Source organism: Hemicordylus capensis, chromosome 6, assembly GCF_027244095.1.
Source record: "Hemicordylus capensis ecotype Gifberg chromosome 6, rHemCap1.1.pri, whole genome shotgun sequence".
Classification (NCBI taxonomy): Eukaryota; Metazoa; Chordata; class Lepidosauria; order Squamata; family Cordylidae; genus Hemicordylus; species Hemicordylus capensis.
The window spans coordinates 132543952-132673242 of NC_069662.1; the positions used below are offsets into that span (position 1 = coordinate 132543952).

General features: G+C 43.3%; 4 protein-coding genes, 1 long non-coding RNA gene and 1 other non-coding gene across 13 annotated transcripts; 4 read left to right on the top strand and 2 right to left on the bottom strand.

Annotated features, from left to right (window-relative positions):
* Window positions 1-10524: 10524 nt before the first annotated feature.
* Window positions 10525-39815, bottom strand: LOC128329897 (uncharacterized). The gene is made up of 3 exons (XR_008309843.1): window positions 39091-39815; window positions 37896-37994; window positions 10525-10826 (listed from the first exon to the last, which is right to left on the bottom strand). It is a non-coding gene; the product is annotated as an uncharacterized LOC128329897 (long non-coding RNA).
* FAM133B (family with sequence similarity 133 member B) lies at window positions 16847-37324 on the top strand. Its single transcript, XM_053261777.1, has 10 exons — window positions 16847-17002; window positions 20061-20158; window positions 21116-21194; window positions 22174-22248; window positions 22373-22402; window positions 22715-22783; window positions 25331-25426; window positions 30793-30888; window positions 34331-34375; window positions 35444-37324. Exons 1-10 carry the CDS (start codon window positions 16979-16981, stop codon window positions 35528-35530), a joined length of 699 nt encoding a protein of 232 aa, XP_053117752.1. The 5' UTR covers window positions 16847-16978; the 3' UTR covers window positions 35531-37324.
* On the top strand, window positions 39179-55574 carry CLXN (calaxin). Of its 4 annotated transcripts, none has more exons than XM_053261779.1 (7): window positions 39179-39298; window positions 39430-39876; window positions 40523-40678; window positions 43898-44002; window positions 45251-45417; window positions 45762-45866; window positions 49382-55574. In XM_053261779.1, exons 2-7 carry the CDS (start codon window positions 39819-39821, stop codon window positions 49430-49432), a joined length of 642 nt encoding a protein of 213 aa, XP_053117754.1. In that variant the 5' UTR covers window positions 39179-39298; window positions 39430-39818; the 3' UTR covers window positions 49433-55574. The 4 variants fall into 4 exon arrangements, 3 of the variants coding, with proteins under 3 accessions (XP_053117754.1, XP_053117753.1, XP_053117756.1); XR_008309840.1 differs by having other exon boundaries at window positions 39185-39876; window positions 49382-49494; window positions 51361-55574; XM_053261778.1 differs by having other exon boundaries at window positions 39186-39876.
* On the bottom strand, window positions 49639-61103 carry RBM48 (RNA binding motif protein 48). 2 transcript variants are annotated; one of them, XM_053261766.1, is made up of 6 exons: window positions 60805-61103; window positions 56067-56257; window positions 55727-55872; window positions 53212-53765; window positions 51484-51614; window positions 49639-49837 (listed from the first exon to the last, which is right to left on the bottom strand). In XM_053261766.1, the coding sequence occupies exons 1-6, from the start codon at window positions 60931-60933 to the stop codon at window positions 49765-49767; spliced, it is 1224 nt and encodes a 407-aa protein (XP_053117741.1). In that variant the 5' UTR covers window positions 60934-61103; the 3' UTR covers window positions 49639-49764. The 2 variants fall into 2 exon arrangements, with proteins under 2 accessions (XP_053117741.1, XP_053117742.1); XM_053261767.1 differs by lacking the exon at window positions 51484-51614 and having other exon boundaries at window positions 60805-61094.
* Window positions 55025-55096, top strand: TRNAS-UGA (transfer RNA serine (anticodon UGA)). Its single transcript has one exon. It is a non-coding gene; the product is annotated as a tRNA-Ser (tRNA).
* On the top strand, window positions 61099-115365 carry PEX1 (peroxisomal biogenesis factor 1). 4 transcript variants are annotated; one of them, XM_053261765.1, is made up of 25 exons: window positions 61099-61235; window positions 64329-64472; window positions 65991-66074; window positions 66524-66638; window positions 66727-67496; window positions 69620-69739; window positions 71643-71766; window positions 72350-72459; window positions 81204-81301; window positions 82470-82602; window positions 83233-83329; window positions 87890-88060; window positions 88604-88758; window positions 89002-89188; window positions 90434-90600; window positions 92184-92318; window positions 93534-93598; window positions 93805-93947; window positions 94026-94129; window positions 100697-100726; window positions 101063-101239; window positions 102436-102666; window positions 110851-111048; window positions 113452-113582; window positions 114832-115365. In XM_053261765.1, the coding sequence occupies exons 5-25, from the start codon at window positions 66822-66824 to the stop codon at window positions 114911-114913; spliced, it is 3333 nt and encodes a 1110-aa protein (XP_053117740.1). In that variant the 5' UTR covers window positions 61099-61235; window positions 64329-64472; window positions 65991-66074; window positions 66524-66638; window positions 66727-66821; the 3' UTR covers window positions 114914-115365. The 4 variants fall into 4 exon arrangements, with proteins under 4 accessions (XP_053117740.1, XP_053117737.1, XP_053117739.1 ...); XM_053261762.1 differs by lacking the exon at window positions 61099-61235 and adding an exon at window positions 61244-61454; XM_053261764.1 differs by lacking the exon at window positions 61099-61235 and adding an exon at window positions 61244-61454 and having other exon boundaries at window positions 66727-67337.
* Window positions 115366-129291: the final 13926 nt, after the last annotated feature.

Here is a 129291-nt window from a genome sequence, read left to right on the forward strand (position 1 = left end):
GTAATCAGATCTATATAGATAGTTAATCAGTCATAAAATACACATTGTGATTGAAAAGGTCAGATATACCCCATAGATACAGATCATGCTGGAGCTTTAGTACACAGTTTCCTATCCCACTAGATTCTGCAACCAGAAATTACCCTAAAAATATTTTTGCCTTCCCAGTAATGTGCCTGAAGTTCTGTCATTTGTCTTCCTTTGATACATTTGCTTTAAACTGCAAAGTCAACTGCAAAGATCTCTTGCTTATGAGTTGAATAAAATTGATGCGTCTGTGATGAGGAGAGTTGGATCCTTACACATCTGAGCTTTTGCTTTGTGTTGGTCACTCGTGCTGCTGTTGCTGACTTCATGGCGTTAGGCAACTCAGTTCTAAACATATCAATTGCATTTATTGTGGCTGGGGTGGATGGGAGTTGCACTCTAACAACAGCTGGAGAGTTGGCCACCCCTGGGATATCCCATTGAAACCAATGGCCGCCCCAAATGCTATGTTTAGGATTGGGGTCTTCCAGAAGTGTTCCTCACATTATTACAAAGCCAGAGCTCTTAGCATTGACCATGAAGTAGAAAATGAGTGAAAGTCTTGCAATAATTGTTAGTGCATATTTATATAAAGAGATATTTTGCATATCTGTCAGCACTGATCTGTAGGTAGCCAAACATGTAGAAGAATGAAAGTACTATCAAGCAAGTTCTATAGGAGGTCCTAGGCTGAACTTGGAAGCAGAGCCACAGAAATGTCACACAGAAGAATAAATCCAAAGGTAGAGTTGATAGAAGATCATGGGTCATCATAAGGAGTCCTTCCTGGACAGAGGTGCAGGGGACCAACAAAGAGAAAGGTAGGCAGGCAGAGGAGGAAGCTAAGAGAATGGCAGGCTGGGAAACTTAAGGACAGGTCTTCCCACTTGTCCTTAAGTCTCCCTGCCTGCAATTCCACTTTGGCGGAACTTTTTTGCAAAAATGAAAAGTAGTCCATTAACCAAGTGTATGTGGGTAAAACTTCAGAATGCTTGATTAGGGGTAGAGCAGGTTTTTGTTAAATACTGAAAATCATGTAAACCAAAGTTATAAATGGGTTAATAAGACATGGGGAAAGTGTCATGTAAAAAAGAACAGAAGGAAATTTGAAGACTCTACATGCAAAGAATGTGTGGTACGCATGCATCAAACAATCAAACAAGACTGAATTAGTGGATGTGACTTGTTCAAATTGAGTTTTATTAAAGCTTTGAATTTAGCAATAAATCATACTATATTCATCTTTGAAACATTAATTGATTATTTTAAAGTATTGCCCAAAGTGGATCCAGGAATGCTTCCATGTTAACAGTTGCAGTGTGTAACTCTGCTTGGGTGTTGGCAAATGGCTCATTTTCCCCTCTGGCAGCTATAAGAGCAAAAGCACTCTGAGCTGTTGTTGGGGATTTTTCCTTCCTACTGCAATATGGAAGCTAAAAATGGGCAATTGTTAGCCATTGATTAATGCCATTGAGCATTAGAAGACTTTAGAATGAACCAGTCCAAATGTTTCAGTCAAACTTGAAACACATAAGTTGTCCAGTTCTCATCAACTTCTGAATTTGCAGGAGAAAGCCCTGTTTACTTTAGAGTTCTGATGTTTATAAAACATTACCTTTGATATACAGGAAAATCAATATTGGAGACCATTTCACATTCACACAGCCTGCCTTAGTGGCAGAGTGTGTGTGTTGTACACAGAAGATCCCAAATTCAATCCTCAGCATCTTCAGTTAAAAGGATCTCAAGTAGCTAGCTTGGAAAAGAGACCTCGTGGCCATGCTGGAAAAGAGACCTCTTGGCCATGTTATCTTACGGTAAATGTAAAGTGTGCCGTCAAGTCGATTTTGACTCCTGGCGCCCACAGAGCCCAGTGGTTTTCTTTGGTAGAATACAAGAAGGCGTTACCATTGCCTCCTGCCGCGCAGTATGAGATGATACTGGTGGCGCAGGAGAGCCCCTGGTGGCGCAGTGGTAAAACTGCCGCCCTGTAACCAGAAGGTTACAAGTTCAATCCTGACCAGGGGCTCAAGGTTGACTCAGCCTTCCATCCTTCCGAGGTCGGTAAAATGAGTACCCAGAATGTTGGGGGCAATATGCTAAATCATTGTAAACCGCTTAGAGAGCTCCGGCTATAGAGCGGTATAGAAATGTTATTGCTATTGCTATTGCTATGATGCCTTTCAGCATCTTCCTGTATCGCTGCTGCCCAATATAGTACCAGTGAGGATTCGAACCGGCAACCTTCTGCTTGTTAGTCAAGCACTTCTGCCTAATCCAGACAACCCTTCCCCCAATATAGTCTGTAGAATCGAGGTTTTACTGTCGTGGGCAGCTTCATGTGAAATATTCTTTCCCCACTACCTAGGTCTTCAGTTTCTACATATAGCTATAAATGAAAGCATTGAAAGCCCCGATTAGCAACCAGAATCCTTGAAGGGCCACTTTGACAAAGGGATCGGGGTAAAGGGCCAAGGCCGTGAAATAGGTCCCACCATGGCTCGCTGACAAATCCTGTTGCCACAGATGCCTTGCATATTTGTTGCTCCAGATTGACAGACATAATCCCTTGGAATGGGGTTCCCCCCACTCTCGAATTTAGCCTGAGCATTTTAGTTGCCGCCTTGTAATGAAAGAATTATTATTTCTTTATTAAGATTTGGAATCACTGGTACCCTTTATTCCTCTGGTCCATTACTTTCCATTTTGGAATGATGGCCTCTGCGTGTTAAGATGCTGCATATCTAGCCCCGCAAAGAGCAGTCTGTATGCTTCTGTGATGGCTGGTCTACTCTCTTTCATCCACATGATATCTGAGGAGGGTACTAAAAGCAATTTACCTTTGAACCATTAAATCTTTATCTGTATGTTCATATACTGGTCAGGATACACCTGGAACATTGCAGCAAGTTCCTAAAATAATTTCCACTTAATCACCTACTGTTTTTGTTTTATTGTGATAATCTCCCTCTCCTGCTGAAAAGAGCTGCATTCAAAGCTGTGTGTATTGGGTGGTTGTATATTCACCTCCAATGATGTCAAGGGCAGGATTTGCATTTCTGAGATTCTGAGCATGTGTTTTGTTTAAAGTGTCATCGCTTCAAAGAGCTGCTTATAACTTGAAATGCATCCTACGAGAAATCTTGTATATGCTCTGATGTTTCAAAATAGATTTGAACTTGTGCATATATGCCATTTAGGTTTTTGCATATAGATCAGTATCTATTTTTATTTCTTCACTAGAGTTCATATTCCTTCAGTCTTAGAGCCTGAAAATGCAAGTATACACAAAAAGTGTGATTTCCTTAGTTGGCAGTCCAGCTGAATTTAAATTGTTGTTGATTATTGTCCTAAGTATAATGCCATGTATGTCAGCTCCAGTTGAGCTGTAGCTGACAGTAAATCAATGGAACCTACTTGTACATAATGACTTTCATCCAACAATTCCAATGGCATATGAAGCCCTCAGCTTATGGGGTTCCATGTTCTCATCTCATTCACCATGCATAGTGAATAGGAGGATTCTGCATGCACGCACACACTCCCAGATTATGTCTAGTGCTCTTTTCCCCAAATTCTATGGGTGCTCATGTGTGTACAGAGCTCCTGCATAAATGGGTTTTGCCATTTGCTTTAATGGGTGGGAGTAGCTATGTGTGCTGAGCTATCCTTCCCATTAAAGTGACCGAAGATGCCCTGGTGGGGATAAGATAACTCTTTACATGCACCAGAGCTTCTGACTTTCAATTAGAGCCAGGCCTGCTCAATTTAGGCCCCCCAGCTGTTTTTGGACTACAGCTACCATATTTCCCGGCCACTGTTGCCAATAGCCAGGGATTATGGGAGTTGTAGGCCAACATCTGCAGGAGGGCCAAAGTTGAGCATTTTGGACTAATTGGGTGATGCTTAAACTTGCTGTATCCTCAAAATGCTGGGTGGGGCATTCCAGCTGGCTTATTTATTTATTTACTGATGAAAGATAAAACTGCTGTGCTAGCAATATGTCACAAAACACAATTTTATCCCAGTACTGCACACAGATCTGCTAGTGCGGGATCCTGGGTCTAAATAATCCTAAATGCACATCCTCTGTATCAAGCCGTTTATTCCTAAGTACTTTGGTGAAGCTTCATGCCCAGCTATTGTTGGACTACAACTCCCATCCCAAGGTTGGGAACCCCTGTTCTACAGGATCATTACAAAGGAAGTCGGATGGGAGTCCCATTCACGACTGCAGCCTGAGGTTCCTAAACAGTTACTTTTGAACATCTTCCACTGAAACAAATAAGACCTGCCCTGCTTGGGAATAAATGTGTTTACAGTTGCAAGGAAGTGCAGTCTCAGCTTCCTGGTGAGCAAGTAACAGCTCTCAGGACACACACACACCCTTCCGAAAGGGGTCAACATTTATTGAAAAGATGGACATTTGTATTCAAGTTGTTCATCAGCTGGGTAAATGATGGTTTTACATGATGTGTGCTATCCTTTCTTAGAGTTTGTATCACTTCCCAGCTCCTCAGAGCTAAGATTGTGTAGCGCATCATTTATTTATTTTATTTATTTATTTATTTATTTTTGCATTTATATACCGCCTTTCGTTAAAAAGATAACCCCAAGGCGGTTTACAAAAGTTAAAAACATACAATAAAAAGACAATAAAAACATCATGTTAAAAATATAAAAACATAAAAACAGGCATAAAAACAATACAACAAATACAACAAATAAAAACACAAAGAAGCTGCAGTAGAAAACGATCATGTAAAAGCCTGGGTAAAAAGCCAAGTCTTTAAAAGCTTTCTAAAAGCCGTGATGGAGTCCGAGGAACGAATGGCCACTGGGAGAGCATTCCAGAGTCTGGGGGCAGCAACAGAGAAGGCCTTGTCCCGAGTGCACGACAGCCGGGCCTCCCTCATTGTCGGCACCCGGAGCAGGGCCCCCTCAGATGTCCTTGTCAAACGGGCAGCAACCCGTGGGAGCAGGCGGTCCCTCAGATACCCCGGGCCCAAACCGTTTAGGGCTTTAAAGGTCAAAACCAGCACCTTGAATTGGACCCGGAAACGAACCGGCAGCCAGTGCAGCTCTTTCAAAATGGGGGTGATATGTTCCCAACGGGCAGCTCCGGATAAAACCCTCGCTGCCGCATTTTGCACTAGCTGCAGTTTCCGGATATTCTTCAAGGGCAGCCCCACGTAAAGCGCGTTACAGTAATCCAGCCGCGACGTGACTAAGGCGTGGGTAACCGTGGCCAGATCTGCCTTCTCGAGAAAGGGACGCAGCTGGCGCACCAGCCGAAGCCGTGCAAAGGCACCCCTGGCCACCGCCTCCACCTGAGCTTCCAAAAGCAGAGCCGGGTCCAGTAGTACCCCCAAGCTGCGTACTTGCTCCTTCAAGGGGAGTGCAACCCCATCCAGAACCGGTAAAATCTCCTCATCCCGATTGGCTCTCCTACTGACCAACAGTACCTCCGTCTTATCCGGATTCAATTTCAGTTTGTTAGCCCACATCCAACCCATCACGGCCTCCAGCCCCCGATTCAGGACATCCACCGCCTCCCTAGGATCAGATGACAAGGAGAGATAGAGCTGAGTGTCATCCGCATATTGCTGACAACTCAGTCCAAATCTCCGGATGACCTCTCCCAGCGGCTTCATGTAGATGTTAAACAGCATGGGGGACAAGACCGATCCCTGCGGGACCCCACAGGCCAACGGCCACGGGGCCGAGCAGTAGTCCCCCAGCACCACCTTCTGAACCCTCCCCTCAAGAAAGGACCGAAACCACTGCAACGCAGTGCCTCCGATTCCCATACTCGAGAGGCGGCCCAGAAGGATACCATGGTCGATGGTATCGAACGCCGCCGAGAGGTCCAGCAGAACCAACAGGGACGCACTCCCCCTGTCTAGTTCCCGGCGTAGGTCATCCACTAGGGCGACCAAGGCAGTCTCAGTCCCATACCCGGGGCGAAAGCCAGATTGAAAAGGGTCCAGATAATCCGTATCATCCAAGACCCTCTGCAGCTGGGACGCCACCACACGCTCCATCACCTTGCCCAAAAAGGGGAGGTTAGACACAGGTCTATAATTGTCCAGGCTGGAGGGATCAAGGGAGGGCTTTTTTAATAGAGGTCTTACCACCGCCTCCTTAAGGCACGATGGCATCCTGCCCTCCCTTAATGAAGCATTAACGATCACCTCCAGCCATCTACCTGTCCCCTCCCTGGCAGCTTTTATTAGCCATGAAGGGCAAGGGTCAAGAGCGCACGAAGTCGCCCGCACACTGCCCAGGATCTTGTCCACATCCTCAGGCCGCAGCAACTGAAAAGAATCCAATACAACGGGACCAGATGGTACCAAAGGCACGTCTGCCGGAACTGCCAAAACTCTCGAGTCCAGGTCAGCACGGATGCAAGCGACTTTATCTGCAAAGCGACAGGCAAACCGATCACAAAGAGCTGTAGATGGCTCCTCCCCCATTGTCTGGGGGGATGTGTGGAGCAAGGTTTTCACCACACGAAACAGCTCTGTTTGTCTGCACTGAGCAGACGCAATGGAGGCGGAGAAAAAGCATTTCTTCGCCGCCCCCACCGCCACGGCATAGTCCCTAAAATGGGCTCTAGCCCGTGTTCGGTCGGATTCGTGACGACTCTTCCTCCAGCGTCGCTCCAGCCGTCGCCCGAGTTGCTTCATCGCCCTAAGCTCCGAGGAAAACCAAGGAGCCGAACGGGCTCCACCAAGCCGGAGAGGGCGCTTGGGGGCAACCGTGTCAACAGCCTGGGCCATCTCTCCATTCCAGAGATCAACCAAGGCCTCGACAGGGTCACCAGCTCTGGACACTGGAAACTCCCCGAGGGCCGTCTGAAATCCAAGCGGATCCATAAGCCTCCGGGGGCGGACCATCTTAATCGGCCCACCACCCCTGCAGAGGGTAGACGGAGCAGTCAAACTAAACCCCACCAGGTGATGATCTGTCCATGACAAGGGAGTGGTCTCAAATTCCCCCACCTCCAGATCATTTATTTCCCGGTCGGCAAAAACCAGATCCAGATTGTGTCCCGCCACATGGGTAGGGCCCGATACCAATTGAGACAGGCCCATGGTTGCCATGGAGGCCATGAAATCCTGAGCCGCACCCACTAGGGGGGCCTCAGCGTGGACATTGAAATCCCCCAAAACAATAAGCCTGGGGGAACCCAAAGCCACCTCCGAGACCACCCCCGCCAGCTCAGGTAGGGAGACTGAAGTGCAGCGGGGTGGTCGGTACACCAACAGAATCCCCAGCCTATCTCGGAGGCCCACCCTCAAGGACAAACACTCAAAATTCTGAGATGGCCTGACCGGGCACCTGGAAACGGGAAGAGTCTCACGAAAGATGACTGCAACGCCTCCTCCCCGACCCTCGAGGCGGGGCTGCTGCACGATCTGGAAACCTGGAGGACAAAGCTGAGAGAGACCAACCCCGCCCAGCGGATCCAACCAGGTCTCCGTCACGCATACCAGGTGATATCATACGCATACCAGGTGATATCATTAGATGCAAATGTAGAAGGTCTGTGCTTTGATGATTTAGTGTGTATTAGAATGTGCATTTTAGAGATGCAAATTGCCAATCTGATTAGAGGGATTAAAAAGGTAGGCTGGATTTAAATTATCTGAATGAGCTGCATAGTGATATTTGCGTTTTGTGAGTAAAGAGACAAAGCTTATTGGACGCAATATCTTTTAGGTCTCGTTTTGGGGTGGTTTTTTAAATAGAAAATATATAGATAATGAGCTACTTTTTAAAGTTTTGGTAGAGCTAGACATAAAATAGAGTTAGGAAGGGAATGTGCAGCAAGTTAAAATGGAGGGGGGGTGGAGCTTGATTTATTATTTGTCTTTATTTTGATTTGTTGTCATCACTATAGACATTAGCTGGTGATGGATACCTAAACCAGTTTCCCTGATTTCCTCTCTTTTAAATAAGCATTAACTTTTATACATTTTTCCATAAAAGAAATGTATTGATTACTTCAAAATTTTCAATGGTTGTAAGAGGAGAGCTAGTCTTGTGGTAGCAAGCATGACTTGTCCCATTAGCTAAGCAGGGTCCACCCTGGTTGCATTTGAATGGGAGACCACATGTGAGCCCCGTAAGATATTCCCCTCAGGGGATGGAGCCACTCTGGGAAGAGCAGAAGGTTCCAAGTTCCCTTCCTGGCTTCTCCAAGATACGGCTGAGAGAGATGCCTACCAACAACCTTAGAGAAGCTGCTGCCAGTCTGTGTAGACAATACTGAGCTAGATAGACCAATGGTCTGACTCAGAATATGGCAGCTTCCTATGTTCCCAATAGTGTTAACTAACCAGAAAAAAACAACAACAGCTTGACCTATTCCTGTGTCTTTTACAGTAATTATTCTGATGAAATCAGCCGGTGAAGCCCACAGCACTGAAGTAAGCAGTATCATCAGCTAAAATCTGCATATCTAGCTGCTTTTTTAAAGACACAGGAGCAAGAGGCGCTGGCAGTAAAAACAATGGCAAGTGTTTGAACCATACATGAAAGCAGCTGGTTTAGTAATAAATATGTACATGTCTGGATATAACAGTCTCAAAAGTACTAGGTTCATGAGCCTAATGAACATGGTGTAAGTCCAGGTACCCAGATAAATTAAATCTTGGCCTACTCTGTATATGATTATTGCATGAGGAGAAGAAAACGAGAAGAAAAAGTAACAGCAACTGAGATTTGCTGTTAATTAGCTTGATGGTTAATCATTTTTCTTATATTCTTACCCAGTTACTTATAGGAACAAATCTAAGAGGGAGAACATTAAACCCATCATTACTGGGTACCAGGAGCCCCTGGTGGCGCAGTGGTAAAACTGCCGCCCTGTAACCAGAAGGTTACAAGTTCGATCCTGACCAGGGGCTCAAGGTTGACTCAGCCTTCCATCCTTCCAAGGTCGGTAAATGAGTACCCAGAAATGTTGGGGGCAATATGCTAAATCATTGTAAACCGCTTAGAGAGCTCCGGCTATAGAGCGGTATAGAAATGTAAGTGCTATTGCTAAGTGCTATTGCTACTGAAGCTAGAGATTCAAGCCCTCCTCAAACAGACATTAAGCAAGCACTTTTTTGAGTTTTGTGCCTTTGAATACTTTCCTGTAACTCTGCATTTCAGCAGAGCTTCATCATATCCAAAGGCAGGCAGGCAAATATGAGCACAAGAATGAAGTTTCTGTGGGAGATGATGTTCTAGAATCTGAAATGCATGTGAATGTTTAAAAGCCTTGGTGTACAATACTGTGTTAAAGCAGTTCAGTATCACCTGTAATTTTTACAGCAGTCTTTGGATGTAAGTTTCAGTGCCATTTGTCTAAAACAGGGGTTCTCAACTTTGGGTCCCCAGATGTTGTTGGACCAGCTCCCATATTTCCCAGTCACAATGGCCAATCCATGGTCGGGAGCCTCTGGTCTAAGCTAAAAGCAATGCCATATCAACTTGCTCTCAGCGTGATCTCTTGTAAAATCTATCCCAAAAGTGCTCTGATAGTTGAAATAAAATCAAAACCTAGACAATCTCAATTTTTGGTGTTCTGGAGATGATGAGGAAAAGCATCCATTTAAAAACCTTGAGCTAGACATGAGACATGCTCGTCTCATGTAAACAAGCAAAGAAAGAGATCCTATGAGAGCAATTGTGCTCATTCAGCGGTGCATAGGATTCAATGACAGGGTCCCGGTGCCAGCAGCATGAGACCACTTGTCTACCAGTGAAGGGGCCCAAGAGCTGCTGCAGCCACTAGTGGGGTGAGGAGGAAAGGGTGAGGATCATTCACAGACTGCTGAGCAGAATGTCTAAAGGTGATCAGAGTGGACCCAGAGATTTTCCGGGCAGTATCTGAAGAAATAATCTGTGTCTAACCTGAGACTCTTGAACTACAACTTAAGGGAGGAGAGCTGGTCTTGTGGTAGCAAGCATGACTTGTCTCCTTAGCTAAGTAGGGTCTGCCCTGCTTGCATATGAATGGGAGACTAGAAGTGTGAGCACTGTAAGATATTCCCCTCAGGGGATGGAGCCGCCACTCTGGGAAGAGCAGAAAGGTCCAAGTTTCCACCCTGGCAGCATCTCCAAGATAGGGCTGAGAGAGATTCCTGCCTGCAACCTTGGAGAAGCCGCTGCCAGTCTGTGAAGACAATACTGAGCTAGATAGACCAATGGTCTGACTCAGTATATGGCAGCTTCCTATGTCCCTAACTTTCCTCATCCCCAGCCACAATGTACAACAGCTGGAGAGCCTCAGGTTGGCCAGCCTTAATCTAATGGTTTTAAATGACAAGTGGGCACTGGGCAGAGCTGGATGGCTGCGCTCAACTTTCCATGCTTAAGTTGCCGCTTTATCTGCAACCGCTCAAATTCCATTGATGCTTTTCTACTGAAGGCAGCCCTTTAGAACTGGGCCGTTGGAATGATCCTCATGTACACGAGCCAAGTAACTAGACTCTATCCCAGTCAAGTCACTGTACATGAAAGTTCATTATGCTTTTATCTGAAACAGTTAGATGTTTACCTAAGCTACAAACTGCACCACCTACAGAGTCTTTCATTCTTACCTAGCAACATAACGTGAGCTCACGGTTTTCACTTTGGACTTGAATCACAGTCAGTTGATTCAATCATCAGCATTCCTTAGACTCTTAAACCTACCTGGATTACTGTTTATTTTCAAAGGTGCCTGGATTGCCTTGCTTCGGCATGCTTAATCATTACTGTTAAACTCTCTGTATTCATCTTTGCACCAAATGGAATCAGCTCTGTTGGAAAGAAATGTTTTGTGTCACCTGCACATAACTAGAAATATGTACTTGTGATATTGATCTCACACTGTGTTCTGATTTTCTTTGTTCAAGATAACATTACACCAATGGATTAGAAAAGGCAATAATGGATATACATAACATACCATATCCACTTGTGCAACCATGACAAAGGAGAAACTGATTTGCTTGTTGAGAAATCTATGATGTGTTGTAAAGGTAAAGTGTGCTGTCAAGTCAGTGTTGACTCAACACCGAATATGTGTTAACTCAACACAGAATACAGGAGGGGTTTACCATTGCCATCTCCCGCGCAGTATGAGATGATGCCTTTCAGCACCTTCCTGTATTGCTGCTGCCCAATATAGGTATGGTGTGTTGTAGTAGTCATAATATTCTGGAGTTTGTTTCCATTTGATGTCTGGGGCCTGAAATATGGAACTATTTTAACTTAACACCTTTAAGGGATGCCATAAACAAGTATTTTGGCTATGAGAGTATCTACATGTGACTTATGATTTACTTTTCATAATGACTAACTTAGGAAATGAGCAAACAGCATAACACAATCATGGTAACTGGCACAATTTAAACTGCCCAGTTCACAAGCCATTTAAGCTTAATTAAAGGGTTTTAAGCTGATTTGATTGCATTTAGCAGGACTAAGGAGGCTGGGGAAGGTTTCTCATATGACTCGAACATTGCTTTTTGGAATCACCCTGGATATGACATCACCACTGCACTTGCTGATTCAAATTCCCTGTGTGTGGGATGCTCTCCCCCACTTACCTAGCAGGTGGCGGGTGGGATACAGCTCTGTTAAAATAGTGAGAGATGGGCCATATGCACATATTATTATTATTATTATTATTATTATTATTATTATTATTATTAATTCAGTTTCTATACCGCCCTTCCAAAAATGGCTCAGGGCGATTTTCACAGAGAAATAATAAATAAAAAAGATGGATCCCTGTCCCCAAAGGGCTCACAGTCTAAAAGAAACATAAGATAGACACCAGCAACAGTCACTGGAGGTACTGTGCTGGGGGTGGATAGGGCCAGTTACTCTCCCCCTGCTAAATAAAGAGAATCACCGCGTTAAAAGGTGCCTCTTTGCACCTGCATATTATGTTCAACATATCTACAATTTGTGCACAGTGTACACTTGCACAGATCTGAACACATTTACAGTTATTCACATATTATGTACAGCTCACATACAGTAGTACACTTCCTATCTATACCCTGCATTTGAAGGACCCTGTACCCAGGTTCATTTTCAAAATGAATGTACAGTCATTCATACAGAAACATGTATATGTGTACAGACCTGTATAACACAATGTCCAGCTAAGGCTATAAAGACCTAATAAAACATTTCAGGGAGGGGGTGTCTGCTCACAGATGACACAAAAGGTTTACACTCCCTCTGATGAAAACTAGATTTCTGAATATACGAAAAGAGACCAAAAATGTGATTTTTGGATCACTTGTGAAAACATCCTTTTATCCAATAATACCAGCTGAAGTAGACTGTGGATTGGCAGTCAAGATTAAATCCTTAGATGTACTGACTAGGAGCATTTTCAGACAGCAGGTTTTACTGCAGGTTTACTGTGAGTTTGAATTTGCCCCCCACCCCTGGCTGCAAAATTGATTTTTTAAACCAGGACATAAATTGGGCTACGTTCCAGTGCCTAATGAAAAACCTGAATCTGTGCTCCCCAATAGCTCGCAGGGACTTCAGGGTAAATCTGGCTGATATGTGAACACACGTCCTCCATTCCGGAGGAGATGCGAGCTAAAAGCCCTGTCTGGAAATGCTCATGGTGTACTATATGGCACAGACCTGGAACTGGATGCTTTTCTGTTTGCAGGCTCGGAAAGTAGTATATTTATTATTAGATGAAAAGGTCTCAATATGATAAATCGGTATCATAATTTTTAAATATCTGGTGGGTTGTTTTTTCACCAATTGCATACAAAGTATTTTAAAACAACAAAGCAGAAGTTACCTGTATATTGCAGACAACCTTCTCAGACTTTGCTTCACTTTTATAGGGAGAGATTTGTTTGAATCTCAAAATGTAAAAATGCAGATGGAGTAATTAAAGCCTATTAAATACTTACATTTGACAATACTGAGTCCCTTTGTCTATTGTTTTCCATGATGTGTTGATAGTGTGGGCCCAAATGGTAAAGGTAAAGTCGATGTCAACTCCTGGCGACCCCAGAGCCCTGTGGTTTATCTTTGGTAGAATACAGGAGGGGTTTACCATCGCCATCTCCCATGCAGAATGAGATGATGCCTTTCAGTATCTTCCAATTTTGCTGCTGCCCAATATAGGTGTTTCCCATAGTCTGGGAAACATACCAGCGAGGATTCGAACTGGCAACCTCTGGCTTGGTAGTCAAGCCATTTCCCTGCTGTGCCTTAGGTGGCTTGGTCCAAATGGTATTACATGCATATGTAGAAGCCTATATTCTAGAGTTTGTTTACTTCTTTTTATTCCCAAATACAATTCCAGTTGCCTGCTATATTAGAGGGGGTGGACAACAAAAAGGTAAATAAAGCATACTGTGATGTATAAAAACACACCAGCAAGAAACAAAAAGATCCCCCACCAAACTACCCACTTACCAAATAATGAAAGAACAAGCAAAAACATGGTCCAATAAATCTAATAATAAAGTCCATGATGTGGAAATTGGTATGATGCATGAACGAATAAGTCCACACAATGAATAAGTCCACACTGTGTGGATTTATTCTTTGTGGACTTGATCGTTGTGTGAATTTACTCATTATTCGTATATGCATCATGCCAATCTTCACATCATTGACTTTATTATTCCTTCCATACCATGCAATTGTTTCATTGATATTATTTCCCACTGTTTTGTCTTGTCTTAGATTGAATATATTTTCCACTATAGGTTTATTGGACCCAATTGTGCCTGTTCTTTCATCATTTGGTCAGTGGATAGTTTGGTGGGGGATCTGTTTGCCTCTTGCTGATATGAGAGGGGGCGGGTTGCCCTCCCGCAGCTCACTAAAAACTACATTGAAAACACATGAAGAGCCCCCTGCTGGCTCAGACTAAGGAGTCATCTTCTAGTGTAGTATTCTGTTTCTTCTCACACAAGATCAAGTGTTTCCAAACTTGAGTTTGCAGGTTATGTTGGACTACAACTCCCATCATACCCTGATATGGTGGCTGGGGATCATGGGAGTTGTATTCCAACAACATCTGCACACCCAAGTTTGAGAACCCCTGCATTAGATGCCTCTGGGAAGCTCACATCAAAGCATGAAGGCAAGCACAATACAGAGCTGAAGTAAACATTCCCAACAGAAATTAAACATGCATCCAAGGAAGACGGCTATGGACCCAGATAATCATAGCAACACAAGACATTTGATTTTGAAACACAGCAGTGTCCCAGAGACCTCCACAACCTCCAACCAGCGCCCCAAGGGCTCATTACAATCAAAGGCCCTATTCAGACATTACATCGTATGCACAAAGAGGTGTCTATACACATGTCCGTGTTTTTGTGTGAATGACTGTACCTGAGCTCACTAAAGTGAACTTGGGTACAGCTGCCCTCAAATGCAGGCTTACAGATAGGAAGTGTACTGCATTCCACATAATGTGTGAATAACTGTACATGTGTATAGATCTTTATGTGCATAGACATGTACACGTGCATTGTTGTACATACCGTGTGAATAGGGCTAAAGTGGTGGGCAGTTCTGTCCCGCTAAACAGGCCAGCTCTCACAAGGGCTGATTAAGTTGACTTCCTTCCCTCCTCACATCACAATCACACCGCAATCCTTTTTATTGTCCTTTCTTTGTCCTTGTGCAATTAGGGTGGCACATGTATGTTTAACAGCATTCTAATATATTCAGAAAAGGCACCTACTACCTGTAGTTTTTGTAGCTATTTATATTTTTATACAATTAAGATATTTTTAAATTGTGTGCCTCAATGAATTGGTGGTGGTGCTTTTTATGCAATTAATTTCTTTTGTAATCTATTTCTCTACCTAACTAATCAATCTAAGCTTGCATCTTAACCCGAATGGAAGGAGGAGCTCAGCTACTGAGTGGCAAGAGAGCTGCACTTTCCCATGCGTGGCAGCTCTCGCGAGAGCTCGGAGAGCTGCTGGAGAGCAACGGGGACAGGTGGGGGCGAGGATGGCAGCGGCGGCCATCTGGCTGCAGGCTGGGGAGAGAATGGTGACAGCAGGCAAACGATGGTGCCAGTGGGTGCAAGGAGAAGATGGGGACGACCAGCCAGCAGCTGGAGAAGGGGTGGTGGTGGTGGGAGAAAACGGCGGCGGTCGTGGCAGGGAGGGAGGAATTGGCAGGGAAAACTAGAAAGTGCCGGCCAGGTTGGTCGGAGAAGGAAAATAGACTGGGAGGGGGAGAACGGACTGCGGCTGAAGGGGGGGGGATGGAGATGGGGAGAAGAGACAGGGAGAACTAGGAGCGCAGATGCTCTGCGCCAGATCAGCTAGTTTATTACTATTACTACTACATACGTTTCAGAACTGTGCCATGAGAAGAGACTTCGACATTAGCCCAATTCAAACATTATATTGTATGTGCCTACAGTTGTCTGAACACATTTTAATTGTGTTTGAAAAGTGAACCCAAGTACAGGCCCCCTCAAATGCAGGGTGCAGATAGAAAGTGTATTACTGCGTGTGAACATAGTAGCATAGTAAGCTGCCATATACAAAGCCAGACCATTGGTCTATCTAGCACAGTACTGTCTACGCAGACTGGGTTAATAACGGCAAATGCATAGGGATTTGTACACCGATTGTACACATGCATTGAACATAACATATGAATAGGGCTTTTGAGTCCCATGGCATTCCTAAAGTCTCTCTCTGGTCAAAACAGGTGCTTCTCTGCCATGTCCAGGATTGAAAAGACAGACATAAAATTGTAGGTTTACTACTGCTGCTGCTGCTGCTCCTCTTCAACCAACGTTCTCAAAGCACTTGATTTAGAAAAATAAATAATATATAAATAAGATGGCCCCCTGTCCCCAAAGGGCTCACAATCTAAAAAGAAACATAAGGCAGATACCAGCAACAGCCACTGGAGGGATGCTGTGCTGGGGTTGGATAGGGCCAGTTGCTCTCCCCCTGCTAAATATGAGAATCACCACTTTAAAAGGTTTTTAGGGTTCCATGTTCTCATCTATGGACAAAAAGGATCACTGTGCACACACAAAGAGTTCCTACACGGAACCCTATATGAAAGTGAATGGGAAGCATGACTGTACCTACGCCCATTTTAAAAGTGAACCTCATATGGATGGTACACAGGCAGGAAGTATACCGTTGTACCTGTGTTCAACATAGCGTGCGAATCACTGCACTTCTGTACAGATCTGTACCTGCGCACAATGTGTACTCGTACGAGTGTTGAATATGTATAATGTCTGAATAGGGACACCTGGTTTCAAGACTTCAGAACCCGTCCCCCGGGTGTCTTCTCCGCACCAAATATATCGGGATACGTCCAGCAAGATCTGTATGGGGGTGGGGAACAATTTTGGAGCTGCAATCCGAAAACCGTTTGAGGGCCCAATGGCTCCAAGCCTTCTTGTTTCCCAGGCCCTGATCTGCAGCGGTGAGTCGGGTAGAATCGCAGCCTCCAAGTCTTTCCCCATAGCTTTTCGGCTGCAGCTAGTTCTTTTTGACGTCTCTCGGCTGGTAATAAAGTCAGGGACTCCACTCCAGAGAGAGAGAGAGGGAGAGCTCCGCTGCACCACTGCACAGCTGGTTCACAATTAACAATCCTGCTGCTTGGATGTCTACAGGTATCAGCCTTGTTTTTTTCAGTGTTCAAAAAACCAAAACACCCCACGCCGCACGACTCCTCTCGTTTAGCGCAGTCTTGTCCACGTTTCCAACAGAGCAGTGAAACCTGAGTCTAACTGAGGGCAAGGGGAGGGCAAGGAGGGCGGCATACGGCTTCAGTGTTTACTACTGAGCATGCTCGGGTGCTACCGAGCATGCTCGGTAGCGTTTGGTGCTAAAACTTGACGGGCAGCCGAAAAGGGGGGTCCGGCTAGGCCGGGCTGGTTCTGGTCGAGTTGGGGCCGGGATTTCTGTACGCCATGGGGAAAAGGGACAACCGGGTGGTGAGTAAGCTAGGCCGCTGCTGCGAGGGAGGCCTGTCTGAGGCCTCTGGATTTCGGTGGCAAGTTATGGCCGCTCCTCCTGAGCTGGGTGGGGATGCTGGAGCCGGGAGTGGAGTTCCTGCAAGAGGCTGGCGAGCGACTCGGATGTCTGGGGAAGGTGAACGTGGGAAGGGGTGGTGTCTGCCTCAGACGCGCGCACTGAAAACCTAGTGAGACGGCGGGGGGGGGGGGAGCTCTCAGAATAGTCCTAATTCTGATGGGGTTGTGGCCCCCCTTCTTGGGTTGGAGATAACCTGAAGGATGTAGGTTAACGAAAGTCTTCCTTGATGGACTAGAAGGCAAGTAGTGGGTAATGTAGGCTGGGCCCCGGAATTCCAGTGATTCCTGTAGACTGCCAGCTCTCCTTGTTTCTTATTCAGCCCGAATCAGATTATCCAGGATTTCGTCATATGGGCATGTTGTTACTTTGCATTAAGATTATTCTTAACAAAGCCTGTGCCTTAAGCCCTTCAGTGCTGTTGTTATTTATTTATTTATTTATTTAAAGTGTTCTTATTTTACTTGAATGCTTCATTATTGAGTTGTCACTTCCACCTTGGGGTGGAGGGTTGTTAATTTGAGCTTGCAAGATCACCATATCAAAAGAGGTGGGTGGGCAGATTCAGATGTGCTTTGGGGGGTTTTTTGGATGGAGATCTTTCTAACAGGACTGCACCTAGTTTTGTTGTGTGACACACAAGATATTTGTGGGGAGGGGAGTAGAAAGGGCAAATGACCATTCTGTTGCTTCTACTAAGAACCTTGTGCTGATCTGTATTTGCTACATCTGAGAATCTGCCCCTGCTGCTCTTGCTGAATCCCTGCAGAGACTTAAACCAAAATGCAAAGCAGGAGTGACAAATGATGTTTATAACGAACTGTCCTAGCAAAGAGTACATCACATCAGATTGCTACGGAAGCATTTGTTGCTATTAGCTCAGCCTGGAAATGTATATGCTCATCATATGCTCTGTATTGTACATCATCGTGGATACATTTAAAAGTGTCTCAGGAAAAAGCTATTGGGTTATTCTGCTGAGATCTTTCTTTTCTGGGTCAAATGCCGAACATTGCAAACCAGCTCAGGTTTCTCTTTGAGACTTGATATTGAAGTTAGCCAGACATGTAGACGGCTGCAGTTCTGTACAAGAGATGGCAAAGAAGATTCCCACTGAAACTACAATTGCCATTTTTGGCACAGACAGAACAAGGCAGTGTAAATTTTAATTTTGTACAGGTCAGGGACTGTCCAAATGAAGAATTCAATTTACTGAATTTGGGAACTGTCCAAGTAGCATGTCCTCGGAGCTGGTTGGGGGCTATAGCATTAAACCATTAAAGACTAGACTGAGGAGGGGAAACCCACTCACCTCACCCCCCAAAAAGAGGCAGTTCTGTTCAACACAAGCTCTTCTAGGTTGACCCTTTGGGTCTTGAGTTTACCATCTGGAATAGCAGAGATTAGTATAGAGATCAATTGTACTAAAACAGACTTGCGTGGTTTGTGGGTAAGGCATGCTCAATTAGCAATTTGCTTAACAGTAATGTCGATATCAATGTGCTCTGTGTGCGCCAGGAGTCGAAATCAACTTGACGGTACACTTTACCTTTACAAAATAGTGAATGCAGGTGGGAGGGAAATCTGTGAACAGAAATAATTTGAATAGCAGAACATTATAATAGGATCGTAGAACCATATTACATGTCGGCAAATTTGAGTTTGCCATCAGGTGTGCACTCACCAGGAGATTGCAAGCAAGCAGTCTAATCTCCTTAACAAATGCCTGGATGATACATGTGCATATTTGTAAACTTGGATTTGCTTGTAAGGGCCTCAGTTAATATTAGTGTAGTTTATATTTTATTTTTCTGCACAGTAGACTCAAGACTGTTCATTATAATTATAAATAAAATAAAAATACTTAAAATACAATTTAAAACAACACCAAAAAACACAATTCACAGCAGGCTTGGGGGTCAAACTGGACAATAATTTAATAGTGGTTATGGACCTGTGGTTAAGCATCCCTTCACTGCTACTCTGATTTATGTCCCCTATGATTGTTCAAAAGTTCAAGTAAAAGTGAAGCAATTTCAAATAATCCAATTAAAGGAGTTTGCAATGAGTTTAAAACATAGGGGGAGGGGTGTATTTATATTTATATATATTTGCATAGTGTTTAACTGACCTGCCTTCTCCAGATAGGGCTAGGAAGGACCCATGTTTGAAACCTCAGGGAGCCACTGTCCTATCTATCTATCTGTGTTATATATATATAGAGAGAGAGAGAGAGCGCCAGTGTTTTGACTCAATATAAGGCATCTTTCTTTGTTTGTATCTGGTATGTTTTGGATTTGTCTGTGAGTACAATTTCAGTTTAGCCATGAGCTCTCTAAATAGCATGAAGAAAGTCACTACCTTTGTGTTAACTGTGATTAATCAACAGCTGCATCACAGGGATGAGGATAAGTGAGGGAGTGTTAACTCTGAAAACCTTTATGTGGGCTGTGTGTTAAATGCTACAGAGTTAGACGGTGCTTGTAAAATTCATGCAAGCTGTAAATATTGTCATTAATTTCTGCCATTTTGGTTGTGTGCCAGAATTTGTTGAGCTGAATGACTTCCAGGGTCTGAGTATATACAGCTTCTGCTGTGCCAGAAAATAAAAAGACATGGTTGGAGGGGGAACCCAACATTTTTAAAATTGTGGGGAGGGGGGTTGCTCCTATAATAATTGAGCGCTTAATGTGTGTTTCACTTAAAAACCAATACTCTCTTTTTTTAGTCAGAAAGGAAGTATAACATTTTGTCAAGTCCAGTTGTTCACATCCTTTTCTTCCACTTTGACTCTCTCAACTTTGACTCTCTCAAAAGTTGTCTTCTGTGATTTGACCTGTAGAAGACCATTTTAAAAACTGATTGCGTTGATTTCCACAAATAGGAAGGAGGGGTATTATTTTTAAGGACATCAAATGGAATGACTCGGCTTATATCTGGCTTTACTTTGTCATCTTTAAGGCGTATATGAATCCCATAGCAATGGCTAGATCACGAGGTCCTGCTCCATCTTCAGGACCTACCATACAAGACTACTTGAACAGACCAAGACCAACATGGTATGTATGAGAGTGATGATTTTTTTCACCTTTGCCCAAAGCCTTTGTTTTTCCAAAAGATAACTTGCAGCATTCTTCTGCAGTGCAGAGAACTCTGTTTCAAACACAACAATAGCAAATGATGGTAAACTGGGTAGGACAAGTGTCCTACCCTGCTTCAAGAGCTGTGCATGCATGAAGGCGTGTGCAGGCTCCAATGACTTTCCCTCCACTCTTGGTAATATGTGCCCACCTCCCACACGATCACTTCCCCCACCTCCTACTTAGGTTTTTGCTGACAGACAACCAAAAATGGGGAGTGCACACAGTTCCCGAAGCTGGGTAGGATGCTTGTCCTACCCAGTTTACCATCATGAGAACAGCACTGTTGTGATTCTTGCTCCTTAGAATGGTTAGGATTATATAAGCAGTTGTCCAGACCTAAGAAGGGAAATTGCATGCAGAAGCAGGCTTCCCAGTGTGCAGCTGAAGCAGATGTGCATCTGGCTGCAAATCACCATCCCGTCAGACTCTCACATGGATTTCCTTGAGCTAGCTGGATATGTCTTTTGATGTGAATGGAGAGATGTATCCTCATTCAGGGCAATTATTTGTGTGTGACCAGTGCTGGATTGGGTGCTGTATTTATAAAGGATATCATTGGCAGTAGCCAGAACTTTTCCTTCTAGCGTATTCTTAGTCTGTTGTAAGATACTCTTCTGGCAATCCCCTTTTGCAAAAGAAAATGTAGGAAATGAGTCCATGGATACATTTAGCAGCCATTTCTCAAAACGATATCTAATGTAAATCCTAGACATAAGTACTTCCAAACAACATGGGACATACTCTGATTAAATGTAGGTAGGGCTAGACTGTACTTCATATCTATAATCTATATGTCAGATATATTAAATTTGCAGCTAGATGTTTTGGAGATTTGCATACACGAGGCTTTGGGGTTTTTTTTCTTCATTGCAGGGAAGAAGTAAAAGAACAGCTAGAAAAGAAGAAGAAGGGCTCCAAGGCTTTAGCAGAATTTGAAGAAAAAATGAATGAGGTTTGTTGTTTGGCTCGCATTATGATGGATTGCTTTGATTTTCTGTTCTGCCATCATTAACATAATGGAATTAATTTTTATGAATATCTTATCCCAGCCATCTGTGTGATCTTTTACAGCATGTTCTTTGAAACTGTAACAGCTTGATAGAAAATGTTGTTTATGGTTCATTATTATTACTATATAGTTGTAGCTTCTTGCAAGACCTTTCAATTTCCTCCCTTTGTATGTGAAGGAGGTGGGGAGGCAAGCGTAAGTCTGACGCTTGTGACCCATTCTCGCTCACCAAACCATGGCTTAGTGTTGTGTCTGAACCAGGCCATTATTGCTCATTTCTTTAGTGGATTCAATTAGGTGCAATGAGGAAGAAGGTGGGGGGGTTAAGCAGTCTTGCAGTAGCAAGCTTGAATTGTCCCCTTTAATAAGCAGGCTTCTCCTTGGTTTGCATTTTGGTTGGGTGACTACATGTGAGCTCTGCCTGCTGTAAGATATTCCCTTTAGGGGATGGGGCTGTACCCCAGTGGTAAAGCATATGCTTTACTCCAGGGGTGGGAAACCTTGGCCCTCCAGCTGTTTTTGAACTACAACTCGCACCATCCCCAGCCACAATAATTGTGGCTGGAGATTATGGGAGTTGTAGTTCAAAAACAGCTGGAGGGCCAAGGTTCCCCACCCCTGCTTTACACACAGAAGGTCCCAGGTTCAGTCCCTAGCATCTCCAGGTAGGACTGGGAAAGACTCCTGCCTGAAACCTTGGAAAGCCACTGAAGTAGATAGACTAGTGGTTTGACTTACTATAAGGCAATTTCTTATGTTCCTATGTGCTGAGAATTTAAGATATCGCTAGGGGAGGAATTGTAGCTCAGTGCCAGAGTACATGCTTGGCATGTAGAAGGTCCTAGGTTCCATTTTCCATATATTTATGTAAATGTATCTGGGTACATTTGTTTTGTTCATGATAACTTTAAATGTCTTTCAGAACTGGAAGAAAGAACTAGAAAAACACAGGGAGAAATTGTTAAGTGGAAGTGAGAGTACTTCAAGAAAGAAAGAGGTAATCATTAATTGTATATTCATGGGATGTGTATTTTCCTGGATAGCTAGTCTTTGCTGTTGGGCCTGAACTTGGTGAGAACACTCGAATGTACTGATGCAAGATCAATTGTTTTCCTTTTTAGAAAAAGAAAAAGGAGAAGAAATCCAGTAGGGTGAGCAAAGATTTCAGGGTTTTTTAAACATGTATGTAGAGACAAAACTTAAAGCAGTTAAACGATTTTTCTAGGGATAAAAATTAAATTGTTATAAGACAGTTTCTGAATCTTCTTTGTAAATACTTTAAATGGTTTAAAAATCCAGTTGATGCTACTTTAATTTAGAGTATTTCCTAGACTCAGCTTCTGGAATTCAAGTCGGTTATAATTTGTGAATGTCAAAACATTTAGGCTGTGTTTTGTTAATTTCTGTATTTCTCTTACAAATTCTGCATCTCACAAATTTACGTTTTGTTGTATTTGGTCAAGTTGTCTCCATCTTCCTCTTCCTCATCAAGCTCTGATTCTTCCAGCAGTTCTTCTGATTTTGAAGATGAGGTAAGCATGCTTTTCTCAGCCATGCAACTTTCTATATGTCTTCTGTGAACTTGTGCCAGTTCTCCTTGAATCTCGGAGTTGGTATAGAGTTTGTATTTAAGTATAAAATTAATATAAATTTGAATAAATTCATTCATTCATTCAATGGCAATTTTATTTGGAAATGGAGGTAAGGAGCAGTTTTTCAAGCCATTTAACATGCTACTGGTAAATATGGCTGAGAAAGCAAGCAAGATCTTTGCTTTCAGGTGGTAGTTTCCCATGCCTCATGGAGTGACATCCCCTCCAGTATCTTTGGGGAGATATCGGAGAGGCTGTCACTTGGAGTGGGAGGCTGAAAAGCCCTCATGTGCATGTGATAGATACAGTCCTTGGATCCCAGCTGTTTACTTGGAAGTAGATCCCATTAGTTTCAAACATGTAGTGGCCCTTGGTCTGTGCAGAGATCTTCTGCAGGATCTTCTGTTGACTTTATCAAAGTCCTTCCTTTGTTTTCCTCAATCTCCTCCCAACTGGATAACATGGTAAGGCTCCACCAGAGGAGTGGAAAGGATGCATCAAGAATGCATGTCAATAAAAAACTCATGTAATGGAAATTGGGTTGTGATTATTTAGTTTAGCATGAAAGAGTGAAAGATTTCTTGCCTGTGTTCTCTGAAACTGCTACTGCTCTCTTTAAAATGGAAGAGCAGAGACAGACTTTTAAATGAACATGCAACTGAAATGAACAGCATTGTTGAGAGAAGCAAAATTGTGATTTAGAGGTAATGCATTGATTGAATTTCTGGAGCATTTCTGTCTAAGCATTGCTGAGAGCCCCCAGGTTGTATTGATGTTAGTCAGTGCTGAGGGCTCTGAGCATCCCTGCAGGACTGAATGTATAGCATTTATCTGTTCTAAAAATGACGAAACGAAAAGAAAAAAAAAGCTCAGGAGAAGATGATATCTCCTTATTGACCCAGCTTAGGCCAGAGCTGCATGTGGCAGCTGCCTCCCGGACTAAAGCCACAAGGCCACTTCTGATCTGAAAAGTGGCACCAGGAGGTCTGCAGAGCAGAAGAGACAGCAGGGATGGTTCACAGCCATTTGTTTCTGCAGCCTTTCCACTTACCTTTCCAGCAGGCTTAAAACCTGGGTCTGAAATAGAAATGTGTGTGTGGACACTGGCATTTTAAAGGAGAGGCAGTAGAGGCAACTGCCCATGGCGCCAAAATTTCCCCAGCAGCAAATTTTGGTCAGGGAGGTCAGGCTTGGGTTAGAAAGGGTATTGCCGCCCTCTCCGCCGCCATGCTGCTGTGTGGCGGCGGTTTTAACATTTAAAAAATAGATTTTAACTCCCCCCTCCTTCCTCCTGTGCCACTGGGGCAGCAAATCTTTGGCCGCCAACAGGCGGCACAGAGCTCAGTCCGCCCCGGGTGTGGATCCCCAGCTGGCAGAAAAGTGAGAGGAGGGGGAATTTCAGAGGGAAAGTGGTAGAGAAGGGTTAAGCACCCCCTTTTCTCTCATCCCCTGCTTCTCCACTGTAAATTGTCTCCTCTTGACACTGCCTTGTGGAGGAAAAAGCAGCTATTGAGGTTTAGATACACAGAGTGACCATGTAAAGTGTAGAAAGACTGTACATTTTTCATAGAGGAGAACTGTGAAGTCCAAAGCCAACCCTGCTTTTGCTAAAATGCTTATTTTAATGTTTTACTTACAAATGGGAAACAAGGGAGTTTGAAGGTCTTGAGCACTCTGATTGGAAATGGAGACCAATTGCTCCACTCCTTCCAGAGTATATCAACCCACAAAAACAGAAAATAAACAAAGTGCACATGCTAACATAAATATAACATATTTGCAGTCAAAATGTCAGAGTCCTGTGCCGAGGCAAGTATTTGTTGTGAGCAGGCCTTGCCTTCAACAGAACTCTTTAAGGCTTGTGACTATGCTGAGAATGTTTGTTTATTTCCTGAGACTGATTGAGATGTTGGTCCCTGTGTGAGGAAAACCAGGATCCCAAATGGTTTGGCTATTATCTTTTGTTTGGACCAGTGCAATAGTGGTTTGAGCTGGATCTTTGTCCTTTTTAAAATAAATATTAGTGGCAGTTTTTGCACACTTTGTTTTTACATTTCCATTTAAGAGTGTTTATTGGGAATTATTGATAATTTGTCTATTACATATTTTTTAAAAGAATTCTGTTCGTGTTGCCTTGGATATATGAGCTGAATTAGAGCAGCAGGAATTGTAGCACAGAACAAAGACAACATTTCTAGACAAAGCCTGCAATGCTATGCATGCTTACTTGAGAATAAGTTCCATTCAACTCTGTGGGACATACTTCTGAGTAAACATGCATAGGATTGTGCTGCAAGAGAACTTGCTTCTTTTTTTTTTGAGGAAAAAATGCATCTACAAAAAGGAAAAATATAAGGAACTTATGTAAGATTTAGCCATTCTTGTAGCTAGTCCAGGATACAAGTTTATGTTTCTTCTGTTTCAAATTGGATAAGAGTTAAGTATGAGGAAAAATCCAAACTGTTTTCTTAAAATATTTGTGGCTAGGATAAGAAACAAGGGAAAAAAAGAAGGAAAAAAAAGTATCGCACTTCACGGAAATCGTCTGAAAGCTCTAGTTCGGATTCTGAATCAGACAGCAAGGTAAAGTGTAATAGTGTATATGTTGTCTTGGAATTCCTTTAAAATACTTTAGAGTGTTTTAATATGCCTGCAGTTCTTCATGGAGTCTGGACCCAGCACTCTAGGGCCAGCTAGGAATGTGCTGATGGCAGCAAGTGTTAAGTGGGAGAGGAAAAGAGGTTTGGCTCCTCCCTTCTGAGCGGTGTTATAGATTGGTCTGCTGGTGGATCTAGTTGGTGACCAGGAAGAAGAGTCTTACACTTTATTTGGCAAAAGATTTGTTCCCATTTTCAACATGGCCTGTTTGGCTTCTTTGCCTGACCACTCTCTTCCTGCCAACAGCACATAGTCCCTCCTGTTCCTAGGCTATGTATGAGGTTTCCCCACTCCCACTTCCCTTGTTCACATCCATGCCTGCACAACTCCTCATTCCCTCAGGTGCAAACGTTTCCATTCATTTCTACTAAGTCACACTGCCTTCTTCCTCCTTACTTGAGTCCCTCTTCCCTTTCACCACCCCATCCTAAAGAGCTTCTCCACTTATTTATTTCTCCTTCTTTCGACCCAGCTTTGTCCCAGCCTCTCTGTAGGCTTTGTGAAGTTTTCCCCCAAGCTTGTTTTTAGTGGCTCCTTGTTTCACCTTTCTGTAACTCTTACTTGTCTTTCTCTTGGCCTCTCCTCCATTTATGCTGCTCTCCATTTCCTGTTCACCACTTAGATTTCCTTGAGTTATGCCACCTCGGCATTTGTCCTATTCAATTTCCCTGCTTGCCCCCATCCGAACTTTGCATTTTCTCCTGGGTCCTCTGAGGTTTTTGCCCCAGCAAAATCTACATTTTACTGCCCTAACGGACTCTAAATTTTTAGGATTATAATTCTTGGCATATCTTAAATTGAATATTTATGAACATTCCATGATATCACAGCAACATGGCTAATGGATAGGAAAGACTGGCAAACAGACATGTGAGAAATTACAGGTGATGGGCAGTTAAGATATACAGTATATCATAGGATTAACATGCTGGTGTTAGCTAAACACCAGGAATAATATTGCCATAGTTATCCTGGCCTATATTTAGACCAGTTTTTTAAAATCTGTTAACTCTTACCATCTGAAGCAAAATAATCCTCTACTTAAATACATACCATGCTAATTATATCCTTGTATTTCACCTAGACAAGCAGCTGCATGCATGCAGCTTCTAGGAAACAAGAATCAAGTTGCTGAGAAAATAAATGAAATCTCCAAAGACTCTCTTATAAACATCTTTTATTTCAGGGTCTAATAATAGTTTTATGGGTAGCTGGCAGAGGGAGATATTGTGGTGGGAGTTGGGCAGGCCGTTACAAGGGGGAAAGGTCCAGGCAATTGAGGCCTGTTCCTTTTTCTGGCTCTTCTCCCAACCCTGCAGCCCCAGGGAGCTTTGTAAACACTCCCTCTAGGATGAGAGTGCTCGTGTTGAATGCCAGATCAGTAAATGCTAAGACATCTCTCATCCATGCTGACCTGGTACGTGTGACAGAGACCTGGTTAGATGAGCTGAGTGAGGTTGGTCTCTCTCAGCTCTGTCCTCCAGGATTTCTGATCCTGCAGCAGCCCTGTCTTGAAAGCCAGGGAGGGGACTTTGCAGTCATCTATCGTGAGACCTTTCCCCTTTCCAGATGCCTGGTCAGGCAGTCTCAGAATGTTGAGTGTTTGTCCTTGAGGGTGGGCCTCTGAGATAGGCTGCGGATTTTGTTGGAATCCCCACTGTACTTCAGTCTCCCTGCCTTGGCTGGCAGAGGTGGTCTCGGAGGGGGACTTCATTGTCCACACTGAGGCCCCTCTTGTAGGAGCAGCTCAGGATTTCATGGCCTCCATAGCAACCATGGATCTATCAGTTGGTATTGGGCCCTACCAATGTGGTAGGACATACTGGATCTGGTTTTTGCTGACCAAGGAATAAATTATCTGGAGCAGGGGGAGTTTCACATATTTGTCATGGACAGAGCATCATCTGGTGGCATTTAGTTGACTGCTCCATCTATCCTCTGCAGGGGTGGTGGACCAATTAGAATCGTCCACCCCCAGAGGCTGATGGATCCCCTCAGTTTCCAGATGGCCCTTGAGGAGTTTCCAGTATCCAGAGCTGGCGACTCTGTCAAGGCCCTGGTGAATCTCTGGAACATGGAGATAGCTTGGGCTATTGACACGGTCATGCCTAAATGCTCTCTGCAGCTTGGGGTGGAGCCCATTCTGTTCCTTGGTTTTCCTCAGAGCTTAGGACAATAAAATAACTTGGATGATGTCTGGAACAACCCTGAAGGAAGAGTCATGATGAATCCAACCAAACATGGGCTAGAGCCCATTTTAGGGACAACTCTGTGGCCCTAGGCATGGTGAAGAAACATTTTTTTCTCTGCCTCCATTGCATCTGCTCAGTGCAGACCAGCAGAGCTGTTCCGTGTAGCAAAGGCATTGCTCCACACATCCCCCCACAGGTAATGGGGGAGGAACCATCTATAGCCCATTTTAATCAGTTTGCATGTCAATTTGCAGATAAAGTTTTGGCTGTTCCGGCCAGACCATCTGGTCGTATTATGTTGTATTCTTTTCAGTTAGTGCAGCCTGAGGATGCGAACAAGATCCTGGACAGTGTTCGGGCAACATTGTACGCGATTGACCTTTGTCCTTCATGGCTAATAAAATCTGCAAGGGAGAGTACAGGCAGATAGTTGGAGGCTATAATCAGTGCTTCATTTAGGAAGGGCAATATACCACCATGCCACAAGGAGGTGATAGTAAGACCATTATTAGAACAATAGACCTGTTTCTAACCTTCTCTCTTTGGGCAAGGTGACATAGCATGTGGTGGCATCCCAGCTGCAGAGGGTCTTGGATGATATGGATTTTAAATCTGGCTTCCATCCTCGGTATGGGACTGAAGCTGCCTTGATTGCTCTAGTGGGTGACTAGATGATTAGTGGTCTGTGCTGGGAATTTGACGGGGGGAGTTGGTTCTGCTGGATCTCTCAGCAGCGTTTGATACCATCAACCATGTAGGGATGTGCACGAACTGGTCCGGAGGCCATTGTAGAGGCCTCCGAACCGGTTCAAATGTGGCACAGTTCGAAGGTTAAGCACCGGGGGGGGTGTTCTTTAAGGCTACACTTACCCTTCCCGCTGCTTTCCCCCCACCAGCACTCCTTTTGGGGCGGCAGTGTATCTCCCTGCCGCCCCTGCCCCCGTTTGTGGCCAGAAGTACTCCGCGTGCGCACACACACGTCACGTACAGGCATGCGCACGTTGGACATGCGCACACACGGTACTTCTGCCCGAAAACGGGGGCAGGGCGGTGGGGAGGTACACTGCCGCCCCAAGAAGGTTTTTTTTTTTAAAGGAGTGCCGGCGGGGGGGAAGCGGCGGGAGGGGTAAGTGCACCCCCGCTGCCCTTAAAGACACCCCCCCCAGCGGCGAACCGCAGAAGTGCGGTTCTGTGCACACCACTACAACCATGGTATCCTTCTGGACCACCTCTCAAGTATAGGGATTGGAGGCACTACTTTGGAATGGCCTTGGTCCTTTCTTGAGGGGAGGGTCCTGAAGGTGGTGCTGGGGGACTACTGCACGGCTCCTCGACCATTGACTTGTGAGGTCCCACAGGGTTTGGTTTTGTCCCCCATGCTGTTTAACATCTGCATGAAACTTCTGGGATTGGTCATCTAGGGACTTGGACTGAGTTGTCGGCAAACCCCTGCTAGCTTGGCAAAGAGGCACCTTTTAACGTGGTGATTCTCTTTATTTAGCAGGGGGACAGTAACTGGACCTATACACCCCCAGCACAGTACCTCCAGTGACTGTTGCTGGTGTCTGTCTTTTGTTTCTTTTTAGATTGTGAGCCCTTTGGGGACAGGGATCCATCTTATTTATTTATTATTTCTCTGTGTAAACTACCCTGAGCTACTTTTGGAAGGGTAGTATAGAAATTGAATAAATAAATAAAAATAAATAAATATGCAGATGACACTGAACTCTCTCTCTCCTTATCACCTGATCATAGGGAGGCAGTAGATGTCCTGAATTGGGGGTTGGGGTCAGTGATGGGTTGGATGTGTACTAACAAATTGAGATTGAATCCAGGCAAGGAGGTGCTGTGGGTCAGTAGGAGAGCCAATCAGAATGAGGGGATTTTTCTGGTTCTGGATGGGATTGCACTCTCCTTAAGTGCATGTGTGAAGCTTGGGGGTATTGCTAGACCTGGCTCTGCTTTTGGATGATCAGATGGAGGCAGTGGCTTTGCACAGCTTCAGCTTCAGCTGTGTCCCTTTCTTAAAAAGGCAGCTTTGGCCACAGTTACCAATGCCTTAGTCACATCATGGTTGGATTACTGTAACACATTCTATACGAGGCTGCCCTTGAAGATTATTCAGAAACTACAGCTAGTGCAAATCTGGAACTGCCAGCTGAGATCATATTACACCCATTTTGAAAGAGCTACATTGGCTGCCAATTTGTTTCCAGATCCAATTCACGGTGCTGTTTTTGACCTTTAAAGCCCTTAATGGTTTGGGCCCAGGAAACCTGAAGGACTGCCTTCTCCAAAGGCTTCTGCCCACTTGACAAGGTCATTGGAATGGGTTCTGTTTTGCATGCTGACAATGAGGGAGGCTCGGCTGCTGTGCATGTAGGACGGGGCCTTCTCAGTTTTTGCCCCCAGACTTTGGAATGCTCTTCCGGTGGGCATCCGCTCCTCAGTCTCCATCACAGTTTTAGAAAACAAATGAAATCTTTGTTTTCACTTTTTACCCAGGCTTTTATATGAGTGTTGTTTTTGTTGTTGCTGCTGCTCTTCTGTATTCTATGGTCTTATTGTGTATGTTTTTTAAACTTTTAATTAGATTTATATTTTTATATTCCAATTTAATATTTTTATTGGTTAACTTTTATAGTTTTATATTGTTTTAAATGTTTTGTAAACCACTTTAGGATTGTTTTAATGAAAGGTGGTATACTTAGTGTAGAGTTGTGTTTGAGTTTGTATAGAAGCACCTGAGTCATACATTTGTTCAGTAAACCTTCCCATCTTATGCCCATTACCCTTATACCTGTTTAACTATTTCCTGTCACTTTTTCAATATGTACATGAACTTCATTTACCCATCCCATTGATACTCTCATTCACAAAACCTATCAAGGGTGATGATACCAGAATTAGACACTACATAAATATGGTTTGTCTTTGCTTCTGATTTTAGTTTATAGTCCCATTGCTCATGAATAAATCAAAATAATTGCTCACAAGCAAACTTTGATTTTTGTTTAGGGGAGGGGAGTGCTATATTTCAGTCTGACCATTATAGCCCTTTTATGTCAGCACATAAAATGTGTCTTTTATCTTGCATAGGACAACAAAAGCCTTGGTAGAAAAAGGAAAAAAACAGATCGTGGAGATGATGTGTTATCATTGGAGTCGTCTTCAGAATCTGATCATACAGAGGAGGTTGGTATACATTTAAAACTTGGGGCTAATATAAACATGTTCAACAAATGTAGACCCTGTTCACTAGCGCATTCATGTGCACACGCACGTGCACACACACACACACACACACACGAATGTGGAAGCCATTTCCCATGATGTAAAGCCACACTATTTCAGGACAAAACATTTCATCAAAATAGTGGTCGAGCCAGCTGTTTTGACAAAACAGACTCGAAACGTTTTGAGTGTTCCGGCCATAGGCAACAACGGGGAACTCCAAACACCCATTGTTCCTCATTAGTAGCTCCTAGGGACACCAAAGTGGGTTGGGGAGTAGGGCATGATAGGTGCTACCTACCACCCAACCCACTAAAGAAATGGGTAAGCGGGCAGTTTTTAACAATTTTTTAACCTTTCCCCAAACCCCCATAGGATCCTGAGGGGTTTGAGGGAAAGGTTAACAATTTGTTCAAAATTGCCCACTTACCCATTTCTTTTGTGGATTGGGTGGTAGGAACACCAATCATGTCCTACCACACAACCCACTTTGGTGTCCCTAGGAGCTACCCATGGGGAACAATGGGTATTTCAAGTTCCCCATTGTTCCCTATGGCCGAAACAAGCAGAGTGCACACATTTTTTAACCCTGCCTTAAAAACACTGCAGAACAGAAGCAAGCACACAGTAAAAAGGAATCTGTCCCTCCCAACACAGAACACACATTTCAAACACAGTCCAAAAATGATCAAAAGAGAATCGCTGACCAGCCATAATGCCTGTGCTGAAGTAACATCATTGGCACAATCATTGGCCTTCCAGGGTTTTTGAACTGTTTTTAAACTAAATGTTTGGCCTGGTTTTCCAGGGTTTTTAAAAACTGTTTTAAATGTTTTAATTGTTAATAGTTTTATGTTGATTTTATAGTTTCTGATTTTAACTGTTAATTTATTTTAGTTGTTTAATTTTAATGTAAACCACCCTGAGCCACTTTTGGAAGTGTGGTATAGAAATCAAATAAATATATAAGTTGCTCTCTCACACAAAATTATGACTCCTTACATTCCTAGCATTGCATCAGCTGTCACAGCAGCACCCTTAGCAGCAACAAGCATAGCCATCAGCTCAACTAGAGTAACTTCAGCCACATTTTGACTGAGTTCACCTTGCAATTCAGATTACAGAGCAGACCAGAGCGAGTGAAGCACAAGTTAGTCTCAAGGCCAGATATGGAGCTCATCACAGCAATCACCAAGATATAACACACAGAGAGCTGCCACATTTCTCACCACAACACTATCTCACAAACAAAACAAACCACAACTCAGGGAAGGCAGGAACCCAAGTTTTGCTTTTGTCAATCTGAGATCCAGCAAAACCAGTTAGTTATAGCAGCAGTAGCACAGCATATTATACTCAGTGCTGAGAAAAGAAAACCACAAAATCAAATCTTCCTTGATTCCTTCCTCCTCTCCTGATGTATCCTCTTCAAGAGACTATAAGAGCTCTCTCTGCCTCCCAGTCCCTTTGAAAACATTTTGAAATTCCCTCCAAAAGTGTTCTTCCCTCCTCTTCTCCCTCACCCCAGCCAATGGGGGCATAGTTGCCCATGACAACATTTGATTTGGTTGATAACAAGCCAACCAAGAAGCAAGGAGACATCAAGCCAATCAGAAACCAGTGCCAGAAAATAGGGGTGAGCCCGAATCGGTCCGGTGGCCATTCTAAAGAATGGCCGAACTGCCGGACCGGTTCGGCTCTTGCTGGTCCGGGTCCGGGTGGGGGGTATTGCTTTAAGGGTGGGAGGGCTTGCTTACCCCTCCCGCCTCTTTGCCTGCTCCAGCGCCCGTATTTAACAGACAAATGGGGCGCTGGAAACCAGCCCCCCCCGCTGCCCCCCCCCCCGCCGCGAGCAGATTTACCCTTCAAAACTGCCAATACCCCTGCCGTCGCCCGCCAGCCCTCCCTCCCAGCTGCCCGCCCGCCCGCCCGCCTGAGGACTCACCCAATGCTTTAGAAAAAACGAGAGGAGCTACCGGACGGAGCTCCTCTTGTTACGAAGGCCTGCTGCATACTGAAGGCGCTTTGCGCGCGCATGCACGCACCACAAAGCACGCCGATCGCCGGAGGCCCGGTCTACCCGCCGGGAAAAGGCCGGGTAGACCGGGCCTCCGATAGCTGGAGGCCCGGTCTACCTGCCGGGCCGGGTAGACCGGGCCCCCGGCAATCGGAGGCCCGGTCTACCCGGCCTTTTCCCGGTGGGTAGACCAGGCCTCCGGCGATTGGCGTGCTTTGCGGAGCGCGCATGCGTGCGCGCAAAGCGCCTTCAGTATGCAGCAGGCCTTCGTAACGAGAGGAGCTCCGTCCAGTAGCTCCTCTCGTTTTTTCTAAAGCATTGGGTGAGTCCTCGGGCGGGCGGGCAGCTGGGAGGGAGGGAGGGCTGGCGGGCGACGGCAGGGGTATTGGCAGTTTTGAAGGGTAAATCTGCTCGCGGCGGGGGGGGGGCGGCGGCGCGGGCGGCTGGTTTCCAGCGCCCCGTTTGTCTGTTAAATACGGGCGCTGGAGGGGGCAAAGAGGCGGGAGGGGTAAGCAAGCCCTCCCCACCCTTAAAGAAAGGCCCCCCTTCGGTGCCGGTCCGGACTGCTCCGGACCGTGCACATCCCTACCAGAAAACCAATTAGCAATGGAAAAACAGGCCTCCAAAATGGCACTCAAAACGTTCCGATCGAAGTAGGATCGTTCTGTTTCAAGCTCAAAACAGGACGTTTATTTTAAAGGTGTTTTGTTTCAAGCTCAAACCACTCAAAATGTATTGCACATAGGAACATAGGAAGCTGCCACATACTGAGTCAGACCATTGGTCTGTCTAGCTCAGTACTGTCTTCACAGACTGGCAGCGGCTTCTCCAAAGTTGCAGGCAGGAGTCTCTCTCAGCCCTATCTTAGAGATGCCAGGGAGGGAACTTGGAACCTTCTGCTCTTCCCAGACCGGCTCCATCCCCTAAGGGGAATATCTTACAGTGCTCACACATCAAGTCTCCCATCCATATGCAACCAGAGCAGAGTCTGCTTAGCTAAGGGGACAAGTCATGCTTGCTACCACAAGACCAGCTTTTCTAGTGCATCCCTAGTGCTTGGCTGTTTTTAATTACAGCACATTCACAGGAGCTGCTCTTGTTTTGTTACACATAGCAATGACTTCAATGCCTTATGCCAAACACTCTGTGTATGTACAATGTACTATGCATGCACATTGTATTGAAAGGAACTGTGAAGCAATGTGCAGGATTGGAGATCACAGCAATGTGTAACACTGGAGATTAGTTAGTAATTATTTGAGAGAGGGTGACATCTGTCCACATAGTTACTTCATTGGCACTGTGTTGTCATCTGTGTCTAAGTTATCTAAATCCTGTATTCCAGCATATCTGAAAACTTTGTTCTGTTTCCCCTTCCTCACTTAGGTACAAACAAAAAAGAAGAAAAGCAGTGAAGAAAAAGAGAAAAGTGTAAGCACGATACTGTTTATTCAGGAACCTTTAGAACAGGCCTTGTCAAATTTTCTTTGATATAGGAGCCAGGCAATGAATAAAAGTAAAGTGTGCCGTTGAGTCGGTGTCGACTCCTGGCGACTACAGAGCCCTGTGGTTGTCTTTGGTAGAATGCAGGAGGGGTTTACCATTGCCATCTCCCACGCAGTATGAGATTATGCCTTTCAGCATCTTCCTATATCACTGCTGCCCAAAGGTGTTTCCCATAGCCTGGGAAACATACCCGCAGGGATTTGAACCAGTAACCTCTGGCTTGCTAATCAGGTCATTTCTCCGTGTGCCATTAGGTGGCTTTGACAATGAATACTTGACAAAATTACCAAACTTAGTGATGGACATTGTGGAGGGGGAGGAGGGCAAATGGGCTTCTTTTTATCCTTCTTACAATCAAAATACTTAGATGAGAAACAGGGCTGCCTAGGACAAATAAAGATTTTATTAAATAACTCTACCTCTAACTATCCTAATCTAGGCACCATGGTTACATTTCTAGGTGCAGTGACTCCCGGGCACCTGGGATTTCTCAAGTCCTGCTTTAGAAAGTACTGTTTCTGAAATTTCGAACAGCATAAATATGTGCTGGTGCGCGCGCACACACACACCACTTCCAGTTTTTCTTAAGAGTTTCTTTGATTTGTGTCGATTAGAACTGGCTGTCTGAATTGTTGAGTAATAAGGATATAAAGAACTAACTTATATTGAATCCAGCAATTTAATATAGTGCTGCCAACTGTACTGCAGAAGGTTTTAAACAAGCTCTCCAGCATCTTGACTAGAGGTTTTCCCCAACTCTGTTATCTCACATGCCAGGAATTGATTGAAAAAGAAGCATTATACTATGGCCTCTGTAAACCAATACATTTATTTGCTTGGTATGCATTACTTTATATTTGGATGGCATTAATGTCGTCTTGAAATGCCTTTGGTTAAACCTTTCTTTGAAAACACACACATTTAGTCATGGACTGGTTTGAGTAAACGGTTTTATCATCCTGTAATTACTTCTGATGTTTTGCATTTTTAAAGGATAAAACAAAAAAGCGAAAGAAGCACAAGAAACATGGCAAAAAGAAGAAAAAGAAGACTGCTAGCTCAAGTTCTCATTCAGAATAACTTCAGTCAAGACTTTCCCCTCCCTTCTCATCAGAAGTGCAATGAGATTTGAGAAAACTGCAACTGTGAAAATGACAAACTCTACCAAGCTGCATGAGCTTTCTTGTGTGTTAACAATATTCTAGACTTACAGCTTGCCCGGTGCCATTGGGCTGGAAATAGCCATTGTTGTTGCCTGAGGCTTAATACATGTAGTCTTTCCTCTCTCTTTTCAGTAGCTAGCTAGTGTTAGATGTTTCAACATGAGTCCTGCACATGGTTTAAATGAGTCAGCAGCAGTGTGAATTGAGTTTGAAATGAAAAGGTGTTGCCCGTTCCAGAGTTTGATATGTACTCTCTTGTGCACATGGACCCTCCTGCATGCATGGGGTCCGTGTATATGGAAGGACCCAATTCACAGAAGCGAAGAACTGCACATGGGTGTTGGCTCCATCCATAATGAATGGAGCAGCCCTTGTGAACAGCAATGCTCTGTGTATGCATCGGAGCCCTACTTGCAAAAACTGAACTTGGCCACCTGCTTTTAATAGACTGGTGATGGCTTAAATGTTCCTTGTGGAGAAATTTTTAAAATTGCATTTTTGAATATGTAAGATAGCAAATTTTTTGGACATTTCATTACTACTGATGCCATTTTTGACATAGGAACATGCCAGTAACATATAGAAATGTTACTTTTGTAGATGTGTGTAATTTAATTTTGCTCTTGACTTTTGGGGTGGGACACGGGTGTTCATGCTCTCTTGGATCTGAGAACAACTTTGGATTCTTGCAAATGACAGCAGTGTTTGCTGATACTGGCGCTGTGCTTCCCAGGGTACTTTCATCAAGCTTTTTCTTTCCGAATATGAGGTAGAATCCACTGACACCTCTTCCTATGCCAGGCCTGTTTAAATAAATGGGAGTCGCATACGAGAGGTTGTGCTGATCGTCTGAAAGGGCATTCATGAGGCAACCAAATGGTGAATGTGGGGTGGGTGGGGAGTGGCTCTTCTTACAACAAAAAGTATGGCAGGAAGAGGAGTTGAACTTTGCCACCCATGCATGACTGCTTCTCCCCAGCCCAGCTCACTTCCTGTATTGGAAGTGGGCTGGGAGAAAAGTCCTTGTAGGAATAGATCGTGAGGCAATAAAGCATGGGAAGGAGAAGGTTGAACTCTCCTCGCCATCTAACACACCAACATACCTCTAGCCCACCACCTCACTTTATATGGGAGGAGGGCAGACATGTGAGCAACAAATGTGACTGCTTCCATCACATCTAGTTTGGCCCTCAGCTTATTGCAACTGTATTGCATCTGCTACGAGGGTGAGCGAAAACACCAACCTATTGCGGCACAGCAGACATCCAAACAGTAAGGATTTTATTCCTGTTGAATTAGAATACTTACTGTGCTAGGAATGTACATTACCATTATCTGAGGTATTAGTGAGTTTCACTGAATGTTTTTGGCAAACATTTTTTTTTAATGGTGTCAGGGGATTTAGAATTAATGGTCTGCATGATTTTGTACCATTTTTAAATTAATAGAGGAATACAGTTGTAATTTGTGCGGGTTTTGTTTAATTATGTTCCAATTATAGGTATTGTTCATATTGCATTCATGGCTATGTTTAAATGCACACTTGCTGAAGATATTTAGCATGTAAAAAGCTGGGGGGTTTGATATCAAACAGCTTCATATTGAAGCTGATTTTACTCTACGCAAGTTCAGTGGCAGACCTGTTATGCAACTATGTCTTGGTATATAAAATTACTGCCAGGCACTCAGTAAAGATAATGCTTAAAACGTGTTCTTTGTGTCGTGTGTGTGTGTGTGTGTGTGTGTGTGTGTGTGTGTGTGTGTGTGAGAGAGAGAGAGAGAGAGAGAGAGAGAGAGAGAGAGAGAGAGAGAGAGAGAAATGGATGGGATGGTGAATGAACTGGCCTTGTATTCTTTAGCTTTAGTTGTAAAATGTGTACAGTACTTTCATCTGCATGTGTGAAAGCAAGAGTTGGGGTCAGGACATGGCTCCTCACCATTGCAAAAGCACATTTGCCACCATATCTAATATATGGAGCAGCCCTTATACTGAGTAAATGCTTGCTTCTTCAGCTTCCTGTTAAGCACTTTTAAAAAAACCAAGGCCACTGGAAAGATAAAATTTACTACTGTTATTCTCAGGAGACCTGGCTCTTCAGCCTAAAGTGACTTTGTTTTACACTTATATCCTGTTCTTCCTCCAAGGAGCCCGGATCAGTTACATGGTTATATTTATCCTCGCAACAACCATTCATGTCCATTACTGATATTCCTGCAGTGGCTAGGGTCACTTGAAATTTTATCTATTAATAGATATTTAACATAAAATTGATTGGATCTACCTGGCAGTGTAGTCAATATAGGCACAGTCAGTTGTTGATGGGAAGATCAGTAATCGACATGTATCCTTCAATGATGGTGCTTGTCTACCATTTCTTCCCCTGCAATGTGTAACCATAGGGGACAAACTGAGCATGTTCTAAGGTGCTGCACTCAATATAGGCAAGATAACAGCCACCTCAGCACTTCTGGCCAGCATTGTGCTAAGTTTGCACCTTATTCTGTACATCTCATTCTAGCTTTATATACTCCTAGTGAGCTTTATGGGTGAGTGGGTAAATGAATATGAAAATTCTTAGGATCCCCACACATCCCGTATTCCATGACCCATAATCCCATGCTGGATTTCCTCAACATACAAATCAGAATAATTGAACCTAGATCAGACCGAATCCAGCATCCAATTTCTAACAGTGATCAGCTAGATGCTTCCTGGAAGTCTACAAACAAGGCTGAAAGCAGCTGCCACACTCCCTTGTATGTCCCCTCTATCTGATATTTAGAAGTATATACTCAGTTTAACTATTGTGGCTCATAGCTGATTTTGGAAAGTGTTCCTGAAAAAGGTGTGAGCAATGAAAGCAGCTTGCCCCTTCATGATGAGATGCATGATACGAATTCCAAAAGAGCTTGAGAACTGTATGGATATTAGGAATAACAAGAAGGAGGGAGGATTTGGCTTCCAGGGCAAAGCAGATATTTACTCTTTGGGTCCTAATTGTAGGCACTTAGCTGAGTACCACACAAGCCAGTGGAGTGTGGAAAATTCATTCTAAAGGGAAAAGTAAATCTTGCGTGGGAGTGAAAGGCAGGCTGATTATGATGGGGAGCAGTCCACTTCCAATACATAATGCATCTGATTATGATGGGGAACAGTAAATGATGGGAGAGACCGATGCGTATGGGGGAGGGGGAAGGTGATATTTGAGGGAGAAAGAAGGGTGGCTGAGAGAGACCGAGACCAATGTAAGCTGAAGGAGAACTGCGGTCACTCAAAATCCCCTTCTCTTGCTTACTGTCCATTCTCTTCCACAACTGTCCTGTCATTTCAACACCCCACATCTCTCCCAGCATTGTTGGTTTTATTCTCTGGCCTCCAATGGCAACCAACCCACGTTCATCCTCAGTAATTTACCTCCCAAGCAACTGGCAACAGTACACCCATACAAATCTAAAGGCCACAGAGTCTGGCCCTACCATACAGATCTGTTTAGGACCAACGAAAATAACGCAAGGTTGTGAGCCGCGCAGGCTTTCGGGTGCCCTAGAACTCTTCATCAGGTTCGATGACAAAAAGGGGCAGGCGGGCTTAAGCAGCGAGCCAGGGCAGCACAGGGGCAGAAGACCTCCCAAACCTGCGGTGTATAAGATCATGGAGCGTGCAGGAGGAGTTACGCAGACACAGGTTTATTTAGCCTCACTGTTGGGCGGGCGCGCGCATACGCAGCCGGCCGGGCGCTACTGGGGGCAAAGAGGCAACATGGACCGTTGCTTAGAAAATAAAGTCTCTAGAAGTTACACCTTTTTTATTTCCAGCATTAGTTGGAGCACAAAGCAGAGAACAGAAGGAAAGAGACGGAGCTGACTGCAACACGGAGCGCAAAGGCGGGCTAGGACAAAGAAGCCAGAGCGGGCAGCAGCTGTTGCTCCTGTTGCCTATGCAGCAGTACGTAGTCCAAACTAAGGCTGGCTGGCCTGGCATGCCCGCCCCGTTTTCGGCGTGGAGGATTCCTGCTGCGTGCGAGAAAGGGCGGGAGGAGGAGGGAGCGATCATGTCCTCTGGACTGGCCCGCCCTTTCTTTCCCTTCTGTTGAGGCCCTGCTGCTGCTGCCCGCCTCTTGGCGACGAGGCTGGCGTCTGTTGCCACGGCAACCGCGTGGCGGCCTGAAGCGGGAGGACCCGCGGAGGAGGCCTCTGAGCGCAAGATGAACAGGAAGAAGCTGCAGAAGCTCGCCGAATCTCTGGGCAAAACCGCTAGGCACTGTGAGTGAAAGAAGAGCCCCCCCCCCTTCTCCCTTAACGCCACCTCCTTATTTTAAAAAGCTGTCATTTGTTTTATTAGCGTGTTCTTACACGGGGCTCCCTGGTTCACTCCACCCCTGCCCGGCTATGCTGCTGTTAGCCAGGATTCTGAATTTCTGCGGCTGTGTTTTGTTTTTAACCTGATTTTTCGTTTGAACTCTCGCTTGTTGGTGTCTTGGAGTTTGCACCTTCTCTTTGAATTGTTTTAGGCTAGTGGGGAACAACTAGATTTAGTTAGTCCACTCGAGAAACTAAGTCCCATTGAAATGAATGGAACATCAGTTAGTCATAACACATTTGTCTCATGATTTCAGTGGTGCTGCTTAGTCATAAGTAACTAGTCTGGATGCCACAAACTAATTTTTAATTTTAAAAAATGAACTCTCAGCTACTCTGATTAATTCAGAATGGAAGAAAGTTAGATCTGGCTGCAGTAACAAAAGCCATTTAATTATTTGAAAAACTTATTTAAAATTGTCTTAGCTTAGCTGTACTATAAATTGCACTTCCCTTTTAAATTAATAATTTAAATATTATGAGAATTCAGCTCTTTTCCCTATGTAGCTCCATTACATTTGAATTATTGTCATAACTTCTTATTTTATAGTCAATAAATTTGAAGTGGAATGTCTCATCAAGCTTTTCAATGGCTTGGGAGTAGAGCCCAGTGAGCGACATGCTATTGTTGGCTTGGATCGTAATTCATTTCGAAATATCCTACATGTCACGTTTGGAATGACAGATGACATGCTTATGGACAGAGGTGAGGCGAAATAAACGTTTGCAAATTTCTGACATGTTTTAAACATCCCCCACAGAAGATTAAAACCTTCTATTCCAGTTCCCTTGGATGATTCACAATGTAGCTATTCACATGATGCAAGCCCTCACTTGCTTGTGTTACTTTCAAGATTTCATGCTCATGAGAAATGGGTTCTCTTCATACTAATTAGATCTTGGTAAGTACTGGGGATAGGCAGGGGCGTAGCTAGGGGAGAGGGGGCCCATGTTCATCCCTCTCTCTGGCGGCCCCCAAGAATGAGGGAGATATTGAAGAAAATAGGGAGGGGTGGAGCTGGATAGGGGTGTGCTCGGAACCGCACAGCTGTGGTCCGGCACTGTGGAGGGGGTTCCTTTAAGGGCGGGGAGGGTTTACTTACCCCTCCCGCCACTTGTCCCCCTCCAGCGCTCGTATTTATTGTAAGAATTGGGGCGGCAGGATACCTCCCTGCCGCCGCTTGCCCCTCCGCAAGCCTTTTGGCCTCCGGCAAGCCTTTTGCACACGCGCACATCGCGCGCGAGCTTCACGTCTCCCTGACGCCAGAGGCCCGGTCTACCTGGCCTCGGCCCCTGCCGGCGGGTAGACCGGGCCCTTTACAATGGCCTCCGGACCAGTCCGGACCCATCCGTAGAGCTGGAGGGCCCTCAGGAGCTGGGGGCCTGTGTTCTTTGAACCCTTTCGCTCAATTATAGCTATGCCCCTGAGGATAGGGCAGTAGTTCAGTGGCTTGCAGAAGGTCTTAGGTTCAATCCTTGGCATCTCCAGACAGGATTGGGAAAGACTCCTGCCTGGAACCTTGGAGAGTCACTGCCAGTTGGTTTAGAGCACAGTTTCTCAACCGCCGGTCCCAGACAGCTATCGGTCCCCAAGGGGTTGAGTGCCAGTCCGTGCAAGTCCTTTAACACCCCCTCCTTTTCAAGCATGCCAGTCCTTTAACACCCTGGAGATTAGCTCCCTGGAGCTAATCTTTAACCAGGCAGCCTTCTCTGCAAAGGTCTGTCTTCCTCCCGAGTCCCAGACAGCCTTTTCTCACTCCCAGCTAATCTCTCCAGTCTCTTTGATGGGAGGAGATAGCGAGAGTGAGTGACATCACTGGTATGCAGCCGGTGAAACACACAAGAGGCAGGTAGCAGGGCGAGTGAGAGGGAGTGCTTGGCTTGGCTGGAGTGCTGCATGCATAAACTCTGTTCTGAACTTCTGCATGCATCAACTCTGTTCTGAACTACTACAGAGGAGGAACAGAGAAAGGCAGGCAGGCAAAAGATAAGAAAACAAACAAAAGTAAGCAACAGTGCTGATCAAATGAAAAAAGAAGGGAAAGATAAGAAGAATGAAAGGGGTGGGGGTGAGGGGCGGATCATGTACTGACTCAACAAAAGGGGATGAAGATCAAATAAAATGGGATTTTAAAAAGCAAGCATACAGGAGAGAACAAGTACAATCTGTGTGAACTGAAAAATAAAATGGGGCGGGCGGGATGAGGGAGATGAAGAAAGGGGTGGCTAGGGTGAGCTACTGACTTACCAAAAAGGGGATGAAGCTAACATAAACTGGGATTTTTAAAAGCAAACATGCTGGCAGGAGAGAGAACTAGTGCAATGTGTGTGAACTGAGAAAACCAGTGGAAAAAAGAGATCACGAGAAAGGGGATGGAGTGGGGGCTGGGTGTAGCAAGGTATGAAATGGTGAACAGAGGAGAGAGGAAAGACGGATGAAGAAGAGACCCACTAAAAGTCTTCCCACTCATGTGTGAGTACATAGTACTCCCCCCTCCCTTAAACCTCTGCCTAAAAATCATTACAGTTGTAAAAACCTGGATATATATGAATGTGTGGTATGAAGGGTTAAATCTCCCCCCCTCCCATTCCCTGTGGTTTACTTTCCTAATGTGGATGCCATATTGATGTGTAAAGTTCATTACCATAACATTACCTTTTCAAGGTAATGAGTGTTTTAGTTCTGAGTGTACTGCTTGGAGGTTTTTTGGATGATGTTTGGTTACAGACTTCCAGTATGATATGAGATGTGATGTTTTAAGCTTCCTATCAATTAAGTTGATAAGCTGGTTTTATGGTAGCAAACATGCATTGTCCCATTTGCTAAGGAGAGCAAGGGCAGTGATTACCAAATGAAGAGAGGAGGAAAGCTGGAGGGGGAGTACTGTGTGTGTGTGAGAGAGAGTACTATTTTAAAAGCAATATTAAATTACTATTTTTATGCATTTAAGAAGCAAGATATTATGTATACAGGAACTTGACACAAGTTCCTGCCTGCATGTTTATATGCAAAATAGATAGATGAGGAGTAAGAAAAGACAGAATTGGAAGAATGGAGTGTAAGGTTGCAACCTATTTTTAAAATATGGTAATGTTAAATCTGGACTGGACAAATCTCAGGTGCCAGGGAGCCATGATGTCTCATCCTTTCCTCCCTCCCCCTTTTGAGCCAAAACTTCAAAAGTTAAATATTGCTTAAATTCATTTTCATTAATTTCACTTTGATTTAATTGATGGATTAAGTGTTATTTTAATAATCAGCACCCTAAAAATTGACCTCAGCCCCCATGAGCCAAGTCACGGTCAGTTTTGGCCCATCAGGACATTTGAGTGGTGAGCACCTGTGAACACCTGTACTAATAGATAAACTTAAAACCCCTTTGCTAACTGCTGGTCTGGGACTAGAAACTTCACACAAAAAATGTAGCGGTCCTTGAAACTCTGCATGACGAATTTAACGGTCCTTGACTCCAAAAAGGTTGAGAAACACTGGTTTAGAGTACTGAGCTAGATGGACCAGTGGTCTGACTTGGCATAAGGCAACTTTCTATGTTCCTTAGTAATGAATAGATATTGGTTTGTTCCAGTTCAGATGATCCCACAAATCATGTTTTGTTGAATTACCTGACAAGTCTGAACACACTCTCTTCTCCGCTACCATTCTTTCCTTGCATAGCTGGCCAAATCATACAATTCCTCATTTCTTAAACCACAGTTTTCCATGACATTGGGGAACTGTGGTTAAGTGATTCTTCCAACAAACCACAATATCCAGCCCCTTACATGGAGAAATATTAGTCCAAAATCCTTTGAGTGTGGGGAACTAGCTGTGCTGTTCTTTGGATCACTAATGAATGATTGATAATGTTACTATAAACATTAGTTTTGCAGTACGTTTTTACAGTAACCTATCTTCTGCTTTCAGTGTTCCGTGCTTTTGACAAAGACAACGACAGCTGTGTCAGCATAACAGAATGGGTAGAAGGCTTATCGATATTTCTTCGGGGGACACTGGAAGAAAAAATAAAATGTAAGGGTTCTGTAACTCTGGTATATGTTAATGCTATTATCAAATCTAGGGCAATTTAAATTACAAGGATATTGTTAGAGTACTGTATATGAATAATCTGCCTTGTCACTCTTTTTTAAATTTATGACCTTTTTATCCCACTCTTCCTCTGAAGAGCTTAGGAAGACATACATAGTCCTTCGGTTCCTTGCTTTTATCCTTACAACCTTGTGAATAGGTTAAGACTAAATGACAGTGACTGTCCAGAGTCACCTAGTAAGTTTTGTGGCTGAATGGGGATTTGCTCCCAGATCTCCCCAGCTTATAACCACTACAGCACTGTGGCTGTGGACTCAGATCTCTACATTTAATGTATGTGTATGCAATAGTTGATGATGCGGCGCTCAATGTGGGAACCAATACCATTGAAAAGCAATTGTATCTGAGGAGCTGTGAAGAGATATGGAAGTTCTCTCTGGTGATCTGCAATGGTTCATTCACATGTTCCAGTCACCAAGTGATTAACATTAATGTATGAACCAGCTCTAAAATTCTCAGGATCAAATATCTAATCATGGGATGTACTTCCTAACGCTTTTATACACTATAATTTAGGCCTTTTAGATAAGTATTCTGACAGATTTCCTATCTTTGAGGTTGTTACTTGAAGTCAGGAGCAGGGGCAGAGCCACCATTGCGCGAAAGGGTTCAAAAACCCTGGCCACCGCGCTCAGGGGCCATCCCTCACGCCCCATTCAGGCCCCCCATGTCTGACATCAGACACAGGGGGCAAGGTTTCACACACAAATGGGGCCGCACTCCCCATTTCTGAGCAAATTCTGGCCAGTGTTGCGTTCACAGCACAACCAGGAACGCATCTCCCTGCCTTTTAAATTAGGAAGAGCTGCTCCCGGCCAGGGTCCAAACTTTTCACATGCAACACTTCTGTTAAGTTGGAAATGGCGTTTCTTTGAATATAGGAGGCTTTCTGCTGATGGAAGGACACCTTTGGATCCCAGCCAGAGTGTTTCTTGTTAACAGTTCTAGGTTCTGTGCATAGAGGTGAATCTTTTAAATTAAAGGTGGGTGATCCTACAGCAAGTGTTAAAGTGTGTAATCCCTGAATTTAACAGCAAATAACCATAAGTGAGTTTCAGCAGAGCAGGTCTTAGCATTTTTTTCCTTTGTACGCATTTAGTAAGTACTATGTTTTATTTTGATTATCTGAAAAGTGTTTTGTTTTAATATGCATGCTTTACATTAAAATAGTTATCTTTTCCAAAGACTGTTTTGATGTCTATGACCTGAATAGCGATGGATACATTTCACGGGAAGAAATGTTTCATATGCTGAAAAACAGCCTGCTAAAACAACCATCTGAAGAAGATCCTGATGAAGGAATTAAAGACTTGGTAGAAATAACATTGAAGAAAATGGCAAGTACCACAACTTAAAGGACAAGTTTAGTCCTTTGCATAGGGTATTCTGTAATAATATCTAGTATATATTATTCATTGGTATAATTGGCATAAATGGTATCAGTGACTCCAAGAACAATGAAAAAGATTATCCAAGATTCTCTCTCTGTTCATTGCACTAATTAGCAATAGCAAATTAAGCAAATTAAAATGGTTGGAACAACAAAAGTAAAATACTTTAAAAGTCATTAGTAAAGTGGAAGACTTTATACAGCAGCAGCACAAAACTCAAGTTGTTGATTTTACCAGCATGCTGAATGAGGCAACTGAATTGACTAAGAATGCCTACTTTCCTTTTATAGGACTATGACCATGATGGCAAACTCTCTTATGTGGATTTTGAAAAGGCTGTAAGAGACGAAAATCTCCTTTTAGAAGCATTTGGGCCATGTTTGCCTGATATCAAAGTATGTATGAAAACTATTTTAGATCTACTATAAATAGTAAATAGCAAGTTTACTAAAGTATGGCACATAGACTACTGAATATAATTGTAGGGTGTTATAGTCCACTTAATGGAATATTTATTGCAAAGAACTCATAGGGCTTTATTCAAAGCACTATGATATGTGATAATTGTGTACATGCAATAAATTAAAAGTGGGACAGGTACAAAGAACAAAACTGAGGTTATTACTGAAGATTAGAGGAAGTTGTAGAAGGAAAGGTTGGTTTAGTCTAACAAAAAGACAGAGTATACTTACATTACAAGATATACTGGAGATTGATGAGTAAGCAAACTATTAATACAAATACAAAATTCTAGAGTACTTCTGCCATGCTCAGTGTTCCCAGGCAATTAATGAGGTGCTGGGCAAAATTCAGTACAAAGTTACACGTGAACTTCATTGATTTCAATAGGATAAGCACATTTAACCACATGCTGGTGTACACTCATAGTGGCTTACATACTGTGCACCAAGCCACACACCCAAGTGGCATGCGGGTTCACTTCTTGCGGGGCATTTACCAGCCTACCACCACTCCTAGAATGGGCAGGGGAGGCTTTGTGCTCCACAGAATGGCATGGCATTCTGTGTCAGCACAACAGTGCCAAATTCCCATTGGGAATGCTGGAAGTTGGGCACAGCTGCTCTGCTGCACCATGTCATTAACAGAGAGACTCTCCTGCCTACACTGAGAGCGGTGGTAAGCTGGTAAGTGCTCCACAAGAAGTGAGCCCAGATCCCACTTGTGTGTGTGGCAGTATGTAAACTAGTGTGTTTATGGAACACTGCCATCCTTGCATACTATAGAATAGATCATATCTGGAGCAGCAAACATCCCTCCCTAATCAATGTATCTGTTGATCTTGTTTGTAGTCGACAGATGGGAACAGCTGGAGCCAATGTACCAATTCCTGAACTCAGGGCAGGGTGCTTAGTTCAGAGGGGTTTTGGCACTTGTAGTAGAAAATCAAATAGGAGATCCATAAGCAGAGTTGGACATAGTTGTGACTGCAGCCATCCAAGAATGACATTGGTGGGGAGCATCATGTAGAAGCTGAGCAGAAATGATCTAGGACTAGGTGGTGACAAGCAAGTGCAGAGGTAACTGGCACTGCTTAGTAGTTGTGGAACAGAGGGCATAAAAGGGTATCTAGTGAACTGCTCACTAGTGCTAAACAAAGTGGCTGTAGGAATACGGCAATAAAGGGCTCGTCACAATACCATTCTACTTAGCTTCAAGCTGCACCAGACAGAAAAGCAAATCCCTAGACCAAGGCAGCCCTCTCCTTCCTTTTTTGGACAGAATGGCTCAGAGAAGCTACAACTCTCCTCCTTCAACAAGGAGCCGGGTCTCACGATCCGTGAAACCCAGTTTTGCAGGGTGAGTGGGGAGGAAGCCCTGGGTGGCCGGATCAGCCGCTCACACAATTGCCGGCTCCATGACGGAGCCGGCAGGGGCTGGGGGGAGTGGGGCCAATTGGCCCCCGCAAGCTCCAGCATGCCCTGCGCAAGTGCGCAGGGCACGCTGGCGAGACCCCCCGAGCCGGGAGGTGGCTTTTTGCCTCCCCTCCGGGAGTCTCCTCATAAGTAGGCAGAGCACGAAGCTGCACTGCGACTACTCACAATTATTAAAACCAGGTTTGTGGAGCGCTCGCTCTGCAAACCTGGCTTTAGGACGGGTTCTTGAGCGGGTTGCCCAATTTTTGCAGATTGTGAGAATAGCCCCATAGTTTTGAGATGGAGTGATTGCCTGTGAGTGATACATTCTTCCACCATAAAAGTAGATCCTAAGCCTGGTTAGGTCATTTGTGTTTACGTTGGGGCTCTTGTTAGAGAGCTCATATCATGAATAAAAATTGTGTAAGAGGCACCCAGGTACTTTTGGGTTAAATGCAGCTCACTCACTTGAGCTAGCAGGATTTGTTTCACTAAAAATATTTTTCCTCTGGTACACCTAATTTGCTTTTCTTTTCATTTAGAAGAGCTTTGGGCTATTCACCAGTATTTGAGATATCATGTCCTAACACTGGTAATTATAGGGAATTGCATCTTTCTGGAACAAATCCCATTTTCTAGTTTTCAAAAATAGTGGGTTTTTTTGTTCTGTTTTTAGCCTACTTTCCAGTAGGCTTATGAGATCACCCAGCATTTCATGTGTGTCTCCACCATCAACTTCACAATGCCTGGACCAATATGAACCAAATCAGGTACATTTATAGGGATACATAGGGATACCTCAGTGATGTAGTTTATGATGTCATCCACCCTGATTCAAGATGGCAGACACGTAAATGTTTGAGGCACAAGAGGGCTAATTTAAGGGGCCCCTAGCCAAACTGAACCAAATTTGGGACAGCTGTAGTGAGTTACACATGGGGATATTTCAATGGCATGGTTTGTAATGATGTCATGCATCTCAATTAAAGAGTGCAGGCACATAAACATTTGAGGTGCAAGTGGGATAACTTGAACCAGGTGCATAGAAAGGGTTTCTCTGAGAACATAATTTCTAATTTTAGAACTAATTACCTAACTCCATGTACAACTTTAAATAATTATAAACACTGTTGACATTCTACAGTGCTCTAAAATTAAGACAAGGGCTGCAATTCTGTGCATACAATAATCCACTGAAACAAAATGTTAGTTAGGAATTGATTATACTGTATGGCAAAAGGACTACAGCCAACATCAGGTACCCTTATTTACAAGGATCTTTCTTACTTAGCAGTAATTCCCAAACTGAGCTAGGCGCAGTAGTGTGCTACAAGAGAGGTGGAAGTATGAATTGAAAATAATTAAGCCATTATGTTGGATGCATTCATTACTCTGTGACCTCGTAGAGTGGGGGAGTCCCATGTGTGTTAGGTGATTTAACAAAAATATCATTCATACCACCTCTGCCACCCCCAAGAGCCGTCCCAAGAAACAGAACCTGCACTACAGCTAACAGGCAAAGGGAATTTTTTATTATTATTACATTTATATCTCGCTCTTCCTCCAAGGAGTCCAGAGCGGTGTACTACATTCTTGAGTTTCTCTTTCACAACACCCTGTGAAGTAGGTTAGGCTGAGAGAGAAGTGATTGGCCCAGAGTCACCCAGCTAGTTTCATGGCTGAATGGGGATTTGAACTTGGGTCTCCCCGGTCCTAGTCCAGCACTCTAAGCACTACACCACACTGGCTCTCCAGAGACAATCACCATTTCCTCAAAGCATAGATAATTGGTAATGGGGCCGGCATACCACTAGGAGACAATATAACTGCGATATCCTGATATAATTTTTTTTTAAAAGAGGATGCCTGCCCATTGTTCTGAGTGAGCTTCCTTAGCCGTTTTGATTGTGATTGTGAATAGCTTCAGTGTTGGTTTTTTCCAGGCTTCTGTGGTGTATGTTATATTATGCAAGACAAGCCTTTTAAAAAATCTACAATTAGTGTAACCTAAAAAAAAAAATGTTATTTCTTTACAGTGCAGAATGGCATTTGAATCACAGGCATTCCAAGATAGTCCTGACTTATAGTTCTGCAAGTGAAATACACTATATGAACTACTATGAAAAGAACACCAGAATTTTCATTTTAGGTAAAGAAGGCAAGTCAGTAATACTTTTCCTTCGAAATGCCTTTCAATATAATACTTGCTAGGGAAGTGTCAGAAATTAATAGAACACTGATTCTATTTTTAGCGAAGTAAAATATTTGTAAGAATTCAAAAAAATAATGGGAATACATAAATTGATAGTTTATTAAATAGAATGTACAAAAATCTTTTGTATACAGCCATAACTGTATTTGTTTAGAGTTGTGTGTATAGAAAATGTTTCCAGTAATATTTATATTCGTCTTCTCTGCTTTACTGTTGGCTGTGTTTGACTGTTTGCTGACTTCTCCTCAGATAATTCTGGAGTTTGAACAGGAACCACAACCTAGTTTGAAGAAAGGAGACTAAACTTAGTACATCATTTTTTTCTCCATTATTATTGCTAGTGATTTTTCAGACAGTTTAAGACAAAGTCTCTTGTAACACCTTAAGAACTAAAATTTATTTCAGTATAAGCTTTTCAGTATAAGCTTTCATGAACCACAATCCACTCCATGGGATGCATGAAGTGTGTCTTTCTTAGCTGGTAGGGTAAACCTGAAATACTTTTACGATTATTGATCAGTTATATATACAAACAGACACTACATTCAAATAAGTAAATCATACAGCATGCTGCATAAAATTTGGCAACCTTGTAGGTGGTAGAAGGTTTCTTATCTGCCAGGAGGGGTATGGCATAAAATTCAGTAGTCTGGCTGGGAAAGCGTGATAGCAAGGAAGAACTAAGACTGCACCAGCTATCGTTACAAAAAGGACAAAACAACAGCACATGATGGACAGATTTGACCTCATCTGAGCTACGGGGCATAACCAACTGGCCAGAGGTTTTCAAAAACCTTCCTGATAAGAACACTGACGATAAGGCATCATATCTTGCTCTGAAGGAAACCCTGTGATGGCTCAGTAAAGAGAGGGGCAATAGATAGCTAGCAGGTTCCCGGTTAAAGTCACCAAGGCGCTGTCTTTTGGTCTTCGGAATGGAGCTTAAATCGTTCTGATGATCAATGTCCAAGATGCTCTGTTTGAGGATCTCCTTGGCCTGACTGTAATCTAATGACAAATGTTCAGCAGAGAGGCCCAGTGATGACAATTTACCCATCAGTGCTCATGTCCAGGTGGATAACATAAGAGGGATCAATCCCAGAGAAGAGAAATGTATCCTAAGCCAATAAATGAGGATTAAAATCCAAGCTTTTGTTTCTACCCTCTGGGGGCCCGTTTTCAACCTCAATGCTGCATTGGAGATACATTGAGGGGCCCTGAATACTGCTCTAAGAAACTTGGATTATCTCTAGTGCTCTATAGTTAGGATATGGGCCCAGTTGTGCGCCATACAAAAGTTAGGCCAATGATTTAACAGCAAATAACTTTAGTGCTGCAGGGATAACTTCTCCACCTTTGGAGCGAAATAATCTTAATGTTGCTGAAGCACTTCTTTGTGCCTGTTGGGCAACGTAGTCCACACAGGCCTTCCATGACCCAGTGACATGAAAAACCACACCCAGATATTTAAAACTATTGGCCTGCTCTATACGATGGCCAGTTAAATCTTTTAGGCCTCTTGGCAAAGACCATAACTTTGGATTTATGGAACTTAATTACCAAGTGGTTATCCTTGCAGTAAGTGGCCGAGAGCCTAAGCTCTCTCCTAAGGTCAACAGGAGTTTGTGAAATGATAGCAGCGTCATCTGCATACAGCAGGATTGGGATAGCTGTGCCCACAATAGTTGGAGAATGTAGCGCTGGATCAGAGAGATTATTAGCTACGGTATTTATGTAAAGATTGAACAGGGAGGGTGACATTTCATACATCTTATGCTGAAATAAATTTGTTTTTCATTTAAGGTGCTACAAGACTCATTGCTGGTTTTGCTGCAACAGACTAACATGGCTATCCCTCTGGAAGTTGTTACCAAACAATTTGATTCATTGTACAGCAGGGGAATCAAGAAAATGTTGATGGCTCACTGTTCTTTAATATGGCTTGTCTTCTCCATTGCAAAGTGGGCCTGTATTGATACTTTGTGGCTTACCAGCAAGCCATATGCCGTCCGCCTGTCACTACCACTTCCTCTCATTACCTCACTCTTGCTGCCATCCTAGAAGGAAGGGCAATATGTATAGCCATTAGCTAAAGCGATCTCTGTAAACTTAATTCCTGCTCTTGCCCTTACTTTCCAGAAGTTTTGATACCTGGCTACTTAAGAGTTTCTGGCTCTCACTTAAGTAAGAGTGAGGGGCAGGTGGTAGGGAAACTAGTACCAAGCAACCAGCAATCTTCTGTGAAATGGATTTAGCTCAACATAAGAACAGCCCTGCTGGATCAGGCCCAAGGCCCATCTAGTCCAGCATCCTGTTTCGCACAGTGGCCCACAAGTTGCCACTGGAAGACTAAAGGCAGGTGTTGAGGGCATGCCCTCCCTCCTGATGTTACTCCCCTGCAACTGGTATTCCAGAGGCTGGAGGTGGCTTATAGCCCTCTGACTAGTAGCTCTTGATAGACATCTTCTCCATGAAGTTATCCAAACCCCTCTTAAAGCCATCCAGGTTGTTGGCTGTCACCACATCTTGTGGCAGAGAATTCCACAAGTTGATTATATGTTGTATGAAAAAGTACTTCCGTTGGTCCTAAACTTCCTGGCAACCAATTTCATGGGATGACCCCTGATACTCGTGTTATGTGAGAGGGAGAGGAATTTCTCTCCATCACTTTCTTCACACCATGCATGATTTTATAGACCTCTATCATGTCTCCCCGCAGTCGTCTTTTTTCTAAACTAAATAACCCCAGGTGTTGTAGCCTTGCCTCATAAGGAAGGTGCTCTAGGCCCCTGATCATTTTGGTTGCCCTCTTCTGCACCTTTTCCAGTTCTACAGTGTCCTTTTTTAGATGTGGTGACCAGAATTGTACACAGTACTCCAGGTGTGGCCACACCATAGTTTTGTATAAGGGCACTATAATATTAGCAGTTTTATTTTCAGTCCCCTTCCTAATTATTCCTAGCATGGATGACAGCCACCAGCTGTTAATTTGTAGGAAAGAAAAAGCTGTTGAATCATTTCAAGTGGTATTCATGTCTAGTCCAAGGAAAAAGAAAAGAAGTTCTTCCTAAGGTCTAATTTAACTGATTTGGGCTTATATTAAACTTGCTCACCTGAAGGCAATATGCTAAACTCTTCATACAATGCATTTTTATACTTGGGAGAAGATTTCCAAGTACAAAATACACATGCACAACAGTTATGAAGAGTACCTACATGTGATAACACACACCACTGGCTTTAAATTACTGGGTGGAGGGTGGGATGTACTTGGAAATCAGCTTCCATGCTCAACACTTACTGTATAAAGTGGCTCTAAAACTGCAATCCTAACTATATTTCTATAGAAGTTAGCTTCCATTAACATCAGAGGAGATTTAAGTAAACGTGCTTATAGTGACTGAGGTGTAAATATTCTTTGTATTAAGTAGTTCAGACTTGGGTTATAAACCTAAATTGCCACTCCTGTCAGAATAAGTATTACTCAAGACTTGAGTAATACTAAATAATTATTGGTTATGCATTTAATTCTAAAAATTATGTTAACCAATAGCTTCAACAAATGTCAGCAAGTTAACCCAAATAAACAATTTCTATCTAATTTTATATACTATATATTTTGAAAGCACTGAATGAAAGTTTACAATAGCATACCTCCTTAAGTTTATTTCGAATTAAGTTTGCTGATGTATTTAGTGAATCATCCTCCATGTCTATTTTAGGTGCTTCTGGTAGCCTTGGGCCAATAATAATTTCTTTACTAATAGTGTCCTTTCCAAAAAGGGCAAATTTGTTATCTTCCTCTCGTCTCCTCTTTCGTTCTTGCAACTGAGTTGTTCGAGGCATAAATCTGCCAAGTCCATTGACACAAGGAAGCTTTCTTTGCAGTGTGCAATAGTTTGGTCCGTTGTGTACTCCTTGCGGCAGATGCTGAGTCATTTGTGTCTTCTGACTCAAGCCAAGAGATGGTTCAGCACAGTGTTCAGCATACTGAGGTGCTTCCAGCACACTCCAATCGTACTCTCCTGAAGGAGATGCTACACATCCACTGTGAGTTGACACTGAAAACGATTGGGAAGGATGATGAACACGTGCAGATGGATTCCAGTTACCCGTGACAATCTCAGATGTATGAGGATCAGAAGTATCCGGCTGAAAGATCTTTCGAAAACTTGCATTAGAATCCTGTTTCTTTACCCGTAATTGATCTTAAATATAAAATAGTAGGAGTTAGCATTCAGATTATCGAACATGGTTTTCTGTTTAGTAAAAAGTGGATTACAATGCAATAACATTCTAAGTTAAGATTGACATTAAGATTGTACCCCACGCTCAATTGTCATGTCTGAACCTATGAAAGTGTTACTTTTAGTTAACTGTGGCAAGTTGTAAAAATATGTTGGGATTCAAGGGGTCTGATAAAGAAGCATTCAACATTCCTTTCAAAAATAGTTCAGAACTAAATGAATATGCAGTACTTTAATCCATTTTAATGGGATTTTAAATATTAGATAAATATTCATCTCTTTAGAATTAGAAAGAGTTCATTAACATTATGATCAAGTTATATGAAAACAAAATATGATTACTAAATCCCAGAAGAATTATTAGTACACATTAGTGCTATTATGAAGAAGTTAACTCATATTACTCATGGTCATATAAACTCCCAAAATGTGTTTCCGGGGGCGGGGGGAGGAATTTAAAGAGGCCTCTCATTTGCCTTATCCAATATCAAGAGATTTTTTAACTTTCTCATTGCAAATATTTCCATGTACAAACATAACATTTGGAAAGAAGACTGGTTCTCAGACATGGAGGCTGTGTACACAAGCAGCCCAGCCCGGGTTGGGCTCCTCTTGTGCAGCACTGGGATTAAGGCTGATCCTGGCACTGCCTCTGCCACAAGCCTGACTTTTAACCCCGGCCCTTAACCGGGCTTAGAAGGCATGAGGGCACCCTCAACCCCAGGGCCAGGATCATGTGTGCACTCAGGCTGCACAGGGGAGTCCTTACATGCACCACACTGCTCATGCAGTGCATTTAGGGATTCCTGGAGGCTGGGACTAATTTTCCCAGCCTTCAGAGAGCCTTGCACGTGGGTGCACGAACCACACATCTCTCACATGGATCACAATCGTTTGGAGTGAAGGTAAGTTCAATCTTGCCTTCCCCATGCCCTCCCCGCCCGCTGAAAATGGTTGTGTGCATGACCTTATTATTTCAGAAGCTTGCCATCTTTAAGAGTACTACTTTTCTAATCTCTCTGTCCACTATTCTCCAGAAGAGTAGTTTGGCTTATTTAGTTCTTACTAGTCTATTTCTAATTTAGCATACTTTCAGGAAATGAAAGCAAACTAAAATTGAATATAGACAAGTTACGTTTCCACTCAAAACAGTATTTCATTATTTTTAAGCTTTTACTTAAGTGTGGGAAGAATCTCTGCTCCTGACCTTGAGTATAAGTGGGGACATAGGTCAGTGGTAGAGCATCTGCTTTGAGTGCAGAAGGTCCCAGGTTCAATTCCTGGCATCTCCAGGCAACGTTGGGAAAGACTCCTGCCTGAAACCTTGGAAAGCCATTGCCAGTCAGTGTAAACCAGGGGTCCCCAACTTGTGGTATTCCAGATGTTGCTGAACTACAACTTCCACCATCCCCAGCCGCAATAAGTACCACAGGTTAGGAACCCCTGGTGTAAACAAAATTGAGCTAGGTGGACCAACGGTCTGACTTAGTATAAAGTAGGTTCCTATATTCCCATTTTAAAAGATTCTTCTATCACATCAGAGTTTACTATAGGCAGTGAAGGATACGTATCAGAGCATTTGGAAGCCAGTGAAGGGGTGGCCTTCAATGCGGGTCAGTATGTAGATTTTATTTCATATATATTTTCTGACTGTCATAGGAAATATTTCCTCAAGGACACATTAGTAAGTGATGAGTATATTTTCAGCATGATGTTTTGATATTCCTGTTCAAAACACTGGATAATTTAAATAAACTATTTTTCAAATTACGCATTTCAGAAACCTCTGGCACTGTTTGCTTCTATCTGTAGAACACTATACTGGGGTGGGTGTGATTAATACAGGGGGGATCCAGATGTAGTTAGAGCAGATAGATTAATGAAATTAACATTTAAGCATAAAAAAGTGTACAGTCACAAACCTTTGGTACTAGTTAATTTAGCTATGTACTTCCTTCTGTCTTGTAGTTTTTCTCTTGTCTCCTGTACAGTCTCAAATTCTGGAGCATAACACACATGCAGCAAACTACCAAAGAAACTCCGTTCATCCAGTTTTCTTTTGGCTATCCTAATAAAATAAAGTCAGTCACATATAAAACATTACCCAACTTTGCTGCAGTTCACCCCAACAAGCTTCATTTATGACACCGCAAAACTCATTGTGCATGCAACAGAAACTAGTAATTTTTAAAAGCCAACATTAAACTACAAAGAATTGTAGGGAGAAATAAAGGCAGGTCATCCTTGCAAAATTATGAATACCTTGCACTCTGTATCTTTTGAAACTTGATTAGGTAAACTTCTGTAAATTCTTCTGCTGGATAATCATCTAATGGATTATATTCTTCAATGGTGCCATATAATGCAAACTGTTCAACTAATTCCTTCATCACACCCAAGGCAGGGACACCTTGAATTAACAAATATCGAGACTCTAAGTTGACAGTATATACCTGAAAAACATAAACATATTCATGTTTTGGGTTTTTTTTGCAAAATAAAGCCATTCCCCATTCACCCTGGAAATATAGGGTCAAGGCTAATATAGTGTGTTCAGCCACTAAAACCCTGAAGCAACGACAAAAAGTGTGAAAATAAAGGCTGTCTAGTCCGTGAAAATGGAGAAGGCAACTGCAGGCAGAAAGGGGTTGTCTATAAAATCTCTTGTGGAGAATGAGGAGGGTTCTCCCAACCCTTTGTCCCCAGGGAGCTCTGAGAACACTCCCTTGAGAATTAGGGTGCTGCTGCTGAATGCCAGGTCAGTCAGTGCTAAAACATCTCTCATCCACGATTTGATTGTGAATGAGCATGCTGACCTGGAATGTGTGATGGAGACCTGGTTGGATGAGCTGGGTGGGGTTAGTCTCTCTCAGCTCGGTCCTCCAGGTTTCCAGATCATGCAACAGCCCTGCCTCGAGGGTCGGGGAGGGGGCGTTGCAGTCATCTATCGAGAGATCCTCCCCATTTCCAGGTGCCTGGTCAAGCAATCTCAGAATTTCAAGTGTTTGTCCTTGAGGGTGGGCCTCCGAAATAGGCTGAGGATTCTGCTGGTGTAGTGACCATCCCGCTGCACTTCAGTCTCCCTACCTGAGCTGGTGGGGATGGTATCGGAGGTGGTCTTTGAGTTCCCCCAAGTTTATTGTTTTTGGGGATTTCAATGTCCACGCTGAGGCCCCCCTAGTGGGAGCGGCTCAGGATTTCATGGCCTCCATGGCAACCATGGGCCTGTCTCAGTTGATATTGGGTGCTACCCACATGGCAGGACATAGCCTGGATCAGGTTTTTGCCGACCGGAAAATAAATGATCTGGAGGTGGGGGAATTTTAGACAACTCCCTTGTCATGGACAGATTATCATCTGGTGGGGTTTAGTTTGACTGCTCCGCCTGCCCTCTGCTGGTGTGGTAGACTGATTAGGATGGTCTGCCCCTGGAGGCTTATGGATCCGCTTGAATTCCAGACGGCCCTCGGGGAGTTTCCAGTGTCCAGAGCTGGTGACCCTGTCGAGGCCCTGGTTGATCTCTGGAATGGAGAGATGGCCCAGGCTGTTGACACGGTTGCTCCTAAATGTCCTCTCCAGCTTAGTGGAGCCCGATCTGTTCCTTGGAGCTTAGGGTGATGAAACAACTCAGGCGACGGCTGGAACAATGCTGGAGGAAGAGTCATGATGAATCCGACTGAACACAGGCTAGAGCCCATTTTAGGGACTACTCTGTGGTGGTGGGGGGGGGGCGGCAGCAGCAAAAAAAGGTTTTTTCTCCACCTCCATTGCATCTGATCAGTGCAGACCGGCAAAGTTGTTTCATGTAGCAAAGACATTGCTGCACATATCCCCCAAATAATGAGGGAGGAATCATCTATGGTCCACTGTGATCAGTTTGCATGTCACTTTCTGGATAAAGTTGCTCACATCCATGCCGATTTGGACTCCAGAGTTTTGGCAGTTCCGACAGACGTGCCTCTGGTATCATCTGGTCCCGTTGTGTTGGATTCTTTTCAGTTGGTGCGGCCTGAGGACGTGGACAAGATCCTGGGCACTGTGCGAGCGACATGTGCTCTTGACCCTTGCCCTTCAAGACTAATAAAAACTGCCAGGGAGGGTTGGAGGAGATTATTATGCCTCATTAAGGGAGAGCAGGATGCCATCGAGCCTCAAGGAGACAGTGGTAAGACTGTTATTTTAAAAAGCCCTCCCTTGATCCCTCCAACCCGGACAACTATAGACCGGTCTCTGACCTGCCCTTTTTGGGCAAGGTGATAGAGCATGTGGTGGCGTCTCAGCTGCAGAGGGTCTTGGATGATATGGATTATCTGGACCCTTTTCAATCTGGCTTCCGCCCTGGATATGGGACTGAGACTGCCTTGGTCGCTCTAGTGGATGACCTACGCCAGGAACTAAACAGGGGGAGTGTGTCCCTGTTGGTTCTGCTGGACCTCTCAGCGGCGGTTCGAGACCATCGACCATGGTATCCTTCTGGGCCGCCTCTTGTTGAGTGGTTCCGGTCCTTTCTTGTGGGGAGGGCCCAGAAGGTGGTAATGGGGGACTACTGCTCGGCTCTGTGGCTATTGGCCTGTGGGGTCCTGCAGGGTTCGGTCTTGCTCCCCATGCTGTTTAACATCTACATGAAACCGCTGGAAGAGGTCATCCGGGAACTTAGACTGAGTTGTCAGCAATATGCTGATGACACTCAGCTCTATCTCTCCTTGTCACCTGATCCTAGGGAGGCGGTGGATGTCCTGAATCAGGGGCTGGAGGCCGTGATGGGTTGGATGTGGGCTAATAAACTGAAATTGAATCCGGAGATTCTGTTGGTCAGTAGGAGAGCCAATCAGGATGAGGAGATTTTACCAGTTCTGGATGGGGTTGCACTCCCCTTGAAGGAGCAAGTACGCAGCTTGGGGGTACTACTGGACCTGGCTCTGCTTTTGGAGGCTCAGGTGGAGGCAGTAGCCAGGGGTGCCTTTGCATGGCTTCGGCTAGTGCACATGCTGCGTCTCTTTCTCAAGAAGGCAGATCTAGCCACAGTTACCCATTTATTTATTGTTGCATTTATATACTGCCTTTCGTTAAAAGACAACCCCAAGGCGGGGTTAGTCACGTCATGGCTGGATTACTGTAACATGCTCTATGTGGGGCTGCCCTTGAAGAATATCCGGAAACTACAGCTAGTGCAAAACAGGGCAGCTAGAGTTTTATCTGGAGCTGCTCGGTGAGAGCACATCACACTCATTCTGAAAGAGTTGCACTGGATGCCAGTTCATTTCCGGGTCCAAGTCAAGGTGCTGCTTTTGACCTTTAATGCCCTTAATGGTTTGGGCCCTGGATACCTGAGGGACCGCCTGCTCCCAAGGGTTGCTGCCCACTTGATGAGGTCATCTGAGGGGGCTCTGCTCCGGGTGCCGACAATGAGGGAGACTAGGTTGTTGTGCACTCGGGACAGGGCTTTCTCTGTTGCTGCCGCGACTCTGGAATGCTCTCCAGGTGGGTATCCGCCCCTCAGTCTCCATCACAGTTTTTAGAAAGCATGTCAAATTGTAGCTTTTTACCCAGGCTTTTATATGATTGTCTCCACTGCTGCTTCTTGTATTTTGTACTGTCTTTATGCTTGTGTTTTAATTTTTTTTAAAAAAAAATCAGATTTGTTTTTATAATTTTTAGCTCAACATTTTAATGTGTCTTTTTTATAAGCTTGTTTTTAAATTTTTATTGTGAGCCGCCTTGGGATTTTCTTAATGAAAGGCAGGAAATAAATTTAACAATAAATAAATAAAAATTACATGGGGAAACAGGAAAACATCTGGTCTCCAGATTCAAAGAACACCTAGCAGATTCTAAATACATAAACAGGGAAAAACCATGGTCGATACAGATGAAACACATACATAATGGAGTAACAATGCCTCTCAAAATAAGCATTTTAGAATCTGAACATTGTACACTTAAAGGGAAGATAAGGGAAGCATTATAAACTATGGCCAGAATTACGGCAAAGGAGAAATGAAGGAAATCTTAAAAGTACATAGGCCATTAAAGGGTGCAAACAACGTTTTTGTGTCATACCCTCCCTCTTCCAGGTTTTTTCTCTCTCAGCATCAGCAATAATCAGGTATAGCTGTGGGTCATCAACCTTTTCCTCTCTCCTCCCCCACTATGTACTACCCAGGTGTTTATTAAATTGGGGGAAAGTCTTGGATATAAGTGTGGATTTTAAACAGTGGGCTTTAGAACACTGAAGCAGATGTATATATGTCGAAAAGGTCTGTCTGTTTCAATTCCCTCTTTCTATGTTTTAATTTAGGCAATAAAAAGGTCTGGAGAGAAGTATTTTAGCAGATCCATCATGCGTATTGTGTCACCATTATATCAACTAATTTGGATAATACATATCCAAAATGTAGATACAAATATGAGTAATAAGACCAAATGTCCATAAAGTAACTACTACACAATACCAGATATTCACATAACATCTCCATAATGCTATGCATCATGTTAGCCGCTTCTCGGCCTCTTGGCTAAGATCATGTGTGGTATCAAGGAGGTTAAATGTTATGGTGCGATGGCACGTACACTGGCTTAGTCATAATTGCCAAAAACAGCTATTATCTAAATGTAAGAGCATTACACAGATTTGTCACGGATTGTACCGCTTGCATTCCACGGCTATTCAGCACCACTGCGTACATCTCTCCCCACCCCCATCTATGCTATCTATACGATCTCTTAAACATCTGGGTGTTGTAAATCCCTTTATTTATATGAGAAAAGATAAAATCTGCCTTCCACCTAAGAATACCACGTTGTGCATCTGGTGAAGTAGGCTCTGATCCTCGGAAGCTTGAGACTTGGGTGTTAGGCGGTTTATACGTGTAATAAATGAATCTGAAGCTATAATAAATGGGTGGTTTTTAGACTCTTCGCCGCTTTTATTTCTAAAACGAGGGAATGTCAGAAGACAAGAGGAAAGGAGCGAAACGGACAACAGTCCCCCCTTCCTTACCTTCACAGCGCGAGGCCTGCGCCCCTCACGATACTTCGCGCGCGAGGCGCAAACGGTTTGCTGCGCGTGATGTTGATAGACACCGCCAACCTCACCCCCAGTGTCACTCTCAGCAGCGGCCGCCGCCATCTTCCCAGAGCACTCCTCGGATTCACACACACGCCTACCTACCACATTTCGCTCGCCATCGTTGTCTCTCTCACTCACACACAGAACCAATCAGATTGAGCTGGAGCCAGTGCCGCGCTTTCATTGGCCTTGCTCTAGAGCGGAGGGAACCGGGTGAAAGTTGAATAGGTCCACAGCGGAGTGGCTTCGGCCAATCGCAGGAAAGGGCGAAACTATGCTGTGCGATCTCATTGGCCATCGTAGACCGACGGGGGCGGGGCGAGGCGAAAAGAGACAGGGAAGACAGTTCCCGTCGTGCCACGGTCATTATTGGTAGTAGTGGCGGTGGCGGGGGGTAGGGTTGGTGGAGTCCTGAGGTGCCTGGATTGAGTTCCGCAGACTGTGGATGGTTTCGGGCCGCGATCACCATGTGGGGGGCGGGGGGCCCTGGAGTAGCCGCGGTGAGCGTCTCTCTGAGCGGCGCGCGGGACTGCTTCCTGCACCTGCCGCCCGGGCTGGCTTCCAGCCTCCATCTGCAGCAGGTACAGGAACGGGAGGCGGGGGAGGCTTCATCCGGGGCCTAAGCTGAGAAATGGGTCTTGCGCAGAGGCTCTTGAGAACCTGGAGCCTCACTCCGAAGCCCTTGCTCTCTTTTCGCTCCGTCTTAATATGGCGTTGCTATAGTGACGAGGCAGGCCTAACTCTTCAGGGTCGATGCTCTCGCTTTTGCTCTCTTCCCAACGTAGTCTTCTGGCGACGTTCAAGTGCCCCCTTTCCCTTATGGCAGCTTCTCCTCACCAGTCCAGCATCCCGTTGGTGTGACAACATTGAGGGCGCCTTAGCATCTTTTCTTGGCACCTTGGTTCACACAGAACACACCATCTTAAGGCAGTAATGAAAGTACGGCTCCATTACCTGAAGAATGCCTTTCAGCACTTTTCTAAAAATGGGTATTGGAGAAGTGTGGCATACTTCTTTGAGGAGGACATCCCACAACATGGCATTTGTACCCACCAGCCAAGCTTCCAGTGATGGTGGGACAGAGAGATGAGCTTCAGAACTAGAGGGGAATAGTCAGACAAGTATTTATTTATTTTTATTTAACATATTTAAAGTACATAAGGGAGAGGGCAGTTCTTGAGATACTCTCACCCTAGGCCATTCAAGGTTATAAGGATTCAGTTCAGAATGGAGATTGTTTTCTTTTACTAGGAGTAAAGTGGAATATAAAGTTTAGAGGTTTCATTTCTTCTTCACCACTGCATCAGTATGAGTGAAATGCTTTGCCTATTGACATTCTCCCTTATTTCCTTTATTAGCTAGAGAAACAAGAGACCTGAGTAATACCTGGCATATTTTTCTGTCTCTTGTGCTTTCTACTGCTGTTCCTGATTAACTCATGTAGGGTAACAGTATCTACCACACGTCTGATGCACTTCTGTGAAAGATCTAGGTTATTTTAGCGATCTAGCTTGTTAGCATCTGCTGGCTTTCTCCATTAACTTTTCTAAAGAAAATATGCAGTCTTCCTAAGTTTCCTTGCCTGTTCTTGCTAATTTCCAGAAAAATCTATCCCAGTGGCTTTAAAAAGTTCTACCTTCAAGGATCCTTGCTTGTTGTGGCCTTTCCATTGTTTGAGACTCCTCTCCAACACTTGCCCATCACTGCAGGGGATTGATAGTGATGCACCAGCCATCTTCCAGGAAAAGATGTCCACCATTTCTGATCCTCTTGAGGAACTCAAAATAAGTTTCCGAGGAATTTGAGGATCCCTAGAATACAGTTCAGAAACAAGTGATTAAGAAAAAGCTTTACTGCAGAAGTGATATTCGCAGTAGGTAGCTGCACAGGCCTCAGGGCCCATGTGGTACTGCAGATGGGCAAAGTACATTGCAGATCAATGGAACCAGCGTGGTGTAGTGGTTAGAGTGCTGGACTAGGACCGGGGAGACCCGAGTTCAAATCCCCATTCAGCCATGAAAATAGCTGGGTGACTCTGGGCCAGTCACTTCTCTCTCAGCCTAACCTACTTCACAGGGTTGTTGTGAAAGAGAAACTCAGGTATGTAGTACACCGCTCTGGGCTCCTTGGAGGAAGAGCGGGATATAAATGTAAAAGTATTAATAATTGCAAGATTGAAGAACAATTTTGCTTAGGAAACTGTTAGATGTTGTGTTCTGTACAATATCTCAGCAGTGATCAAAGTTTCTAAACAGAAAAAAAGTATCATAGTGTTTATTGGGCGAAGAGCCCACTTTCAATTCTACCATTCCTTCCTACCAAGCAGTCTTTTAGCCACTTATGCTGTTGTTCCTCCCTGCTGCACTTGCATTCCTCTTCATGTATTCTGGAACAATTACAGTTAAATTGCTGCTTAATCACCCAGGCTCCACTTGCCAATATTCTTCCCTTACCAAACTGCTTGTGCTCATTAACTTCTGCCAGAAAGCCACTGTAACATCTCCACAAAGTGAGAGAGATACAGTGCTGAGTCCTCTTTGGTCCACAACTATTGATAGTGCTGGTATTACTGTTGGTCCTTTCCCATCTTAAACACGTGCAAAATGATACAGGAACATTTTAGAGTTGGGCTGAAAAGCATTTTGGAATGTGTTTTTATTCTACGTTGTGAACACATGTCATGGGCTGGTTCAAACAAACACCTTCCTCTACACATGAGGACGAGGTCATGGCGAGAACATGCCCACCTTGACATCACTACAGAACATACCAATGCGATCTCGGCACATCCTCAAATCATGTGTGAGAAGTGTTCATCCAAATCACCACTCTATATGTGCTGCAAAACCCTGTTTAAACTGGTGTGTAAAGGGGCGATTTGCACAGAACAAGAGTGTTGGTACAGTCTAGCTGTTAGCTGCAGTGACTTTAATGTGCATAGAACTTTGCCAGTCACAAGAATTCTTCTGCTTATTCCAATATGGGAATCTGATTCATGTGGACATTTCTTTGTTCACATGAATGTGCTCCCTCCACTGAAGTGAATCTGGGTATCTATCCACAAACAAACTGTGTATCTGTATTGCAGCACATGTAGGACCTTGAGATCAGACCAAATAAGTAAACATTAAAATATTAGAGCTGCATTTTGATTATCAAGAAGTTGGCAGCAGTTTCTGACATGAACATTCTTTCAGAATGCCAATGAGATTGGATCATCCTATACAAGACTATTTGGTTGTATTGTATATCCATGTAAAAATTATTGCCTAATACAAGATTGACACCTTTTGATAGAGCTCATTTCTCTATTGCTATCTAATGCTAACTGAATGCTGTTTCTGGTTATTTCATATTGGGTACTATAGAAATTATCTCTGTAGAAACCTTGTTAGTGATGTGTATTATATGCCTCTACACTGTTTAACCTATGTTTGTTTCTGTGATATTATCAGGGTCAAGCTCTGAAGGTTTCCTGGGGTTATCAACCTATATTCTTGGGCTGGATAGAAATCAGACATTATGGTCAGAAAGAAGGAAACATTGTTGAAATAAACAGACAGCTAGCGGAGAAACTTGGTATTGCAGATAAGCAACAGGTTTGGAATGCAGATTTTTATTCTCATAGAAGATCTGGTTTTTATCTATAATTATTGTTGTCTGTCTAGCTACTTGTCAGTTTTAGTAGTAAAGAATTTTCATGCAAGTAAGAGTAAACCAAATGATAACACTGAATCAAGATAAAAATGTTTTAAAAGACGCAAGCAACTTCTGAAATGTTATTTATCTTTATGTTTCATTTGTACTCTCAACACACACTGTCTCCAGTCTTGAGGCCTTTGTGTATAACAATTGACTAAGGAGAGATCCTACTGTGTGGAAGGATCTCAGCGAGAAGCAGATGGTCAATGCTGTCATCTTGGAAAATATTGGTCTTCCTTAATGGGGAATACGGAAGTCAGTCCGCTACCCCAAAGTTGAGAAGAACTGACAGCACAAGATGTTTGTGTGTCACTGAGATTTCTATAAGATCTAATCAAGAAAGGGATCATTATCAGGGGTTAAGAAATGTTGTCTCAATTCACCAGCCGGACAAAAATATTTTACTCGTCAGATGGTTCTGCAGATGCATCATTTTTCACTCGTCATGGACAAGTAGACTAGTGGATTTCCTGAGCCCTGATCATTATATTGACATCTGTTTCCTGTATAAATTTATACTCTTGCTGTATAAGCTCGTTAGCTGTGACGCAGTGAACTGATGAATGCGCACACAAGCAAAAGTATATACATTATCAGAGTGATTTTTGTAGCCATTTGGCCTTTGAGAGTGCCTTGAACCTAATTGCAAGCTTCTTTATAAATGTGGGGAAGTTTAAAAAAATGGCTTCTGGATTTGCCTGGAGCAGGCAACACTGCTGAAAAAATAAATGGCAAAAAAAATGTATTGTGCAGGTCTGGCATGTGTGTTGGTCTGGGTCAGATGTCCACTGGGAAGCAACCTCCTTATTCCCCACATCTTATGTGTGTGAACTATGTTGTGGCCTGGTTTAGCCTGGATTGTGAATGAGCAGTATGCCCATGCACTCTCCCTTCCCCATTCTTCTTCTTCCCCTTGTGCAGCTAACTGAGTACAAAGCTTCCAGGTTTGTTAAAGCACAGTATCCTATGATGCCTAAACAGGGAAACTGTAGTTTTAGTGATGCCTCCAAATCAGTATCAAAATGTGATTTGCAGTCTTGGCTTGTCAGCACAGGGATTGCTTAAACCAGAGGTAGGCAACCTTGGCTTTCCAGCTGTTGAACTACAGCTCCCATCATCCCCACCCACAATTTTGTGGCTGGGGATGATTGGAGGGCCAAGGTTACCTACCCCTGGGTTAAACTATAGGTTCCCAGTACCGTGGTTTAAAAAAACCAGGAAGCTTTGCATTCACGAGTGTGTATGAGGGGAAGAGAGCACATACAGTCACCCAGCTTGTTAATGATCTAAAACTATGGTTTCTTGAATTGTCTAAACTGGGCCATTGTTTCTATCTCATCTCCACTGTATTTTCATGTATGTAGGTAATCAGAATTGTGTGAGTAATTCTTTCAACAAGATCTGTTGTCTTCCAGATATTCCTTGAGCCCTGTTCCCAAGTCTTGTCCTGTCAGCAAGTAGAAGTGGAACCCATTTCAGCAGATGATTGGGAGATACTGGTAATAAAAATGCTTAAATTCTTTAGATCTCCTTAAGCTTTCAAAATATGGTGTTTCCATACTAATTTTTCCCATTCTTCCCAAACTAATATTTTTGATGTATAAGAGTTTTCTATTGCATCCTTGCCACCTTAAGTGGCATAGTGGGGAAGTGCGTGACTAACAAGCAGAAGGTTGCCAGCTTGAATCCCTGCTGGTACTATATCAGGCAGCAGCAATATAGGAAAATGCTGAAAGGCATCATCGCATACTGCACGGGAGGAGGCAATGGTAAACCTCTCCTGTATTCTTCCAAAGAAAACCGCAGGGCTCTGTGGGCGCCAGGAGTCGAAATCGACTTGACAGCACACTTTATTGCATCCTTATGATTCAAAACCAGTTTGTGCATCAACATGAGTTTTTATATGGTCGTAAGATATATTTTCTAATACACTGTAAAATTATCATAGGAGCTGCATGCTTCCTCTCTCGAAAGCCATCTTCTTGATCAAGTTCGAATAGTGTTTCCCAAAGCTATCTTCCCAGTGTGGGTTGAACAACACACTTGTATTTATATCCAGATTGGTAAGTGATAATGCAAGCTTTTCTACAATATCACCAAGGAGTTATTCTAAGGTGGCTAGTATATTAACATCTTCCTCTTAAATTCCAGTTAGTCTAAAACCAGCTGCTATCTATGGAAGACTTGAACCTCGAACAGAACTCTTCATACTCCCTAAAGTACGCCAGTGTGGAGAAAGTTCCACCATGCTGCCTTCTGCAAATAGTGACGTTTTACAGGATACTGTTTCTGAAACCGAGTTCGATCAAAGAGAAATAAGTAAGGAGCCACGTGCCAAAGAAATGGATTTAAATACAGGAGTCCAAGATCATAAGCCAGATACAAAAGTGTCATTTAGTTCAAATGTCCTGCCAAACATATGGAATTTAATTGGGAACATTTTCTCTCACACTTCTGACAAGAAACAGGAGGCTTCTTGCATCGCTGATGAACTGAGTGCTGTCAAAGACAACCTCTTGAACTTGATTCACATGGATTCTATATTCCGAGTATGCCAGACTCAGCCCCATAGTGTGCAAAGTACATCAGTCACATATACGTTTAATAAACACAACGCTATTCATGTTTTTCCATGGGATTCAGAATATGCTACTTCAGATGCCAATATTCAGGTATCTTATGGAAAGATTAGTAAACTACTTTCTCCAAGACAACAGCATCAAGAATCAAAGCAGAATCTAACATCAAAGAAAGAAAAGCAGGTGATCAATGTGCAAGATCCAAACCAATCCAGCTCTGGTAGAAGTCAAGAATCCAATGAGATTTCTGTGGTACAAATCATATGGAATGGTTTTGAGGACCTAAAGAATGCCATAATGTGTAATCATAACGTGGAGCAGCTGCATGTTGGAAGAGTTTGGGTTAGTTCTGTTTTAAGAAGTTGGAGGGAAATAATTTATCAGTGTTTTAAAGATTTTAAGTAGAATATTGGAACACATCTCACTAACACCTCCATTTTAAACATGCTGACCTGGAAATAAGGCCCATTGACTTGTTGTTTTTGTCCTGCCCTTCCTCCAAAGTGCTTGTCTTGGGGTACATGGAGTCCCTCTTCCTCTGTCCTCACAGCAGACCTGCGAGGTAGGTTAGACTGAGATACAGTAACTGGCCCAAGTTCATCCAGTGAGCTTTGCTGTTGAGAAAGGATTTGAACCTGCACCTCCCCAGTCTGTGTTGAACTCTCTAACCTCTACACCACTAACATTTTTATTTCCATGGAACTTCCTTAGACATACATCTTCTCAGAATATCTGTGAGGCTGCAGTCTTCAAACTACTTACTCAATAAATGTCTTAGAAGAGCTCCTTTTATATCAGCCAAGGCTACTCACCAAAGCAACTTTAGAATAAATAGTTGTGAATTGGTTCCCCCCCTCTGTAGATGAGTTATTAAATAGATCACAGCCTAAACATTAAATTTTGAAAAGTATATGAAAAGCAAAAAGAGTATAATATGCTATCTTTATCACACTAATTGTAAAAATTACATTTAGTAGGGATGTGCCTGAATCACAGTTCGAAGCGCAGTTTGAGCACTTTGAGGGAAATAAAAAAGGGAACTTTAGGAAAACAGAGATCAGGTGTTTACCTGCACTCCGTTGCCCCTTCCTGCTGGGGCAGTGCATGTCCAAAAAAGCCCAACACGCCATCAGCATGCATATTGCATGCATGGATGCCATTTGCATGGTCAGCATGGTGTTGCTGAGCATGCAAATGGCACTGGTACATGCATGTGCATGTTGATGGTATGTGGGGCTTTGGGGGGCATGCGCTGCCCCAGCAGGAAGCAGGAAGGGGTGACGGAGAGCAGGTAAGCACCTGTTCTGTTTTCTTAAAGTTCCCTCTTTAATTTCCCTCAAAGTGCTCGAACCATGGTTGGGCACATCCCAAACATTTAGCAATAGCAATAGCACTTACATTTATATACCGCTCTATAGCCGGAGCTCTCTAAGCGGTTTACAATGATTTAGCATATTGCCCCCAACATTCTGGGTACTCATTTTACCGACCTTGGAAGGATGGAAGGCTGAGTCAACCTTGAGCCCCTGGTCAGGATCGAACTTGTAACCTTCTGGTTACAGGGCGGCAGTTTTTTTTTTTACCACTGCGCCACCAGGGCCATGATCCTAAGTAAACCTATATGGAAGCAGTGGGTGACATCTAGACTAACCTTCCACAGATGTGCCTGGTTTTTCTGTTGCAGAAGGAGCAATTTTCAGTCATCTCCCCTTGGCTCTGTAACCACTTATGCCCCCTGAAATGATGTCCCTGGCAGCTGGGGGACCATCAGGGAGATAGTTTCGGGAGGCACAGCAGCTACAGAGGGAAGGGGGAGGGTTAAAATTGCCCCTCTCATCATGCAAGAAAAAACTTGGTGCATTTGCAGAAGGCTAGTCTGGATGTCCACCACTAAAACTAACTTTTAAAGTAAGGTTTAGGATATTAGCCTGAGCACTACAAATCTGCAATATGAAATCCAGGTTTCTCAATTTTTGATGTCTTAAAACAGTTATACATGGTTTTTAATGTCTTGAAAACTAATTCTGCTTTCTTTATCTAGGTCAGAAATTTCTTAGTAGAACTCCAGTGTATGAATAGGAAGGACAAGCCTGCCTCTCCACTCTTGTTATTTAGAGCCAACATTCTTATTGGCTCCCTGCAAAAGCTCACTCCTTAATTTCTTTCAAAACTTGGTGACCTGAGGTTGTCAAAATGAAATGATCCTTGCAGAGAGGGAGAGTTGATAGGTATACTGTTCTCTTAAAGGCAGCTGACAAATACAGTCCTATCCAAATACTGAGAATCCACTTTTTCAGTAGAGCCAAAAAGCTTGTAACAATCAAACATATATGAAATTTTCAGATATACTAGAAATAATTTTTAAAATGAATTTTCACATACTTGTGGGGGTACCTCAGTAGAATGTATAGGTTTTTGTCTTAAGCATTTGTGCTTTGTTATTTCTTATCATAATCATATTTCAGATACCAGATGGCTTGAGGAAGAGACTACAAATAGAACTACATGCAGCTGTCAGAATAGCTTCAGTGAATTCAGATCCTAAAATTCCAACATCTCTTAGATTGCATCCTAAGAAGACTTTAGTGAGTTTATGTTCTTAAACTTATAATTTGTTAGATGCCCTATGGTTTGTTTATAGTTTGGGAACTTCATATTGCATTAAGCTGCTGTTCTGGCATATTTTATTTAGCATTCACTCTTGAGTTAGTCTCTCATGTTTGTAAAGCAGGTATGGATGTATAATACATATATCTGCAATTATGTGTCATTTTATTCAAGGATAATATAATTCTGAGCCATTGTTTTATTTTTCCTCTTTAGTGTACCAAAAATTGAAGCAAGAATTGTAAAGCACTTTTCTGCAGATACTTGTCTGTAGAAGGCCACAAATGAAAATAAGAATGTAATGAATATTCAAGTCTGATTTTGTGAAGGAGAGTTTTTTCAATCAAATAGTACTGGTGGAAGTTAGAACTTATAAAGTTTGTTTTGTTTGCTATTTTGCCCTGTCGTAATATTCCAGGGCAGATAATATGCATTTGATTTAAACTGATAATGATGATTATACATCCATTCATCTTAAGAACCCTATCCCCAGATCTATATCATATTGCTGTTTGCATGGGTTAGAAAGGTAGAGGAGTTGTTAGCTTTTCCTTTGCCACACTATTCATTTTCTCTAATGTATACACTAATTCATAAATGCTTCTCTCACTTACTGCTATGATAAGTGCAGAAGCTTACAGCGGGGCTTGTCTGAAGAGGGAAAAACTGTAAGTGTGATTGCGGGTGCTTCCGTGATTGTGAGACAGTTTCGCAATCAAGAAAGCACCCACTGTCATGCTTACGACTCTTCTCTCTTCAGACAAGACCTGCTGTAGGTGTGAGCGGTGGCAATTGACAGGGCGGGGGTGGGGTGTCCTCTCTCTTTGCCCCGCTGTATTTGGCTACAGCTCACTGATTTTGTAATGTCTGCATGAGGCTAGAATAGCAGGGAAGTGCAGACAAGAAGAAAGGAATAGAGATTATTCATATCCCTTAAAGGTCTACTGTCTAACTTTGCATCTACACGAGAAAAATCCTACTCCTTGATTAGCAGACTATAGATAATGCCAGTGAATTTCTTACCATGGTTTTTCATTTTGGTCACAAGTATCAAAAATAATCGAACAACGTGATCATGCTCAGAAAATCTAAGTTCAGGTCCTTCCTAAAACTTTCTGCCAAGATATGCCTCTTCTTCCCCATGCTTTCTTATTGGAAAAATTAGCAGAAACATGTATTTGAAAGGAGAGTTTCCTGGTAAGCTGGGAAGTAAAAAGGAGATGATTGCTAAAGGAAGGGAGGTATTGATAAGATTGGGAAGTACCAGATAGGTCTAAATTGTTCATAGATGTAGCTATTACCTGGCCATGGATATTTTGGAAGTTGCTATAAAGGTAAAGTGTGCCGTCAAATAAATTTCAACTCCTGGCGCCCACAGAGCCCTGTGGTTTTCTTTTGGTAGAATACAGGAGAGGTTTACCATTGCCTTCTCCTGCGCAGTATGAGATGATGCCTTTCAGCATCTTCCTATATCGCTGCTGCCTGATATAGGTGTTTCCCATAGTTTGGTCAGCGGGGATTTGAACTGGCAACCTTCTGCTTGTTAGTCAAGCATTTCCCCACTGTGTCACTTAAGGTGACAGAAGTTGCTATACCACTGATGAATTGAAATAGTCATTGTGTTTGAGGGGCTTGAGCACTATTCAGTTATAAATCCTATTCCCCCTTCCCCGCAACTGCAGTGCAGGTTTTCCTTGGGAAAGAAAAAAGACTTTTTTGGTGCTTGTTGGGATCATTGATACATTATCAGTCAGTGAATGATCCCAGCCATTAGTAATGCTGTCCCTTGGGTAGCTGAATGAATAACTTCCTTGTGTGAAGGTATTTTTGTTAGGAGGACTAATTAAACTTACAACCCTTCCCATTCTTTCTTCTTCTTAGAATAATTATATCAGTGAAGATGACATTAAAAATGCTTTTAATTTGTGGCTGGAGGATTACAGTACCATCAACGTCCCTTTGATAATAGCAGACAAAGGCTATTTACAATTAGCACTTGGAAATGGTAAGCAAAAATATATCCTCAGTTGTGATTCTATTGTTGGAGCATTACAAAGATACCTTTCCATTACATTTGCTTTTTAGAAATGCTGTTCACTGATTAAATTATGTTTTGTTTACTTAATCATTGACTGTTCAGCCAGTTTGTATTTAGACATATTTGTTTACTGCCCGAAATGTATGTGTCTGCATATACATAATGTCTCAGCCTATTGCATGTGCATAAATTTATCTTGTCACTAAAAGCTTCCATATAGGTACCTTTGGGGAATAATTTACAACATAATGAACAAATGCTACCAATCGTTAGAAGGAAAGGGATCTTTAATAGTTTCTTATAGTAGCATATTGGTGCTAAAACAATCTCAATAAATAAAGAAACTCATACTCAACTTCATAGAGCCCTTTAAAATTTGTCCCTGCCAATTAAGGAATTAAAGCTGTAGTATTTAATTTGCCAGTTCAACGGAATTCCAGTGTGGAATGTAGTATTACAGTCCTAGTATGTGTTGCAAAACTGATTAAATCAGTGCCATGTCTCTCTTTTTGTATCATAGCAAATTAATTTGTCCATTGTGTTTTGAAAGGCATGGAGGACTTTGTCCTCAGTGTAGTGTCTTCGCCTGACACCGAAGAAGAGAAATCAAAACATACTTTCCTCTTGAGCCCCAGCATGCTGCAGAAAGCAAATATGCAAGTAAATATCACTTTTTTCCGGTATCCGTTAGTGTCAATTGTGTCGTATTTGGTTAAAAAGATAAACAGTACAAATTATTTCAGTTATTAGATATTGTTTCAGGGGGTTTTGTTTGTGCATTTATAGCATGAAACATGGAGAGGGGATTCTGATGATAGGCTGTGCTTAAATTCTGTAACAACTTATCTCTGCATTCCATGATGCTTTAGAGCAGGGGCAGGCAACCTTGAATCTCCAGCTGTTGTTGAACTACAACATCGATCATTCCCAGCCACAATTTATTGTGACTAAGGATGATGTGAGTTGTAGTTTAGCAACAACTGGACTACAAGTTGTACTTGTTCAGCAACAACTGGACTACAACCAAGTTTGTCTACCCCTGCTTTAGAGTATCAGAGCAAGGATTCTAGAGCAACCTTTTCCCCTTCCAAAACAATCTTATAGCTGTCTTCTTTTAAAAAGTGCGATTTCCCCGATTTCCTTAGTAACAGTCAGCATTGTGTTAAACCATTGCTAGTCTGAATCTCAGGCTTGTGCATTCTGCCTCCCCTTCGTGCAAGAGGGGAGGAAACATTGTTTCTGTTTTAATTGTTGTGAGCGAACCTGACAAATCATGGTTTGTTCTTACCACCCTTCCTGAACAAGCCAGGATGTCAAACCAGGTATCTGGGTCGTGATCCGTTGAATCCATTAGAATGGGTTCTGCGCCTTCGCGGAATCCTTTCAGTGTCGAGTTCTTTTTGGCACCTGCACCCCGCCCCACATGGCTATTTAAGACAGGAGGAAGTGCAGGCACCTCAGTTCCTTTGCGACCGCTGTGGAGATCAGCTCACTCGGTTTCTGCGGCTCCTCATTCTGGTTTCTTACTCTTCAGAAAGTTCTACTACTCGTTTTTGTATTCTCTGGCTTCTGACCTTGGACTGTCTTCTGGACAAAGCTTCTGCCTTACGATTCTGTTTGCCACTTGATCGGACTGCTATCTGGCTATATGACCCGGGACTGCTTAAAATTTCTGCTTACTCTGTAGCGATTTTGTTTGATAACTGATTGGACTGCTACTTGGCTTTGACCTCAGACTGCGTAACAACCATGTTATTTGTGAGTAACAGGCTGCCTTGTGGGCTATTGAAGGGGATATGGATACCCTGAAAGAGAAGAAAACTTTTAAACTCTGTGAAAAATGCAAGGCAAAATTGCCCTCACAAGATGCCCATAGTTTATGTTTGCTCTGTCTGGGTGAAGCTCATGTCACTTCATCCTGTAAAATTTGTCAATCGTTTTCAAAACAAACCCGGAGGAATCGAGAACTCCATTTGAGAGCCGTGATTTACAATGATGTTTTGACGGTGCCATCGTCCTCATCCTAGAGATCACCTCAGGTGCATGGATTGGGGACCCTGGGTTCTGCCCAATCTAAAACCCCGGTGCCCTCTGTGAAAACCTATAAGTCCTTGAAACGGCCGGGTGAAAAAATGGCGGCTGCTGGAGAGCCCGCTGAAAAACGCAGAAGCTGTTGACGTTGAGGTCAACTCCGTTGCCAAAGTCCACTCAAGATGTGGTCTTCGTATCGATATCGAAGCAGTTGACATCAACCATTCCAACAGTATTGATGGCAACTCAACAGACTGGGCTCTTGACACCGAAGGCACTGCCATGCTCAACACCGAAGGAAGCCTCGGCATCAAGTTCTCCACCACACGTCTCATCGATATCGGCGTCAATGGAAGCTCTGGCATTGAGCCAGCCTCCACACGTTGCTATGATCCCAAGGTCGAAGGATGCAGGACTGCCAGCTACGCCGATATCAACGCTCTTGGTGCTGACGTTGCAGGATTTGCAACCAGTGCTGACTCCAGTTCGGTCCCCTTCTACATCGGGGGAGGGGCCACAGCCTTCGACCTTGAACACCCCGACGAATATTACTACAGTCACACCTCGATTACGAGCACCCTTGACATTCTCAATAGAAGAGGCAGATCTTTCTTACACAGAAGCACTGCCTTTGGACCTGGGGGCGGCACAATCACTGCTTATGATGTTAGACTCTGCAGCTAACATGCCCTCGACATTGCAAGGGTTTCCACATTTGGAGGAGGATGTTCCACCTGCCGACCCTCAACACCGCTAATCAACTTACCGGTCACCGCTACTGACCGCTAATCAACTTACCACCACTGCGCCTTGGTACATGTGCGGATTTAGTCACACAGTATCTCCATCAAAAGAGACTGCATTACCGGGTGCAACTTCACCGGGTATGGCCTGTGCCGAGAATCGAGCTTGGCGACAGACCACATCGATGGGTGCTGTGCCTCAAGTCACTTCCACACTACCACTCCATTCTCTCTCTATGGGGGATGCCCCTCTAGCTCCAAAGAAGGTGCTCTCCAACGCCTTGACTCAAACTTTGCTTTCTACGTCTACAAGATCTACGCAAAAACAGGTAACTGCAGCAGCAGCCTAAACAGAGGACCCGCCTTTGACTGCTTCCCTATGTATAGAGTCTCCAGGTGGAGCCCCATTGCACCACTCTCCTTCTGAGATGTCGTTTGATGACAGCCACCATGGCTCATCTTTGAATCAGATGCTGAGTCTATAGAAGCTGACTCATCACCAGACGTGGCCACACCTGCCCACGTCTTGCCGACGGAGGAATTGAAGGTTTATCATTCTCATGTGAAACAGATGGCTTCTGCCTTGGGACTGGATTTATCTTCTCAAGTCAAAACCATCAATGACCCAGTCTACAATTTCATGGCCTAGTCTCAATCAGCTCAACCAGTGGCACTGCCCCTGCTACCCATCTCGAACGCTGCTCAGTGCGCTTGGCAAGTTCCACACACATCCACACTGACATCAAAAAGATTGGAGGGCCTTTACAGGGTACAGGAGCAAGATAACACTTACTTGTTCAAACACCCTAGTCCCAAACTCTCTGGTCATTGATTGTGCTACCACTTCAAGATCAGGGAGGCGTCACACCACCCCTACGGATAAAGAGGGCAGGGAATTGGATGTTATGGGGAGAAAACTATATTCTACCTCTTGTCTCTCTGTCAAAGTGGCTAATTACTCGGCCTGCATGGCTAAATACAGCTACTGCATCTGGGATAATTTAGAGAAGGACCTTGATACATTGTCTCCTGAGGAACTCAAGGTTCGGTTCCGAAAGACTTTGCAAGAAGCGGGGGACCCCACATGCCAAAAATTGAGCACCGCAAAACACTTAGTGGAGTCAAAATCTCAGTCTGTTATCATAGCCATTACCCTACGTCATCATGCTTGGCTATGATCCGCAGCCTTACAACAAGACATGAAGGACAAGATAGAAGGCTTACCATTCGATGGTAAGGGCCTTTTCTCGGAAGAAACGGACGTGACAATGGAAAAGATGAAGAAGTCAAAATTCACGGCCAAAACTTTTACTTCTTCATCAACTTCAACATCCTATCCTTCGAAGAAGTGGAACTACTACCGCCCCTGTACCTCCTACAGACCACAAGACCGATGGGACTACCGTAAAAGTTACCAGCCCTTCAATAAGGGAACTGCGCAAGAGAAGGGAAAATATGCCTCTACACAGAGTAATAAGCAGGTAGAGGGCAACAAGCAGGACTTTGAGGTACAGAGTAGCCCATCACACCCTCCATCTTTATTGCACCATCAACTTTGCTCTCCCTCCCAGGACATCAGGGAGATAAATATGCTGTCTGAATGGGGTACCTATAGAGATTTGTTATGTTTCAAGATAAGGGCTGTAAATTAAAAAATCTAACTGAAGTTCAAAATTTGGTTAGTAACTGGTTTCAGTACCATCAGTTAAATGAAATTTATAAGAAGGATCTTAAAGCTGTATTTGAGGATCAGATGTCGAGATTTGAAAAGGAGTTGTGTGAAAATGATGAAAAATTAGTCTCCAAGATGTATAAGTTGTTGCTTTTTGAGGAGACAAGAGACAAAGTGGTTAAAACAACTATGATAAAATGGGCTCAAGATGTGGGTCATAATATAGAGATGGCTGCGTGCAAAAAATTATGGAAAACTGATTTAAATTTCACTGCATGTTATACATTAAAAGAAAATTGTTATAAGATGATGTAGAGGTGGTATCTGACACTGAAAAAAATAGCATTAATGTATAAAAATGTTTCAAACAAATGTTGGAAATGTGGACAATGTGAAGGAACCTTCTTCCATATGTGGTGGTCATGCGGGAAGGCAAAGGCCTTTTGGGATATGGTATATAATGAGCTGAAGAAAATTTTTAAAATGACATTTCCTAAGAGGCCAGAATCCTTCTTGTTGGGAATAACTCAAGGAGAGTTCTTTAGAAGAAATTTAACTTTTTTAATGTATGCAACCACGGCGGCTAGAATAGTATATGCGCAGAAATGGAAAGATAATAAAATGCCTTCAAAAGAAGACTGCTTGATAAAAATTTTGGAATATGAGATGTCAAAACTTACAACACTTATAAAGGGTGAAAACTTGGAATGTTTTAAAGAAGATTTCTTACTTTACTTAAAAAACTATTTTTCTAACATGGACCTTTCAGGGTTTGAAGTTTAGTATCACGGCAGGTTGGGGTAGGGTAAAATCGAATTGTAAGGCGGAGTATGTATGTTTTGTAATATTATAGCAATGGCTTATATGTATAGTTAACAAGAACTGCGCAGACTGGTAAGCGGGAAGTCATTATTTACTTCATTAAGTGTAACTTGATTGCTAAGATATTGTAAAAATCAATAAAACTTTAAAATGGAAAAAAAGAGATTTACAGTAGGAACCTCGATATATCAATATCAGGTCCTTCCGTTTGGCCTCTGCACTGACCTGCGTGTATTTACAAAGTGCATGGCGGTGTTAGTGGCTCACTTAAGGACAAAGAGCCTAAAACTGTATCCCTATCTGGACTGACCAGACTGCTGTCATCAAAAGACAAAAAAGAGTTACTTTTGCAGATTCGGTACATGTTGAACCTTCTCCAGGACCTAGGGATACAGGTCAACTGGAAAAAGTATTGCCTAACCCCGGTATCCACCATATCTTACATTGGTGCAGTACTGGATGCCAGTGTGGGAAGAGCTTTCTTACCAGAGGAACACTACCTGACCATCGCACTAATGGTTCAGCAAAGACAATCCCTTACAGACAGCACGTCAAATACAACACTTGCTGGGCCTGATGGCCTCCTGCAAATCAACTGTGCGCTACATCTGGTTGAAAATGCAGAAACTTCAACTGTGGTTCCTGTCTTCATTTTGCCTAAACAGGGACAGCCCTACGAAACAGCTACGTCTGCCTCTACCAGTCCTACAATCTCTGTCTTGGTGGACACGACGGCTCAACTTTCTCAGGGGAATACCCTTTCAGGCACAGACTTCGTCAGTGTGGGTCACGACGGATGCTTCACTCCAAGGTTGGGGTGGACATTGCAGTGCTACGTTGACGCAAAGTCTCTGGACCCATGCCCAACATCATTTCCATATAAACTTCCTGGAACTATTGGCAGTTTACCAAGCCATGAAAGCCTTCCTCCCAATGCTGAGAGGGAGGGTGGTACAACTACACTTGGACAACACTATCGCCATTGCCTACCTCAGCAGACAGGGCGGGATGGTCTCCAGGTCTCTATGTGCCCTGAGCATTCAGATCTGGCATTGATGTATCAAGAACAGCATTATCCTGATGGCCATTCACATCAAAGGCACGGACAACGTACTGGCGGATGGCCTCAGCCACTCATTCTTGACAGAAATCCGACACGAGTGAGAACTGAACACCACTTACCTGCACAGGATCTTCGATCTCTGGGGTCACCCGGAGATCAATTTATTTGCTACAGCACAGAACACAAAATGCGGGCTGTTCTGCTCAAGAGCTGGCCACGACCCTCTGTCTTTGGGGGATGCCTTCCAGATGGACTGGTAGAGTCATTGGACTTACATGTTCCCCCTGTTACCTCTTGTGAGCAGAGTTGTGGCACAAATCCTGGCAGGCCATGTGAAGTGCATCCTGATCACGCCTTGGTGGCCCCACCAAGCATGGTTTCCACATCTACTCATACTAGCTTTGAACACTTTTCAGAGGCTTCCGAACTGTCCAGATCTCCTGACTCAGGAAAACGGGCGCCTTCTACATCTAGAAGTACTAACCCTACAACTAACAACGTGGAAGATCGACTGCTGAAATGGATCATGCTGAATCAACACAAACCATCTACAAGGAGAAACTATGTCAGCAAGTGGAAGAGATTTTCTGTCTGCGCTTCTCGGCATGCTTTCTGTCCTAAGGAGGCCTCCATCCGTGAGATCCTACTTTATCTGACCTCTCTGAAAACGGCAAAGCTCTCAAATGTGTCAGTCAAAGTCCACCTAGCGGCACGATTGTCTAGACATCCAGAGTGGGATGGCAGGACAGTGTTCTCCCATCCCTCATGCAAAAGTTTCTTGAAAGGCCTCACTAACCTGTATCCTCCTATCCATAAACCGCTTGAGCAGTGGAGCATCTTGCTGGTCCTTTCTGCCCTGACTGAGCCACCTTTCAAACCCATGTGTTCCGCAACGTTGAATTTGGCATCCTTGAAAACTGCCTTCTTGGTGGCTATCACTACTGCTCGCAGGGTGAGTGAACGTACGACTCTCCGAATGGATGTCCCTTATGCCCGGTTCTACCTGGACAATGTCCTCCTGTGGCCGGGCATCACTTTTTTTAACCTAAAATCATGACTGATTTCCACATCAGTCAGGACATTATGCTACCCACCTTCTTTAAGACACCAACCATGCCTTTAGAAAAGGCTCTACATTGTAAACTGCCCTAAGCCATTATTGTAAACCGCCCTGAGCCATTTTGGAAGTGCGGTGTAAAAATCAGATAGATAGATAGATAAATAATACATTTCTTGGATGTTTGCAGAGCGCTTCTCTATCTTTCTAAAACTAAGCCTTTCCAGTCATTAAGGAGGCTATTTGTGTTCTATAAGGGTGTGGCCAAAGGACAGGCATTATCTAGACAAAGACGATCACACTGTGTCCTGAACTGATAGCCCAGCTATCCCTACAGGATTTACAGCCCCATTAAAGTAAACAGAAAGCAGCAACGAAACTGGATGAAGGAAAATAAAAGGCTCGCAAAGAAAACAGTAAATGAATAAAGTCCCCTGAACTGAAACTAGGTACCCCCTTCTAACAATAACTGAGTAATAAGTGGAAGGAAAAGACAAAACAAGGAATGAAACAAGCAAAGGACACAGAACAAGGAATAAAGGGAACAATGCAGGGAAGTACAGACAAGACAGACTGGAACACGGAAAAGATATAATATGCAAGAGCACACTACAAGCTGCCAGCGAAGTTGCAAACAGCAACTCAGCCATGGGAGACAGTTGAATATATATGGTTCCACAGAACCAACAACCAATCAGGCTTCCCTGAGTCTGCAGTTTGGCTTTCTTTCTTGTGATCTCCTGCACCTGCGTGAGTCCCACTGAGCCTGTCTTTTGATACGTCGTCTCAATACAGGGGAAATCCCAGGCTCTTCCTCATCAGAAACCAAGTCTGGCAGCTGTTGAGAATCTTCAGCTCCAGAGTCTGGTTTCTCTGCCAATTCTTGTTGCTGTGGCTCACTAGCAGGCGAGTCCTCCTGCTCTGATTCTTCTGATTCTGAAGTCTGAGCCATGACACACTGGCTTGTGGAAGCCATCCATCTGACTTACTCTCTACAGAAAATTCAGCCACCAAAGACCATCAAGGCACATTCCATAAGAGCTTATGGTGTTTCAGCAGCTCAACTGTCCAGCATATCTTTTCAAGACATTTGTAAGGCCGCTACTTGGTCTTCTGAGCAACCATTTGTAAAGCACTATGCCATTGACTTTCATTCTGCGGCGGAGGCAAATTTTGAGAGAGGTGTCCTCAAAAGGGTGTTACAATAACACTACTGCTCCCTCCTCCTTAAGGAGCTAACTAAACGCCAATTCTAATGGATTCAGTGGTTCATGACCCAGATAAACAGGTTGCTCACCTGTAACTGATGATCTGGTAGTGATCCGTTGATATCCATTAGACCCTCCCGAACCTCCCCTCCGCAGTAGTACTTACCTTGCTATAGTAGAACTTACCTGCTTACTCGACTGCTTCGCGGTCTCCAAGGAACTGAGGTGCCTGTGCTCCCTCCTGTCTTAAATAGCCATGTGGTCATGTGGGGCGGGGCGCAGGTGCCGAAAAGGAGCTGTAGAACTCGACACCGAGAAGCTTCCGTGCAGGTACAGAACCTATTCTAATGGATATCAACGGATCACTACCAGATCATCAGTTACAGGTGAGCAACCTGTTTTTGTTTTCTGGGTTCATACACAATGGCAGATTTTGGTTTGTTTTAAGCCACAAATGGAAGCAGCAAATTCCAAGGCCATAGAGGCAGAGGAGATCTGAATTAGAAGCAAATGTGAAAATCATCCAATACTTTCAATTTAGTAGTATAGCAAATATTTCTTGGGCATTTATACAGCCAAGGAACAATCCGTTACACTGTTATGCTCCTTAAGATTAAAATTGCTTCATGTGGTTTTTAGCAGAATATTTAAGTTCAGGTTGATGCTAAATTTAATATATGGTAGCAATCTGTTATTATTAGAGCATTATTTTCCCCCACCCACACCCCAAGCATGTTCTAAAAATGTAGCTGGCCTCCATCTTATCAGCGCTAATTCAGCTTCTAAATAACAACTATCTTTTATGCAGGTTCTGCTACATCCCGAGAGCTCAGTAGCCAATGGTGGTGGTAGCACAGAGTCATCTTGTGACCTGATCCTCCCATGGTTCAGTCTGAACTGTTTAGGGTAAGATATTGTGGCTGTATCACAAAATAGAAGTAGAAGTCCATAATAAAGAAACTCTAAGAATGTAAAGGTTCCCCCCCCCCCCGAAAATGCACAATATCAGAAATACTGAGAGGAGTCCTCAACCTTCAAACAGATTGTGTTCAAAAAGTCCATCTGTAAGTTGGATGTTCATAACTCAGAATGCATATAGCTCCTATGAGGGATGGTATGATTGTATGTGTGGGTTGGCATTTGTAAGTTGTGGACTTCCTATTTAATATATTATGGAGCTTTGATTGTAAGTCTTGATCATTTATAAGGTGTTTGTAAGTTAGTGAGTGCCTGTATCTTAATTGCCTATACATTTGTAATTAAAGGGAACATTAGGTTTTTATCATAATCTGGAGTCCTGTTCTGTCAATATTTAAGCACATGTTTAATTTAGCCATGGGATTCAGAAACCAGACAAGTATCAAGCAGCAGTGTGATACACAAGCGAATTGGATTCATACATAGTACAACACACAAACTTTGGCTTGGTAGGTGCAGCAATGCCCTCTATTTTAGGTTGTACCCATCTATCTGAACACATCATATATGTATTAGGGTATAGCAAATATACTGTGAAGATGCAGCAGCACTTCTTGACTTATGGGGAATGTGCTTATGACAAACATTCTACACTTTTGCAACTGCTACAACCATGAAGCTACAGGAACAGCTGGCAGCATTATATCCATAGGTTGCTTTTGCATAAATAAGTCACTTTGGGCTATTTCAAGATAACAGGTATTATCAAATTTGGGAAGAGAGCTGGTCTTGTGGTAGCAAGCATGACTTGTCCCCTAAAGCTAAGCAGGATCCGCCCTGGTTGCATACGAAAGGGAGACTAGAAGTGTGAGCGCTGTAAGATATTCCCCTCAGGGGATGGAGCCGCTCTGGGAAGAGCATCTAGACTCCAAGTTCCCTTCCTGGCATCTCCAAGATAGGGCTGAGAGAGATTCCTGCCTGCAACCTTGGAGAAGCCGGCTGCCAGTCTGTGTAGACAATACTGAGCGAGATGGACCTATGGTCTGACTGAGTATATGGCAGCTTCCTATGTTCAGATAGCTAGTGCCTTATATTATTTTGTTTGATATGATTAGGGGGCATTCAGTTTTCAATTTTGTTAATATTTACTTTGCAGAGGAATAGATAAACTAGGATTATCCTCCTTTAAGCATATATCACACAGCCTCTTGGGACGACCACTGTCTCAGAAGCTAGCCACCATATCTGCTGGACTACGCAGTGGAGGTATCCTGATTACTGGAGCAAAGGTACATATTTACATTTATCTATGCATTAGCATGAAAAAGTGTTAAGTTTCTATTATTCCATTTTAAATGCCAGACAGTCATGATTTGTTTTCTCATTTGCTTCACTAGAAACAGAAAATGCAAATTAAAATAAAATCCTGGATTATACAATTTGTTTCTCTTGCTGCTGCGGAATATTTTTTCTACAGTACACTTTGGTTGTATTGACTTATGCGTCTTTTAAAACTGTCTTAAGTATAGGAAATAAACACTTCCTATTCATTTCCATCTTTATTTCATTTGTAAATGAAGTGCCAGGGTAGGTAGAATAAAATTAAAGCTCTCTGATACTATGAAACTGGCAGTAAATAGATGAGGTTGCAGCTAAAGATGGCTAAGGTGAGCTGAGCTATGCGGAACATGCTACTGCTTCAGTGAGTGCATCTCTTCCTGAAGGTACTCTCATGCAGTTCCAGGAATTCTAGACTCTTGCATAGTTTTTTTTCATTTTATTGGAGCTTGTGTGGAACTAATTCCTGACGGGCTTTATTCTATGTTTATTTCCGTAGGAAAAATCCATAGAAACAGATGAGGATAGTAGTTTTTCTGGGTCTTTCTTTTTGAAGATTTCAGTCCCAATTTATTTTATAGGGAAGCGGCAAGTCAACATTAGCAAAGGCTATCTGCAAAGAAGCATTTGATCGACTGGATGCTCATGTGGAAGTAGTTGACTGTAAAGCTTTAAGAGGTACAAGTTGAGTTGTGTCCTTTCTATAACACTTGTCAGAATGTGAAATATTTTACTGTTCTTATTTAATACTGTATATACGACTACTGTGAATATTTATATACTGCATTTCAACCAAATTTCTCAAAACAGTTTACATAGAAAAATAATATGGATTTTTGAAGTGATCCATGTTCCCTCAACCTGGGTTCTGCGCCTGCACGGTAGTCCCTCATGGAAGAATTCAAAGCGCTTTGAGGCTCTCTTTGGCTTTGCCAAATTGCACATGTGTATGACTGTTATTTTCAACAAGAGAGCGCCATTCTCCTCAGTTCCTTCTCAGCCACTGCAATGTTCACATCAGGAAAGATTGACTCTGCTCTCCTCATTCTTTAAATAATTGATCTGGATCGTGATCCATTATAATCATAAGAATGTGCCTGCGCAGGGACCTCACGGGTTAATTGAATAGCTCCTCGTGACACCCTGCCTGCCTGCACATGCAGTGCTGAGTTCGTTAAGAGTGGCGATTGGAGCATCACAAGGAGCTACTCAATCAGCCCGCGAGGTCCCTGCGCAGGCACAGAACCCAATCCTTATGACTACAACGAATCACTTCCAGATCTTTAGTTACAGGTAAGCAACCTGTATTTCAACAACCTACCAAGTTTTCCCACCACATGGAAGCTGCATGCGGAGGGGGTTTTGTAATTTTCAATTGATAAAAAAGGAAGAGAGTCTCCCTGGACACTCACCCAAATCCAGGAAGGAGTTAAACTCTGTAATTAGGGTGTGGTGGCAGCGATTACCAAGGAACAGTTAAGTTTTAACGGAATAGCCTTTGTTGAGCAAACATGAAGACAATGAATCAACATTTTTCTTTCCCCCACGTGGACTTGTTCTGAGACAAAGACTGGGCTTAAATCTGCTATTTGCTACAGTCTGTTTCTCAGTTTCTCTATATCTCGCCCCTACTGCTCTAATGGATGCTAGGAAGACTTTTTAGAAAATGTACCTCTTGTGGGTGTACTTTACCCTTATTAGATAAGCAGTATATAAATATTTGTTGTATTGTCATATCATACTGTCTTTGAATGAGTGGTGTTCCTGTCCAGGAGAGTCATGAAGGAAATGTGCTGGTGAGAAGCTGGATAAAAGTCCCACACGATCAGCAAAAGGATTCTAGGTCGGAGTGGTGACTGGCATCTCTGTTGAAGTGGTGACTCATGCCATTGTCATCATCGAAGAGGAAAAAGCGACGAACAAAGTCTTTGAGCCAAGGAACCAGTGCAGGAGCCAACACTGAAAATGAGGTCGAACGTTGGATTGAAGACAGAGAAGTGGTAGACGAAGCCAATAGAGATGTCGGTGAAACCCTTGACATGGACGCAGGTGATGAAGTGGGCAAAGAAGGTCTGAAGGACCCTTGCACGGTGGACGGTGAAGGGGTATGAGGTGATGTCATCCATGCTGACGAAGTAGATGGCTTTGGTCTCATTGAGCACTGAGCTATCTATTCTAATGGCCTCTGAAAATGCATGGAGGCCCACTGCAAACTCTGCAGTTCCCACATGGAGGCCTGAACTGCTATTCAGAACTTCCAAGGCTTCTTGGAATTCTATTGGATCCAATAACCTTCTCAGGTGGACCATCCTAATGGGCCCCTCACCCTTGCAGAGGTGGAATGTGATTGTGAGTCGAACCCTAACCAGATGGTGGTCCTTCCATGACAATGGGGAAATCACAGGAGTTCCCACACATGGAACATTACCCTGATCAGAGTGAAAGACCAGATCAAGCGTGTGACCAGCAATGTGCGTCGGACCTGAGACTGCTTGGGATAGGCCAATAGTTGTGTCCACTATGAACTCCTGAGCCGCCCTGGACAAATTGGTCTTGAAGTGAACATTGGAGTTCCCCACCAGCACAAGCCTGGGAGATTCCAACTCCAAGACCAAGACCAAATCCATCACTCAGTTAGGGACTCTGTTGGGCAGCAAGGTGGACTGGAGTGTTGTACACCAACAGAAGACCCAGTCTATGCCTGGTTTCCAAACTTAACTTAAGTACACACATTCTATATGGGCACAACCGACATATTGAATGAAGAGGTTCGTTCCCTGCTGGAGAAAGGTGCAATAGAACTTGTTCCCCCAGAAGACTGGGAGACGGGCTTCTATTCAAGGTATTTCCAGGTACCAAAATGGGATGGAGGCCTTCAGCCCATCATGGACTTCCTCAACCTGCACAAATATGTGAAGGCCAGGAAGTTCAGGATGATATCATTGCACACCATTCTCCCTTTGCTCATAGAGGATGCTTCACTCTTGACAGGCATGCCTTTAAAAGTGCCGAGTCTGTCCTTGACACCAACTTCCAATGCTTCTCTGATAGGCTGGAGAGTGCATTCCAAGGATTTTCACACCCAGGGTGTCTGGACTCCTCAACAGCAATCTCTCCACATGAATCTTATGGCTTTTCTTGTAGCCATAACTTTGGCACATCGTGTCAGCAAGCTAAGAGCCCTCCATGCTGACTCACCGACTCACAGATACTAAGAAACTCTTCATTTCTTACAAAGGGGGAAATAGAGGCCACCCTATTTCTCAACAAAGACTTTGTCATTGGCTTGTGGACCTCATTATCCTATTTTACCACAAACAAGGAGTTTAGCCCCATTGGAAGATCAGGACACACTCCACTCGGACCATGGCTGCGTTGGCAGCTGATATGTCTGGCATCAAAATGAAGGACATCTGCAAGGCGGCTGCCTGGTCCTCAGACTTACCTTTCATTAAACACAATGCTGTGGACATCCACTCAGTGGCAGAGGCCAACTTTGGGTGGGCAGTTAAAAAAGGTTCTCTGAAAGGTATCCTAGCTCCCACCTCCATCTTGGTGAGCTGGTTAATCACCCAGGTTGTAAGGGAACATGGATCACCTCAAAGATAAAAAGGTTGATTACCTGTAACAGGTGATCTTTCTGGTGACCTATGTTCACTCACAATACCCACCCAGCCTACCCCGCTGCTGGGATAACTCTGTAGTTATAGTGCCTTACCTGGCTTTGCTTACGGACATGCTTCTTCACTCGTCACAGCGGCCAATCAAGAACTGAGAAGAATGGTGCTATCCCACCAAAAATAATGGCCGTGAGCGATTTTGCAGAGCCAAATTGCTCCTCAAAGAGCTTGGAATTCTTCCACGAGGGTCTACTGCGCAGGCACAGAACCCAGGTTGTGAGTGAACATGGATCACCAGAAAGATCACCTGTTACAGGTAAGCAGCCTGTTTTTCCCTGTCTCCAACGGGCTCGCAGTCTAAAAAGAAGCATAAGTTAGACACCAGCAACAGCCACTAGAGGGACACTGTGCTGGGGTTGGACAAGACTAGTTGCTCAATCCCTGCTAAATAGAAGAGAATCACTACTTTAAAAGGTGTCTCTTTGCTCATTTAACAGGTCTCAACAGCAGCTCTTAAGAATTCATTAGGATAAAAGAGATTGTTTTTCAGAGGCCACCCATTAAACTTCATGATTGAGCAAAGGTTTGAAGTTAAGTTCCATGTCCAAACCCAGCGCTCTACATCCCACATGGGCCTTAATCTTCATATCTTAGACCTTGCTGCTATTATACAAAATAAGTATTTTAGCAACTAGCTGGAGGCGGCAAATAGATGTGACCCTTTCCCTTTTGAGAAGCTCATTAATATAATACAGAAGATTACCCACATTCTTCCCTTTTCCTCTGTTGGGATGAAATATCTACTGATATAAACATGTCGTGTTTCTGCTATTCGAGTGTTTCCCAACCTGTGGTACTCCAGATGTTGAACTGCAACCCCATCATCACTAGCCACAATAAATTGTAGCTGAGTCTGATGGGAGTTGTACTCCAGATGTTGCTGAATTACCACAGTGGTTGGTAACCACTGCACTATTTCATTTTGTGTCACTTAGACTGCAACCCTATGCACACTTTGTTGGAAATAAGTTCCATTGTACTCAGTGGGACTTACTTCCAAGTGGACTTACATTGGGTGGTTGTTAGAGGTCACTCAACACCTTACTCCATGGACCAAACCAAAAAGTATTCCAGCCTCTCTTTATGGCCATTGTGACAGATGCCAGCCCTTCCTCTTTGTAGCATTCCCCTTATAATAACTCATAGCATTTATTAACATTTTAGGGTGTTCAAAGCATTTCTCATATAACTGTCCTATAATGTAGGTGAGTAATGTTATTCCCACACTACATGTGTGGGGCTGAGTGATTTGTCTAAGGCCACCTAGTAAGTTCATGATGGGGTGCGAGTCAAACTGAGGGTTTCCCAAATCATTGCCATTATTCTACTTCAGAACTCTCCCTGTATGTTTGAGAGAGAGAAAGAAGTTAGGGAAGACTCTAAGGGAGTTTCATAATTCTAAACTGGGTCCTATTACAGCCCTCTACTATAACTGGAATGTGGAATAGGATCATATAAGGCTAGACTTCACCCATTATTTTACAACATTATAAATTGTATTGGAAGTTACATACTTTCCCTTCTGTATCTTTCTACTCACCATATATTTGTGTTTTAGGAAAAAGATTAGAAAACATACGGAAAAAACTAGAAGAGGCATTTCTAGAGGCAGGATGGAGACAACCATCTGTTGTTCTGTTAGATGATCTCGATCACATAGTTGGTGTTCCCCTTGCTCCAGAACATGAGAATAGTCCTGAAGCAGTCCAAAGCATTCGCCTAGCTCATGGTAATGGCTTGCCAGCTAGTTGTTGCTGGCTATATTTTTAACTGTTCTTTATTAACAGTCTTGATAAGAGTGGCCCACATTTTGCACAGCCTTATGCCAGCATTTCCAAGATACTTCCAAGTTCCACACTTGCTCTTTGGGAGCACAACATAGATTGGAAACAAGGGAAGTGCATGCATGCAACTGTAAATATTTGCGGACTTGCCCTCTTATGCAAGATTGCTGGTGCTTCCTTAGACGCCTACCGTTGCATGGTGTAAGCCTGCACAATATGTGGCCACTCTTGAAATTTGAAACTTTTCAGGTTCTGGTTTATTGGATGTTAATTATTTCAGATTCAATAGGAAAATATTTTGCTTCATAGGGTTATGTAATATTGATATAAAGGAAAGCTATATTGCTTAAACTAGTTACATATTCAAACTATGCATTGGGAAATAAGGTATTTCTGTAAAACTTAAAGAAAACATGTATCTGCTATTTTATATTACTTTTGATGTGCTGATGGTTATACTTTGAACTTATTTATTTTTCTATTTCTAGTTCTGAAAGATATGATAAAAGAAATTATTTCCATGTGCAGTTTGATTGCACTTATTGCCACAAGTCCATCTGAACAATCATTACATCCTTCCATTGTGTCTGCCCAAGGAATTCACATATTTCAAAATTTCCAACATATCAAGGTTCCAAATCAGGTAAAAGCAATAACTGTATAATTTGGTCAAAACTGCTTAGCTACTTAAAGTTAGTGGGATTTATGTCCAATAACTTATTCAGTGCTGGGTTTACATAAAGTTCTTGTGATGTGTTGAACACATTTAGATTTGCACTTTATCACCTCATCAGAATTAGTATTTTAAATTCTTTTGAAAAGTGGTGTATTTTTTCTCCTAGTTCTTATTCTGTTCTTTGTAAGTTTCTATTTGCCTTCTTTTCAGGGGCAACGATGTGAAATACTTCACTCCATAATCAAAAATAAACTTAACTTCAATACAGACAGATTATCTGATCTTGATCTCAATCAAATTGCAAAGGAAACAGAAGGATTTGTAGCAAGAGATTTGACAATGTTAGTTGATCGCGCCATACATTCGTGTGTGTCTAGCAGAAGAGGGTGTAAAAAAGGTGTGTACTACAGCCATTTGATTTCAATCCATAAATGTTCTTCTACCATACTAACTTTTTAATGGCTTAAAGAATAAAATAGTGTTTTATAATTCAAAATCTAATAAAGAAGTGCTAACATTGTAAGAGTATTATAAAACTCTAGGACACAGTAATTATGGGGTTAATAGAGCTATGGCATGATTGATTAACCTTACCATCTGATCACATGATGCATTCAAAAATGTGTTGCTGCATGAGCATATGCCCAGTGCAAGCTAGGTGTTAACTGGTGTTAGCTGGGGAAACCCTTTGTTCTATATACATTCCCATTATCATTCATTTCCTCTTCTTTTTGTGACTTATAGACATGCAGATGTCTGTGGGGAATGGTCTCTCAGGTGTTCAGGCCCAGGGGAAAATAGTTATTTTGGTGAACAAGCCAAAGGTAGGCTTTTAGCGAACAGGCTCAAGATAGGTTGGCTGAATGCTTGTAGTCTGGTATGCAGAGAGAGGATTGGGCATTGCTTCTCCAGCAATGAGTTACTCAGATAGAGGGAAACAGCAGGCCCGAGAGCCTTTGTTTGCTCGTAGCACAATTCCATATAATTCAACTTTGTAGGCCAGTTCTTATAGGCGGTTATATAAGTGCCCTGGTTAGAAATGGCTACTGTTTCCCTCCTGCCTTTAACCAGCAGCTGTGATGGCACAGTTAGGAAGATGCTTCTAACTAGAAGGACTCCCTTCCAGTTCAGGACCTCTTGGGGGATCCTGTTCAAGGGTCCAGTTTTGTCTGAATGCATGATTCACAGATCATAGAATTCTTATCCATTGTGTTGATTTATGCTGAAGTGAGGGGAGGGCGAGGGAGCAGCTGGGCTTTACACCTGGTATGTGACAGCTTTGGTATAATGATCAATTATTTATGGCTGCAGTTGTGCACTGACACTGTTAGGAAGGGGTCTCTGGTCTTGTTGAAGCTTCTTAGATAGTGTCACCTCACTGTAACCCTTCTCAATATCTAACCATGTCAGATAAAACTACTAGGTCCCTTCACAGATGGAACATCTTGGTTGTCTTAGCTGTGCTGGTGCAATGGATCTTGCATTTATACTGTAACTGCTTTTCGCTTTGTACAAGGCTATTAGACTTTAAACTGGGATTCACTGGACTAAGTTGTTCATGAGATAATCAGAAGTATTTTCTATATAATGTAATGTTTCTGTTAAAAGATAATAAAGCAAATGTGTCGATCCACTTTAACAGATTTGATTCTATCAACATTAGACTTTCAAAAAGCTTTAAAAGGTTTCACGCCAACATCTTTGAGGAACATTAATCTCCATAAGCCTCAGGACCTTGGCTGGGATAGGATTGGCGGTCTGAAGGAGATACGGCAAGACCTTATAGATACTATCCAATTACCTGCAAAGGTATTTGTCTTTGTAACTAGAAACTATTGCTTTGCTGAATGCTTTGTCTGTTATAGATAGATGACTGTTAGAACAATCAAGTATCTATCTTCCTATACTTTTGATTGATGGTTCCAGATTGGGGGATAACAGCTTAAGTTAAAATTGACAAACACGTATCTGCTCTAGGGGTCCTTCTCCCACTCAGTCATACATATGGGTTTGCATGAGTCTGAGAGAAGAATGAAATAGCAGTTGCAAAAATACATTGAAGAGTATATGGTCTGGGGATTATCTCTGGAATTATGGATGTTGCTGAGGAGAGGACAGGATGCAACTATCAAGAATTATTGATGCAGAAGGTTTCATGAGAAGCCAGAGTTGTGAAGCGACTGAGACTCAAGCCATCGTTGTCTTAGTCCCGGATAATTGAGATTTCGTGTGCAGTAGTAAGAGGATCATTCCCACCCACCCACCCAACCTCCAGGCCTGCCTTATGTTGAACCTAATAGAGGAAAATAAAACCAGGCAATGTGTTTTTTATGGGGCAAGTGTTGTAAACATTGGCCCTAAACACACAAGTCTTATTTTTGTTACATTCAGTATAAGGTGGGGTAGGTTCAGCCAGAGTAGTGGGGAAGGCATGATTCCACCCCCCACTACTCATTGCCACCATATTATTTGAGGTAAGTTTGAACAAGGACAGGATGTATGTCTTGTCACCTTTTTACAAAATGATATGTGGCTGTTTGGTCATTACTTAAATGTATTGTAATGTGAAAAGAGACAAGCTACCGGAATATTGTATTTAAAAATAATCTCAAATGTTTAATTTCTTCTAACAAGTTCATACTATTGTGTTTAATTAATTTTTTAATGAAACATTTTATATTAAGTGTTCATATGAGGAATATTTTGTTTTGATAATGGTTTAAATAAATAATCAAGAAGTTCTGGTAAGAACTAATATGCCTACTTCCCTTTCATTAACTGATATTATAATATTAACTGATAATTACCATTCTTCACAAGTTAGCTCACTTGTGCCTCAAACGTTCACACATCTGCCATTTTGAATTGGGGTGGATGACATCATCAGAAATTGAGCTGTTGCAGTGTCCCTACAACTGTACCAAATTTGGTCCAGATTGGTTAGGCAGTTCACAAGTTAGCCCACTTATGCCTCAAACATTCACACTTCCTCCATCTTGAACTGGGGAGGAAGACATCATCACAAACTAAACCGTTGAGATGCCTCTATGCATCGCTACAGCTGTACCAAATTTGGTTCAAATTGGTCCAGGTATTACAAAGTTGACAGGGTGACACAGGGACATGTATGTGCACACATGCACACACAGAGAAAGCTGGGTGATCTCATAAACTTACTTTCCTTAAGGAAAATAGGCTAAAAGAGAGAGAGAATGTATTATAATGTGTATGCCCAAGCAGGCTAAGCTGGTGCATTTCTGTATTTGCAGCCCAATGATGCATAGTATTAGAGGTACTATTAATAATTAGGGTGAGATTGTTTATGAATACCTAAGACACAGACGTGCTGAAAGTAGTAGTATTGAGAGAGCTTTTATTTTATATATTTTCAGTATCCAGAATTATTTGCAAACCTGCCAATACGACAAAGAACAGGAATCTTATTGTATGGAGCTCCAGGAACAGGAAAAACATTGTTAGCCGGTGTAGTTGCTCGAGAGAGTAGAATGAATTTTATCAGTATCAAGGTAACAAATTGAAATTTTTCAGAATTCATTGTAGTAGTAAAATGCTAATAGATTCACTGCATAGGTCAAAATCCAGTCAGGTGATACAATGAATATGCTGTAGTTGTCTTTTAATGGCTCTCTTGCCAGACTTAAAATTTGCTTTTTAAACTGGGTAAGTTTCAATGATGTACAAATGGATCTGGCAAAACCTCTGGTTTATAATTTTTGTACATATGCGGACGAGAAAAATAAACCTTAAGATGACACATTTGAAATTCATACTGGCCAACATCCTGACTAAGCATGCACCTATGTGCTGAAAAAAAGTGTCCCCGCTGCAGAGGGGACACTTTTGCTGCTCTCTCCTTCCCTGGAAGAACCTTGCAGCATCTGAAAATATGTCCCTAAGAGTTGTGTGACTCTCAGGCATATTTTTGGGTGCTACAGGGCCTTTCAGGGAAGGAGAAAGCAGCAAAAATCCACTACTACCCCTAGCACAACAGGCACCGTTGAGTTCAGAAAGCTCTCTACAGCGGGGGCACTTCTTTTTAGTACATGGGTGCATACTTAGGATGTTGATCATTGTCCTTACAGCAACCATAGAGAAACTACTGGGAGGTAAATAGTTGAGCATATTTTAAGTCCTTATCTGGTGTGGAAATTAGATTTCCCCCCGACTGCTGTTGATGACTAATATAATGCATGCTAAAAAATAATAATGTGGGCAAAATGGCATCAGTTTCATTATAGTTTAACACACTGCATAACTGGCTTTAATTGCTTGTTTATTCGCATTCATTAATGAAGAATCTTAATATCATTTTCAGTAGATCAGGGCTGTACAACTCTAGTCCTCCATCTGTAGTTGAACTACCATCATCTCTAGCCACAGTGGCCAACAGTGAGGAATGATGGGACTTGTAGTCCAACCCCAGCTGGAAGGCTGAAGTTGTGCAACCCTGAAGTAGATCATAAGACTGCCAGAGCCAGTCTCGGGTTTAGGATACAATTGAATCCTTATTTGTATAGGAAATATCCCTTCTTGAAGGAATTGATTGTTGGCTATGTTTAGAATAGCTTCTAATTATAATACAATAGAACAAACAGCTCATCTTTTGGTTACGATGTACCCTGCCCCTTCTATGTTGTTGTTGTTTTAAAAAACAATTCTTTACAAATATTAAGGGGGGGGGGCAGTTCTTTGAGAGTTCCATTATTTTTGTGTCTTTATAGGGTCCAGAATTGCTCAGCAAATACATTGGAGCAAGTGAGCAAGCAGTCCGTGATCTATTTAACAGGTTGGTTCCAGTTTTGTGGTGTTGCTGATAGATTCTTGTTTGTATGGTCAGTGTTAAAAATAGTTATTGTATTTACTAGTGAGTAATGTGAAGTAACAGGCCTAGTGGGTGTCAGGGTGGTGTGAAATAGCAAGACCTGCTGATATCACATGCTCTGTCTTGGCAGGGTCAGCTCACTCTTCCTTCTCAATTGTCTTGTATTGCAGAGCACAGGCAGCCAAGCCTTGTATACTTTTCTTTGACGAATTTGATTCCCTTGCTCCTCGTCGAGGTCACGATAACACTGGAGTAACTGACAGAGTTGTTAATCAACTGCTGACTCAGTTAGATGGAGTTGAAGGCTTAGAAGGTAACAATTTAGTTGTCTCTGTCTCTTCCAGAAAACAGTTCAGCTAGAGTTGTTAACAAGATTCTTACTTTTTCTAAGGGGTTTATGTCCTAGCAGCCACTAGTCGTCCCGATTTGATTGACCCTGCTCTGTTGAGGCCTGGTCGACTGGATAAGTGTCTTTATTGTCCACCTCCTGATCAGGTAAAGAAACAAAACTCTCTACCAAGTAGGAAAAGAGAGACTCTATCTCTTGTGTGGGTATGAAAATGAAGTTTGTCATTCTGCTTTGGTTCAAAATGGTAACAACAAAATCAGAATGGTATACAACATTATCTTGACTGGTAGAATTCCATGCTGAGAAATCCAGAATTCTACACCAAGAAAATCATGGTAGCATGTCAGTGTAATGCGCTTAACTGACTTTGTTTTGAAATTTATCTTAACTTTGACCATTTTCAAAATCTCTGTTATATGTAAACCATGATATTTTGGTACTGGAATATAACATTAACTCAGTGCAGCACGACTTTGACCTCCCAGTTGTTGTTGGACTACAATTACCATTATCCTCAGCTAAAGCAGCCAGTAGTCAGGGATGATGGGAGTTGTAGTCCAACAACAGCTGGAAGGCAGAAGTTGTGCAACCTTGCATTAGATCATTAAAGCAAAGATGTATATACAGCATATACTATTATTACAAAAAGGAACTATGGCAGGTTTACTTCAGAATTGTTTTGTACTAAGGATATGTAACTCAAAGTAATTCAAATTGAGTATGGTAAATAAATTATGTAGATATCTAAATAATCTGGAGCATGATCCATTGAGCCCCATTAGAAATGGGTTATGTGCCTGCGCGGAAGCCCCTCACTGTGGAATGCTACAGCTCCTCATGGCATTTCTGGCTCACCCCATGTGACCACATGGCTGCTATTTAAGGCAGGAAGAATGCCAGCATTTCAGTTCCTTTTCGACATCCGTAGAATTGGTCACTTGGTTGCTGCGGCTCCTTGTTCTGGTTCTTCCTTCTCTGACAAGTTCTTTAAAAACAAACAACTGACTAATTTTTCTGGTACTTTGACCTACGGACTTTGAACAGACTACAATTATGAACTCTCCTAAAAAGAAAGAAATAAGATGGATAAGAAAACCAACACTGCAAAATTGCCCTCTCAGGACAGGCACAATTTATGTTTAATTTGCCTTGGGGAAGGGCATTACACCTCAACATGCAGGATATATATGTTGTTTTCTAAACAAACAAGGCACAACAGAAAGCTCCGATTACGTGCAGCCTTGTACAATGACGCACTTGGTCCCCCCACTCAATCAAACAGGGAAGGCTAAATCCCCTGGCCTAAGGACTGAAGCCCATGCTCAGTCTAAATCCTCGGTGCCCTCTATCAAGAGAAAAAGAGGTTGAGGAGGTGTCCGGTGAGCTCACCAAAAAAAGGCAGAGGACTTCAAGACCGGAGAGAACTGTTCCCGTCAGATCTAAGTTGTAACAATCACCTTGGTGTCAAGGCCCTCAACCCCAAGATCTCTGGCTCCAGTATTCTCTTCGACTTTGGAACATCTGCCAAGATTGAGACATCCATCAATATTGGTTGATTGCCAAGAATTTTCAGTGCCGACAGCGTTAGAATCAACACCATTCCATCTTTCTTTGACATTGGGGCTGTCGGGACCGAAGCCTTCTACTCCGAAACCTCCAAGTCTTGTGGACTATGGTGCTGAAGACACCAACGCCTAAACTGTCACCAGGCGATCTGGCTTCAACGCCAAAGCAGACAGAATCGAGGATAGCTTCGATTTCACCTTTGACGCCAATGGGGGTGGATGTGGTTTCCACATGAAATACCCCAATTCTGACAGACACCAGTGAGTCACCCCGAGATAACAGGAACCAATGACAATATCTGTCATATTTGTATGTATAAAACTTTGGCAAAATAGACTGCGCTGACCTGCCAGCAATTGAGTATAACAAAGCATCTGGCTGAGTCTGAATCTAGAGCCATGGCAACAGCGATCTCATTGAGACGGTATGATTGGCTTAGATCAGCCTCCCTTCAAGGGGATATGAAGGATAAGATTGAAGGATTGCCCTTCGATGGAAAAGGCCTATTGTCAGAACAAACCAACTCCATGATGGAGAAGCTTAAAAAAATCCAAATTTACAGCTAAAACCTTTACCGCAGCTTCTGCTTCATCCTACACGTCTAAATACAGGTTGTTTAACAAGCCCAGCTCAGGCTACAAACAAGGGCGGTGGGCCAGAAGCAATATCTCTTGAGAAATTTGTCTGCCCTCACACCTCAGCACCGATAAACCTAACACAAATCCAGGCTCATACCCCTTCACCTGCATGACACCGCGGAGACCTGCCAAGACCATCTTGATGGCACCAATGATAACACCAGCAACTGCCAAAAACATCAAGCTGGCAGGCCATGCCCTAGCATGGCATCATATAACTTCAGATTGTTGGGTACTGAAAATAATTTCTGCGGGTTATGCCATAGAATTCAAGACCTGACCTATTTTCAAAGATGTGTGCTGCACGAAGGCAATACCTGCTCTGCTGGAAGAGGTGAAGGAACTGCTGGTGAAAGGGGCCATAGTCCCTGTAAGGTGGGCATAGAGGCGGGAGGGCTTCTACTCCTGCTGCTTCCAGATCCTCAAGAGAGGAGGAGTAATACCACCAATAATGGACTTGAGACACCTAAACAAAGTTCTCCAGGTGAGGAAATATCATATGACAGCGTTGCAAGACATCCTGCCACTATTACATCAGGAACAGTGGTTTGTGACGCTAGATCTAAAAGATGCTTATTTTCACATTGGAATTCAAGAGACACACAGAAAGTTCTTGAGATTCACAGTGGGCAACTCAATTTATCAATACAAAGTTCTACCCTTTGGCCTGTGCATGGCCTCCCACGTCTTCACCAAATGTATGGCGGTTATTATTGCACACCTCAGGACCAGGGGTATGGTGATATACCCATATCTGGACAATTGGCTACTGGCTTCAAGAAGCAGAAAAAAGTTGCTTTCTCAGATAGAATATCTATTGCACCTGCTACACGAACTTGGAATAGAGGTGAACTGGAAGAAATCCCACTTAGATCCAGTGAAATCAATACCTTACATAGTGGCAATCCTGGACACTGAGACAGGAAAAGCTTACTTGCCACAGGATTGCTTCCAAGCCATTTTGGAGTTGATCCTTCAGTTTACATCTCAACCTTTACAGCCTGTGACACAAATCCAGCGCCTCCTTGGACTCATGGCATCCTTCAAGGTGACAGTTCATTACACCCATTGCAATTGTGGTTCCTCTCAATCTTCTGCCTATGTATGGACAGCCCGATAAAAAAGCTGCAGTTCCGCCCCAGATCATTCCGTCTCTGAACTGGTGGACACGCCCAGAAAACCTCCTACAAGGGGTATCTTTCCAAGCACGTCTACCCTCAGTATGGGTAACGACAGATGCTTCCATGACAGGCTGGAGAGGCCACTGAAACAGGAAAAAGGTCCAGGGACAGTGGAACTCTCACCAAAAAGAGACTCAATATTAACTTCTTGGAACTCTTGGCAGTTTTTCAGGCAATGAAAGCATTCTTACCAAAGCTCAGAGGTAACACAATACCACTGTGATTGCTTATCTCAACAGGCAAGGGGGGACTGTATCCAGATCTCTCTGTGGCTTAAGTATCCAAATCTGGCACTGGTGCATCCGAAATCACATCCATCCCCAAGCCATTCACATCAGGGGGACAGACAATGTGTTGGTGGATGACCTGCATTGTTTCTTTACCCAAATGAATCAACACGAGTGGGAAATAGACCAAGAATACATAACACTGATCTTCAGAGCCTGATGTCTATCTGGGATAGATATATTTGCAAATTTACTCAATACCAGTGCAAAAGATTCTAATCAAGAGTGGGTCATGACCCGCAGTCTCTGGGGGATGCATTTCTGAGGGACTGGACTCAGGAGCTGGTCTACATGTACCCTCCTCTTCTGCTCTTAGGGAGGGTGGTTCAAAGCTACTAATTTGTCAAGCAGCATGCATTCTGATGACACGATGGTGGCCAAGGCAGTCTTGGTTTCCACTGCTTCTCAGGTTGTCCAACCACTCTTAGAGAAGGCTTCCTCATTTTCCAAACCCATTGTCTCATGAGGGCGGCCAGGTGCTGCACCCAGACAGAGCCACATTGAAACTAACAGCATGGAGGATAGGCTACTAAATGAAATTATGTTAAACCAAAGAAAACCTTCCACTAGAAAGAACTATGCCAGCAAGTGGGAAAGGTTTAGGTGTTATGTATCTACAAAGGTTTTTTGCCCTCTTAAAGCATCTGTTAAGAGGAGGAGAGCTGGTCTTGTGGTAGCAACAAGCATGACTTGTCCCATTGTCCCTTGTGGTAGCAAAAAGCATGACTTGTCCCAGCATTTGAATGGGAGACCACACGTGAGCACTGTAAGATATTCCCTTCGGGATGGAGCCGCTTTGGGAAGAGCAGAAGGTTTCAAGTTCCCTCTGGCTTCTCCAAGATAGAGCTGAGAGAGATTCCTGCCTGAAACCTTGGGGAAGCCGCTGTCTGCCTGTGAAGACAATACAGAGCTAGATAGACCAGTGGTCTGACTCAGTATATCTCAGCTTCCTATGTTCCTATGTATCTAATGTCTCTGAAATCAGCTGACCTATTGATCAAAGGGCACGTGGCTGTCTCAGCTAAACATCCGAATTGTGATGGGAAGTCTGTCTTCTCCCACCCCCAGCTGCAACCTAAAAGGTCTTAGTAATTTATATCCACCAATCAGACAACCGATAGAGCAGTGGAGCACTTCTTTGGTTCTCTATGCCTTGATGGAAAACCTGTTTGAACCAATGTACTCTGAGGATATAAAACTGGTCTCATTAAAAACAGCATTTCTAGTGGCAATCACTACCACTCGCAGAGTCAGTGAGCTGACAGCGTTGCGCATGGATAATCCATACACAAGATTCTACCCTGACAAGGTACTGCTGCATACAGATGAGTCTTTGCTTCCTAAGGTAGTATCTGATTTTCACCTAAACCAAGACATCGTGCTGCCTACCTTCTTCAGGTCTCAAACCACTCCTCTTGACAAGGCTCTGCACTCAATAGTCGTCAGAAGGGCTCTCTTATTTTATTTGGCAAGGACAAAGTCTATATGAAAAACAAAGAGGCTGTTCATCTCGTATAAAGGAAAATCACAAGTCCATGGCATTTCAAGACAAAGCTTATCTCACTGGCTCGTGGAACTTATACTATTAACATATAGGCATCAGCAGGTTGACCCACCAGAGTCCATAAGGGCACATTCCATCAGGACCTATGCAACATTTGCTGCCCGCTTATCTGGTATATCCTTCAAGGACACCTGCAAAGCTGCAACATGGTCATCAGAGTTGCCCTTTGTTAAACATTATGCCACTTGCGCTCTGCAGCAGAGGCTGACTTTGGGAGAGGTATTATTAAAAGGGTGCTACAATAACTACTGCTTTCTCCACCTGAATGAGCTAACTAAGCAGCCATTTCTAATGGAGCTCAACGGATCACGCTCTAAATAAACAGGTTGCTCACCTGTAACTGATGATCTGGTAGCGATCCATTGACATCCATTAGACCCTGCTGGACCTCCCCATTGCAGTAGCCCAAAAATAGCCCAAAAATTCTCCAAAATAGAATTCACCTCTTTCTTTCTGAAGGATAGTCCCCTGTTCTGGCAGTCGTCCAAGAACTGGAACACTGGTGTTCTTCCCACCTAAAATAGCAGCCATGTGGTCACATGGGGTGGGCCAGAAACTCCACGAGGAGCTGTGGCATTCCACACCTAGAGGCTTCTGCGCAGGCACAGAACCCATTTCTAATGAATGTTAACAGATCACTACTAGATCATCAGTTACAGGTGAGCAACCTGTTTTCTTTTTTGTGGTCTCGGTGCATCACACTCATGTTTTCCCCTACACAAAGCCAAGCCTCGGATCCTTTTAGAGCTTTACCATATAAGGAAAAAAGAGTGGGAAGATGGCTCCCTCTAGCCGATAGCTTACTTATCCCCTCAGTCTTTCGCCGACCACTGCAGTTTCTTCCTTCCACCGCTTTCTTCTGCTTTACTGCTTGTCTGCTGACATAATTTGTTTCCAATTTGCAAGTATTTACCCTTGACTAATATTTATTTTTGTTTGTTCTGCCTTTCTGTCTTTCTCATGTTTCTATCTGGGTTCTTTTGTGTTTTTATTTACTCTCATGCCCTCTCCTGCCCTTTCCTCTGGCTTCTTATAGCCACAAAAGTGACCTTCAAATGTTGTTCTCAGTGTTTGTCTAAGCTGCCTTCCTCGGATGGTCATGCTGTGTGCTTAGCCTGTCTAGGGGAGTCTCATCGTACAGACTCTTATCAAGTTTGTCGGGGTTTTGTTCTCAGCTTCCATGCTTTATTCTAAACTCAGCATTTGACCTCTCCTCTTGCGAGAGGCATGAATAAGTAGTGAGTGATGGAACTCAATGGCAATGGGAAAGTGACTAGGGGTTATGACTGATGGTCATGTAGTCACCCAGGGCACACAGACTGCATTTCCAGAACACTGGGGTCTTTTGCAGACCCTGGACCCTGCATGCATGCTGTAAAACACATATTTGTCATTATGAGTGCTAGAAGTTTTTTTTCATACACATTCAGACTCTATACTGCCAATACTGTTTGTTCTTTTTCTACACATATTACAGAAAATCCAAGCTTATTGTTCCAAGTTCCAGGCAAGCCTGATTTTTGTATTATTAATTATTATTTATTTATTGACTCAATTTTTTTTGAAAGTTTGTTTTCAATTTTATATTTTGAAATGCTCAAACTATAACTCAAAAGATTTGCTTAAACTCTTGACAGTTTCTTAGATTCTTCTTTCATGAAAAACAGTTTACTTCAGTGTGTCCTTCCACATGCTATTTTAGTTTCATGAATGTCTCTTTCACCAGCTTACTTGAACCAAGTAGAAAAGTGCAAGACAAGCTGAGAATTGAAATGTTAAGTGTTATCAAAGGCAAGAAACCAGTGTTTTAATAACAGGGTTATTATGTTTCTAATTTTCATAGACTTCCCGATTTGAAATTTTAAAAGCACTGAGTCATTCTCTGCCTCTGGCTCATGATGTGGATTTTCAGCATTTGGCGACAAAAACAGAACATTTCACAGGAGCAGACTTAAAAGCTTTACTGTATAATGCTCAGTTAGAGGCAGTGCACTCTAATTTGGGCTCAGCATTGCCCCAGGTAAGTACATTGAAATTTCAAGAATATCTTTTGACACTGCTGCCTCTCATAAATGTAACAATGGCTGGGAGAATCTGAATAGCTGCGAATATTGAAGGCGAAAACCCTGTCACTTTCAAGGGTGGTGTCTAGAAGTGTTATGTCACCAAGAGTTGCATTCCTGAATTTAATAGTAATTAATGTTATAAAATGTTAACTCTATAGGCTGAGATTCAAAGGGCTTCTTCAATATGCCTGAGAGCTTGGATGTACCCAATGGAATTTGTAATTTATTTTTCTTTGAACAGCAAACCCCCATGCCATATCACAAATTGCTTTTGACAGACATCTGAGTTTCAAATCCTCACCTAAGCTTCTTTACCAGATACTGTTCCACCACTTAGTGAACTGCTTGAGATCTGCCTAATGAATATAGTTCATACATGCTTGCTGACTTTTTGTCCTGCTGTTGATAGCAGTAATGATTGGCATTATGAATGATTTTCTTGTAGCATGTTTAAATATTTTGTTTTCATTTTGTTTTGAACAAAATAAATTTCCACATGTAAAGGTGACTACTTTAATCACAGCCGTTTGGACATAGCTTCATGTAGCAAGCCATTTGTGTGGGTGGGGTCCCCATATAGTTTAGGCATTTTTAACCACAGCCACATCGCTGTGCTTTTTCTTCTTTTTAAAAAAGAAAAGTTCTGTTGGCATAGTTACAATTGCATTAGTTATATAGGAGGCCTTTGTCAACATATACATTACACAAACATTTAAAACTGAGAAGTAAAATATCAATAATGATCAATGGTGTTCCAAAGAAATGGAACACAGAAACATCCATCCATCCAATCTACTGATATGCTTTGCTGCTTAGTCATCCATCTCTACTGTGAATGGGCCTCATAGGCTTTTTCAACACTTGGTCTACAACTCTTGTTTTTATTGTTGCATGGTGAATGCCAAAAATGAATAATTCATCATATCTCTTGCACTTGCTCTTTGTGTTAGTCTACTTGCATGGGAGAAGAGTCAACCCAAAATAGAGGTGTTTTATTCAGAAAACATTGTAGAAATAGTCTTCTGTTAAGAAGAGCTTGTAGCAGTTAAAAAACACTGGTCCAGTTATATTTTTATGAATATGTAATCAAATATTTGATGCTCTAATAGTGTCTATTACTTTTTCTAATTTTGTGTGTTTTTTCTCTTAGGATATAGGTTCTAGTTCAGATAGTGATCTCAGTTTGTCTTCAATGGTTTTCTTAAACCAAAGCAGTGGATCAGATGATTCTGCAGGAGAAGGAGAAGGAGGCTTCGAACAATCTCTGGTCTCCCTTGATATGTGTGAGCTCCTTCCTGAAGATCCAAGGTCCAACATATATCGTCTTTATTTTGGCAGCTCCTATGAATCAGAACTTGGCAATGGAACTCCTTCAGAAATGGTAAATGACTTATTTTCTTTAACTGATATTGTAAAGTCAAAGAGCAGTGTTTAAGTGCTCTAATGTCTTTCGGTTTAAAATTGATGTCAGTATTGACTGACAGATACCAGATTCTGAATAAACAGAATATAGATGGGCAATCTTTTATCCTTTAAGTAATTCCCATACTTATTTGTGCTTATTATTTCCCTTGGAAAACTGGATAGGTTGGTAACTGCAAAACATTATAATGACTTTTCTTGCTTATGTATTTTAATTTGACGGTTTCTGGTTCTGCTCCATCCATGTCTATTCTTTCTTGACCAAAAGTATCAGCTAGTCACAGAGATTATTTTCTCCCTCTCAGAGGAGGAGGAGTTAGGCAAATGTTTCTTCTTTTCTTTCTTTTCCTTACCCTTTCCCTCTTCAGAACAGGTCAAAGTAGTTCTCTTTAAATGCAGACTATTTCAGAAATTATTGAACGATACTTATATACTGCTTAAAAAAAAAAAAAAGGAATGAAGCATGCTGTTGATACTCTTCAATTCTCCCTCAGTTCAGAGGAATGTATCCAAGGGTGAGTTATGCCTTCCACTTGATCAGAGACAGGGCTAATCAAAAGAAGACACATTGAGGCTATTCACACAATGGGGCAAAATAGGGCTAGTAGAGGCTAGCCCGATTTCTCCCCATCATGTGAACCACCGGGCTCCGTTGACCGGTGGTTCACATGATGCCTAACCCGCCTAACTACCCCTGCCCTAAAACCAGGTTTGCAGAGCGAGTGCTCCACAAACCTGGTTTTAAAGATTGTGAGTAGCCGCCGCGCCACGGTTATGCACGAGTAGACCCCCAGAGGGGAGGCGAAAAGCCGCCTCCCGGCTCCAGGGGTTTCCCCAGTATGCCCTGCGTGCTTGCACAGGGCATACTGGAGCTTCCACGGGCCGCGCGGACCCCGAACTCCCCAGCCCCCACCGGCTCTGTCATGGAGCCGGCAATCGTGTGGGCGGCCAATCCAGCTGCCTAGGGCTCCCACTCTGATCGTAAGCAGGGAGAGCAGGTTTAGCCCGCTCTCCTCGCTCACTCTTACAAACCGGGTCTCACTGATCGTGAGACCCGGCTCACTGAGCCAGTGGGAGGGATCAACCCCTCAGGCTCCAGTCTTCACCCTATCTTGCTTGGAGCAGGAGCTGTTTTTCCTTGTGCTCAGTTTGGAGCTGTGAACTTTGTAGGCCAAGAGAGTCTGTTTCCTTCCCGGCCGTCTTTTCCTTTGCCCTTCACAGCCGTGAGTCAGGGAGGGAAGGGAGATGGTGGGCGCCAGCTGTTCTGTGGCTTGTTGGGTCGTTTTTACTGCATGCTGCCTTTATCATGGCCACGTGTGGCGAGAAAGGTGTCTCCCTCTCGGTCTCTGAGAGAAAAGCTGTGTTAGCTTTTGATGAGGCGTGGGCAAGGGTGGTAGCATCCGCTACGACCACCCACACTGAACACCGGGTGGGGGATTGATCCTTCCGTAAGGCTCAGGAAAAGCTGCAGGGAAGAGCAATCTGCCCAAGAAGTGGCCTCACCTCAGCGCCGGCCAGGTGGAGCAACCACGAGTTTCAGAGGGTGGCAGTTTGTTTGTTTGTTTGTTTGTTTGTTTAATTAACATATTTTTATACTGCCCAAAACTTATGTCTCTGGGTGGTTTACAACAAGATTAAAAAAACATTAAAACATTAGTTAGAAACAAAAACAGTTCAGCCATTCTCCTCCCAGCACAGCCTTCACTGCCATCTTCCCCGCCTGCATCAGAAACCCCCGGGAATCAAAGGTCGGTGCCTTCCGTTTACATCTGCTAACTGAGCAAAGAGGCACCTGTTAAAAGTGGTGACTTTCTTTACTGAGCAGAGGGAGAGCAATTGGCCCTATCCATCTCCACCATAGCATCCCTCCAGTGGCTGTTGCTGGTGGTTGTCTTCTGTTTCTTTTTTAGATTGTGAGCCCTTTGGGGACAGAGAGCCATTTTATTTGTTTGTTTGTTTGATTGTTTATATCTGTTTCTTTTTTAGATTGTGAGCCCTTTGGGGACAGACAGCCATTTTATTTGTTTGTTTGTTTCTATCTATGTAAACCGTATTGGCAACTTTTGTTGAAAAGCGGTATATAAATATTTGTCGATTTTGTATTCTGCAGAATGTTCGGGGAGGCAATTCTCACAGCTGGTCCTGTGCAGGTACAGCTGCTGATGTGGGGGAAGCAGAGGAGGAAGTTTCAGAGTGCCTGCAAGCTGATTTCAGGCGCATTGTGGCAGAGGAGCTGGGCAAATGGTTAGAACCTAAGAACAGCCCTGCTGGATCAGGCCCAAGGCCCATCTAGTCCAGCATCCTGTTTCGCACAGTGGCCCACCAGATGCCGCTGGAAGCCACAGACAGGAGTTGAGGGCGTGCCCTCTCTCCTGCCATTACTCCCCTGCAACTGGTACTCAGAGGCATCCTGCCTTTGAGGCTGGAGGTGGCCCACAGCCCTCCGACTAGTAGCCGTTGATAGACCTCTCCTCCATGAAGTCATCCAGACCCCTCTTAAAGCCATCCAGGTTGTTGGCTGTCACCACATCCTGTGGCAGAGAATTCCACAAGTTGATTATGTGTTGTGTGAAAAAGTACTTCCGTTTGTTGGTTCTAGACCTCCTGGCAATCAATTTCATGGAGTGACCCCGGTTCTAGTGTTGTGCGAGAGGGAAAAGAATCTCTCTCGCTCCACTTTCTCCACGCCATGCATGATTTTATAGACCTCTATCATGTCTCCCCGCGGTCGTCTTTTTTCTAAACTAAAAAGCCCCAGGTGTTGTAGTCTTGCCTCGTAAGAAAGGTGCTCTAGGCCCCTGATCATCTTGGTTGCCCTCTTCTGTACCTTCTCCAGTTCAACAATGTCCTTCTTAAGATGTGGTGACCAGAATTGTATGCAGTACTCCAAGTGTGGTCGCACCATAGTTTTGTATAAGGGCATTATAATGTTAGCCGTCTTATTTTCAATCCCCTTTCTAATGATCCCTAGCATGGAATTGGCCTTTTTCACAGCTGCCGCACATTGAGTCGACACTTTCAACAAGCTGTCCACCACAACCCCAAGATCCCTCTCCTGGTCCGTCACCGACAGCTCGGATCCCATCAGCATATACTTGAAGTTGGGGTTTTTCGTCCCAATGTGCATCACTTTACACTTGCTAACATTGAACCGCATTTGCCATTTTGTCGCCCACTCCCCCGGTTTGGAGAGATCCTTTTGGAGCTGCTCACAATCCGTTTTGGATTTCACTACCCAGAAGAGTTTGGTATCATATGCAAATTTGTCCACATCGCTGCTTACCCCTGCTTCTAGATCATTTATGAATAAATTAAAAAGCACCAGTCCCAGTACAGATCCCTGGGGGACCCCACTTCTTACTTCCCTCCATTGTGAAAACTCTCCATTTATACCTACCCTCTGTTTCCTGTCTTTCAACCAGTTAGCAATCCACACATGTACTTGTCCCCTTATCCCATGGCCGCTAAATTTCCTCAGGAGTCTTTGATGAGGAACTTTGTCAAAAGCTTTTTGGAAGTCCAGGTAGACTATGTCAACTGGATCATCTTGATCCACACACTCGTTGACACTCTCAAAGAAGTCCAAAAGGTTGGTGAGGCAAGATTTACCTTTGCGGAAGCCATGCTGGCTCACTCCCAGCAGGGCCTGTTCTTCTAGGTGCTTTACAATTTTATCCTTGAGGATGCTTTCCATCAATTTGCCTGGAACGGACGTTAGGCTAAACAGCCTGTAATTTCCCAGATCGCCCCTGGATCCCTTCTTGAAAATCGGTGTTACATTTGCTACTCTCCAGTCCTCTGGTACAGAGCCCAATTTCAGGGATAAGTTAAATATTTTAGCAAGGAGGTCGGCAATTTCACATTTGAGTTCTTTGAGGACTCTTGGATGGATGCCATCCGGCCCTGGTGATTTGTTAGCTTTCAGTTTTTCCAGACAGTTTAGAACATCATCCCTTGTCACTTCTATCTGACTCAGCTCTCTAGCCTCCATCCCTAAAAAGCCTGGTTCAGGAACAGGTATATGCTCAGTATCCTCTGCCGTGAAGACAGATGCAAAGAACTCATTCAGCTTCTCTGCAACCTCCATATCCTCCTTAATAATCCCTTTCACTCCCTCGTTGTCTAATGGTCCAACTGCCTCCCTGGCAGGTTTCCTGCTTCTGATGTACTTAAAGAAGTTTTTGTTATTCCCCTTGATACTTTTGGCTAAATGTTCCTCAAACTCTCTTTTGGCCTCCCTTATTGTCACCTTGCATTTCTTTTGCCAGAGTTTGTGTTCCTTTCTGTTCTCTTCGTTTGGATAGGCCTTCCAATTTTCAGAATTGGTCTTCTTTCGGAAGGAAGTCTTCTGGAAGTCGTCTTCCCTTTTATGGCTTCCTTGACGGTACCTGCTAGCCATGCTGGCATCCTCCTGGACTTAGTGGTACCTTTCCTCCTTTTGGGTATACAATCTAACTGGGCTTCTAGTATAGTATAGTATAGTATAGTATAGTATAGTATAGTATAGTATAGTATAGTATAGTATAGCTTCTAGTATTGTATAGTATTGTTCCCACCAAAAGTTCCTGCCAACAGCTCTGACAACCCTTTGCCTCCAGCAGGGCTTGTGCTTGGGCACAATACACCTAGGGGGTGCTCTAAGAGCAAAAAACTCAAAGTCTCAGTCTAGTCATTCCTCTAGCGGATCAGGCCAGGATTCTCCTTCTCCGCATGCCAGCAAAGCACACCCTGTGTGCTATCCACTTAGTTTGTCACCCCGTGGACCCGTTACCCCTGAGGTCCCTGATAACCTGGGTCAGCCCAAGGCATCGGATGATGAACCAGACACAGATGCCTCTGTGTCTGACAAGGAAGAGGGGGAGCTCTCTGAGGATGAGACAGAGTTTGCTCAGTCTGTACCCCACAGGCTATCTGCTCTGCAGGATTTTTCAGTTTTGCTACACAAAGAAAAAAAGATTTTAAAGTTGGAGGGCACCATCAGTGGTCTCTAATTTTTTTCATCTCTGTGCAGAATGAGTTTTGTTCTGGGTGGCAGTGTGTGCGCACCTACATTCAGAATGGGGCATTCCCGTTTCAACTTGAGCAGGATCTAAAATTAAATGAGCGGACATCCAAAAACTTGTGAGCACACACATGTGCACACGCCTTAGAGGGAACAGTGGGCACCATCCTTTCAGTCCCTGATCAGGCTGAAGGGGATCCAGAGGTTCCCTCGGTAGGGCATGCACAGGAGGTAGTAGTTCCATGTCCACAACTATTTTTGAATACCATTCAGGCCAAATGGGACAAGCCTGCTGAGGGCAGGGGCCCTGCCCCTTCCATCAGGAGGAGTTATACCATGCTTAAAATGGTGATGGACAAGCTTAAAGTACCTATAGTGGATGCAGAAGTTGCCGCCCTGGTTTCTGGCGCAGATCCTTGCCTATACTTGAAGAAAGTGGTCAATTGATTGATCTTTCTTCTGGTCTACGTGTATGACCTACTGATGTGTTTTGAACAAGAAGGGGATGACAGTGGAATAATGAAAGCCTTAAATCAACAATTTGAAAAGAAAGATCTGGGAAACGCAAAACACTACTTGGGAATACAGATAGAGAGAGAATATGATGGGAGCTACCTCCTTAGTCAAAGCTGCAAAATAGAAGAAATAATAGAGAACTTTGGAATGAAAGATGCAAAGGCAGTAAGTACTCTCATGGAAACCAGTTACTTAAAGGAGAGCAAAGTACGTTGTTGCCAAACAACCAACAACATAGAGAAGTAATTGGGAAATTGTTACACATCACCACTGTCACACGACCTGACATTGCAGCAGCAATTGGGATCTTATGAAGGAAGGTCTCAGCACCAAGTCAGAAGGACTGGAATGCAGCAAAGAGGGTTATATGTTACTTAAAAGGAACTTTACACCTTAAGCTATGACTTCAGCAACTTCTGAATGCTACCTAAATGGATATGTGGTCGCAGATTGGGCTGGAGACAGTTCTGATAGAAAATCTACCAGCGGTTATATGTTTTTTCTTGGAGGGGGACTGATCAGTTGGGCCAGCAGAAAACAAGCTTCAGTAGTGCTCTCTTCTACAGACATTGCAGCTGCACAAGCTAGTCAAGATGTAATCTGGCTACAACAGCTATTGATGAACTTGGGTCAGTGTCCAAGAGAACCCACAGAAATCTTGGAAGATAATCAAGGGTGTGTATTGCACATGAACAAACTGAGAGAGTTAACCTTAGAACCAAGCACATAGATGTGACGTATCACCTCCTGAAAGACTTACAGGAATAAGGACACATAGACCTGCAGTATTGTCCAACTGAGAACATGATGGCGGACATTCTTACAAAGCCTTTGGTCAGAGAGAGGCATTGTAGGCTGTCAGGGGTAATGAACTTAGTGGGCTAATGCTTCAGCTGTTGAGAAGGGGTGTTGGGATGTGCAACACCTGCAGCCTTACTTACTGTGTGTATAGTTTGTATGTAATCTGCTATGAAGCCAGAGGGGGCACTGTAGCTTCCTCAGTACTAGTTGGGCTAGCTAGGAGTTTCTATCCTCCTTCCTGTTCCTGTGTGAGTCAGCAAGTTCTATACTGATCTCTAAGTGCTTCTTTTGTTTGTCTCACAAGTAAGGTTATCTTAAACCTTTCTCTGGTGTTTGTTCTGAAAACCATGCAGACAGCTCACATTCTGCAAGAGGTAGGGGGCTACATCCCAATACCCTGAAACACGGCGGGTATCTATAGCCTTACTTCTCATTCACATGTTAAAATTTTTTTCTGAAGGGTGCTGTTAATCTCCATCCCCTAAGGTCCACCAGTTCCCAACCTGGGACCTTAATGCGGTGCTCACGGCCTTAACAAAGGCTCCTTTTGAACCACTCAGGTCGGTCTCTTTGAGGTTTCTATTTTGCAAAGTCATGTTTTTAGTTGCTGTAACCTCAGCATGCAAGGTATCCAAGCTGGGAGCCCTTTCTGTGCATAAGGAGCTCTGTTTAGTCTTCCCAGACTATGTGCTCCTGAGGACAGATCCCATCTTTGTCCCAAAGATGAACTCTCTTTTTCATAGAGCCCTGGAACTTATATTGCCTTTGTTTTGTCCTCATCCTACTTCTCTAAAGGAGAGGACGTGGCACTCCTTGGACATGTTTCATTTTGTGAGTGTACCTTGGGGCAGAAGGTGTCAAACTCCACCTTGTCTAGGTGGATCTTCCAGTGCATTAATATGGCCTATACATCTCAAGGTCAGGTTCCACCTAAAGGGGTCCTGGCCGATTCTACCAGGAGCACGGCAACCTTGGCAGCCTTTCCCACATTGGCTCTTCCGGCAGACATGGCAACCTAGTCATCCATTTCTATGTTCATTAAGCACTACAAAATTCAAACCTTGGCATCTGTGGATGCTTTGTTTGGATGCCAGGTGCTGCAGTAAGTAGTGCCCTCTTAGGACCAGCCTCCTCTCCTGCTCGGGAGGTTAAGGGGGCTTTGGTGGGTCCCATCCTTTGATACACTCCTCCAAACTGAGGGAGAATGATATGTTGTCACTTACCTGAAGGGTCATTCTCCTCAGGAAGATGGAGTGTATCCACCCTGTCCATGTTCATCTGGTCATTTTTTCCCTGATATTCTGTTCTGTTGGGCAGCTTTCCTTTCAGGATGGTCCATCTCCCTGGGGTTTTGTGCTAGTAATAAGGCAAATTCCTAGGGTTTTCCCCTCCCCCTTGGTTTGGCATTTGTAGTTGGTTGGTTGTTGTGGTTTTTTGTACTCTATTAGTCCGTTAAGTTTGAATCTCTTTGCACCAGAGCACTCTTTTTTCAGGGCTTTGAATCCTAGAGCCTGAGGGTTGATCCTTCCCACTGGTTCATTGTGTCTTCTTTTGATTGGCCCTGTCTCTGAGCAAGTGAGAGGCATAACCCATCCTTGGATATACTCCATCCTCCTGAGGAGAATGGCCCTTTAGGTAAGTGACAACATATCGTTTTACAAATAACTTGCCTGATTGACAAAACTCTACAAGTTGTCTTGTTTGATATGTTATAAAATATTTATCTGTAGTTGACCTATTGAAGCCCTAGAAACAGTGACTACAAAACTGCTCTTTTAATTCATAATAGATTATGAATTTCTCCTCATCCCCTTGTCTCTACAGAGTTCTCAATGTTTTTCTGGACCAAACTCCATAAATCATGATTTAACCAACCTCTCACTGAAGGATTTAGTATCTTCTCAGCCCCCAGCATTAAGAACAGCCTTACAGGAAGGTTACCAAGAACTCAGTCAAGAACAAATAGAGCAACTCAGGGCTGAAATCAATGCTATCAAGGCCAACTTCAGGAACAAAAATGGAGTATGAAAGAAATTTTATTTTTGTTACTTCTCTATTATGTATACAATTATGCTTTATAAATCCTTTCTAGTGGTGCAGTAACAAAGGCTTGCAGTTGCAGAAGCATAGCATAAGATGGAACATTAAGTGTTTTAGACAATACACACTTTAGCTCAATGGTTTGCACAGCTTAACTGTGGCTTGTCATGATGTCCAAACTGATATGATGTCAAAAATTGTCATGTTGTCCAAACCATCTTATTTATGTGGTGGTTGTTTTATGTAAACTGCTTGGAGAACTTTGGTTGAAGAGTGGTATATAAATATCCATGGTAGTAGTAGTATATACCTTGGTTTGAGATCAGTCTGGAAACCATGGTATGAACTTTATTTATTTAAAACATTTATATCCCATTCCTCCAGCACACTGCTGCTCAGGATGGCTTGCAATAAAAGATTAAAAACAATATCCACAGTAAAACAACATCATCATAAAAACACAATACAAACAGGTATAATAAAGGCACACACAAGGTAAAACAGCAGTCAGGACTAAAATGTAATTGACACCCAATTACAGCCAGTCTTTTAAAGTGTCTTTAAAAAGGAGGGCTTGTAAGTTCTTCTTAAAGCTAATCAAAGAGGGAGACTGATGAAGCCCCTCTGGGAGGGCATTCCAAAGATGGGGAGACACTAATGAAAAAGCCCTATTCCTGGTCCCCTCCAACCAAATCTGTGTCAGTGGTGGGGCTGAGAGAGGGGCTTCATTTGACAATCTGAGGGCCCTAACACATTCATAAGGGTGAATGGAATCAGACAGATACCCTAGCCTCAAGCCATGTAGGGTGTTAAAGATCAATACCAGCACTTTGAATCTATCACAGAAGCAAACTGGCAACCAATGAAACTGCCACCAGATAGGTGTAATACTTGCGTAGCGACTAGCACTCACAAGCATCCTTGCAGCAGCATTCTGAACCAGTTGCAGCTTCCAAACAGGCTTCAAAGGCAGGTAGAGCACATTGTAGTAGTCCAGTCTGGATGCAGTCAATGTGTGGGTAACAGAGGTAAGTTCTGGTTTCTTCAAGTAGGGTTACAGCTGGTGTACCAGCTGAAGCTGGTAAAAGGAACTCGTGGACATCACTACCACCTGGGCCTCCAAAGACAACATTGAGTCCAGGAGAACCCCAAGCTATGAACTTGGTCTTTCAAGGAGAATGTGACTCCATCGAAGACCAGATTTACTTCACCACTTGGATCACCGGTTTAACTGACCTGAATCACCTCTGTCTTATCTGGATTAAGTTTCATTTTATTTGAAATGAAAATAAAACAAGCAAAATAAAAAACCCATCCAACCGAGAACAGCCTCCAGACACCAGTTCAGGAAATCTCCTGCCTCCTTGGTATCAACAGATTTAAATAACATCACATACTTATGGCACCACAGTTCATACCTACAGATGGCCTCTCCCAGTAGTTTCATGTAACTGTTAAACAGCATTTCCACAAACCATGGCTACAGCTGTTACTCCAGGTCTTGAGTCTGTCCTGCCATATAGAGGGAAGACATGAGCAGACAAAGTACTCAAGCGGCTCTTAATGGGGGTTCCCTCTTCCACTGCCCTGAACTTAACAACCTGCTCTAGCTCTTGCTTTCCTGTGTATATCCCAGCTTCTATGCAAATTCCCAGTGTAAGAGCAAACTAAGGCAATGGTGCCAAAGCACTTTATGTACTTAATGATAAAATAGCTTTACAAGCAGAAATTACCCAAAGACAATATTCCAACAAACCATTATCACTTTCTTCAAACCATTATCACACCTCCCCAGTTAAGTGTGCATTATGATCCCTTTTCTACAGTGTAAACTGCAGGTATGGCCTAGCAGCTTTCTTGGAAGTCCTCATTCCATTAGGTGGTACATTGTAGAATTCAGCTATTTTCTGCTAATGGGGGTGAGATTGTTCTCAAAAGATGCTTTAGTTTAGGGGAAACAAGGAATAGTAAAAAGTAATGAGGGAGGGAAATGCTGCTTGGCAGAACATCAAAAGAAGGCTGACAGTAGTGCTAAAATTCCAAGAAGGCACATCCTTGATTGCAGTCACTCATTTGAGGTTGATGCTAGAATAAGAAAGCACATGTGGTGTCACTTTGTCAGTAGCAATACAGGTGTACTGTTGCGGGGCAGCATCCAGGGTTTCCAGTAGTATTCAGGCAAGAAAAGTGCAGTATAAACTCTAGTTTTTTGTAGCTTTGGAACACAAGCAATGGTTTGGCTTATAAACTGAGGTTTTTGCAAACCACAATTTGACATGATTCTTGAATTGAGCTATTGTCAGTCTCCAGAAAAATGTTTTTGGTTATAGTGCAGTTTTTTCAATGTGCTTAAAATTCTTAATGATCTCTGTGGCTGTTTTTCAGGAGGAAGTAACTCCTAGTCAATCAGTGATATCTAAGAACGCTTTAAGTATTACACAGTCTCACTTAATGACTGCACTTGGAAACACAAAGCCATCTATTAGTCAAGATGACTGGAATCACTTTGCTGAATTGTAAGTACATCTGAGCAAGGAAATCACATGCAGTATTTATTAATTCTGAACATTTTTCAATGTGTACTGCAAATATTTACAGTCTCTGTATCCAGATTATATTGAGTACTCCATAATTCTCAAGCACTTTTCTAAAATAGGAAAGTGTTTGTCAATTATGGAGGGCTCAGTATAACTTGAGTATTATAGAAAATAGCTATTAAAAGGCATTTTGGTCATGGCTGTAACATTTCTGAATTCCCTGATAAGCAGTGGCAGCTGGTGGTTTGGAAGTGGTGCTGCTGACCTGTTGGCATTGTAGCAGAAATCTGGGCTACTAGGCCTCAAATCCCTGATGAGAAAGTGAACCAAAGTTACTGTTTAGGATGAACTGATTATTTTTGGAATGTGTGATAAGGAGGGGCTTGTGGGGAACAATGAACAATGAGATTACTGTACTCTGAAGATTGGACATGCGTAGTTGGGATCATAATGTATCTTGTCTAGAAGAACCATGATTGGTCCTTCTAGCGGAAGAGGATGCTCAGTTTACAAGAGCCTATGTATAACTAGATATTAACATAAAGATAAGAATCATAAAGATCACCTGTGTGTATTAGGTGAAGGCCCGGCTGTGATTCTCATTATGTAATAAAGTGCTTTGAATCTGATGGAAAGGGTGTTGGTCTCTACCTAGAAAGAACCTAGAGTGTAGAATTTCCACAACAGCATCTAGGCATCCATATGACCTTGCCACCTCTACCTCCAGAGGTGGCAGTATCAGTAAGGACATCCCCTCACCTCCTCTTACCACTCACTGGCGGTAGCCGTTTCCTACCACCACACTGTTACACTAGCTACAGGTAACAGTAGTAGCCAGTAGTGGCCAATTTCAGCCCGAGCTTCCCAGTTTTTTGGAAAGAGAAACATTATGCAATATTTGCTGAGACTTATCTGGAATTTATTTTTATAGCTGATTATTGGCTCTGATTGTTTTGGGGTTTTCATTCTGGTTTTATTCTTAATGTTTATGATGGATTTGTTTCTTACTTATTGTAAGCTGGCCTGAATCTTCCTGAATGTAGAGGGGAATATACATTTAATAATATGTTGCACTTTCAATGGCTTATGCCATACTAGACCATTTGACCTCTAAGGCACCACAGCAGGTTATATTTTTAGCTGATCTTTGATTATGTTTAACCTGAGTGTTTCTCCTACAAAGAGTGTTTCTAGTGCTCTTGTATTATTATTGTATGTTTTGTTTTAGATATGATAATTTTCAAAATCCAAAGAAGAAGGGGCCCAGTGGAGCAACTTTCAAACCGGGACAGAAAGTGACATTAGCTTAACTGCTGCTAATAATATGTTGATGATCACTGAATAACTTCTACAGTAACATGTTTACATTATTAAATAATTAAAGTGTATATACCTCTGGGTATGATAATGCTAAGATGAAAAATAATATTTTCTTTGAAATAGTTGGGAAATGATTTTACATAATTTTAGTTTTCAAAGTTATGTCTTCCTACAAATCTATATTAAAATGTTTGATATAATATTGGTGACTTTGTGTTAAACTGTTTTATTTCAGAAGAGTGTTGTTATTAAACAGATCCACTTCATGCTGGATGAGAGAGAGAACCAGGCATTACCCAGTTCTCCATTAGGCAGAGGTGTGAAGGATTTATTTACTGTAGTATAAAGGGTTAATCCCCTATATATGGGAAGGGCTTCATGTTGTCATCAGAAAGGCCCCGGTCTTTTTGTTGTAACTGAAATAAAGCTCTTGGAAAAGACAGGTCTGTCTCAGTGCTCTCTCAATATAATACATTTGCTATGGAGCTTTTGTGGGTTCCAATAAACTCTGAAAATCAGCTTCTGTTTTTCATGGTCAGAGATTCATAGAGGAACAATGACAGGCTGCCATTCATTCATTAATTCATTTATATAAACAACATATGTATGTATCTCTGACCAGTTTACATAATATATACCAAAATTTAAAACAACAACCAAGTAACAATTAAAACATTAAAATAATTTAAATAGTTTAAAAGATTAATAAATTAAAACTTTAATAAAATTTCTTACTAAATGCCAGATCCAGTAGACCCAGTAGGCAGAGTTTCTGATGTTGAGCAATTATAGCATCCATAAATATGGGTCTATAACTGCCTGATTTCTACATATTGCCAGGGTGCAATGTTAGGTAAACTTATATTATATATATTTAACGTGTAAATCCAAATATCTAAAAAATTACCTTCCCCTTCTAATAGTTGGTACAAGGTTGTAATCTGATGTGCAAGGTTGTACCCCAAAAAAGAGTATATCAGCTATTCACAAGTCAGGGTTATGCCCAGTGTTGTCTGGCATGTTAAAAAAAAAAAAAAGGAGTGAAAATGAGATTTGTGCCTAAGGACTCTCCAAATTAGTAGGGCTGCCTGAATTGTAGGGAGGACCCTGGTTGATTCATATAGGTTGGATGATCCCAGTACTTGCCAGCAATGTCTTTGGAATGAGATAATATTATTCTAAATTGATCCGGGCTGCAACTGAGATTGTCAATGGAGAATGTTGGAGAGGATGCAAGCTTTTGATATTTTCAGCCAGCTAGAAGGCACATGCCTGTGATTCTAGGAAAAGAGAAAAATCAGCAGAGATGGAGGTGGTTAGCGAGGGTTATATGGTTAGTTAATACCTGAAATTGTGGTCATAAAAGTGATCTATTTCAAAAACAGGTGGAAAGTTATGCTTAAACTCTCAGATGTGGACATGTGTTTTTACAGAACAGAAATACTGTAATTGAAGGAGGCCTGTGCTTCATTTTCAAATACAAACTAGTTGCACCAACAAGTTTTAATTTATTATATAGATTAAACTGCTTATCATTCTGCCCAAGACTGACCATGTTTTAAATGCTAATAGTTGTCACATCCAAATTAAATACAATATAAAATTAAATCTCTCAATCTCTCATCTTCCCTACTCATAGTAGATTTATTAAATAGTATATTGTAAGTATCAAAATCTTGTTAAGAGTATCTTAAAAAGGGAAACAAGATTTGCACCATATCAGGACTAAATCAAATGTAAATACTGTATACCACTTCTCTAGTTACAGTTTTCTCTGTGTTTGAGTGAAGGTGACTTGTCTAACTCTGGCAAGTGAGCCATATTGTACATTAAACATTAATGAAAATATGGTTTTCATTGGGTTGTTATCACTGATGTACATCAATATGCATAGGTGTGTGTTACACAAATATGGCGTTTTCATCCCCTTCTATGTTAAGCAGTCCCATCATTTGTTTCCAAAATCTGCAAAACAGCATCTAATCGTCCATGTAACACTTGTGCAAATTAGGATGGTTTTGATTGTTTATCAGAGAAATTGCATTTCAGTGCAAAATGAGTATACTCTTGAATTGTTGGATGCTCCAGTATTCTTTTCACAAGAAGAGTTATCTCTGAAGGGTGAAATCATTATTTGTAGTTTTTAAGACAATCTTACAAAGGGGCTGGTGTCCGGTATTAATTGTGGCAGTAGTTATATCTTCACAGAATATACACTGAATAAGACTCATTATTACAATTGATGTTTGTATCTCACAGCACCTGAGTTGATCTGAATATGAAGCAGTCAGAATCCCATTACTGTTTCTCTGCATCACTCTGTTCATGTGATATGCTAAATCCTGAATTCCATTTCTCAAAAGTATTTATTTCAGACTGTAGATGCTGACAACCCAAGATATATTTTCCTTTGATTGCTGTAATGACATCTGTTTTGTCAGATGCTGCTCTTCTCAGCTGACCTACCCAACAGACCTTGAGTAACCTTTCCATGATTATCTGTCAGTCCTGCACAAAATAATGTTTATAGTACATGCAATAAAATGTATCAGGACTGCAAAATTACATTCTGCAGAAATCATTTTTGCTGCAGTAGTTTATTGGAACTGAATCTTACACTTGATACTCCTGTCACTTGGCACTTTCTCTTTCCAGAAACCTCAAGTTTATGCTGAGTAGATTAGTACAATATCGGGAATGGCCATTTTAGTGATGAACATCTGACAAAACCATTCTTAATAGTCTATTGGCCTAAAATGCAACATCAGGAACTCTTGTTGATGTGACCCAAACTGTTACAAGAAGCAATGCAAATATCTATGTCTAACTATTAGTGACAGCAGCTGCTTAAGTTATGTAACAACCTGTAACTGTATCTTAAAAAAAAAAAGATTGCGTGTTATGGGTCAGACCGATCTAATTACATCTGTCCTTCATTTCCATTGGTATAGTTAGTGGATATTTTATAAAGCATGTGATTTTGCCCTACTTATATGCCACATAAGTAGAGCAAAATCACATGCTTTGTAAAATGCCCACTCTAACTACGACTAATGGAAAGCAAGGATAACTGTAATCAAATAGGTCTGAGCCACTATATGCCATATAGCCAGACAGACCAGTTGTTGTGTGTGAAATGTATTCTAAAAACTTGACTATGTAGAGCTATGCAAATTAGGCAAATCTGCATGTACTGTATTTAAGATATATTCAATTTATCTTGAATATATCTTGAAAAATCTGTTTGTGCTGGGGTGATAAGGTAATTCCCCCTGCTTTTGCATAACTTTTGATCTTTATTTCTAAGGGTTTTTTGTCTGGGTTCTGAGGAGGAACTGCAGAGGCATTTGGGAGCTGTGGGGGAAGATCTAAAGAACCATTAAACTAGATCTGTGCAGCCACAGAGCTTTTGGATTCCTTCAGCAGTAGACCTCCTTAGACCACATAGCAAGCTGCTTTTAAATATGGGGAGTTTTCTATAGGGAGATCACAGCTAGTCAGGCAATCATCGTGAATTTAGGGGTGGAGTACTGTTCCATCTGTGTACTTCTTCAGTGGCACAGCTGGTCCTTCTCAGATTCACATCTGACAAAAACCAAGGAAAACACAGATATCAGAATATGGAAGGCATGAATGTTCTCTCTGATCTGGGGCATGATCCGTTAAATGGGTTATGCACCTGCACTGAAGCCTGTTGGTGTGGAGTACTACAGTGCCTCTCAGTGCTTGCGCCCCACCCCACATGACCACGTGGCTATTTAAGGCAGGAGGAAGCACTAGCACTTCAGTTCCTTTGCAACCACTGTTTTGTTTTGTTTTTGTTTTGTTTGTTTGTTTGTTTGTTTAATGGATTTTTATACCGCCGCAAACCAAAGTCTCACTGTTGTGATCAGTTCCTCGATCATTACGGCTCCTGTATTGGCACCTGTGGCCAGCCGGTGTCCAACAGGTTCTGGGATTCGGAGGCAATAAGCTCAGACCAGTGTAAATGCCAAAGAGGTTTTATTAGACAGAGCTAAATAATATTTTAAAGAGGATTACAGAACACAAGATAAATCATATGTTCCAGTTCAAGCTTGCTTGTTGGGGAACCCCGGTGATGCGGCGGACGAAACCCCTTAAAGCCAGCTGGTGTGTAGCACCTTCCCAGGTCTTGGTCTACGAAGAAGTTCTAAATTCTAGGCTGTTTGGCTGTCTTGCTTATACTTTTACAAAACCCATAAACACAATCTGGGCAGGGGCTGCTGGTACATCTTATCAGTGGCCTGTGTAAGACAACATTTAACCAACTGCCAAGTACATTCTCGTCCTTGGCTGCACATCTTCCCATCCTCCCTATCTCAGGTGGGTTATTGAGTATGTTTTAAAGTAAACCTTATCTTTTCCTAGCTATACTAATTGGCATAAAGATACAAATTCAAAATATGAGTACAGGAATACAGGTGGATATACAGTCTTCAGCAAAAGAACAGGAGTACAAGGTTACTAAAGTTTAAGGCTATAGAGGCTCAGAATGAACCCTGTAAATGCATGCATGTCAACAGTGTATAAAAATCTACATGTGCAGAGGGTAAATGTGGACATCACTAGGCCTCCTCACCATATCTTCTGTAGTACTACTACAGTTCCTCATACTGGTTCCTTGCTATCTGAGTGAGTTCTTTAAAAAAAATTTTTTAATTTATTGGCTATCTTGACGGCTTAAGACTGTTTTGTGAAAGATCGGATGGTTTGTTTTGGCTCTGGATAACAGAACGCAGACTACAGCAATGGATGACCCTAAACGCTTAAAGAAGAAATCAGATAAGACTTTCAAGCATTGCTCTAAATGTAAAGCAAAATTACCCTCGCTAGATGGCCATGACTTGTGTTTGCTGTGCCTGAGGGAAGCCCACAACACCTCTGCTTGTAAGGTTTGCCAGTCTTTTAAAAAGTGGACGCAACGCAACTGGGAGCTTCGCCTGAGAGCTGCGCTTTACGACAATGCGTTAAGTCCCCCAGGTCCATCTAAGAAGGGAGCATAATCATCTTCTAAAAGGAATGGTTCGAGGGCTGAGGCTTCAACCCACTGACGAGCTTCAGCACAGGTGCAGAACCCATTCTAATGGATGTCAACGGATCACTACCAGATCATCATACAGATGAACAACCTGCTTTTTTTTTTTTTTTTTAGCCCTGAAGCTATTTGTAAACCCCTGCTAACTGAGCAAAGAGGCACCTTTAAAGTAATGATTCTCATATTCAGCAGGGGGAGAACAACTGGTCCTATCCAACTCCAGCACAGCATCCCTCCAGTGGATTTTGCTGGTGTCTACCTTATGTTCCTTTTTAGATTGCAAACCCTTTGGAGACAGGGGACCATCTTATTTATGTATTTTTCTATGTAAACAGCTTTGAGAATTTTGTTGAAGAGCAGTATATAAATAGTCATCGTCATCGACTCTTTGTCCATTTCCTGTATAGACTCAAACCATCTAACTACAGAAGCGGAAGTCCTCATAATAGCTATATTTGTCCCAGTGTCTTTGGTTTGCCTATCCGATAATTTTCTAGAGATCTTCATGCCACTGTGTTCTCTACAGTCTTTTGGCACAAGAATTAGGCACCACAAGCTAGATCTTTTTTCTTTCTCTAGGATTTTGGAGCTGTATGGGAGGGTTTTCAGTTGGAAAACGTGTACTCCAATTGCATTTTTTAATTCTATCAATATTAAACATGAAAACTAATAATACAGTTGTGTTAATTTTCTTATCTATATATATAATTTTCCTAAACGTACCCATCACGAGAGCAGCTGCCTGGGGGATAGTGATGGGGATGGGGAGACAATGGCGGTGGCAGCCGGTCAGCTGGAGCAGGAGGCAGCAAGCCAGCCTGGCTGCCAGCCAGCCCGGCCACCAGGAAACATAGGAAACTGCCATATACTGAGTCAGACTATTGGTCTATCTAGCTCAGTATTGTCTTCACAGACTGGCAACGGCTTCTCCAAGGTTGCAGGCAGGAATCTCTCTCAGCCCTATCTTGAAGAAGCCAGGGAGGGAACTTGAAACCTTCTGCTCTTCCCAGAGCGGCTTCATCCCGAGAGGAATATCTTGCAGCGTTCACACATCAAGTCTCCCATTCATATGCATCCAGGGTGGACCCTGCTTAGCTTAGTGGACAAGTCATGCTTGCTACTACAAGACCAACTCTCCTCTCCAAACAAGAGGTGGCGGCGGTGGGTGGCCCGGCCGCAGGGAGGAGGAGGAGTCTGCTACCGAGAGTGGGCAGGAGAAGGCAGCAGGCTGGCTGGCTTGCCTACCAGCCAGAAACCACAGGGTGGGGGTGAGAAGTGGGTGGGGTAAGGGGGAGAGAAAGCGCGGAGGGGAGAAGCAGGTGTGGGGGGGAGAGAAAGCGCGGGGGGGGGGGAGAAGCAGGCGGGGGCGGCCAGAGGCGCAGATGCTCTGCGCCCGGCCCAGCTAGTTTTAAGTAATTGTCATTGACTAACCCAGTATTCAACACTCAGTTATTTCTTATTATAAATGTGTTATTTTTTTGAGCAAATGTGCTCAGGCTGCTATAAGTTCTGTTATTGATAGGCCTGTGCATCAGACATCCCAATGAAGTTGTAGCAATCCCCTGATGCCTCAGGGGGCAGGCCCTCCATGTGCAGTTCCTTTTGTTTCTGGCACCAGGAGGTGCCAGATGCTGGCTGGAAGAAAGTGTGGGAACCCAAGAAGGATGTGCAAGGGCATCTGGGGACCGTAGATCTGGGTTGTGATCGAATCCATTAGGATGGGTTCTGTGCGGAAGCCTCTCGGCGTCGAGTTCTACAGCTCCTTTTTGGCACCTGCGCCCCGCCCCACGTGGCTATTTAAGGCGGGAGGAAGCGCAGGCACCTCAGTTCCTTTGCGACCACTGTAGAGATTGGTTCACTCGGTTTCTGTGGCTCCTCGTTCTGGTTCCTTAAATCTGATAAAAAGTTCTATTCTTCTTCTTCGTATTCTCTGGCTTCTGGCCTTGGACTGTCTTTTGATAAAACCTTCTGCCTTGCAATTCTGTTCTGCCTACTGATCGGGCTGTTTTTTCTGGCTATAAGACCCTGGATTGCTTAGTGTTTTCCATGTACTCTTGAAAGAATTTGGCGATTTGATAGGACTGCTACCTGGCTTTGACCTCAGACTGCTAACAGCCAAGTATTTGTGAGTAACGGACTATCTTGTAGATATGGATACCCTGAAGGGGAAAAAGACTTTTAAACGCTGTGAGAAGTGCAAGGCTAAATTGCCCTCACAAGATGCTCTTAGTTTGTTTGCTTTGTCTGGGTGTGGCGCATGTTACGTCCTCCTGTAAAATTTGCCAATCGTTCTCGAAACAAACCCGGAGAAATCGAGAATTCCGTTTGAGGGCTGCAATCTATGATGATGTTCTGGCGGTGCCTTCGTCTGCATTAAAAAAAATGGCCTCAGGCGCATGGCTTGGGGGCCCTGGGTTCAGCCCAGTCTAATACCCCGTTGCCCTCCGTGAAAGCCCATAAGTCCTCGAAAAGGTCGGGTGAAAAGATGGCTGCTGGAGAACCCACCACAAAAACGCAGAAGCTGTCGACATTGAGCTCAACTCCGTCGCCAAAGTCCGCTCAAGATGTGGTCTTTGTGTCGATATCGAAGCCCTCAATGTCGGCCACTCAATTGGCATCAACAACAGCTCAGCAGACTGGGCCCTCAACACTGAAGCCTCCACCACGATCGACACCGAGAGAAACCTCGGCATTGAGCCCTTCGAACGTTTTGTCGGTATCGACCTTGACGTTGATGAAGGCTCCAACATTGAGTCAACGTCCACGCATTGCGATGATCTCTACATCAACAGTTGAAGGAGTGCCAGCTATGCTGATATCGACGCTTTCGGTGCGGACATTGCGAGATTTGCAGCCGGCGCCGACCCCTGATACGGTCCCCTTCAACATCGGAGGATGGAGCACAGCCTTCAACATTAAACACCCCAACAAGTATTACTGCTGTTACACCTCGATTCCGAGCTTCCCTGATGTTTGCAATAGAAGAAGCTGATCTTTCTAATACAGAGGCGACGCCTTTGGACCCAGGAACTACACAGTCTCTCCTTATGATGTTAGACTCCGCGGCTAACGCTCCATCTACATTCCAAGGTTTTCCACGGTCAGTAGAGAATGCTCCGCAATCCAACTCCCAATAGTTGTTGACCACTGAACAACTTACCACCACTGTGCCGTGGCACACGTGTGGTTTCAGTCACAAAGTATCCCCGCCAACAGAGACCGCGTTACCAGGTACGACTTCACCAGGTATGGCCTATGACTACGCCGAAGACTGAGCTTGGCAATGGCCCACGTCGTCAGCCGCTGTGCCTCAAGTTACCACTGCCCTACCACTCCATTCACTCTCTGGGGGGGGAGCCCCTCTTGCTCTGAAGAAAGTGCTCTCTAACGCCTCGCCTCAAACTTTGCTATCTATATCTTCGAGATCGACACAGACTGCACAACACGTCACTGCGGCAGCGATCCAAACAGAGGACCCACCTTTGCCTGCTCCCCCATGTGTGGACTCACCAGGCGGAGGGCCCTCACTCCACTCTCCTTCTGAGATTGCGTTGGATGACAGCCACCATGGCTCTTCTGATTTTGAATCTGACATGGAGACTATAGAAGCTGACCCCTCACTGGATGTGGCTACACCTGCCCACATCTCGCTGACAGAAGAATTAAAGGCGTATCACTCTCATGTAAAACAGATGACTTCCACCTTTTGGATTAGATTTATCTTCACAAGTCAAGACCATTGATGACCCAGTCTACAATTTCATGGCCTGGTCTCAGTCAGCGCAACCGGTGGCTCTGCCCCTACTACCCATCATCTCAAATGCTGCTCAGTACGCTTGGCAAGTTCTGCACACATCCACACCAACGTCAAAAAGATTGGAGGATCTTTACAGGGTACAGGAACAGGATAATACCTACTTGTTCAAACACCCAGTCCCAAAGTCTCTGGTCATTGACTGTGCTACCACTTTGAGGTCGGGGAGGCGACACACCACCCTTGTGGATAAAGAGGGCAGGAAATTGGACGTTATGGGGAGAAAGCTATACTTCACCTCTTGTCTCTCTGTCAAAGTGGCTAATTACTCAGCTTGCATGGCTAAATACAGCTACTGCATCTGGGAGAATTTAGAAAAGGACCTTGATACGTTGTCTCCAGAGGAACTCAAAGTTCGGTTCCGGATAACTTTGCAAAAAGCGGGGGATCTCACATGTCAACAATTGAGCACCGCAAAACACTTAGTGGAGTCAGAATCTCGGTCTATTACCCTATGTCATCATGCTTGGCTGAGGTCCGCAGCCCTACAGCAAGATATGAAGGACAAGATAGAAAGCCTACTGTTCGATGGTAAAGGCCTTTTCTCGGAAGAGGCGGATGCAACAATGGAAAAATGAAGAAATCAAAATTCACAGCCAAAACATTCACTTCTTCGTCAACATCATATCCTAACAAATAGCAGACCGACTACCGTCCCCATACCTCCTAAAGGCCACAGGAACAACATGACAACCGTAAAAGTTACCAACCCTTCAATAAGCTATCTGGACAGCAAAAGGGAAAAATATGCCTCTTCACAACACGTTAAGCAGGCGGAGGGCAACAAGCAGCGACTCTGAGGTACCGGACAGCCCATCGCACCCTCCAGCTCTATTGCTCTATCAACCTTGCTCTCCTTCCCAGAACATCAGGGAAGTTGACGACCCAGCCTACACCATCAACCGGCCTGTCCTGCTAGCCAACAACTTCAGATTGGCGAGTCATGCGCAAGCATAGCGCCACATAACATCAGACCAGTGGGTCTTGAAGATTGTCACATCAGGCTACGTGATAGAATTCGAGACACGCCCACTATTCAGGGGCCTTTGCTTTATGAGAGCGACACCTGCCGTACTGCAAGAAGCACAGGAACTCCTGCACAAGAAAGCAGTAGTCCCGGTGCGATGGGCACAATGACGAGAGGAATTTTACTCCCATTATTTCCAAATCCCAAAAAGAGATGGCGGGATATGACGAATCATGGACCTCAGACATCTCAACAAGTTCGGCCAGGTGAAAAGGTATCTGATGATGACGTTACAGGACATCCTACCGCTGCTACATCGGGAGTGGTGGCTTGTGATGTTAGACTTAAAGGATGCCTACTTTCATATAGGGATTCGGCCATTCCACCAAAAGTACCTGAGAGTCACAGTGGGAACGTCGATATATCAATATCAGGTCCTTCCATTCAGCCTCTGCACTGCCCCGCATGTATTTACAAAATGCATGGCAGTGGTAGTAGCTCACTTAAGGACAAAGGGCTTGAAACTGTATCCCTATCTGCATGACAGGCTGCTGACATCCAAAGACAAAGGAGAGTTACTTTTGCAGATTCAGTATATGTTGGACCTTCTCAAGCACCTAGGAATACAGGTCAACTGGAAAAAGTCTCGCCTGACCCCAGTATCCATTATATCTTACATTGGTGCAGTACTGGATGCCGGTGTGGGAAGAGCTTTCTTGCCAGAGGAACGCTACCAGACCATCGCATTAATGGTCCAACATTTTCACGACAATCCCTTACAGACAGCACTTCAAATACAACACTTGCTGGGCCTGATGGCCTCTTGCAAATCGATTGTGTGCTACACCCAGTTGAAAATGTGGAAACTTCAACTATGGTTCCTGTCTTCATTTTGCCTAAACAGGGACAGCCCTACAAAATGGCTATGTCTGCCTCTACCAATCCTACAATCCCTATCTTGGTGGACACGATGGCTCAACCTTTTCAGGGAAATACCCTTTCAGACGCAAGCCCCGTCCGTGTGGGTCACCACGGACGCTTCATTCCAAGGTTGGGGTGGACATCGCAATGCCACGGTGACGCAAGGTCTCTGGACCTGCACCCAATGTCATTTCCATATAAACTTCCTGGAACTACTGGCGGTTTACCAAGCCATGAAAACCTTCCTCCCAATGCAGAGAGGGAGGGTGGTACAATTGCACCTGGACAACACTACCACCATGGCCTACCTCAACAGACAGGACGGGACGGTTTCCAGGTCTCTATGTGCCCTGAGCATTCAGATCTGGCATTGATGTATCAAGAACAGCATTACCCCGGTGGCCATCCACACCAAAGGCATGGACAACATACTGGTGGATGGCCTTGGTCGCTCATTCTCAACAGAAATCCAACACGAGTGGGAACTGAACAACACCTACCTGCACAGGATCTTCGATCTCTGGGGTTACCCAGAGATCAACTTATTTGCTACAGCGCAGAACACAAAATGCGAGCTGTTCTGCTTGAGGGTGGGCCACGACCCCCCCCCCCACCTTCCAGATGGACTGGTTGGAACATTGGACTTACATGTTTCCCCCCTTACCTCTTGTGAGCAGAGTTGTGGCACGAATACTGGCAGGCCATGTGAAGTGTATCCTGATCACGTCATGGTGCCCCCCCCCCGGCATGGTTTCCACATCTACTCATACTAGCTTTGAACACTTCTCAGAGGCTCCCAAACTGTCTGGATATCCTGATTCAGGAGGATGGGCGCCTTCTACATCCGGAAATGCTCACCCTACAACTAACAGCATGGAAGATTGACTGCTGAAATGGATTATGCTGAATCAACGCAAACCATCTACAAGAAGGAACTATGCTAGCAAGTGGAAGAGATTTGCTGTCTACGCTTCTCTCCATGCTTTCCGCCCTAAGGAGGCCTGTGTCCGTGAGATCCTACTTTATTTGATCTCTCTAAAAACAGCAAAGCTTTCAAATGTGTCAGTCAAAGATCACCTGGTGGCACTGTCATCTAGGCATCCAGGATGTGATGGAATAACAGTGTTCTCCCATCCTTCATGCAAAGGTTTCTTGAAAGGCCTCACTAACCTATATCCTCCTATCCGTAAGCCACTTGAGCAGTGGAGCATCTCGTTGGTCCTCTCTGCCCTGACTGAGCCGCCCTTCGAACCCATGCTTTCCTCAGCATTGAAGCTAGCATCCTTGAAGACTGCCTTCTTGGTCGCTATCACCACTGCTCGCAGGATGAGTAAACTTACGGCTCTCTGAATGAATGCCCCTTATGCCCGTTTCTACCCAGACATGGTTCTCCTGCGGCTGGACATTACCTTTTTACCTAAAATCATGACTGATTTCCACATTGTGCTGCCTACCTTCTTTAAGTCGCCAACCATGCCATTGGAATAGGCTCTGCATTCCTTAGATGTTCGCAGAGTGCTGCTCTATTACCTTTCTAAGACTAAGCCTTTTCGGTTGTCGAAGAGACTATTTATCTCCTATAAGGGCGTGACCAAGGGACAGGCATTATCTAGGCAAAGACTATCACACTGGCTTGTGGAAGCCATCCGTTTGACTTACTCTCTACAGAAAATTCAGCCACCAAAGACCATCCGGGCACATTCCACAAGAGCTTACAGTGCTTCAGCTGCTCATTTGTCTGGCATATCCTTTCAAGACATTTGTAAGGCCGCTACTTGGTCTTCCGATCAACCATTTATAAAGCACTATGCCACAGACTTGCAGTCTGCAGGAGGCGAATTTTGGGAGAGGTGTCTCAAAAGGGTGTTGCAATAACTCTACTGCTTCCTCCTCCTTTAGGAGCTAACTAAACACCCATTCTAATGGATTCAACGGATCATGACCCAGATAAACAGGTTGCTCACCTGTAACTGATGATCTGGTAGTGATCCGTTGATATCCATTAGACCCTCCCAAACCTCCCCTCCGCAGTAGTACTTACCTCGCTATAGAGGAACTTACTTGCTTACTCGACTGCTTTGGCGGTCTCCAAGGAACTGAGGTGCCTATGCTTTCTCCCGTCTTAAATAGCCACGTGGTCACGTGGGGTGAGGCACAGGTGCGGAAAAAAAGCTGTAGAACTCGATGCCAAGAGGCTTCCGCACAGGCGCAGAACCCATTCTAATGGATATCAACGGATCACTACCAGATCATCAGTTACAGGTAAGCAACCTGTTTTTCCTCCCAGCGCTGATAGCAGATAGCAATTGATCTCTCACTCATTTATTTATTTTTAAACTCTGGTTGACAGCTTTCATAAAATAATGCCATAAGATTCACTGTTTGCCTTCATTAATATCCCTACATCAAAGGAAAGTGTGGTGGCATGCATGTATATAATACATTCATATAGATTTTTCTTGTAGTACTTATAACCATATGAATAGCTTAAACAAATTGAGATGTCTACTGCTTTGATTGCACCACTGAGAGACCTTAAAGGCCAAGTTAAACAGATCATCCTGGAGAGAATCTATGTGGTCACTTAGTCGACTTGATGGCACTTAATCAATCAATCACTGCTTTGATCATATTTTGACCTCAGGTCCCTATTTTATTAGGAAATCTATACCATGCCTTTCCTACTGCAATTGCTCAATGTGGTTTACACAGCACAAAACCAAATAAACACTAACAATATTTAACAATAATAAAAGGCAACCGGGGGGGGGGAGACTTGAAAGAGCCAACAAATTAAACTTTTCAAAGCAGCAAATAAAAGTTTGTCAAAATAAGAATACCCAGTTGATGACAAACAGTGGCAGGGAGGGAAGACAACCCTAACGTATTATGGCAGTAAGTTCCACATTCTAAGTGCCACAGGAGAAAAGGTCCTCTTGTGTCTCCACAAACGGTACCTCAGAAAGCAAAGTGGGGGAACGGCATTGTCAGATGGGCAGATTTATAGTGCAGAAAGACAATCCTTTAGCTATGTGTGGTCTAAGTAGTTTAAGGCTTTAAAGGTGACTGTAGAATATAGTCTACTGTATTGGAAACTAGATAGTAGTAAACATGTATAGAACGTTGGTCTCAAATAGGTTTTTAAGAAGCATTCTGACATACCCTTAGCAAATTATGATAAATACAAGTTTATTAAGTGTTTGAACTGAGGCAAATATTTATTATTTTATCTTCTCACCCTGTATATTCTTTCCCTACTCCTGTGATTTTTCCTGGAAAGCTATTTTCAAAGGCTATTATGTAAGTCTAGCATGGTATTAGTTTGTTTTTAGATAACCACTGCCTAGGACTGATCTCTTTTTACACATAGCAGTCTTGTCCTTGGCTGACCTCCCAGACGAGTTTAAAAAAAACCCAGACATGAGCAGTGTGATCAAGCTGGAAAAGATTTAAGGTTTCTTAACTATTACAGAGTGTACATGGGTGGGTGTAGTCACACTGGAGAAGCATTACACTCTGATTCAGCAAACTAAATATCATCAACAGAAACAGGGCTGACCTCCAGACTAGTGTTGTGGTAGTGCAATGACATAAGTTGGGTGCACTTCAG

Excerpts from the sequence above, each read along its gene's own strand:
- FAM133B (XM_053261777.1), top strand. The coding sequence starts at position 16,979 with ATGGGGAAAAGGGACAACCGGGTG. Across the intron at positions 22,403-22,714 it reads AGGAGAAGAAATCCAGTAGG|TTGTCTCCATCTTCCTCTTC; the intron begins GTGAGCAAAGAT and ends TATTTGGTCAAG. Across the intron at positions 30,889-34,330 it reads AATCTGATCATACAGAGGAG|GTACAAACAAAAAAGAAGAA; the intron begins GTTGGTATACAT and ends TTCCTCACTTAG.
- CLXN (XM_053261779.1), top strand. The coding sequence starts at position 39,819 with ATGAACAGGAAGAAGCTGCAGAAGCTCGCCGAATCTCTGGGCAAAACC. Across the intron at positions 39,877-40,522 it reads GGGCAAAACCGCTAGGCACT|TCAATAAATTTGAAGTGGAA; the intron begins GTGAGTGAAAGA and ends CTTATTTTATAG. Across the intron at positions 45,867-49,381 it reads CATGTTTGCCTGATATCAAA|TGCAGAATGGCATTTGAATC; the intron begins GTATGTATGAAA and ends ATTTCTTTACAG.
- RBM48 (XM_053261766.1), bottom strand. The coding sequence starts at position 60,933 with ATGGCGGCGGCCGCTGCTGAGAGTGACACTGGGGGTGAGGTTGGCGGT. Across the intron at positions 53,766-55,726 it reads TAAATTAACTAGTACCAAAG|ATCAATTACGGGTAAAGAAA; the intron begins GTTTGTGACTGT and ends TTTATATTTAAG. Across the intron at positions 51,615-53,211 it reads TTCGAAATAAACTTAAGGAG|GATGGCAGCAAGAGTGAGGT; the intron begins GTATGCTATTGT and ends CCTTCCTTCTAG.
- PEX1 (XM_053261762.1), top strand. The coding sequence starts at position 61,341 with ATGTGGGGGGCGGGGGGCCCTGGAGTAGCCGCGGTGAGCGTCTCTCTG. Across the intron at positions 72,460-81,203 it reads TGCAGAAAGCAAATATGCAA|GTTCTGCTACATCCCGAGAG; the intron begins GTAAATATCACT and ends TCTTTTATGCAG. Across the intron at positions 88,759-89,001 it reads ATATCAAGGTTCCAAATCAG|GGGCAACGATGTGAAATACT; the intron begins GTAAAAGCAATA and ends CCTTCTTTTCAG.